Here is a 144,179-nt window from a genome sequence, read left to right on the forward strand (position 1 = left end):
GTCACCCCAGACCTACCGGTCAAGCAACTTAGGTGCGGGTTGTCAAACCCAATATAGATCTATACACAATTATCACGTTCTCCCTACAAGAGATTCTAGCTATAACTACAGGACATTTCTGTAGTACTAAAGAGTACTCCGAAGATGAATGTCTCACAAATTAAATCATTAACATGTTCACGTAGTTTGTAATAAAATACTCGTTTTGTAAATCGATAGTATTATCATTTGAGGTGTCCAAACTATACCTATTATAGTTCTATCAAAATGTTTTATGAATGAAACCTTATTATTCATGACCTTGTATTTCAATAAAATAACATTTAAAATGCTAGGTATAAAATCTTACACACCTTGCTCAGCATGTTACAAGGTGTGAATAACTCATAAACTTGTTTTAATGATTTAACTCTTAACTGTCACTGTTTTAGATTACTTATAGAAAAATCATCGTAAGTCAAAAACTAAATCCGTAAACTTAGAGAGTTTGGAAAAGGAGTCGACTATGTTCAAAAATTTTCTTATAATTTTTGGTGGTCTCAAACCATTGTGAAAATGTTCATTTTCACAACCTGGTCCGAATTCGCTGCTACAGTGATAGGCAGTATTGTAAAAATCACCAAAAATTGTAGAAAAATCGTATGAAGATGTGCAAGTAGTCATTTTAAAGGTATAAACCTGAAATATTTTCATATTGAACATTTTTGAAAAATGTTATGTTTAGGCTGGGTAAAATAGTTCGTGAACAGGTCACAACGTTTTTGTTGTAAGCTGTCAAGTTAAGTTGCAAATACATTTTGGTGTTTTAGCTTGTATTCCCCTCCCCTCCCCCCCATGAAAACTAAAGAAAACTAGAAAATGTAGGGGTATGAAATCACCTTTAGTGATTATTGGAAGAGTGGAAGGTCAAGACGAGGAGTATCAAGTTAAGATCACTTGATGAACACGTGAAAGCTTGAATGATCCTAAGAACGATTCTTTGGTGTTAGAATGTGTGTAGATGAATCAAGGATGTTATGAAAACATGGAATAACACTTGAGTTTTGAGGAAATACTTACCACAAAGTGAAGTAATAGCTCAAGAACACTTCTAAAAGTGGCTAGAAGTTGAGAGAAAATAAGCTCCTTTGTGTGGTAAGAAAGGTGTAAGAGTGTGGGAATGATCAAGTACATCAAGAAGTCCTCCAAGGATTTCTTTATATAGGGGAGTTGCTGGAGCACGTTGGGAGTTTGAAGTGATGTGTGCATTGGTTTGTGTGATGTGGATAAGGTGGCAAGTGAGAGGGTGACACATGGAAGGCAAATGGGCACACTTGACCTATTTGTGGGGTAATTATCCTCTTAATATAAAATAATGATTTTAAATTAAATAATCCTTGGGAAATAAATAAAATAATAGTTCTGGGGGTTAAAAATGATAAAAATATGAATTTGGTGTAAACAATCCCGTCAAAAATGGCAAAAACAGGCTTAGGAGGCGAAAGTAGTCGAAAACCGGACGTTAGGGACCGAACTTGCGAGGTTCGGCTCCTAGGAGCTAAGAACCGAGAGTAGGGAGAAGAAACCGAGAGAACGGAAGAAGAAACCGAGAGGGAACCGAAGGTGCAAGGGGGGAGGAGGGATTTGAGGGTCTCAGATGGGGGGCAAGGTTCGGTCCTCGCTGCAAGTTCGGTCCTCGCTACTGGTCCTCGCTGCTGGCTTCTGACAGGGTTTCAGTTCTAACAAGGTTTCGGCTCCTAAGAGGAGTTTTGGCTCTAAATGGCTATTTTTCAATATAACTCCCTGTTTTGCACGATTTTTGTCCACGTTAAGGGTCAGGATGACCCGGATAACTATAAAAAGTTGAGAGAGATTTGGGAGAGATTGGGAGAGATTTGAGAGAGGTTCATATTTAGCCATTTTTATCGAATAATCTTGCAAAGCAAGGTCCGTGGACCCCATTATACTTCGTTTATGATTATTTTAAGTCCCCAAAAGGGTCCTTAGTCGTGTTTTGATGCGTTTAACTCCTTTGTTAGGGTTTCACATTGATAAACACATAGATTTACCAAGACAACTTGAATTCTTGACATACAAATGTACGTTTTCATAGAATAACTTTTAATCATACAAGTATTATACAAATTGACCGGTTTGACTTGTTGACTTGACTTTGACTTGTTGACTTGTTGACTTGTTGACTTTGACTTTGACTTGAATTTGATGGTTGTCACATTATCCCTCCGTTAGAAGGAATTTCGTCTCGAAATTTGCATTTTTGAAAGGGACCTTAAGGGTTCGGGAATAGATGTGGATACTTTTGCTTCATTTGATCCTCACGTTCCCATGTAAATTCGGGTCCTCGCTTTCCGTTCCAACGGACTTTTACGATGGGGATGCGACTTTGTTTTGTCGATTTGACCTCTTGATCCATGATTTCAACAGGTTCCTCTATGAAGTGGAGGTTCTCATTGATCTAAATCTCTTCCAAAGGAATGATAAGAGTCTCATTAGACAAACATTTCTTTAAGTTTGACATATGAAAGGTAGGGTGCACGTTACTAAGTTCCTATGGTAATCGGAGCTTGTATGCCACCGGGCCAATCCTAGCGAGGATTTCGAATGGCCTTATGTACCTTGGATTTAACTTCCCACATTTTCCAAAACGTATTAATCCCTTCCAAGGTGATACTTTCAGTAGTACTCAATCTCCAATTTGGAACTCCGAAGGCTTCCGTTTTTTATCGGCGTAACTCTTATTTCGGTCTTGTGAAGCCTTTATCCGTTCTCGAATTTGGATGATCTTTTCTGTTGTTTCCCTTATGATCTCTGGGCCAGTGGGTGTACTGTTACGAACTTGCCCTTTTGCTAGTTGCGTATCGCCAACCTCAACCCATCACAGGGGTGATCTGCACTTACGGCCATAGAGGGCTTCCAATGGAGCAACTTTGATGCTAGTGTGGTAACTATTATTGTATGAGAATTCGATAAGGGGTAGGCGGGCATCCCACGCTTTCCCAAAGTCCACCACACAAGCTCTTAGCATGTCCTCTAACGTTTGAATGGTCCTTTCACTATGCCCGTCGGTCTGTGGGTGGTAGGCTGTACTTATGTCCAACCTAGTTCCGATAGCTTTCTACAGTGAGTGCCAAAATCATGACGTGAACCGACTATATCTATCAGAGATAATGGATATTGGTACCATGTGAATTCGCACAACTTGTTTAATGTAGATCCTCGTCAGTTTCTGCATTTTGTTGGTTTCCTTTATTGGCAGGAAGTAAGCGGATTTGGTTAATCTATCGACGATTACCCAAATGGTGTCAAGTCCACCCGTTGTCTTAGGTAGCTTGGTAATGAAGTCCATTGTAATTCGCTCCCACTTCCACTCAGGTATTACTGCTGTTGAAGTAGTCCCGAGGGCTTCAGATACTCTACCTTAACCTTTGCGCAAGTCAGACACTTACCCACGAAGGTAGCTATTTCGGCTTTCATATTCGGCCACCAATACAGTTTCTTGAGGTCTAAATACATCTTGTCTGAGCCGGGATGCACTGAGTAATGAGTTTTGTGAGCTTCATTCATGACAACGTCCCTGAATCCACCAAATTTCGGTGTCCAGATGCGGTTCATGAGACACTGAACTCCGTCATCCCTGACGTCAAGATTTTTGTCCATTCCTCTCAACACTTCTCCTGCCATGTTCTCTGATTTTAAGGCTTCTTCTTGTGCCTCCTTGGTTTGCGTGGACAAGTGTGAATGGATGGTCATGGTTAGTGCCTTTACTCAGCGGCCAGAGTATTCCTTTATGCTTAAAGTGTCTGCCACCACGTTGGCTTTTCCTTGGTGATAACGAATCTCACATTCTCAATCATTTAGCAATTACACCCATCATGTTTTCCTCATGTTGAGTTCTTTTTGGTTGAGGATGTGCTGAAGGCTTTTATGATCGTTGAAGATAGTGCATTTGGTGCCGTAGAGGTAATGCCTCCAGATTTTTAGGGCGAAAACTACCGCTCCTAGTTCGAGATCGTGCGTCGTATAGTTTACCTCGTGTGTCTTCAGCTGTCTTGAGGCGTAGGCAATGACCTTTCCTTGTTGCATCAACACACATCCAAAACCTTGGTTTGATGCATCGCAATAAACCACAAATTCCTCTGTTCCTTTTGGTAGGAACAAGATTAGAGCGCTACATAGGGCTCGTTTCAGCGTTTGGAACGCACCCTCCTGCTTATCCACCCAGGAAAAGGTCACTCCTTTTTGAGTCAAGGTGGTGAGTGGTTTTGCGATTTTGGAGAAGTTTTGGATGAATCTTTGGTAGTAACCGGTGAAACCTAAAAATTGATGGATTTCGGTGGGTATTCTGGGTGCTGCCCAAATTTCAATTGCCTTGATCTTTGAAGGGTCCACATGTATTCCTTCCCTGCTGAATACATGTCCAAGGAAATCCACTTTGTAACAGCCCGGAATTTCAGGTATTTCTTTAAATTATTTTTGGGCACATTTAAGAGGGGACTCGGCGAGTAGGTGCATGACTCGCCGAGTAGGGCCATGGTCTTGGACGCAGTCGCAGATACGCGACTGGACTCGACGAGTCCAAATAGGGACTCGGCGAGTCGACGCTGTTTCAGTTGAACCCTAGCCGTTTCATTTCTGATCGTATATAACGATCTTATGGCCGTCATGTCGCGTCTTTTGGCCGATTGAAGATACCCTGGGAGTGTGTGAGCATCTGAAGCAAGAGAGAGGACTTGAGGAGGCTTGAAGAGATTGTTAGACAAGGAGGAGCAAGGTGGTGATCAAAGGAATCGAGTGCTAGAGGTTTGGAGACACAGGGAACACGTTTCCAGGTAACCTTCGGATCAAAATCTGTAACTTTTACGTTGTATGCGAGTTTAGGGTTTAGGAAACCCATTTAAGGATTTGTTAGATTATATTGTTGTTATAAGTGTTTAAAAACCCCTGTAATAGTATATGTGAAAGTCCAGGAAGCCCCATATCTATATACTTCGAAATCATGCGAAATACAGGAGGCAGCGGATTGACTGCATGGCGAGGACTCGCCGAGTCCAATGATCAGACTCGGCGAGTAGCTTGAAGATTCACTAGAACTCGCTGAGTTGTTCTTCAGACTCGGCGAGTAGCTTGAAGGTTCACTAGGACTCGCCGAGTTGTTCTTCAGACTCGGCGAGTAGCTTGAAGATCTACTGGAACTCGTCGAGTCGTTCTTCAGACTCGGCGAGTGGTGTCAGGGTGTCTATACTCGTCGAGTTACCCTTTGCACTCGACGAGTCCGGTCAAGATTGACCGTTGACCTGTATATAACTTAGTAGGGTCAGTTGTCTTGTTTGATAAGATCTTTAACAAAGGATGTGGTATTATAGGGAACCTGCGGATTAGCGGATCGTGTGCGAGTAGCTCGAAGGGTTTATAGCTTGCATACTATGAGGTGAGTCTTCTCACTATACTTCACCCGGAAGGGTTTGACTGTGAGACCGGAAGGTCGTATGTGTTATATTCATGCTATGTCTAGAGAGGTAGATGCTTTATATGTGATGTATGCTTATATGTGATGTATGCTTATACGGGCCGGAAGGCGAGACTTTATGTGATAGAAAGGACGGTATGATGTATGACTTATGTGTTATGTGTATTATGTTACATGTGTTATGTTTTATACTATCATGGGCCGGAAGGCAAAATACTATGGGCCGGAAGGCAATTTAATACGGGCCGGAAGGCGATATATATTATGGGCCGGAAGGCGATTATGTTACGGGCCGGAAGGCAATGTTATGTGGACCGAAAGGTCCGGGCCAGAAGGCGTATGTGGGTAAGTCGTATACTGGGGAACTCACTAAGCATTTATGCTTACTAGTTGTGTTTATGTTTTTCAGGTACTAGTGATGACCGTGGAAAGGCGCCGGCGTGACACGTACACACTGCCACTATTGAAGATCCTGGAGTTTTATTATTTATATTTTTGGAAATAAACTTGGAATAAACCCTTTGTCGAATAATGATGTTTTGTTTTAAATGAAAAAAAAAATTGTTTGAAAAATTTGAGCTTTTACAATTGGTATCAGAGCCTTGGTTTGAGGGATTCGGGTGTACTTTTGGGTGCAACTGAACTCAGACCGGGGATTTGAGGAAAAACTTTTTCTTAAAAATAATAAGGACATAACATTTTATAAAGGGTAAGGCGGTAAAAACAAGGGTGGAACAGTGTGTACGAGCAGCCAGCGTCCGAACGGTAAAGATCCCCAGAATACCTTACGATGTTATGTTATGCACTGAATTATGAATTGTTATGCATGCTAGAAGACTAGGTATACATGATAGGACTAGAATTGCCTGTTTTGTGATGCCTTAGTCTAGGGAGATTGCTTATATGAGATATTTGGTAGCGTGCAAGTAGATAGTGCATACTAGAGGTAGAGTACTCATTATTCGGGATTTGGGGAGGAAGATTTGGGACGAATACTGATACGGTGTGGTCGGTAGTATTGGGCCCGTACTATCGAAGGCACCGGATCAGTGGAAGACTCAAATAAGAATCCCTGGAAATCGGAGACTGGGTAGGGCGCGTATCGAGTACAATTGCACTTGGTGGAGTCTCTGATGATTTTATGTTGTATTTCAGAGACATCATGGTTATCACACGCAATGGGGCGAGTTCGAGCGGTGCGAGTGACGAAGAGATTCGTCAGATTATTCAGGAAGAGGTAGCTGCGGTGGTCCGGGCTGAGATCCCGGAGATGTTTGGGTCTATTAAGACCACGTTGATGGAGGAGTTTGAGGAGCGGTACGCCGCACTTACTGAAGCTGCAGTTGCTGCCGCTACCGCAGCGGTGGCTGCTGCCAGGCCGCAAGGGGGTGATTCATTACTATTCAGGGAATTCAGCAACACGAAACCCCCTGAATTTGATGGGACGCAGGATCCGATTGCAGCTATGAGGTGGATCGCCGACATCGAGGGGTGTTTCTATACTTGCTCATGCCCGGAGCACTTGAGGGTACGGTTCGCCTTGAACCAGCTCCGTCTGGGAGCGAAGGATTGGTGGAAGTTCGTGACAGCGAACTTCACTCAGGCAGAGATTTCGGCGGTGACATGGGAGAGGTTTACGGAGATGTTCAGGGATGAGTACGTTCCCCCGGTAGAGAGGGAGCGATTGATTCAGGAGTTCTTGACCCTTAAGCAGGGTCCTGATTTCGTGGCAGTGATCACACGGAAGTTTCATGAGAGGGCAATGTTCTGCCCCGAGCTGGTATCTACGGAGCAGTCGCGGATGAGCCGCTATTTGGGGGTTTTGAAGAGGGAGATTCAGGAGTTTGTGTCAAACTCCACCTATCGTACTTTCACTGAGCTTCAGGCGAATGCCAGGAAGCGTGAGATTGAGTTGGAGACTCAAGCGAGGGAGGAGGCTGAGTCTCGGCAGGTGGATCGACGGCCGGCCCAGTCTCAGCCGGCAGCCAAGCGGACTAAGTTCGCTGACTCGAGGATGGGAGGTTCGAAGGGCCGCACTTGCGCGAAGTGCGGCAAGAGTCACGAGGGGGCGTGTCGAGCTGGTGGTTGCTACAAGTGTGGCAAGGAGGGACATATTGCCAGGGATTGCCCTAAGGGGTTTATGGTTTGCTTTCACTGCAACCAGACAGGCCATCGGAAGGCCGAGTGCCCGCAACTTCGTCAGGGAGCTACACCTACTACCCGGACTACTGAGACCCGACCGGCGAAGGTCGAGGCCCCGAGGGCTCGCGGGAGAGCCTTTCAGCTGACTGCGGAGGAGGTCCGCGCTGCGCCCGATGTTGTGGCAGGTATGTTATCATTCACGTATTTAAGTAAAGGTCGAAATGTTATGCTTATGTTAATGTATGTGTAGGTACTTTCCTTGTGAACTCTATGCCTGCTCTAGTATTATTTGATTTGGGTGTGAGTAGATCGTTTGTATCGTTAGCTTTTAGCCAGCACATCGGCATTAGCCGTGAGCCGTTAAGTCGGCCTTTGAGCGTTTCTATTGCGGCTGAGAGGGTGATTTGTGCTACGGAGGTTCTTAGGGGATGTGTGCTAGAGATCTTCGGGGTCGCGTTTCCGATTGATCTCATTCCTATTGCGATGGGTGATGTCTGTGTCATCGTAGGCATGGACTGGTTGAGCCGATTCAGCGCTGTCATCGACTGCGAGCGTCAGCTGGTGACTATACGAGACCCTAGTGGGGAAGTTCTTACGGTATACGGCGAGGGTACCCGTTCGAGATCAGCTTTTTGTTCGGCCGCTAGGGCGAGGCAATGCCTACAGCGGGGATGTAACGGTTTTGTGGCGTATGTGATGGATACGCGGGAGAGTTCCGAGAGACCGAAGACATTGAAGGAGGTTCCAGTGGTGCGCGAGTTTCCAGATGTTTTTCCCGAGGATTTGCCGGGAATACCTCCTGCGAGGCAAGTGGAGTTTGGTATCGATCTAGTTCCAGGGGTTGCGCCTATTGCGAAGGTGCCTTATCGTCTTGCACCTCCAGAGATGCAAGAATTGTCCTCGCAACTTCAAGAGTTGTTGGGGAAGGGATTTATTCGGCCGAGTAGCTCGCCGTGGGGAGCACCGATTCTGTTCGTCAAGAAGAAGGATGGTTCACACCGGATGTGTATCGATTACCGGGAGTTGAACAAGGTGACAGTTAAGAACCGCTATCCGTTACCGAGGATCGATGATCTATTTGATCAGTTGCAAGGGGCATCTTGGTTTTCCAAGATTGCCTTGAGATCAGGGTACCATCAGGTAAGAGTGCGGGATGAGGACGTCCAGAAGACCGCCTTTAGGACGCGGTATAGGCATTTCGAGTTCGTGGTGATGCCTTTTGGGCTCACCAATGCCCCAGCAGTGTTCATGGATCTCATGAACAGGGTATGCAAGCCGATGCTGGATCGGTCTGTGATTGTGTTCATCGACGACATTCTGGTGTATTCGCAGTCTAGGGAGCAGCATGAGGGACATTTGAGGGAGGTCCTTGAGGTATTGAGGTCGGAGAAGCTATATGCAAAATTCTCCAAATGCGACTTCTGGTTACGGGAAGTTCAATTTCTGGGGCACGTTGTAAATCAGGCAGGGATATTGGTCGATCCGGCCAAGGTGGAAGCGGTGATGAGTTGGGAGGCACCGAAGTCACCTTCGGAGATCAGGAGTTTCCTTGGTTTGGCGGGGTACTATCGAAGGTTCATTAGGGACTTCTCCAAGATCGCGGTGCCACTTACCAAATTGACCCGAAAGGGTGTTACATTCTCATGGGGACCCAAGCAGCAGACTTCCTTCGAAACACTTCGTCAGAGACTGTGCGAAGCACCAGTATTAGCTCTTCCGGAAGGGATGGAGGACTTTGTCGTATATTGCGACGCATCGATTTCAGGACTGGGTGCAGTGTTGATGCAGAGGGGCCATGTGATAGCCTATGCATCGAGGCAGTTGAAGCCTCACGAAGCGAGATATCCCACACATGACTTAGAGTTGGGGGCAGTAGTGTTCGCCCTCAAAATTTGGCGTCACTACCTGTACGGGGTTCGTTGTACCATATACACGGACCATAAGAGTTTGAAGTATTTGATGGATCAACCCAACCTAAACATGCGTCAGAGGAGATGGTTAGATGTGGTTAAGGATTATGACTGTGAGATCCTATACCACCCAGGCAAGGCTAATGTGGTAGCTGATGCATTGAGTCGTAAGGCGGAGAGTACTCCATTGCGGGATGTATGTTTGAGGTTGACGGTGATGACTCCGGTATTAGATGCTATTCGTGGGGCACAGGCCGAGGTTGTGAAGTCGGGGATGCAGAAACAGGAGCGGGTCGTCGGGTTGATTTCAGAGTTCGTTACGGATGGGCGGGGACTTCTAACATTTCAGGGTCGGATCTGGGTGCCATTTGTGGGCGGTACGCGTGTTACTTTGATGGAGGAGGCACATAGATCGAAATTCTCGATCCATCCCGGTGCTACGAAAATGTATCTGGATTTGAAAAAGGAGTACTGGTGGCCTTGCATGAAGAGAGACGTTGCCTGGTTCGTTGAGAGGTGTTTGACCTGCCGTAAAGTTAAGGCCGAGCACCAGAGACCGCACGGTAAGTTGCAACCCTTGGAGATCCCTGAGTGGAAGTGGGATCAGATCAGGATGGATTTCATCACCAAATTGCCGAAAACTGCCAGGGGAGTCGATGCGATTTGGGTGATTGTGGATAGGCTAACAAAGAGTGCACACTTCCTTGCCATTAGTGAAAGTTCATCAGCAGAGAAGTTGGCAGAGTTGTACGTGAGAGAGATAGTATCTCGGCATGGAGTGCCGACCTCGATTGTTTCGGATCGCGATGTACGTTTCACTTCCAGGTTCTAGAAGAAATTCCATGAGGAGTTGGGTACTAAGCTGCATTTTAGTACCGCATACCATCCCCAGACCGACGGTCAGAGTGAGCGGACGATTCAGACATTGGAAGACATGCTTAGAGCGTGTGTGTTAGACTTCGGGGGTAGCTGGGATGCGCATCTGCCGTTGGCTGAGTTTTCCTACAACAACAGCCATCATTCGAGCATTGGTATGCCACCTTTTGAGTTGTTGTATGGTAGGAGGTGTCGGACTCCCATTTGCTGGGGAGAAGTGGGACAGAGAGTGATGGGCAGTACAGAAATGGTACTTCAGACGACCGAGCAGATTCAGCGTGTGAGGCAGAGGTTATTGACCGCCCAGAGCCGACAGAAGAGTTATGCGGACAGACGCCGATCCGAGCTCGAATTTCACGTCGGCAACTTCGTTCTCCTAAAGGTTTCTCCTTGGAAAGGGGTAATTCGGTTCAGGAAGAGGGGCAAATTGGGGCCCCGGTTCATAGGTCCATTTCGGGTAATTGCAAGGGTAGGTCGGGTAGCTTATCGGTTGGAGTTGCCAGTAGAGCTGAGTCAGATTCACAATACCTTCCACGTGTCGCAGTTGAGGAAGTGTATAGCCGATGAGGCAGCAGTGGTTCCGTTAGAAGATATTCAGGTGGATGCGAGCCTGAATTACGCCGAGAGACCAGTAGCTATCAGGGATCGGAAGATCAAGGTTCTATGGAACAAGGAGATACCTCTGGTGTTGGTTCAGTGGCAACATCGGAAAGGATCGGAGATGACTTGGGAGCCGGAAAGAGAAATGCGGGAGCAACATCCGGAGTTATTCGCAGAATGAGAGACTTCGAGGGCGAAGTCTAGTTCTAGTGGGGGAGAGTTGTAACAGCCCGGAATTTCAGGTATTTCTTTAAATTATTTTTGGGCACATTTAAGAGGGGACTCGGCGAGTAGGTGCATGACTCGCCGAGTAGGGCCATGGTCTTGGATGCAGTCGCAGATACGCGACTGGACTCGACGAGTCCAAAGAGGGACTCGGCGAGTCGACGCTGTTTCAGCTGAACCCTAGCCGTTTCATTTCTGATCGTATATAACGATCTTATGGCCGTCATGTCGCGTCTTTTGGCCGATTGAAGATACCCTGGGAGTGTGTGAGCATCTGAAGCAAGAGAGAGGACTTGAGGAGGCTTGAAGAGATTGTTAGACAAGGAGGAGCAAGGTGGTGATCAAAGGAATCGAGTGCTAGAGGTTTGGAGACACAGGGAACACGTTTCCAGGTAACCTTCGGATCGAAATCTGTAACTTTTACGTTGTATGCGAGTTTAGGGTTTAGGAAACCCATTTAAGGATTTGTTAGATTATATTGTTGTTATAAGTGTTTAAAAACCCCTGTAATAGTATATGTGAAAGTCCAGGAAGCCCCATATCTATATACTTCGAAATCATGCGAAATACAGGAGGCAGCGGATTGACTGCATGGCGAGGACTCGCCGAGTCCAATGATCAGACTCGGCGAGTAGCTTGAAGATTCACTAGAACTCGCTGAGTTGTTCTTCAGACTCGGCGAGTAGCTTGAAGGTTCACTAGGACTCGCCGAGTTGTTCTTCAGACTCGGCGAGTAGCTTGAAGATCTACTGGAACTCGTCGAGTCGTTCTTCAGACTCGGCGAGTGGTGTCAGGGTGTCTATACTCGTCGAGTTACCCTTTGCACTCGACGAGTCCGGTCAAGATTGACCGTTGACCTGTATATAACTTAGTAGGGTCAGTTGTCTTGTTTGATAAGATCTTTAACAAAGGATGTGGTATTATAGGGAACCTGCGGATTAGCGGATCGTGTGCGAGTAGCTCGAAGGGTTTATAGCTTGCATACTACGAGGTGAGTCTTCTCACTATACTTCACCCAGAAGGGTTTGACTGTGAGACCGGAAGGTCGTATGTGTTATATTCATGCTATGTCTAGAGAGGTAGATGCTTTATATGTGATGTATGCTTATATGTGATGTATGCTTATACGGGCCGGAAGGCGAGACTTTATGTGATAGAAAGGACGGTATGATGTATGACTTATGTGTTATGTGTATTATGTTACATGTGTTATGTTTTATACTATCATGGGCCGGAAGGCAAAATACTATGGGCCGGAAGGCAATTTAATACGGGCCGGAAGGCGATATATATTATGGGCCGGAAGGCGATTATGTTACGGGCCGGAAGGCAATGTTATGTGGACCGAAAGGTCCGGGCCGGAAGGCGTATGTGGGTAAGTCGTATACTGGGGAACTCACTAAGCATTTATGCTTACTAGTTGTGTTTATGTTTTTCAGGTACTAGTGATGACCGTGGAAAGGCGCCGGCGTGACACGTACACACTGCCACTGTTGAAGATCCTGGAGTTTTATTATTTATATTTTTGGAAATAAACTTGGAATAAACCCTTTGTCGAATAATGATGTTTTGTTTTAAATGAAAAAAAAAATTGTTTGAAAAATTTGAGCTGTTACACACTTCTTGAATCTAGAACTCGCACTTGGAGAATTTCGCGTACAATTTCTCCACCCTTAGTGTTTCCATGACTTGACGTAAATGCTGGTTGTGTTCTTCCTCACTTCGGGAGTAGACTAGTATATCGTCGATGATAACAATCACGAATTTGTCTAAGTAAGGTCGACACACCCTATTCATCAGGTCCATAAACACCGCGGGTGCATTTGTTAAACCGAAAGGCATCACTACTGTGACAACCCGAAGTTCGTTCCATCATTTGTAACCCTTTCCGTTAATAAAGTCGTCGTTTTTGAATTCGTTTCCATTTCCGTTATTTAATTTAAGTCATAAATTTGAGATTTCTATTATGACTTAATGGGTGTATAAACATGTTTAGAACTCATATTAACACTCCATATTAGTACATGGAAAAATTTTAGAATCGACCATATCGGGTTAGGACAACTTAATCGGTGCGACCAAAAGCCACGTCTAACGTCGGTATCGGGTAGAATTCCATCGTGTCCCGAACTTAGGACCTATTTAAAGCTCAAAAGACTTCATTTGAAGCTTTTTATCTCTCTCACTACTCTCTCTCTAACCACTCTCCTCAACCCAAACTTAAGGCCCAAAATCATCAAATTTAAGCTCCATTTAATCAAGGTAACCTCCCTAACTTGTTGTACAACCTTTCTAGCTTCCAAATCCATGTTCAAACTATCATTTAGGACCATTATTATGAGTTTACAGCCCTAGAACAGTCCTAGGCCGTGAACTCATATAAAATGGGTTTTGGAGGCCAAAAACCCTTCCATTCGACCTTTGGAGCTTACATATGGCTAAATGGCTTAATGGACCGGACTTGGAACACCTTGAATCCAACTTTTGAGGAGTAAACATGAGTTTACTGCCCAAGAACATGCTTGGTCCGTAAACTCATCTTCATGCGGAGTAAACTCAAATTTGAGTGTTTAAATGCCACTTAAACACACCAATAGCCTTGGATTAGTTTCTAGAACCAACCACAATCGATTTAGGGGCCTTAAACATGATGAAAACCCTCCCTTTAGGAGTTCATGGCCGCAAACCCCCCTAGAATGGGTTCTTGGGCCGTAAACTCATATACACTAGCCAAATGATGCCCAAAATTCATTCTAAGGCTTGTGAAATTGGTTTGAATCACATGTGATTGATCTAAGGCCACCAAATCATTAATATAAGAAGGGTATAGGAGCTTACAGCCATAAACTCCTAGTTTAGGGTCGTAAACTCCCCTTGATGGTCCCTTTGGTGGTTTAACTCATTCCTATGCCTTAGATTAAATCATAGCAACCCTTCCCAAGTGTTATTTGACCATTTGACACCATAATACCCCATATTCATGAGTTCACGGCCATGAACTCATGTGGTCATAGTCTTAGGGCCATAAACTCCCTAAGGAGTTTACTCTTGAAGAGAAAACTCATTTTCCAAAGCCTTATACATCCTATAAATTGGAGACACGTCCTCGGAGAACACTCCACAGAGATACGCAAGTGGAGGATCGCCCCTGTAACCAGAATCTCTTAGATAGGGAGTGTGACTTAAGTGTATAGATCTATACGGGGCTGACTACCCCGCAGCTGGTTGCTAGCTACAGCCAAACCGAAAGGTTCAAGGGTGACGAAAGTCATAAAGTGAGATGGACTAGTTATTGCCATATTTAGTCTATCGTATGGTTATGGAACTCGCAATTTGGATAACAAAGATTTACTTTTTACTAATAATGGGTTTAGTAACTAGTTTACTTTGTAGTTATTAGTTTTATATACGTGTTAAAACTAACATACACTTCACAAGGATAACCAGGTTTTCAGTATACATCTTTCACATTACATTTCAGATCGGTAGTCAATTTTTAGGAAAATATGGGATTTTCCTGGGATAACAATTGAACATAACCATAACCGTGTAACATAACAGATAAACTAAACTTTACATAAAAGAAAATATGGGATTTTCTTGTGTTGTAACTTTTTTAGAAACCGAAAGGAAACTCGTACATTTTCAAAAAAAAACCGTTTATGAACTCACCAGCTTTATGCTGATTTTTAAAATGCTTGTATTCTCATGTCCGCATTAGACAGGTACCCGATGATCCTTTTGGCGAAGACGGAGTACGTAAAAGACACGTCTTGCTTTTGTTCATATATATACATATGTATCACACTTGTACAACTTTACTTTTGAACAAATGTAAAATTTCATATGTAACGTAATGGTTGTTTACTTTGCTTACTATGTGCATTGGATTTGATACTCAACGTGGAGTCCGCCCTAGAAATGTTTCCGCCTTGGTTTTCGGGGTGTGACAGATTGGTATCAGAGCCCTTGTTTATAGTGAATAAAGTATACCAAACCTTACATGGTATAAAACTATAAACAGTAAGGGGTCTATGTGCTCTGAAATAAAAGCATACTTCAAAGTATAAGTATTTTCAAAAGTATACAAGTATACCTAACCGTCGAGATCCGTAACTACAAGTAGAACAAAATATAAGTAATTGGGTGTTGTATGCTACAGTTAAAGCTGGGCAGTTATGTAGTCATGTCTAGGATCAATATAGCATGGCCAACTATATTCATTCGAGACACGACCAACATGTGCTTGGAAGTGACTGTGGTGTTCAGCATGCCTAAAACTTACCTTAATACCCCAAACACCGAACCATCGTCATAGCGAATCATCAAATACTATGGGAGTATTTCTTGAGCCAATCCTTTGTAGAAATCCTCATTCAAGCGTTGTTCCCTGATCATTCCTTTAGTGATAATTTATCTGTTTAGATAACTCTTTCCTGCTTTATCACTTAATCGGAATATATATTTGTCATGTCTCTTGATTCAATTCAGAGGACCTATCATCCTCTCTTTCTTGATCTTGTTAGATCAAGATGCCTCCAAGAAAGAGACCCAGCTCGAAGACCAACAACCCTCCGCCACCACCTTCTCCTCAAATTGATCTTGTAACGCTTCATGCAGCTGTTACTGCTGCAGTGACAGCCACCATATCACAAATGAACCCCGGTAGTTCAGGAGGTGGTCCCCAGCCCCAAAACCAGGAAGGTAGCCAAGGACACCGAAAGGAGGATTCTTATAAAGATTTCATGAGCGCGAAACCCACATCCTTTGATGGCACTAGAGGTGTCATTTCCCTCACCTGATGGTTCGAGAAAATCGAATCAATCTTTGAAATCTGTGCTTGTTCGGAGTCCGACAAAGTGAAGTTCGCAGCCTGTACCTTTATCGATAAAGCCCTGACTTGGTGGAACGGCCGAGTCAAATCCCTAACTCTACCTATAGTCAATGCTATGGGATGGGAAGCCATGAAAGAACTTCTTTTAGCTGAATACTGCCCTCGGGGCGAAATACAGAAGTTAGAGCACGAGCTCTGGAACCTGAAGATGAAGGGTTCTGATATTGTTGCATACACTTCAAGATTTGATGACCTTTGCGCTACTCTGTCCGGGAATGGTTACCCCAGAGAGTAAGAAGATAGAGAGATTTATTTGGGTGCTGACCCAACCAACTAAAGGGAATGTCTTATCTACGAGGTCGGATACATATGACAGTGCTTAAACCTAATCCCCAACCATTAACCGAAACGTTTACCGTCGAGATGGGTAATGGTGAGAAAGAAAGCGCTCACGATATATTCATAAGGTGCACTCTTACCCTGAACGATCATTCATTTCCCATCGATCTTATGCCAGTCTCCATAAAGAGCTTTGATGTTATCAATGGCATGGATTGATTGAGTCCCAATCATGTTGATATCCTTTGCTACGAGAAATCCATCTGTCTTAATCTTCCTACAGGTCAAACTCTCATGATCTATGGCGATAAACTCAGCTCCAACCTTCATATTATTTCCTGCATCAAAGCTCAAAAGTTTCTATGGAAGGAGTGCCAAGCATTCCTAGCCGATGTCATTAACGAGAAACAGGAAGTTATAGACCTCGCGAGCATCCTCGAAGTCTGCAACTTTCCTGATGTCTTTCCGGAAGAGCTCACAGGAATTCCTCCCGAATGTCAGGTCGAATTTCGCATTGACCTAATTCCTGGAGCTACCCCCGTAGCCAAGTCTCCATATCGCCTAGCTCCAGCAGAAATGCAGGAGTTATCCAGCCAACTCAACAAGTTACTCAGCAAAGGTTTCATCAGACCGAGTTCCTCACCCTGGGGAGCTCCAGTATTGTTTGTAAAGAAGAAAGATGGATCCTTCCAGATGTGTATCGACTACCATGAGTTGAACAAGTTGACCGTCAAAAACTGATATCCCCTTTCGTGAATAGATGACCTCTTCGATCAACCATAGGGAGCCAGCTACTTCTAAAATGTAGACCTTCTGTCAAGGTACAATCAACTACGAGTTCAGGAGAGTGATGTTTCCAAAACAACTTTCAGGACTCGGTATGGACACTACGAGTTCGTAGTGATGCCCTTCGGTCTAACCAATGCACCGGCAGTGTTCATGGCCCTGATGAACCGGGTGTGTTTTCCCTTTTTAGAAAAATTCGTGATCGTGTTCATTGATGACATCCTTGTCTACTCCAGAAGCGAAGAAGATCACAAACAACACTTAAGGTCAGTGTTGGAAACCCTTAGATCCGAAAAGTTGTACGCAAAATTTTCCAAGTGTGAATTCTGGTTTCGAAAGGTGACTTTCCTCGGTCACGTGGTAAGCGAGGAGGGTATTCATGTGGATCCTTCCAAGATTAAAGCGATAGAGAATTGGTCGGCACCGAAAACACCCACATAAATCCGTCAATTCTTGGGTCTCGCCGGCTATTATCGAAGATTCATCCAGAACATTTCCAAAATCACCAAACCCCTAACCACTCTAACACAGAAAGGTGTACCCTTTTGTTGGAGTGAAAAGCAAGACACAACGTTCCAGACATTAAAGCAAGCCTTGTGTAGCGCACCTGTTCTGTCCCTACCCGAAGGGACAGAGGACTTCGTGGTCTATTGTGATGCGTCTAATCAGGGCTTAGCCTGTGTGCTTATGCAAAGAGGAAAGGTAATTGCTTATTCCTCAAGATAGCTAAAGGCACATGAGGTCAACTACATCACGCATGATTTGGAGTTAGGAGTTGTAGTCTTTGCACTGAAGATTTGGAGACATTATCTCTACGAAACCAGGTGTACGATCTTCACTGACCATAAGAGCCTGCAACACATCCTTGATCAAAAAGACTTAAACATGAGACAACGGTGATGGGTAGAGTTACTCAGCGATTATAAGTGCGAAATTCGCTGCCATCCCGGCAAGGCCAATGTGGTAGCGGATGCCCTTAGCCGAAAGGAAAGTTCAAGACCTAAAGTGAGGACACTGATGATGACTATCCATTCCCATTTATCCATGCAAATCCATGACGCCCAGATAGAAGCCATCAAACCAGAGAATGTGTTAAGAGAATCCTTGAGGGGAATGGATAAGAAACTTGAGATCAGAAGTGACGGAGTCTACTGTTTCATGGACCGAATTTGGACACCAAAGTTCGGAGGATTTAGGGAAGTTGTCATGGAGGAGGCACACAAGACCTGATACTCAATTCACCCGGGTTCGGATAAGATGTACCTAGATCTCAAGAAACAATATTGGTGGCCGAACATGAAAGCCGAGATCACTACATTTGTGGGCAAGTGTCTGAATTTGCGCCAATGTAAAAGTTGAGTACCAGAAACCCTCGGGTCTGCTCCAGCAGCCCGGGATACCCGAGTGGAAATGGGAGATTATTATCATGGGTAATTGCCGATCGTTTGACAAAATCCGCTCACTTCATTCCGATTAAAGAATCGTTCAAGATGGAAAGACTTGCGCGGATCTACATCCAGGAGGTAGTTCGACTGCACGGTGTACCTGCATCCATTATCTTTGATCGAGATAGCAAGTTTACCTCCAGATTTTCACAGTCTCTCCAGAAGGCTCTTGGAACTAAACTAGACATGAGCACGACCTATCACCCTCAGACCGACGGACAGAGTGAGAGGACTATCCCAACCCTGGAAGACATGCTTAGGGCATGTGTCATCAATTTCGGAAAGTCGTGGGACACAAATTTGCCTTTGATCGAGTTCTTATACAACAGTTACCACACCAGCATCAAGGTTGCTCCGTTTGAAGCCCTCTACGGTCGCAAGTGCAGATCCCTTCTGTGTTGGGCCGAGGTAGGAGACACGCAGCTAGCCAAGATTCGATTCCCTGACAGTGCTCTCACTGGTCCTGAAATTATCCGCAAAACTACCGAATAGATCATCCAAATCCGGGAACGATTGAAAGCTTCACGAGATAGATAGAAGAGTTACACTGATATACGAAGGAAACCTCTGGAGTTCTAGATTGGAGACCGTGTCCTGTTGAAGGTCTCGCCCTGGAAAGGCTTGATACACTTCGGAAAGCGTGGGAAACTAAATCCGAGGTACATTGGACCCTTCGAGATCCTCTCCAGGATTGGTTCGCTAGCCTATAAACTTCGATTACCTCACGAGCTTAGCAACATCCACCCCGTCTTTCACATCTCGAATATTAACAAGTGCTTATTCGATGAAACCCTCGTTATCCCTCTGGACGAGATCGAGATCAACGAAAACTTAAACTTCGTGGAGGAACCAATCGAAATCATGGATCGAGAGATCAAACGCACGAAACAAAGTCGCATCCCGATAGTGAAGGTTCGCTGGAATGCCAAGCGGGGACCGAAATTCACTTGGGAGCATGAACACTCGATGAAACAGAAGTATCCGCATCTCTTCCTAGATCCATGAATTGTATCTTAATTCTAAATTTTGGGACGAAATTCCCTCTAACGGGGGGATAATGTGACAATCCGAAGTTCGTTCCATCATTTGTAACCCTTTCCATTAATAAAGCTCAAAAGACTTCATTTGAAGCTTTTTCTCTCTCTCTCTCTCTCTCACTACTCTCTCTTTAACCTCTCTCCTCAATCCAAACTTAAGGTCTAAAATCATCAAATTTAAGCTCCATTTCATCAAGGTAAGCTCCCTAACTTGTTGTACAACCTTTCTAGCTTCCAAATCCATGTTCAAAATATGATTTAGGACAGTTATCATGAGTTTACGACCCTAGAACAGTCCTAGGCCATGAACTCATATAAAATGGGTTTTGGAGGCCAAAAACCCTTCCAATCGACCTTTGGAGCTTAGATATGGCTAAATGGCTTAATGGACAGGACTTAGAACACCTTGAATCCAACTTTTGGGGAGTAAACATGAGTTTACTGCCCAAGAACACGCTTGGGACATAAACTCATCTTCATGGGGAGTAAAGTCAAATTTGAGTGTTTAAATGCCACTTAAACACACCAATAGCCTTGGATTAGTTTCTAGAACCAACCACAATCGATTTAGGGGCCTTAAACATGATGAAAACCCTCCCTTTAGGAGTTCATGGCTGCAAACCCCCCTAGAATGGGTTCTTGGGCCGTAAACTCATATACACTAGCCAAATGATGCCCAAAATTCATTCTAAGGCTTGTGAAATTGGTTTGAATCACATGTGATTGATCTAAGGCCACCAAATCATTAATATAAGAAGGGTATAGGAGCTTACAGCCATAAACTCCTAGTTTAGGGTCGTAAACTCCCCTTGATGGTCCCTTTGGTGGTTTAACTCATTCCTATGCCTTAGATTAAATCATAGCAACCCTTCCCAAGTGTTATTTGACCATTTGACACCATAATACCCCATATTCATGAGTTCACGGCCATGAACTCATGTGGTCATAGTCTTAGGGCCATAAACTCCCTAAGGAGTTTACTCTTGAAGAGAAAACTCATTTTCCAAAGCCTTATACATCCTATAAATTGGAGACACGTCCTCGGAGAACACTCCACAGAGATACGCAAGTGGAGGATCGCCCCTGTAACCAGAATCTCTTAGATAGGGAGTGTGACTTAAGTGTATAGATCTATACGGGGCTGACTACCCCGCAGCTGGTTGCTAGCTACAGCCAAACCGAAAGGTTCAAGGGTGACGAAAGTCATAAAGTGAGATGGACTAGTTATTGCCATATTTAGTCTATCGTATGGTTATGGAACTCGCAATTTGGATAACAAAGATTTACTTTTTACTAATAATGGGTTTAGTAACTAGTTTACTTTGTAGTTATTAGTTTTATATACGTGTTAAAACTAACATACACTTCACAAGGATAACCAGGTTTTCAGTATACATCTTTCACATTACATTTCAGATCGGTAGTCAATTTTTAGGAAAATATGGGATTTTCCTGGGATAACAATTGAACATAACCATAACCGTGTAACATAACAGATAAACTAAACTTTACATAAAAGAAAATATGGGATTTTCTTGTGTTGTAACTTTTTTAGAAACCGAAAGGAAACTCGTACATTTTCAAAAAAAAACCGTTTATGAACTCACCAGCTTTATGCTGATTTTTAAAATGCTTGTATTCTCATGTCCGCATTAGACAGGTACCCGATGATCCTTTTGGCGAAGATGGAGTACGTAAAAGACACGTCTTGCTTTTGTTCATATATATACATATGTATCACACTTGTACAACTTTACTTTTGAACAAATGTAAAATTTCATATGTAACGTAATGGTTTTTTACTTTGCTTACTATGTGCATTGGATTTGATACTCAACGTGGAGTCCGCCCTAGAAATGTTTCCGCCTTGGTTTTCGGGGTGTGACAGATTGGTATCAGAGCCCTTGTTTATAGTGAATAAAGTATACCAAACCTTACATGGTATAAAACTATAAACAGTAAGGGGTCTATGTGCTCTGAAATAAAAGCATACTTCAAAGTATAAGTATTTTCAAAAGTATACAAGTATACCTAACCGTCGAGATCCGTAACTACAAGTAGAACAAAATATAAGTAATTGGGTGTTGTATGCTACAGTTAAAGCTGGGCAGTTATGTAGTCATGTCTAGGATCAATATAGCATGGCCAACTATATTCATTCGAGACACGACCAACATGTGCTTGGAAGTGACTGTGGTGTTCAGCATGCCTAAAACTTACCTTAATACCCCAAACACCGAACCATCGTCATAGCGAATCATCAAATACTATGGGAGTATTTCTTGAGCCAATCCTTTGTAGAAATCCTCATTCAAGCGTTGTTCCCTGATCATTCCTTTAGTGATAATTTATCTGTTTAGATAACTCTTTCCTGCTTTATCACTTAATCGGAATATATATTTGTCATGTCTCTTGATTCAATTCAGAGGACCTATCATCCTCTCTTTCTTGATCTTGTTAGATCAAGATGCCTCCAAGAAAGAGACCCATCTCGAAGACCAACAACCCTCCGCCACCACCTTCTCCTCAAATTGATCTTGTAACGCTTCATGCAGCTGTTACTGCTGCAGTGACAGCCACCATATCACAAATGAACCCCGGTAGTTCAGGAGGTGGTCCCCAGCCCCAAAACCAGGAAGGTAGCCAAGGACACCGAAAGGAGGATTCTTATAAAGATTTCATGAGCGCGAAACCCACATCCTTTGATGGCACTAGAGGTGTCATTTCCCTCACCTGATGGTTCGAGAAAATCGAATCAATCTTTGAAATCTGTGCTTGTTCGGAGTCCGACAAAGTGAAGTTCGCAGCCTGTACCTTTATCGATAAAGCCCTGACTTGGTGGAACGGCCGAGTCAAATCCCTAACTCTACCTATAGTCAATGCTATGGGATGGGAAGCCATGAAAGAACTTCTTTTAGCTGAATACTGCCCTCGGGGCGAAATACAGAAGTTAGAGCACGAGCTCTGGAACCTGAAGATGAAGGGTTCTGATATTGTTGCATACACTTCAAGATTTGATGACCTTTGCGCTACTCTGTCCGGGAATGGTTACCCCAGAGAGTAAGAAGATAGAGAGATTTATTTGGGTGCTGACCCAACCAACTAAAGGGAATGTCTTATCTACGAGGTCGGATACATATGACAGTGCTAAAACCTAATCCCCAACCATTAACCGAAACGTTTACCGTCGAGATGGGTAATGGTGAGAAAGAAAGCGCTCACGATATATTCATAAGGTGCACTCTTACCCTGAACGATCATTCATTTCCCATCGATCTTATGCCAGTCTCCATAAAGAGCTTTGATGTTATCAATGGCATGGATTGATTGAGTCCCAATCATGTTGATATCCTTTGCTACGAGAAATCCATCTGTCTTAATCTTCCTACAGGTCAAACTCTCATGATCTATGGCGATAAACTCAGCTCCAACCTTCATATTATTTCCTGCATCAAAGCTCAAAAGTTTCTATGGAAGGAGTGCCAAGCATTCCTAGCCGATGTCATTAACGAGAAACAGGAAGTTATAGACCTCGCGAGCATCCTCGAAGTCTGCAACTTTCCTGATGTCTTTCCGGAAGAGCTCACAGGAATTCCTCCCGAATGTCAGGTCGAATTTCGCATTGACCTAATTCCTGGAGCTACCCCCGTAGCCAAGTCTCCATATCGCCTAGCTCCAGCAGAAATGCAGGAGTTATCCAGCCAACTCAACAAGTTACTCAGCAAAGGTTTCATCAGACCGAGTTCCTCACCCTGGGGAGCTCCAGTATTGTTTGTAAAGAAGAAAGATGGATCCTTCCAGATGTGTATCGACTACCATGAGTTGAACAAGTTGACCGTCAAAAACTGATATCCCCTTTCGTGAATAGATGACCTCTTCGATCAACCATAGGGAGCCAGCTACTTCTAAAATGTAGACCTTCTGTCAAGGTACAATCAACTACGAGTTCAGGAGAGTGATGTTTCCAAAACAACTTTCAGGACTCGGTATGGACACTACGAGTTCGTAGTGATGCCCTTCGGTCTAACCAATGCACCGGCAGTGTTCATGGCCCTGATGAACAGGGTGTGTTTTCCCTTTTTAGAAAAATTCGTGATCGTGTTCATTGATGACATCCTTGTCTACTCCAGAAGCGAAGAAGATCACAAACAACACTTAAGGTCAGTGTTGGAAACCCTTAGATCCGAAAAGTTGTACGCAAAATTTTCCAAGTGTGAATTCTGGTTTCGAAAGGTGACTTTCCTCGGTCACGTGGTAAGCGAGGAGGGTATTCATGTGGATCCTTCCAAGATTAAAGCGATAGAGAATTGGTCGGCACCGAAAACACCCACATAAATCCGTCAATTCTTGGGTCTCGCCGGCTATTATCGAAGATTCATCCAGAACATTTCCAAAATCACCAAACCCCTAACCACTCTAACACAGAAAGGTGTACCCTTTTGTTGGAGTGAAAAGCAAGACACAACGTTCCAGACATTAAAGCAAGCCTTGTGTAGCGCACCTGTTCTGTCCCTACCCGAAGGGACAGAGGACTTCGTGGTCTATTGTGATGCGTCTAATCAGGGCTTAGCCTGTGTGCTTATGCAAAGAGGAAAGGTAATTGCTTATTCCTCAAGATAGCTAAAGGCACATGAGGTCAACTACATCACGCATGATTTGGAGTTAGGAGTTGTAGTCTTTGCACTGAAGATTTGGAGACATTATCTCTACGAAACCAGGTGTACGATCTTCACTGACCATAAGAGCCTGCAACACATCCTTGATCAAAAAGACTTAAACATGAGACAACGGTGATGGGTAGAGTTACTCAGCGATTATAAGTGCGAAATTCGCTGCCATCCCGGCAAGGCCAATGTGGTAGCGGATGCCCTTAGCCGAAAGGAAAGTTCAAGACCTAAAGTGAGGACACTGATGATGACTATCCATTCCCATTTATCCATGCAAATCCATGACGCCCAGATAGAAGCCATCAAACCAGAGAATGTGTTAAGAGAATCCTTGAGGGGAATGGATAAGAAACTTGAGATCAGAAGTGACGGAGTCTACTGTTTCATGGACCGAATTTGGACACCAAAGTTCGGAGGATTTAGGGAAGTTGTCATGGAGGAGGCACACAAGACCTGATACTCAATTCACCCGGGTTCGGATAAGATGTACCTAGATCTCAAGAAACAATATTGGTGGCCGAACATGAAAGCCGAGATCACTACATTTGTGGGCAAGTGTCTGAATTTGCGCCAATGTAAAAGTTGAGTACCAGAAACCCTCGGGTCTGCTCCAGCAGCCCGGGATACCCGAGTGGAAATGGGAGATTATTATCATGGGTAATTGCCGATCGTTTGACAAAATCCGCTCACTTCATTCCGATTAAAGAATCGTTCAAGATGGAAAGACTTGCGCGGATCTACATCCAGGAGGTAGTTCGACTGCACGGTGTACCTGCATCCATTATCTTTGATCGAGATAGCAAGTTTACCTCCAGATTTTCACAGTCTCTCCAGAAGGCTCTTGGAACTAAACTAGACATGAGCACGACCTATCACCCTCAGACCGACGGACAGAGTGAGAGGACTATCCCAACCCTGGAAGACATGCTTAGGGCATGTGTCATCAATTTCGGAAAGTCGTGGGACACAAATTTGCCTTTGATCGAGTTCTTATACAACAGTTACCACACCAGCATCAAGGTTGCTCCGTTTGAAGCCCTCTACGGTCGCAAGTGCAGATCCCTTCTGTGTTGGGCCGAGGTAGGAGACACGCAGCTAGCCAAGATTCGATTCCCTGACAGTGCTCTCACTGGTCCTGAAATTATCCGCAAAACTACCGAATAGATCATCCAAATCCGGGAACGATTGAAAGCTTCACGAGATAGATAGAAGAGTTACACTGATATACGAAGGAAACCTCTGGAGTTCTAGATTGGAGACCGTGTCCTGTTGAAGGTCTCGCCCTGGAAAGGCTTGATACACTTCGGAAAGCGTGGGAAACTAAATCCGAGGTACATTGGACCCTTCGAGATCCTCTCCAGGATTGGTTCGCTAGCCTATAAACTTCGATTACCTCACGAGCTTAGCAACATCCACCCCGTCTTTCACATCTCGAATATTAACAAGTGCTTATTCGATGAAACCCTCGTTATCCCTCTGGACGAGATCGAGATCAACGAAAACTTAAACTTCGTGGAGGAACCAATCGAAATCATGGATCGAGAGATCAAACGCACGAAACAAAGTCGCATCCCGATAGTGAAGGTTCGCTGGAATGCCAAGCGGGGACCGAAATTCACTTGGGAGCATGAACACTCGATGAAACAGAAGTATCCGCATCTCTTCCTAGATCCATGAATTGTATCTTAATTCTAAATTTTGGGACGAAATTCCCTCTAACGGGGGGATAATGTGACAATCTGAAGTTCGTTCCATCATTTGTAACCCTTTCCATTAATAAAGCTCAAAAGACTTCATTTGAAGCTTTTTCTCTCTCTCTCTCTCTCTCACTACTCTCTCTTTAACCTCTCTCCTCAATCCAAACTTAAGGTCTAAAATCATCAAATTTAAGCTCCATTTCATCAAGGTAAGCTCCCTAATTTGTTGTACAACCTTTCTAGCTTCCAAATCCATGTTCAAAATATGATTTAGGACAGTTATCATGAGTTTACGACCCTAGAACAGTCCTAGGCCATGAACTCATATAAAATGGGTTTTGGAGGCCAAAAACCCTTCCAATCGACCTTTGGAGCTTAGATATGGCTAAATGGCTTAATGGACAGGACTTAGAACACCTTGAATCCAACTTTTGGGGAGTAAACATGAGTTTACTGCCCAAGAACACGCTTGGGACATAAACTCATCTTCATGGGGAGTAAAGTCAAATTTGAGTGTTTAAATGCCACTTAAACACACCAATAGCCTTGGATTAGTTTCTAGAACCAACCACAATCGATTTAGGGGCCTTAAACATGATGAAAACCCTCCCTTTAGGAGTTCATGGCCGCAAACCCCCCTAGAATGGGTTCTTGGGCCGTAAACTCATATACACTAGCCAAATGATGCCCAAAATTCATTCTAAGGCTTGTGAAATTGGTTTGAATCACATGTGATTGATCTAAGGCCACCAAATCATTAATATAAGAAGGGTATAGGAGCTTACAGCCATAAACTCCTAGTTTAGGGTCGTAAACTCCCCTTGATGGTCCCTTTGGTGGTTTAACTCATTCCTATGCCTTAGATTAAATCATAGCAACCCTTCCCAAGTGTTATTTGACCATTTGACACCATAATACCCCATATTCATGAGTTCACGGCCATGAACTCATGTGGTCATAGTCTTAGGGCCATAAACTCCCTAAGGAGTTTACTCTTGAAGAGAAAACTCATTTTCCAAAGCCTTATACATCCTATAAATTGGAGACACGTCCTCGGAGAACACTCCACAGAGATACGCAAGTGGAGGATCGCCCCTGTAACCAGAATCTCTTAGATAGGGAGTGTGACTTAAGTGTATAGATCTATACGGGGCTGACTACCCCGCAGCTGGTTGCTAGCTACAGCCAAACCGAAAGGTTCAAGGGTGACGAAAGTCATAAAGTGAGATGGACTAGTTATTGCCATATTTAGTCTATCGTATGGTTATGGAACTCGCAATTTGGATAACAAAGATTTACTTTTTACTAATAATGGGTTTAGTAACTAGTTTACTTTGTAGTTATTAGTTTTATATACGTGTTAAAACTAACATACACTTCACAAGGATAACCAGGTTTTCAGTATACATCTTTCACATTACATTTCAGATCGGTAGTCAATTTTTAGGAAAATATGGGATTTTCCTGGGATAACAATTGAACATAACCATAACCGTGTAACATAACAGATAAACTAAACTTTACATAAAAGAAAATATGGGATTTTCTTGTGTTGTAACTTTTTTAGAAACCGAAAGGAAACTCGTACATTTTCAAAAAAAAACCGTTTATGAACTCACCAGCTTTATGCTGATTTTTAAAATGCTTGTATTCTCATGTCCGCATTAGACAGGTACCCGATGATCCTTTTGGCGAAGACGGAGTACGTAAAAGACACGTCTTGCTTTTGTTCATATATATACATATGTATCACACTTGTACAACTTTACTTTTGAACAAATGTAAAATTTCATATGTAACGTAATGGTTGTTTACTTTGCTTACTATGTGCATTGGATTTGATACTCAACGTGGAGTCCGCCCTAGAAATGTTTCCGCCTTGGTTTTCGGGGTGTGACAGATTGGTATCAGAGCCCTTGTTTATAGTGAATAAAGTATACCAAACCTTACATGGTATAAAACTATAAACAGTAAGGGGTCTATGTGCTCTGAAATAAAAGCATACTTCAAAGTATAAGTATTTTCAAAAGTATACAAGTATACCTAACCGTCGAGATCCGTAACTACAAGTAGAACAAAATATAAGTAATTGGGTGTTGTATGCTACAGTTAAAGCTGGGCAGTTATGTAGTCATGTCTAGGATCAATATAGCATGGCCAACTATATTCATTCGAGACACGACCAACATGTGCTTGGAAGTGACTGTGGTGTTCAGCATGCCTAAAACTTACCTTAATACCCCAAACACCGAACCATCGTCATAGCGAATCATCAAATACTATGGGAGTATTTCTTGAGCCAATCCTTTGTAGAAATCCTCATTCAAGCGTTGTTCCCTGATCATTCCTTTAGTGATAATTTATCTGTTTAGATAACTCTTTCCTGCTTTATCACTTAATCGGAATATATATTTGTCATGTCTCTTGATTCAATTCAGAGGACCTATCATCCTCTCTTTCTTGATCTTGTTAGATCAAGATGCCTCCAAGAAAGAGACCCAGCTCGAAGACCAACAACCCTCCGCCACCACCTTCTCCTCAAATTGATCTTGTAACGCTTCATGCAGCTGTTACTGCTGCAGTGACAGCCACCATATCACAAATGAACCCCGGTAGTTCAGGAGGTGGTCCCCAGCCCCAAAACCAGGAAGGTAGCCAAGGACACCGAAAGGAGGATTCTTATAAAGATTTCATGAGCGCGAAACCCACATCCTTTGATGGCACTAGAGGTGTCATTTCCCTCACCTGATGGTTCGAGAAAATCGAATCAATCTTTGAAATCTGTGCTTGTTCGGAGTCCGACAAAGTGAAGTTCGCAGCCTGTACCTTTATCGATAAAGCCCTGACTTGGTGGAACGGCCGAGTCAAATCCCTAACTCTACCTATAGTCAATGCTATGGGATGGGAAGCCATGAAAGAACTTCTTTTAGTTGAATACTGCCCTCGGGGCGAAATACAGAAGTTAGAGCACGAGCTCTGGAACCTGAAGATGAAGGGTTCTGATATTGTTGCATACACTTCAAGATTTGATGACCTTTGCGCTACTCTGTCCGGGAATGGTTACCCCAGAGAGTAAGAAGATAGAGAGATTTATTTGGGTGCTGACCCAACCAACTAAAGGGAATGTCTTATCTACGAGGTCGGATACATATGACAGTGCTAAAACCTAATCCCCAACCATTAACCGAAACGTTTACCGTCGAGATGGGTAATGGTGAGAAAGAAAGCGCTCACGATATATTCATAAGGTGCACTCTTACCCTGAACGATCATTCATTTCCCATCGATCTTATGCCAGTCTCCATAAAGAGCTTTGATGTTATCAATGGCATGGATTGATTGAGTCCCAATCATGTTGATATCCTTTGCTACGAGAAATCCATCTGTCTTAATCTTCCTACAGGTCAAACTCTCATGATCTATGGCGATAAACTCAGCTCCAACCTTCATATTATTTCCTGCATCAAAGCTCAAAAGTTTCTATGGAAGGAGTGCCAAGCATTCCTAGCCGATGTCATTAATGAGAAACAGGAAGTTATAGACCTCGCGAGCATCCTCGAAGTCTGCAACTTTCCTGATGTCTTTCCGGAAGAGCTCACAGGAATTCCTCCCGAATGTCAGGTCGAATTTCGCATTGACCTAATTCCTGGAGCTACCCCCGTAGCCAAGTCTCCATATCGCCTAGCTCCAGCAGAAATGCAGGAGTTATCCAGCCAACTCAACAAGTTACTCAGCAAAGGTTTCATCAGACCGAGTTCCTCACCCTGGGGAGCTCCAGTATTGTTTGTAAAGAAGAAAGATGGATCCTTCCAGATGTGTATCGACTACCATGAGTTGAACAAGTTGACCGTCAAAAACTGATATCCCCTTTCGTGAATAGATGACCTCTTCGATCAACCATAGGGAGCCAGCTACTTCTAAAATGTAGACCTTCTGTCAAGGTACAATCAACTACGAGTTCAGGAGAGTGATGTTTCCAAAACAACTTTCAGGACTCGGTATGGACACTACGAGTTCGTAGTGATGCCCTTCGGTCTAACCAATGCACCGGCAGTGTTCATGGCCCTGATGAACCGGGTGTGTTTTCCCTTTTTAGAAAAATTCGTGATCGTGTTCATTGATGACATCCTTGTCTACTCCAGAAGCGAAGAAGATCACAAACAACACTTAAGGTCAGTGTTGGAAACCCTTAGATCCGAAAAGTTGTACGCAAAATTTTCCAAGTGTGAATTCTGGTTTCGAAAGGTGACTTTCCTCGGTCACGTGGTAAGCGAGGAGGGTATTCATGTGGATCCTTCCAAGATTAAAGCGATAGAGAATTGGTCGGCACCGAAAACACCCACATAAATCCGTCAATTCTTGGGTCTCGCCGGCTATTATCGAAGATTCATCCAGAACATTTCCAAAATCACCAAACCCCTAACCACTCTAACACAGAAAGGTGTACCCTTTTGTTGGAGTGAAAAGCAAGACACAACGTTCCAGACATTAAAGCAAGCCTTGTGTAGCGCACCTGTTCTGGCCCTACCCGAAGGGACAGAGGACTTCGTGGTCTATTGTGATGCGTCTAATCAGGGCTTAGCCTGTGTGCTTATGCAAAGAGGAAAGGTAATTGCTTATTCCTCAAGATAGCTAAAGGCACATGAGGTCAACTACATCACGCATGATTTGGAGTTAGGAGTTGTAGTCTTTGCACTGAAGATTTGGAGACATTATCTCTACGAAACCAGGTGTACGATCTTCACTGACCATAAGAGCCTGCAACACATCCTTGATCAAAAAGACTTAAACATGAGACAACGGTGATGGGTAGAGTTACTCAGCGATTATAAGTGCGAAATTCGCTGCCATCCCGGCAAGGCCAATGTGGTAGCGGATGCCCTTAGCTGAAAGGAAAGTTCAAGACCTAAAGTGAGGACACTGATGATGACTATCCATTCCCATTTATCCATGCAAATCCATGACGCCCAGATAGAAGCCATCAAACCAGAGAATGTGTTAAGAGAATCCTTGAGGGGAATGGATAAGAAACTTGAGATCAGAAGTGACGGAGTCTACTGTTTCATGGACCGAATTTGGACACCAAAGTTCGGAGGATTTAGGGAAGTTGTCATGGAGGAGGCACACAAGACCTGATACTCAATTCACCCGGGTTCGGATAAGATGTACCTAGATCTCAAGAAACAATATTGGTGGCCGAACATGAAAGCCGAGATCACTACATTTGTGGGCAAGTGTCTGAATTTGCGCCTATGTAAAAGTTGAGTACCAGAAACCCTCGGGTCTGCTCCAGCAGCCCGGGATACCCGAGTGGAAATGGGAGATTATTATCATGGGTAATTGCCGATCGTTTGACAAAATCCGCTCACTTCATTCCGATTAAAGAATCGTTCAAGATGGAAAGACTTGCGCGGATCTACATCCAGGAGGTAGTTCGACTGCACGGTGTACCTGCATCCATTATCTTTGATCGAGATAGCATGTTTACCTCCAGATTTTCACAGTCTCTCCAGAAGGCTCTTGGAACTAAACTAGACATGAGCACGACCTATCACCCTCAGACCGACGGACAGAGTGAGAGGACTATCCCAACCCTGGAAGACATGCTTAGGGCATGTGTCATCAATTTCGGAAAGTCGTGGGACACAAATTTGCCTTTGATCGAGTTCTTATACAACAGTTACCACACCAGCATCAAGGTTGCTCCGTTTGAAGCCCTCTACGGTCGCAAGTGCAGATCCCTTCTGTGTTGGGCCGAGGTAGGAGACACGCAGCTAGCCAAGATTCGATTCCCTGACAGTGCTCTCACTGGTCCTGAAATTATCCGCAAAACTACCGAATAGATCATCCAAATCCGGGAACGATTGAAAGCTTCACGAGATAGATAGAAGAGTTACACTGATATACGAAGGAAACCTCTGGAGTTCTAGATTGGAGACCGTGTCCTGTTGAAGGTCTCGCCCTGGAAAGGCTTGATACACTTCGGAAAGCGTGGGAAACTAAATCCGAGGTACATTGGACCCTTCGAGATCCTCTCCAGGATTGGTTCGCTAGCCTATAAACTTCGATTACCTCACGAGCTTAGCAACATCCACCCCGTCTTTCACATCTCGAATATTAACAAGTGCTTATTCGATGAAACCCTCGTTATCCCTCTGGACGAGTTCGAGATCAACGAAAACTTAAACTTCGTGGAGGAACCAATCGAAATCATGGATCGAGAGATCAAACGCACGAAACAAAGTCGCATCCCGATAGTGAAGGTTCGCTGGAATGCCAAGCGGGGACCGAAATTCACTTGGGAGCATGAACACTCGATGAAACAGAAGTATCCGCATCTCTTCCTAGATCCATGAATTGTATCTTAATTCTAAATTTTGGGACGAAATTCCCTCTAACGGGGGGATAATGTGACAATCCGAAGTTCGTTCCATCATTTGTAACCCTTTCCATTAATAAAGCTCAAAAGACTTCATTTGAAGCTTTTTCTCTCTCTCTCTCTCTCTCTCACTACTCTCTCTTTAACCTCTCTCCTCAATCCAAACTTAAGGTCTAAAATCATCAAATTTAAGCTCCATTTCATCAAGGTAAGCTCCCTAACTTGTTGTACAACCTTTCTAGCTTCCAAATCCATGTTCAAAATATGATTTAGGACAGTTATCATGAGTTTACGACCCTAGAACAGTCCTAGGCCATGAACTCATATAAAATGGGTTTTGGAGGCCAAAAACCCTTCCAATCGACCTTTGGAGCTTAGATATGGCTAAATGGCTTAATGGACAGGACTTAGAACACCTTGAATCCAACTTTTGGGGAGTAAACATGAGTTTACTGCCCAAGAACACGCTTGGGACATAAACTCATCTTCATGGGGAGTAAAGTCAAATTTGAGTGTTTAAATGCCACTTAAACACACCAATATCCTTGGATTAAATTCTAGAACCAACCACAATCAATTTAGGGGCCTTAAACAAGATGAAAAGCCTCCATTTAGGAGTTCACAGCCATAAACCCCCCTAGAATGGGTTTCTGGGTTGTAAACTCATATACACTAGCCAAATGATGCCCTAAATTCATTCTAAGGCTTGTAAAATTAGTTTGAATCACATGTGATTGGTCTAAGGCCACCAAATCATCAATATAAGAAGGGTATAGGAGCTTACGGCTGTAAACTCCTAGTTTAAGGTCGTAAACTCCCTTTGATGGTCCCTTTGGTGATTTAACTCATTCCGATGCCTTAGATTAAATCATAGCAACCCTTCCCAAGTGTTATTTGAACATTTGACACCATAATACCACATATTCATGAGTTCACAGCCGTGAAATCATGTGGTCATAGTCTAAGGGCCATAAACTCCCTAAGGAGTTTACTCTTGAAGAGCAAACTCATTTTCCAAAGACCTATATGTCCGTAGTTGTCGCTCGGGTCACTCCAAACACTTGATTGAAGTGTTTTCTCGAATTGGAGTGTATAGTCATATCTAATTAGTGATTTAAAGTCTAATTAGATACATTTGTATACCATTTCATATTACATAGGAACCTCGCGCGTTATCAAGCCCCGAACCGATACATAGCATCCAAACCGACACGTTTTCTCGGCTGGTGAGTTCATACCCCTACCCATTTTCAATGTTTTCACTGTTTTTCAGGGGGAATACAAGCAAAGTACAAGGAATACATGTACTCAAAAATTGTTTTATATGTGTTATATTTCATATTACATATGGCTTTAACACTGACAGTCGTAACAAACAACCATGTGAACATGCAGAACACATTATCATATTATTTGTGAAGAACATTATAAATTATTATATTTTATATTTTCACAAACGTTTTCCCACATTATAACAGTTAAAAGAATAACATTTGAACTTTGAACATGAAACTTAGAATTTTGTTTTGTCCTCGGTAACACTCCACAGAGATACGCGAGTGGAGGATAGTCATTTGATCTTTCTGTATTATTACTACTAAATTTGTTATTCCTATAAATTGGAGACACGTCCTCGGAGAACACTCCACAAATATACGCGAGTGGAGGACCGCCCCTGTAACCAGAATCTCTTAGATAGGGAGTGTGACTTAAATGTAGAGATCTATACGGGGCTAACTACCTCGCACCTGGCTGCTAGCTACAGCCAAACAGAAAGGTTCAAAGGTGACGAAAGTCATAAAGTGAGATGGACTACTTATTGCCATATTTAGTCTATCGTATGGTTATGGAACTCGCAATTTGGATAACAGAGATTTACTTTTTACTAATAATGGGTTTAGTAACTAGTTTACTTTGTAGTTATTTGTTTTATATACGTGTTAAAACTAACATACACTTCACAAGGATAACCAGGTTTTCAGTATACATCTTTCACATTACATTTCAGATCGGTAGTCAATTTTTAGGAAAATATGGGATTTTCCTGGGATAACAATTGAACGTAACCAGAACCGATTAACATAACAGATAAACTAAACTTTACATAAAAGAAAATATGGGATTTTCTTGGGTCGTAACTTTTCCAGAAACCGAAAGGAAACTCGTACATTTTCAGAAAACAAAATCGCTTATGAACTCACCAGCTTTATGCTGATTTCTAAAATGCTTGTATTCTCAGGTCCGCATTAGACAGGTACCCAATGATCCTTTTGGTGAAGACGGAATACGTAGAAGACACGTCTTGCTTTTGTTCATATATATACGTATGTATCACACTTGTACAACTTTACTTTTGAACAAATGTAAAATTTCATATGTAATGTAATGGCTGTTTACTTTGCTTACTATGTGCATTGGATTTGATAGTCAACGTGGAGTCCGGCCCGGAAATGTTTCCTCCTTGGTTTTCAGGGTGTGACAACTACAAACTCATAGTGACCATAGCGCGTTCTGAAGGCTATCTAGGGAATATCCTCTTCTTGAACTCGTAGTTGATGGTATCCTGATCTAAGGTCAGTCTTTTAGAAGAAACTTGCTCCTTGTAGCCGGTCGAAGAGGTCATCGATTCGAGGCACAGGGTACCGGCTTTTGATGGTGAGTTTGTTTAATTCGCGGTAGTCAATGCACATACGGAACGATCCATCCTTCTTTTTAACGAACACAATCGGTGTTCCCCAAGGCGAGAAGCTTGGTCTAATGAATCCTTTGCTCAGTAGTTTGTTCAACTGACTGGATAGTTCCTGCATCTCAGCTGGGGCTAGACGGTATGGCGATTTGGCTATAGGAGTAGATCCAGGAATTAGGTCAACTCGGAATTGGACTTGTCTAGCAGGGGGTACTCCTGGAAGGTCTTTCGGGAATACATCAGGGAAATTAGTGACCTCCGAAATGTCCTTTATGTTTTTAGCTTGTAACACCCCGAAATCCAGGTATTCTTGTTTTGGCCTTGCATCTTGGTTAAGTTGTTAATTTAGGGTTTTCATGGTAGGCGAGTACGCTGGGCGTACAAGGTGTACGTTGCGCGTACTCGTGCGCCTCATTTTGGATGCATTCACCCTCAGGTACGCGGGGCGTACCCAAGGTTACGCCTGGCGTAGCTTGTTAAGATCTAAACCCAAATTTCCTTTGGAGGGCTATAAAAGGAATGTGTGGCTGGACTTCTCAGCCACCATCCCTTAGAGTGAAACCCTAGAAAGTGTGTACTTTCGTCTTTAGCCATTGTGTGTGTATTCTAAGCTTGGTGGTTCTATTCCAAGGTTGCAAAGGAGAAGAAGAGATTGTTGGAGAGGCTAGAAGTGGTGCTCAAGTGTAGATCTGAGCTTTGCAAGGGTTAAAGGTTCATTATCAGGTAAAAAGTTCGGATCTTGTCACTTGGTTCATGTTATATGCTTAAGGTATCATTTTCTAGGGTTTAACTCCCAAAGTTGGAGACTATTTGTGCAAATGGCCTCCATAAGCTTAGATACTTCATATTTCTGATCTATTGGAGTTGTAGACTCATAAAAATGGCATCTTGGACGTGGATATTGCACCATGCATGAGATCTAGGTCCTTGAGTTGGAATAGAATGTTGTTATGTGATGTTGGAGCCTTTACATTCATGCCAAGGCTTAAAGGTCTCGACTTTATGGGTTTAGACACATTAAAAGAGTTGGATCTAGAAGTTGGAGTAATGGCTTAACCGATTAAGACCAGAAATGAAGAGTGTTGGATTCTGATGGTTACGCTGGGCGTAATTTCTAGTATGCGTAGCGTACTGGGTGGAGACCCCAATCCAGGTGATTGGCGATGTACGCCCCGTGTACATCTAGCAGTACGCCCCGCGTACTCTCTGAGTTGACTTTTGTTGACTTTTAGGGTTTTGGTCAACATGAGGAATTTAGGTCAAGGAAGGGTAAAATGGTCATTTACCCTCTGAGGAATGATGATAAGGGGTAAAGTTTTAGTGGTGGAAGTCTTTGTGTATTAATTGATATTTTATGCTTAGGCGAGGTAGAGTCATCATTGGGGTTCGGTGATAGCAAGGACGCGAGGTCTTAGACTTACCACGAGGTGAGTCTTCTCACTATACTGTACCCGAAAGGGTTTGACTGTGTGACCGGAAGGTCGGATATGTTATGAGATATATGTATTATGTGTGATAAGTATTTGTTATATGTGCCATGTATGATATGCTTGATACGGGCTGGAAGGCATTATGTTATGGGCCGGAAGGCGAATATGTCATGGGCCGGAAGGCGTTGTGATGTGGACCGTAAGGTTGACGTGGGCCGGAAGGCGTTGTGATGTTTACCTAGTCGGGACGGAAATCCCCTGAGACACGTGGACCGGAAGGTCAGGGCCTGGAAAGGCATATGTGCGTAAGTTGTATTTTGGGGAACTCACTAAGCATTTATGCTTACAGTTGTTGTGTTATGTGTTTCAGGTACTAGCGACGACCATGGGAAGGCGTCGGCATGATCGTACACCTTGTCGGGAAAAACTATTTTATGATCATTGGGTTGTATTTTGTTGTGACAATATTGTTCACGTTTGAATTTGAAATATTAATCGATGTTTTTGATGTTTACAAAAATGAAAAATTGATTTTAAAATTTACGTTGTTATATAGCTTCTTGATTCTTATCCACGATGTTGGCTAGGAAAACATGGTAGTCCTTGTGGAGGTACTTTTGGGTCTTGATATACGAAATGATCTGAAAGTTTGAGCTAGGCTTGTCGCCATAGACAATGAGAGCTTCACCATTTGGCCGATTAAGGCGAATGGCCTTTTCGTGACATAGGATTTTGGCATGGTGAGGGCGTAACCAATCCATGCCAATAATGATATCAAAACTTTTTATAGTGACCGGCATAAGGTCGATTTGGAAAGAGTGATTGCTTAGTGTGAGGGTACACCCAATGTAAATGTCGTTAGTGTTCTCTGTTTTTCCGTTAGCCATCTCTACAGTGAATGTATCTTTTAATGTTTGTGGTTTTTGTTTAAGCAAGTGTTTAAATTGATGGCTCACGAAGCTTTTCTCCATGCCACTATCAAAAAGAATGCATGCATATGTATTGTTGAGGAGAAATGTACCAGTAACTATAGTTGGGTCTGCAACTGCTTCCTCATGACCTATCACCAGAACTCTGCCCACTCCAGCAATGTTGGGGTTTCTTGCATTTGGGCAATTCCGCTTGAAGTGTTCTGCCTTTCCACAAACATAGCAGGTTTGACTTGCTCCTGCATTGGCAGCTTGTGCGTTTTGTTGGGCTGGAGCTTTACAAAATCGAGCAGCGTTCCCCTTTTTGTTACAGTTGTGTCACACCCCGAAACCGATGGCAGAAACATTTCGGGGCGGAGGACGTCATGTAAAGTATCACAACCAATGTACATAGTAAGCATAGTAAACACAAAACATTACATTACATAGGAATAATTACATTTGTTTGAAAGTAAAGAAATACATGTTTTATCTATACATTATTATAACAAAAGTGAAGACGAGACTGCTAAAATAATCCATCTTCTCCAAAATATCACGGGATACCTGTCTAATGTGGACCTGAGAATACAAGCAGTTTGGAAAATATCAGCATAAAACTGGTGAGTTCATAAGCGGTTTGTTTCTGAAAATGAACAAGTTTCCTTTAGTTTTTGGAAAAAGTTGTTATCCAAGAAAATCCCATATTTTCTTATAAGAAAATTTGAGGTATCCGTTTGTTATACAATTTGGTTATGAATAGTTTAGTTATCCCAGGAAAAACCCTTATTTTCCTTAAAAGTTTGTAGTTGGTTATCGATGCGGAAATGCAGTGTACACGTATCTACCATACTTAAAGTGTTTGTGTGAAGTTTCCTGAAATCCTAATTATCCTTGAAAAGTATGTTAGTTTTAACACGTATATAAAACTATTATGTGGGAAGTAAACTAATTCTTATGGTTATTAGGTTACTAGGTTCATTATTACCAACAAGTAAATCTCTGTTATCTAAATTTGCGAGTTCCATAACCATACAATAGACTAGATATGGCAATAAGAAGTCCAGTATCATCTTATGACTTTTTCCACCCGTAGACCTGTCGGTCCCACTATAGCTAGCAGCAAGGTGCGGGGTAGTCAGCCCCGTATAGATCTATACACTCAAGTCACGCTCGTCGTCCAGGACATTCTGGTTACAGGGGCGGTCCCCCACTCGCGTATCTCTGTGGAGTGTTTCAGAGGACGTGTCTCCAATTTTTAAGATTAACAAATTTACAAGTAATAATGTGGAAAATCCTGTTTTAACTTCTAGTTACAAGGGGGTCCTCCACTCGTGTATATCTGTGGAGTGTTACAGAGGACGTCTAAAGTTCTAAGATTAATGATTTTATCAGTGCTGAAGTGGAAAATCATTTATGAAATGTACAATATAACATTATATAATAAGATTTGCAATCAGTTTGAAAACTAACTCTACAAGTCAAACAGTTGGTTAATACGGTTTTGATTGTTAAAAGCATACGGTATATGAATCATTTCAAATGAAATAATAAGTCTGAGTACAAGATATTATTGTACTTTTTCTTGTATCCCCCTGAAAACATTGAAAACACAGAAAAAGGTGTAGGGTATGAACTCACCAGACGAGAAATTTGTCAGTTGGATGCTAAGAGTCAGTTCAGGGCTTGAGTACACGAGAGGTTCCTATGTAATATGAATAGATACATAATCGTATCTAATTAGACTTTGAACTACTAATTAGATAAGAATATACACTCCGAGGTACGAAAACACTTCATTTCAAGTGTTAGGAGTGATCCGGGTAGCATCCAAAGGGGTGTATGGCCTAAATATGGAGTTTGCTATTCAAGAGTAAACTCCTAATGGAGATTACGGCCATAAGACCATATCCCCATGAGTTTACAACCATAAAATCATGGGTGGTGTGTTCTTGGTTGCTTAATGGTCTTACAACACTTGTGGAATGATGCTAGGTTTAGTTCAAAGGCAAGGGAAGTGAATTGACTAACACATGGACCATTTTATGGAGTTTACAACTGTAAAATAGGAGTTTACGGTCGTAAACTCTCAATTACCCTTTCCTTATGTGTTTTGGTGATCCTATGTTAAGCCCAAGTGGTTCTAGTCCAAAGTACAAGTCATGGAAGGAAGTTAGGGCACCATTTGGAAGGGTTTTGGGGCTCCAAAACCCTATTTAAGGGTGTTTACAGTTTGGGATAGTTCCTGGGCCTTAAACACTTGTTATTGGTCCTTTTTGAATGATTTTGACACGAATTGGAATGATAAACAAGCTACACTATCAGCTAGGATGGATTACTTACCAATTTGGAGCTTGAAATGGGTGATTTTGGATCAAAAGTTGGATTTGTAGAGAGAGAGAGAGAGAGAGAGTGAAAAAGCTTCAAATGAGTCCTCTCAACTTTATATATGGTTTGATTTTGAGACCCATTGGACATCTACCCGATACTGACGTGAAACGAGGCTTATGGTCGTACCCGATTTAGTTGTCGTAACACGACGTGGTCGAAACTAAAAATTTTCCAAATAAAAATTTGAATCATTTTCACTTGTTTCAAATGGGTTTGGACACTCATGAGGTCAAAATAAAATTCTTAAATTAACTAACCTAATCCAAAATGTTAATGGAAAAATTGAAAGACAAACCGGTTTTACTGACGGGAACGGGTTATCGTGACGGAAAAATGTTCAGATTGTCACATTATCCCCACGTTAGAGGGAATTTCGTCTCAAAATTTAGAATTAAGACACAATCATGGGTTTGGAAAGATACGTGGATATTTCTGTTTTATCGAGTCTTCGCGCTCCTACGTGAACTCAGGTCCCCGCTTGGCATTGCAGCGAACCTTTACTATCGGGATACGACTTTGTTTCGTACGTTTAATCTTTCGATTCATGATTTTGATTGGTTCTTCCATGAAGTTCAGACTTTCGTTGATCTCGGTCTCATCAAAAGGGATTACTAGGGTTTCATCAACTAAGCACTTCTTAGGATTTGAGATGTGGAATACAGGATGGATGTTGCTAAGTTTTGAAGGTAGTCGGAGTTTGTAGGCTACGGGATTGATCTTAGCAAGGATCTCAAAAGGTCTTATGTACCTCGAGTTAAGTTTTCCGCACTTTCGAAAGTGTATAATGCCTTTCCACGGTGAGACCTTCAACAGGACACGGTCTCCAACCTAGAATTCCAAGGGTTTCCGTCGTTTATCGGCGTACACTTCTATATGTCTCGTGAAGCGTTCATTCATTCTCGGATTTAGATGATCTTCTCGGTGGTTTCGCGGATCATTTCAGTACCAGAGAGGGCAATGTCAGGGAATCGACTCTTGGCTAGCTTCATGTCCCCTACCTCAGCCCAACACAGAGGGGATCTACACTTGCGGCCGTAGAGGGCTTCGAACGGGGCAACCTTGATGCTTGTGTGGTAGCTGTTGTTATACGAGAACTCGAACAAGGGTAAATGGGTGTCCCACGACTTTCCGAAATCAATGACACATGCTCTCAGCATGTCCTCCAGGGTTTGGATAGTTCTCTCACTCTATCCGTCTGTCTGAGGATGGTAAGCTGTACTCATATCCATCCTGGTTCCAAAAGCTTTCTGAAGGGACTGCCAAAACCTTGAGGTAAACCTTCTATCTCGATCGGAGATAATGGACATAGGTACACCGTGCAGTCGCACTATCTCTTGGATATAGATTCGCATAAGTCTTTCCATCTTGAATGATTCTTTAATTGGCAGGAAGTGAGCGGATTTTGTCAAACGATCAACAATTGCCCAAATGGTATCGTACCTACTTGGAGATTTGGGTAACTTAGTAATGAAATCCTTGGTAATCATCTCCCATTTCCATTTAGATATCTCGGGCTGCTGGAGCAGACCCGAGGGCTTCTGATACTTGACTTTTACCTTGGCGCAAGTCAGACACTTGCCCACGAAGGTAGCAATTTCGGTTTTCATATCTAGCCACCAGTATTGTTTCTTGAGATCCATGTATATCTTGTCTGAACCTGGGTGAACAGAGTATCTAGTCTTGTGAGCTTCGTTCATAACAAATTCCCTGGAACCTCCAAACTTTGGGGTCCAAATTCGATCCATGAAACAGTAGACTGCATCATTTCTGATCTCAAGTTCCTTATACATTCCTCTCAAGGCTTCGTTCGACACGTTCTATGGGTTTAGGGCTTCCAACTGGGCTTCTCGGATCTCAGTGGGTAAGTGGAAATGGATGGTCATCGTTAATGTCTTTGCCTTGCGTCTTGAACTCTCCTTTCGGATAAGGGCATCTGCTACCACATTGGCCTTGCCGGGATGGTAGCGGATTTCGCACTCATAGTCACTATGCAACTCTACCCATCGCCATTGTCTTATGTTTAAGTATTTCTGATTGAAGATGGTTGCAGACTTTTATGGTCGGTGAAGAGCGTGCACTTGGTTCGGTAGAGATAATGTCTCCAAATATTCAGTGCGAAGACCACTGCTCCTAGCTCCAGATCATGAGTCGTGTAGTTAACTTCGTGTGCCTTTATCTGTCTCGAGGTATAAGCAATAATTTTTCCGCTTTGCATAAGCACATAAACCTAAGCCCTGATTAGACGCATCGCAGAAGACAACGAAATCCTCTGTTCCTTCGGGCAGGGATAGGATAGGTGCGCTGCACAAGGCTCGCTTCAACGTTTGAAATGCGGTGTCTTGTTTTTCAGTCAAATAAAAGGGTACACCTTTCTGTGTCAAAGTAGTTAGGGGTTTGGCGATTCTAGAAAAATTCTAGATGAACCTGCAATAGTAGCCAGCGAGACCCAAGAATTGACGGATTTCTGTGGGTGTCTTTAGTGCCGACCAATTCTCTATCACCTTGATTTTAGATGGGTCCACGTGTATACCCTCCTCGCTTACCACGTGACCAAGGAAAGCTACCTTCCGAATCCAGAATTCGCATTTGGACAACTTTGCGTACAACTTCTCCGATCTTAGTGTTTCTAACACTAATCTCAAGTGTTGTTTGTGATCTACTTCGCTTCGGGAATAAACAAGTATGTCGTCAATGAACACAATGACAAACTTGTCGAGAAAAGGGCGACACACCCGGTTCATCAGGTCCATGAACACAGCTGGTGCATTGGTTAGACCGAAGGGCATTACTACGAACTCGTAGTGACCATATCGAGTCCTGAATGCTGTCTTGGAAATATCATTCTTGTGAACTCGATGCTGATGGTACCTTGATCTAAGGTCTATCTTCGAGAAGTAACTGGCTCCCTGAATTTGATTGAAAAGGTCGTCTATTCAAGGAAGAGGATAATGGTTTTTTGTCGGTCAATGTGTTCAACTCGCGGTAGTCTATACACATCTGAAACGATCCATCTTTCTTCTTCACAAATAATACCGGGGCTCCCGAGGGTGAGGAACTCGGTCTGATGAACCTTTTGTCGAGCAGCTCAATGAGCTGACGGGATAACTCTTGCATTTCTGCGGGAGCAAAGCAATATGGAGACTTGGCTACAGGATTAGCTCCAGGAATTAGGTCTATCCGAAACTCGACTTGACGTTCGGGAGGAATTCCCAGGAGCTCTTCAGGAAAGTTGCAGACTTCGGGGATGCTCTCGAGGTCTTTAACTTCCTGTTTCTCATGGATTACATGAGCTAGGAATGTGTGGCACTCCTTTCGCAGAAGCTTTTGAGCTTTGATGCAGGAAATGATGTGAAGAATAGAGCTAAATTTCTCTCCATACGTCACACCCCGAAACCCAGGGCGGAAACGTTCCGGGGCGGAGGTGACTTCATGTTGAATGTCATAACCAATGTACATAGTAAGCAAAGTAAACAATCATTACATTACATATGAAATTTACAATTGTTTAAAAGTAAAGTGTTACAAGCATTATACATATGTGTATACGAACCAAAGTAAAGATGTGATTTCTAAGCTCCGTCTTCTCCAAAAGATCACGGGTACCTGACTAATGTGGACCTAAGAATACAAGCATTTTAAAAATCAACATAAAGCTGGTGAGTTCATAAGCGGTTTTGTTTTCTGAAAATGTACAAGTTTCCTTTCTGTTTCTGAAAAAGTTACGAACCCAAGATAGACTAGATATGGCAATAACTAGTTACTGAATCCATTATTACTAAAAAGTAAATCTATGTTATCCAAATTGCGAGTTCCATAACCATACGATAGACTACATATGGCAATAAGTAGTCCAAATCACTTTATAATTTTCGTCACCCTTGAACCTTTCGGTTCGGCTGTAGCTAGCAGCAAGGTGCGGGGTAGTCAGCCCCGTATAGATCTATACACTCAAGTCACGCTCCCTATCTAAGAGATTCTGGTTATAGAGGCGGTCCTCCACTCGCGTATCTCTGTGGAGTGTTCTACGAGGATGTGTCTCTAATTCATAGGAATAGAAATTTACTAGTAATAATACAGAAAGATCCTATTACAAATGATGATCCTCCACTCGCGTATCTCTGTGGAGTGTTACCGAGGACAAAACAATGTACTAAGTTTTATGTTCAAAGTTCAAAAGTTATGCTTTTAACTATTTTAATGTGGAAAACTATTTGTGAAAAATATAAAATAGAACATTTTATAATGTTTTTTACAAATAATATGATCATGTGTTCTGCAAGTTCAAACGGTTATTTGTTATGATTATCAGTGTTAAAAGCATATGTAATATGAAACACAACACATACAAAACAAGTTTTGAGTACAACTATTCCTTGCACTTTGCTTCTATTCCCCCTTGAAAACAGTGAAAACAATTGAAAAAGGGTAGGGGTATGAACTCACAAGATGAGAAAACGTGAAGGATTGGATGCTAAGTGTCGGTTCGAGGCTTGATAACGCGTGAGGTTCCTATGTAATATGAAATGATATACAAATGTATCTAATTAGACTTTCAATCACTAATTAGATATGATTATGCACCCCAAGATGCGAAAACACTTCAAATCAAGTGTTTCTAGTGACCCGGGTGACATCTTCGGACATATAGGGCTTTGGATAATGTGTTTACTCTTCAAGAGTAAACTCACTATGGAGTTTTCGACCCTAAGACCAACTCCACATGAGTTCATGGTCGTGAACTCATGGATGAGGGGTTTTATGTTGCTAAATGGTCAAATATCACTTGGGGAAGGTTGATATGATTAAATCTAAGGCATAAGAATGGATTTAACCATCAAGGTCATTACAAAATGGAGTTTACGGCTGTAAGCACCTATGTGACCATCCCTTTCAAGATTTGATGGCCCTAGATCATTCACATCTGATTCAAACCAATTTTACAAGACTTAGAATGAATTTAGGGCATCGTTTGACTTGTGTATGTGAGTTTACGGCCCAGGAACCCATTCTTGGGGGGTTTACGGCCATGAACTCCTAAAGGGATGGTTTTCATCATGTTTCAGGCCCCTAAATCGATTGTGGTTGGTTCTAGACTTTAATCAAAGGCTATTGGTGTGTTTAAGTGGCATTTAAACACTTGAAATTGAGTTTACTACCCATGATAATGAGTTTATAGCCCGAGCATGTTCTTGGGCAGTAAAGTCATGTTTACTCCCCAAAAGTTAAGTTCAAGGTGTTCTTAGGCCGTCCCATTAAGCCATTTAGTCTTAAGGCTCAAAAACCCCATCTATGTGTGTTCACGGCCCAAGAGTGTTCCAAGGCCGTAAACACATGAATATGGTCCCTTTTCATAGATTAAACAGGAATTTGAAGGCTAAGGATGCTAATCTATAAGTTAGGGTAGTTACCTTGATGATTTGGAGCCTTAATTTGATGATTATGCACCTAAAGCTTGGATTTAAGGAGAGAGGTTAGAGAGAGAGAGTAGTGAGAGAGTGAAAAAGCTTCAAAATGAAGTCTTTTAGGATTTAAATATGTTCTAAGTTCGGGACTTGGTGGAATTCTACCCGATACCGACGTTGGACGTGGCTTTTGGTCGCACCCGATCAAGTTGACGTAACCCGATATGGTCGATGCTAGAATTTTTCCGATTACTAAAATGGGGTGTTATTATGAGTTCTAAATGTGTTTAGATACCCAGTAAGTCATAATAGAAATCTAAAACTTATGACTTAATTTAATAACGTAAACAGAAACGAATTCAAAAACGACGAATTTATTAACGGAAAGGGTTACAAATGTTGAAACGAACTTCGGGTTGTCACATTGTCCCCCCGTTAGAGGGAATTTCGTCCTGAAATTCAGAATTAAGATACAAATCATGGATCTGTAAATAGATGTGTATACTTCTGTTTCATCGAGTCTTCACGCTCCCAAGTGAATTCCGGTCCCCGCTTGGCATTCCTGCGAACCTTCACTATCGGGATGTGGCTTTGCTTTGTACGTTTGATCTCTCGATCCATGATTTCGATCGGTTCCTCTACAAAGTTTAGGTTTTCGTTGGTCTCAATCTTGTCCAGAGGAATCACGAGGGTTTCATCGGATAAACACTTTTTAAGGTTCGAGACGTGAAAGACGGGGTGGATGTTATTAAGCTCTTGGGGTAGTTGAAGTTTGTAGGCTACATGACCGATCCTAGAGAGGATCTCGAAGGGTCCAATATACCTCGGATTAAGTTTCCTACATTTTCCAAAGCGTACCATGCCTTTCCAGGGCGAGACCTTCAATAGGACACGGTCTCCAACTTGGAACTCCAGAGGGATCTATCGGTTATCAGTGTAACTCTTTTTGGCGATCTCATGAAGCTTCCAATCGTTCCCGAATTTGGATGATCTTTTCGGTGGTTTCGCGAATGATTTCAGGACCAGTGAGAGCACTGTCGGGAAATCGACTCTTGGCTAGCTGCGTGTCCCCAACCTCGGCCCAACACAGAGGGGATCTGCACTTGCGACCATAGAGGCCTTCAAACCGGGCAACCTTGATACTTGTGTGGTAACTGTTGTTGTATGAGAACTCGATCAAAGGCAAATGTGTGTCACACAACTTTCCAAAATCGATGACACATGCTCTAAGCATGTCTTCCAGGGTTTGGATAGTTCTCTCACTCTATCCGTCGGTCTGAGGATGATAAGTCGTGCTCATATCTAATTTGGTTCCAAGAGCCTTCTGTAGAGACTGCCAAAATCAGGAGATAAACCTGCTATCTCGATCAGAGATAATGGACGCAGGTACACCATGCAGTCGAACTACCTCCTGTATGTAGATCCGCGCAAGTCTTTCCATCTTGAAAGATTCTTTAATCGGGATGATGCGAGCGGATTTTGTCAAACGATCGACAATTACCCAAATGCTATCGTACCCACTCGGAGATTCGGGTAACTTGGTGATGAAATCCATGGTAATCATCTCCCATTTCCATTCAGGTATTTCAAGTTGCTGGAGCCGACATTAGGGATTCTGGTACTCAACTTTCACCTTGGCGCAATTCAGGAACTTGCCCATGAATGTAGCGATCTCGGCTTTCATGTTTGGCCACCAGTATCGTTTCTTGAGATGCATGTACATCTTATCCAAACCCGGATGAACAGAGTATTTGGTCTTGTGTGCTTCCTCCATGACAACTTCCCTAAATCCTCCAAACTTTGGGGTCCAAATTTGGTCCATGAAATAGTAGACTCCATCACCTCTAATCTCAAGTTTCTTATCCATTCCCCTCAAGGCTTCGCTTGACACGTTCTCTTGTTTGAGGGCCTCTAACTGGGTGTCTCAGATTTCCATGGATAAATGGGAATGGATAGTCATCATCGGTGTCCTCACTTTACGACTTGAACTTTCCTTTCGGCTAAGGGCATCTGTTACCACATTGGCCTTGCCGGGATGGTAGCGAATCTCACACTCATAATCGCTGAGCAGCTCTACCCATCGTCATTGCCTCATGTTTAAGTCCTTCTAGTTGAGGATGTGTTGCAGGCTCTTATGGTCAGTGAAGATCGTACAATTGGTTCCGTAGAGAGAATGTCTTCAAATCTTCAGTGCAAAGACTACGGCACCTAACTCCAGGTCATGGGTGGTATAGCTGACCTCGTGTGACTTCAGCTGTCTCAAGGCATAAGCAATTACTTTTCCTATTTGCATAAGCACACAACCTAAGCCCTGATTAGATGGATCACAATAGACAACGAAGTCCTCTGTCCCTTCGGGTAGGGATAGAACAGGCGCACTGCACAAGGCTTGCTTTAATGTATGGAACGATGTTTCTTGCTTTTCACTCGAACAAAAGGGTACACCTTTCTGTGTTAGAGTGGTTATTGGTTTGGCGATTCTGGAAAAGTTCAGGATGAATCTCCGATAATAACCGACGAAACCCAAGAATTGATGGATTTATGTGGGTGTTTTTGGTGCCGACCAATTCTCTATCGCTTTAATCTTGGAAGGATCCACATGAATACCCTCCTCGCTTACCACGTGACCGAGGAAAGTCACCTTCCGGATCCAGAATTCACACTTGGAAAATTTTGCGTACAACTTTTCGGATATAAGGGTTTCCAACACTGACCTCAATTGTTGTTTGTGATCTTCTTCACTTCTGGAGTAGATGTCACACCCCCAAACCAGAACGGCGGAAATGTTCGGGGGCGGAGGACGTCATATTCAGTATCATAACAGTTCATAGAAAGGAACGTACACACCACCATATACATTAAAGTTTCCAAAATGTTTACATAATTGTATTCGTTACATGTTCAAAAGTTAACTACATAAACATCTTTCAAAAGAAGTAATTAACATCAGTACATTAATCCCCAAAAGTTGATTTCCAAATCTGCTTAGCGGTTCATTGAGAATACAAGTTATTTCAAAGAAAAAGTGTCCACAATTAAGTTGGTGAGTTCATGAGTAGTGTTTTGAGAAAATGTACGCCATTCGAAAGTTCGTGTATGTTTTCCAGAAAACGCAGTATTTCAAATGTAAAGAGTTGTGATTTGTTGTGTTGAAAGTGAATGTATTAGATCCAGAAAATCCCATATTTTCCCTAATGGTTGAGATACAAATTGTTGTGTTTTCCAAGAAAAACCCTTATTTTCTTATAAAAGTATGAAATGCATATGAATGTTCGTGTTATAAGTTGTAAATAATTGCACAAGGAAAATCCCTTATTTTCCTATTAGTTGTTTGGTTTGTATATAGGAAAAACCCTTATTTTCCTAACATAACTGGTAGTCTCTAAGACCGAAAATCGCAAAAAACCGACGTTCTTAAAAGTTGTGTCATAGTTTTATATAATAAAGCTATACGAAGATCGCATTTGTTAGATGAAGATTAGTTTTAATAGCTACTCGTTCATGAAAGCATAATACCATAATAATTGTATATCCGATGACTTTTATAACCATACTAAACATAATATGCCTGTAACGACGTTCTTCAGGCGTCGCAGCGTTATGACAACTGTCACCCCAAAGGACGGACTGTAGCTAAAAGTCAGGGCGCGGGATCATGACTTCCCGTATAGATCTATACACATTTGACACGTTCTCCGAATGGGAGACTCTGGTTATAGACAGGACTTGCAGCATTACTTTCTAATAAAGAAAAGTAATGTTTGAAGATATACACGTCTCATGGATTCTCAACTAAGCTTGTATTAAAGTGATAGTTTTTGTATGCAACGTTTATCCTTTTTCACAATGTTTGACAAAGCATAAATCATAAGTTTTTAGAATGTACAAAACGACTTAACAATGAAAGGTACTTTGAAATCATTATATACTTTATATAAGTCTAATTCACGCAAAGCATGACAAGAGTTTTTCATAGTAGTAATGAATTCCACGTGATTTATTCGATAAAACAAGTGAAGTGAAACTTTATAAAATACATGATAATAACCGTATGTTTACTTGTATTCCCACCCCTAAAAGAGTATAAAAGCATTTAAAATGTATTTAAAGTGTGTTTGAAAGGGGTATGAACTCACTTGAAAGTTTGGAGATAGCAAGATGGAAAACCGGGCAGAGTTTCATCTCGGGAGACGGATTTTCCTCGGGATTCTCGGGAATCTTGGGAACACAAAACCTTCCTTCCGGACTTGAAGGTGAAAACCGGGGCTTTGGGAGGGTCTCGGGGACTTAAACGCAGAGCTTCGGTGCGAGAAAGAAGGGAATTGAGCAACTTTGGCCGGCACCCTCGCATCCTTTATATAGGGGCTGGAGGGCACACGTACGCGGGGCGTACTCCCGTACGCGGCGCGTACGAGACGTCATCGCTGACCGCATCCCCGGTTGGAGTATTGGGCGACGTGGCCGAACCGGAGCCTAGCATCCGGGTACGCGGGGCATACGAGGGATCGGACCGGTGACTCCTTCTTCGGATAATACCGGGCTTTAATTTAATTTATATTTAAATTAATTAACAAACTTTAAAGTTCCATAACTTCTTCATCCGACGTCCGTTTTCGTCAGACTTTTTGCCGTTGCGCTAGAATTGTTGATCCCTTTGATTCTCATTTAGGTTGTTTTGGCCAAAAGTCTCTCGATCTCTATTTCGAGTTTTTAGCTGTCTACTGCTACATCTGTATTTTAGAAAAATCAAAACTTCCTCATACGATGTCAGATTTGGACGTTCTTTTTATGTACAGTTACGGTTTGACGATATCTATGACTTTCATTTAGACACCTAAGGTCAACAAGTGTTTTATTGAAACTTTGCGTTTTTACGTAGCTTCGTATTGCCGGTTTTTGTCGGGAAACTTAGAATGGTCATAACTTCTTCGTTATAACTCGGATTTTAGTGTTCTTTATATGTATGAAAACCTTGTTACGATATCTACCACTTAGTATACTTAATTACGGTTTTATAAAAGTTTAAATTTTGACCTGAATTTTGCTGTTGTTACATTATCCCCCCGTTAGAGAGAATTTCGTTCCGAAATTCGCATTTTGACTGGGACTCCAATACTTGCGGGCATGCATGAGTGCTTATGGTCCATTTGTTCCTCTTGTTCCTTTATGAATCTAGATCCTAATGTGTGTGTTTCAGCGGACCTTCATTACTCCACCTATCACTTTGACCGATCGGGATCGTGCGGTTTTGGGTTTATTTACTTATGTTCTTCTAAATGTTAGCATATTCACTCGATGAATTAGGGCAACTATGTTTTGAAATTCATGGTTGGATTCACTGCTAGTTCTGAGCTTGGATTTGACTTGTTGTAAGCGTGGTATTTCTAAATGATCTGTTGGGGGATACTACGAGAAGGTTGTAAAGATTCCTCACATGAGTACTTCGGGGTTTTGGAAGTAGAAACCAATTGGTGTTTGTGTCGAGTTTGTCATTGTAAGACGTTCGTTAGTGAAATAGTGCATTCTACGTGTGTGTTTTCAGTGCTTTTTAGTCTATCTCCATTATTACTACTATGAAAGTTTTGTTTAATGGTCGGGGTGTTCGTTCGAGTAGATTTTTTTAAACTTGTGACTCACGGAACTCCTATGCGTCCCTACTATCAAATGGAATGTACGTAAATAAGTTATCAAGGAGAAATCTACCCAGAATAACCGTGGGGTCGGCAATAGCCTTCTCTTGGCCCATTGCGAAGACTCGGCCTCCTCCACCAGCATTCATGATGTTTGACTCCAGGCAGTCCCTTCGAAAGTGTCCTGCTACTCCGCACTCATAACAAGCACGGTCTACTCCTACATTTGTGGATGGAGTAGTTGGTTGGGTAGTTCTCTGCAGTAGCGGATGGTGTGTCCCTTTTTATTGCACCTAACGCAATGCATTTCACGGTAGGGTCTGTGATGATGAAAGTTGCATCGGTTACACTTAGGCTGGTTGCCGTTGTACGACCTTTTCGGTGTAGGAGTATGGTTACTCATGAATTAAGGGAAAAGGATAGGTACTTTTGTTTTATCTATCTTCCTTGTCCCAATCGCTTTTAAGTTTATTTGCATGGCAGCACGATCACTCGTAGTCTTGGGAAGTCTCTGTCCTGGAGTTCATAGTAGAAACCATACCAGGTTCATCAATCATAGTCTCAGGTATATGAGCCGTATATAAATAGGCTTGAAACTGTGGGTCTTTGGATTGAACTTGACGTACTACACGTGTGGTACTTCGGGGCAGTTTGTTGAATTTTTCTTCGGAAAGGGTGAGAAACAATAAGTGCTCTATGCACAAGTACTTTGGTATTCTGGAATGACGGCTTTGTTAGCAAGAAAATTTTGGAGGAAGAGATGTACGTATGAAGCTGTTTTTGGTGGGGATCAAATTGAATCAAGTCATATGATAATGTCGGAATCAAAAGGAAACTTAAAGACATTGGATTTGAACGTAAGGTGTTTACAGACAAAATAGAACCGTGCAACCATCAACACAGTTACATCACTTTAGACTACTATAAGACTATTACTGCGAATAAGGTATACTACAAAAGGTAAGTATACGCAGTACGAGCATCCCTATACCGACGGGATCCCGCAAAAGATAAGACTCTAGTTGCACTAGTTTTAAACATGTTTTAAAAATACATACATAATAATGATGATTGGAAGCGAACGTATACTATAGTAGGTTCTTTCGTTGCTTCTTTCCATTCTGAGGTCAAACTCCTCCGGATTCGCCGTCGTCCTTCTCTGTTGGACAGTCCCTCTTGAAGTGTCCCATTACGCCACATAGATGGCATATTCGAGGGATTTCGACATTGGTGTTTGAAGTAATGTGTTGGGTCCGAGTCTGGCAGCAATTTGTAGTATGTCCGTTCTTGTTGCATTTAAAGCAGTGTAACGGACGACAACTACCCCGATGATGGAAGCCGCACTTATTGCATTTCGGTAGGTTTCCGGCATACTGCCTAGTTGGTGTAGAGACAATTGGGATACCAGAAGGGATGGTAGTAGGATGTACATTTGTCGTGGCTGCGAAGGTTGCCACATGTTGTTGTCTTTTGCTCGTCCCTTGGGGTGATTTTCCTTTAGCTTTAGCCCAGAACTTTCGTTTGTTATTCTTGGGCTTGGGATTTGGGGTTTCGTGGTAGTTTGTTGCCCGTTGAGGTATTTGATTGTTACTTGGATTGGAGTTATTGTTAACAATCCCGCTAACATTCGTGTTGTTAGCGTTAAGGTGGGTCAGAACAGCTGACACGGCAGCCGAGACTGCAGCTTGAAAGGTAGCTGCATCAATCTGAAGTGTTGGTATTTGGTTGATGGGTTGATCGTTTTTCCTTGGCGACATGATTCTGTTACATGGAAGGAAAATGAATTTGTGAGTGAGAATGGTTGAACCTGGATGTACCTTCATCGCTTAAGTAAGGAGTAGAAGTATGTTCTTGAAGTTTTGACCTACATCTCTATGATGCAGTCCTAGTACAGAGTTATTGTATGCTATAATGGCTACCACTGTGGCTATAACTGTAGCTTGCAAAGTGGCGGTGTCCAATTGTAGGAATGGGATTGCGTTGGTAAGTTGGTTATTTCTAGTCCTTGTTGCGCCGCTAACGTTGGCTTGACACAGTGCAGCTGTTACTGCCGTAGCGATAGCAGATTGCACTATGTTGGGGTCATATTGAGAGGTTGCGTTTCTACATGCTGATCTACGGGGAGACATTGTTCTGATAAGGAAGTAACAAGAATAACTATAAGTTTTAATGATTCGAAAGTCGCACATTAGTGATTTGTTATATCAAAAGTTTGGTTTACCCTTGAATATGGTTTTGAGTTCGACTCATAAGGAGAGTAGATAAACTCATGAATTGGAGGGGTATGCAAGGGGTTTAATAAAGGAAATACATCATATATTATAAGACATGGTGCATTACATTTTGTAGTTAGGAAAATTTGACCTATCTAAAGGTCTCCGATTACAGGGTTAAGAAAAGTAAGGACTTTATCTGAGGTCTTATGCTATGACAAAATTTTGAAAGTCAGACAAGTATTATTTGTTACGTGAGCTGGCTACATGGGCCTTAGATTCTGCCCACTGACGCTCCATCTTGAGCATACATAGTTCATGTCTTGCCTGGCGTGCCCGAAGTTCTATCACTTCGGTTTGAGTTGCCGCTAGCTCTCTCTGCAACACTTCATTTCGATTTACGATTCTCCCGTGAGCTAATCCTAACTGTCGGATGCAAACTGTGTTGACTCCAGTGTTCGCATCATTTTCCTCAGTTCGATGGATGGTCGTCCGTCCTTGTTTACCAATGCGAGAAATCCGACGAACCAATATAGGTTGGGCTCTGTCTGCTGAGCCTCCCTCGCTTAGGTTGTAGAAGCTTTGGTCTCCGTTGAATGGAAGGGGTTGATCCTGTTCGCGGCTCCACCTATTAAGGTTAGTTGCCCAAAGGGGCGTCGAGCCATGAAATTCCAGTCGAGGATTAGGATTTTGAATTGGAGCCGTTAAGGGTGGGTTATTGTTCTCTGGATCTGAGTCTGATTCTTCTTGCATTCCTTCCTTAGGATCATTCTCTATCCCTTCTCCATTACATTGGTTGGGGTAGTAGGGGTCACCGGGGTGATGGAATCCAACCATTTGAGCCTATACGAGAATAGGGTTAAGAATTGACTATAAGCTAAAGCACATGGAATATACTCTTAAGTTTAAGAGTTGAAGGCACTCGAATACTCCCTTAGTATTATTTAACGATATGCTTTTGGTAAGTTTTAAATTTGTTGTCTATTGCAGACACTCCTTGGCATACGTTAGTCGGCCCTTGGATAAATATAGTTGATCAGGCTACATTCATCCTAGTTCCGATTACATGTCCCAAGGCATACCTGCACTACACAACTTATTTATAATACTTCTATATTGTTTTAATTATGATACTGACCATGTTATTAATATGAAATGAATGCATGCCTACTTTACAAATACTAAATAAATTTAATTTTTAAAAGTATGACTCTTAATCAGAGTGTTTTTGCCGAGTTGCGTTTATAGTTGTATACCAAAAATCGTTTTGATATACTCAATTCACTATAAACAATGCTCTGATACCAATCTGTCACACCCCCCAAACCAGAACAGCGGAAACGTTCGGGGGCGGAGGACGTCATATTCAGTATCATAACAGTTCATAGAAAAGAAAGTACACACCACCATATACATTAAAGTTTCCAAAATGTTTACATAATTGTATTCGTTACATGTTCAAAAGTTAACTACATAAACATCTTTCAAAAGAAGTAATTGACGTCAGTACAAGTTATTTCAAAGAAAAAGTGTCAACAATTAAGTTGGTGAGTTCATGAGTAGTGTTTTGAGAAAATGTATGCCATTCGAAAGTTCGTGTATGTTTTCCAGAAAACGCAATATTTCAAATGTAAAGAGTTGTGATTTGTTGTGTTGAAAGTGAATGTATTAGATCCATAAAATCTCATATTTTCCCTAAAGGTTGAGATACGAATTGTTGTGTTTTCCAAGAAAAACCCTTATTTTCTTATAAAAGTATGAAATGCATATGAATGTTCGTGTTATAAGTTGTAAATAATTGCACAAGGAAAATCCCTTATTTTCCTATTAGCTGTTTGGTTTGTATATAGGAAAAAACCTTATTTTCCTAACATAACTGGCAGTCTCTAAGACTGAAAATCGCAAGAAACTGACATTCTTAAAAGTGGTGTCATAGTTTTATATAATAAAGCTATACGAAGATCGAATTTGTTAGATGAAGAATAGTTTTAATAGGTACTCGTTCATAAAAGCATAATACCATAATAATTGTATATCTGATGAGTTTTATAACCATACTAAACATAATATGCCTGTAACGACGTTCTTCAGGCGTCGCAGCGTTATGACAACTGTCACCCCAAAGGACGGACTGTAGCTAACAGTCACGGCGCGGGATCATGACTTCCCGTATAGATCTATACACATTTGACACGTTCTCCGAACGGGAGACTCTGGTTATAGACAGGACTTGCAGCATTACTTTCTAATAAAGAAAAGTAATGTTTGAAGATATACACGTCTCATGGATTCTCAACTAAGCTTGTATTAAAGTGAGTTTTTGTATGCAAAGTTTATCCTTTTTCACAATGTTTGACAAAGCATAAATCATAAGTTTTTAGAATGTATAAAATGACTTAACAATGAAAGGTACTTTGAAATCATTATATACTTTGTACAAGTCTAATGCACGCAAAGCATGACAACAGTTTTCCATAGTAGTAATGAATTCCAAGTGATTTATTCGATAAAACAAGTGAAGTGAAACTTTATAAAATACACGATAATAACCGTATGCTTACTTGTATTCCCCCCCCCCCCCCTAAAAGACTATAAAAGCATTTAAAATGTATTTAAAGTGTGTTTGAAAGGGGTATGAACTCACTTGAAAGTTTGGAGATAGCAAGATGGAAAATCGGGCACAGTTTCGTCTCGGGAAACGGATTTTCCTCGGGATTCTCGGGAATCTCGGGAACACAAAACCTTCCTTCCGGACTTGAAGGTGAAAACCGGGGCTTTGGGAGGGTCTCGGGGGCTTAAATGTAGAGTTTCGGTGCAAGAAAGAAGGGAATTGAGCAACTTTGGCCGGCACCCTTGCATCCTTTATATAAGGGCTGGAGGGCACGCGGGGCGTACTCCGGTACGCGGCGCGTACGGGACATCATCGCTGAGCGCATCCTCGGTTGGAGCATTGGGCGACGTGGCCGAACCGGAGCCTAGCATCCGGGTACGCGGGGCGTACGTCGGTACGCTGGGCGTACGAGGGATCGGACCGGTGACTCCTTCTTCAGATTATACCGGGCTTTAATAAATTTATATTTAAATTAATTAACAAACTTCAAAAATTCATATATTTCTCATACAAACTCCGTTTTCGACGTTCTTTATATCCACGCGAAGGTGAGACTACGATCTACAACTTTCGTTTAGACTCCGTTGGCTCGTTTTGAATTTATTTTTTATATTATATTTTTAATAGGTCGGGACAGGAAAAGTCCGTTAAAGTTCCATAACTTCTTCATCGAACGTCCGTTTTCATCAGAATTTTTACCGTTGCGCTAGAATTGTTGATCCCTTTGATTCTCATTTAGGTTGTTTTGGCGAAAAGTCTCTTGATCTCTATTTCGAATTCTTAGCTGTCTACTGCTACATCTGTAACTTAGAAAAATTACAACTTCCTCACACGAAGTCAGATTTGGACATTCTTTTTATGTACGGTTACGGTTTGACGATATCTATGACTTTCATTTAGACACCTAAGGTCAACAAGTGTTTTATTGAAACTTTGCGTTTTTACGTAGCTTTGTATTGCCGGTTTTTGTCGGGAAACATAGAATGGTCATAACTTCTTTGTTATAACTCGGATTTTAGTGTTCTTTATATGTATGAAAACCTTGTTACGATATCTACCACTTAGTATACTTAATTATGGTTTTATAAAAGTTTAAATTTTGACCTGAATTTTGCTGTTGTTATAATAGACAAGTATGTCATCGATGAACACAGTGATGAACTTGTCCAGAAAAGGGCGACACACCCAGTTCATCAGGTCCATGAATACTGCCAGTGCATTGGTTAGACCGAAGGGCATCAGTACGAACTCGTAGTGTCCATACCGAGTCCTGAAAGCTGTTTTGGAAACATCACTCTCATGAACTCGTAGCTGATGGTACCTTGACCGAAGGTCTATCTTTGAGAAGTAGTTGGTTCCCTGGAGTTGATCGAAGAGGTCATCTATTTGCGGAAGAGGAGATCGGTTTTTGACGGTCAACATATTCAGCTCACGGTAGTTGATACACATCCGGAAGGATCCATCTTTCTTCTTCACAAACAAAACCGGAGCTCCCCAGGGTAGGAACTCGGTCTGATGAACCCCTTTCTGAGTAAATCGTTGAGTTGGCTAGATAACTCCTGCATTTCTGCTGTAGCTAAACTATATGGAGACTTGGCTACGGGGGTAGCTCAAGGAATTAGGTCAATGTGAAATTCGACCTGACGTTCAGGAGGAATTCCCAGGAGCTCTTCGGGAAAGACGTCAGGAAAGTTGCAGACTTCAGGGATGCTCATGAGGTCTTTAACTTCCTGTTTCTTGTTAATGCCATGGGCTAGGAATGCTTGGCACTCCTTCTGCAGAAGTTTTTGAGCTTTGATGCAGAAAATGATACGGAGATTGGAGCTAAGCTTATCGCCATAGATCATGAGAGTCTGACCAGAGGGGAGGTTGTGGAGAATGGCTTTTTTCGTAGCAAAGGATATCAGCATTATTGGGACTCAACCAATCCATGCCAATGATAACGTCAAAACTCTTTATGGAGACCGGCATAAGATCGATGGGAAATGAATGATTATTTAGGTTAAGGGTGCAACATATGAACACATTGCTAGCGCTTTCTTTCTCACCGTTAGCTATCTCAACGGTAAGTGTTTCGATTAATGGTTGGGGATTAGGTTTAAGATTATGTTTGAACGAGTGACCAACAAAGCTTCTTTCAGCACCTGAATCAAAAAGAATACTAGCATAAGAGTTGTCGAGAAGGAACGTACCCGAAACAATGGTGGGATCGATGACTGCCTCCTCCCGTCCCATGGCTAGGACTCTCCCGGTATTATCAACTGTCGCCTTCTTGGGGCAGTTTCTCTTGAAATGCCCAACTTCTCCACAATTATAGCAGGCTTGACCAACACCTGCTCAAGAAGATTGATTTGTAGATTGGGCTGGTGCTTTGCAGAATCAGACCGTATGCCCCTTTTTACCACAGTTGGTGCATGATAGCTCACGGAAAAGGCCGGGGTTATGGTGGTATTTACACTTTTCAAACTGGGGAAGGTTACCAACATACCTACTAGTAGGTGTTTGAGCTATGGATCCCACAACAGAAGCAGCAGCAATAGGGGTAGTAGCATCATGGAATGCTACAGTCTGCTGTTTCTTTTAGGATCCTTGAGAAGGCTGACTCTTCTTTTTCTTCCAAAACTTTCTATTCTCACTACTCCTATTGGTCGATTCAGGAGTGGTGGTTGTTTCCTCAACATCATCACTGTGGTCAATCAGGGTCTGGGCTAAACTTTTGGCACTATCGTATGTATCTGGTCATGCAGCTAAGACATTTCCTTTGGTCAGTTGTGTCAGCCCCCAAATAAATCGCTCCATCTTCTTACTCTCCGAAGTAACCAATCCCGGACAGAGTAGCGCCAGGTCATCAAATCTCGAGGTGTATGCGGCAATATCGGAACCCTTCATCTTCAGGTTCCAGAGCTCGTGCTCTAACTTCTGTATTTCGCCCCGAGGGTAGTACTCAGCTAGAAGAAGTTCTTTCATTGCTTCCCATCCCATAGAATTGGCTACAGGTAGGGTCAACGATTTGACTTGGCCGTTCCACCAAGTCAACGCCTTATCGATAAAGGTGCAGGCGGCAAACTTTACTTTGTCAGATTCCGAACAGGCACATATTTCAAAGATAGATTCGATTTTATCGAAACCATCGAGTGATGGAAATGAAACCTCCAATGCCATCAAAGGAAGTGGATTTTGCGTTCATGAAATCTTTACAGGAACCTTCCTTTCGGTGTTCCTGATTGCCTTCTTGATTTTGGGTTTGGGTACCACCTCCCAAACCACCGGAACAACTGGTGTTCATTTGAGACATATCAGCTGCTACCACGGCAGTAACAGCTGCCCGGAACATCACATGATCAAATTCAGGAGGAGGTGGTGGTGGAGGGTTGTTGGTCTTTGAGCTGGGTCTCTTCTTTGGAGGCATCTTGATCTAATAAGATAAGGAAAGTGAGGATGGTAAGTCCTCTGAATTGAATCAAGAGATATGACAGATATATATTCCGAATTAGCGATAAAGCAGGAAAGAGTTATCAAAGCAGACATATTATCGCTAAAGGAATGTTCAAGGAGCAACGCTTGAATGAGGATTTCTACAAAGGATTGGCTCGGGAAGTACTCCCATAGTATTTCATGATTCGCTACGACCATGGTTCGATGTTTGGGGTATTAGGGTAAGTTTTAGGCATGCTGAACACTACAGTGACTCCCAAGCACATGTTGGTCGTGTCTCAAATGAATATAGTTGGCCAGACTATATTGATCCTAGACACGACTACATAACTGCCCAGGTTTAACTGCAACGTACAACTCACTTTAATACAGATTTCAACGGTTAGCTATACTTGTATACTCTTGAAAATACTTATATTTTAAGGTATACTTTTAGTTCATAGCACTTAGGCCCCTTTAATGTTTATAGTCTTCTACCATGTAAGGTTTGGTATACTTAGTTCACTATAAACAAGGGCTCTGATACCAATCTGTCACACCCCGAAACCCAGGGCGTAAACGTTCCGGGGCGGAGGTGACTTCATGTTGAATATCATAACCAATGTACATAGTAAGCAAAGTAAACAACCATTACATTACATATGAAATTTACAATTGTTTAAAAGTAAAGTGTAACAAGCGTTATATATATATATATATATATATATATATATATATATATATATATATATATATATATGTACGAACAAAATTAAAGACGTGACTTCTAAGCTTCGTCTTCTCCAAAAGATCACGGGTACCTGTCTAATGTGGACCTGAGAATACAAGCATTTTAAAAATCAGCATAAAGCTGGTGAGTTCATAAGCGGTTTTGTTTTCCAAACATGTACAAGTTTGCTTTCTGTTTCTAAAAAAGTTACAAACCCAAGAAAATCCCATATTTTCTTATATTTCAAGTTTAGTTAACTGTTTTGTTACACGATTCTGGTTATGTACAATTGTTATCGCAGGAAAATCCCATATTTTCCTAAAAATTGGTCACCGATCTGAAATGTAATGTAAAAGATGTATACTGAAAACCTGGTTATCCTTGTGGAATGTATTAGTTTTAACATGTATATAAAACTAATAAGTACAAAGTAAATTAGTTACTGAATCCATTATTACTAAAAAGTAAATCTCTGTTATCCAAATTGCGAGTTCTATAACCATACAACGGACTAGATATGGCAATAAGTAGTCCAAATCACTTTATGACTTTTGTCACCCTTGAACCTTTCGGTTCGGCTGTAGCTAGCAGCCAGGTGCGGAGTAGTTAGCCCCGTATAGATCTATACACTCAAGTAAAACTCCCTATCTAAGAGATTCTGGTTATAGAGGCGGTCCTCCACTCGCGTATCTCTATGGAGTGTTATCCGAGGACGTGTCTCCAATTCATTGGAATAACAAATTTACTAGTAATAATACATAAAGATCCTATTAAAAATGATGATCCTCCACTCGCGTATCTCTGTGGAGTGTTACCGAGGACAAAACAATCTACTAAGTTTCATGTTCAAAGTTCAAATGTTATGCTTTTAACTATTATAATGTGGAAAACCATTTGTGAAAAATATAAAATATAACATTTTATAACGTTTTTCACAAATAACATGATAATGTGTTCTACAAGTTCAAACGGTTATCTGTTATGATTGTTAGTGTTAAAAGAATATGTAATATGAAATACAACACATACAAAACAAGTTTTGAGTACAAGTATTACTTGCACTTTGCTTTTATTCCCCCCCCCCTGAAAACAGTGAAAAACATTGAAAAAGGGTAGGGGTATGAACTCACCAGACGAGAAAACGTGAAGGATTGGATGCTAAGTGTCGGTTCGGGGCTTGATGACGCGTGAGGTTCCTATGTAATATGAAATGATATACAAATGTATCTAATTAGACTTTAAATCACTAATTAGATATGATTATGCACTCCAAGATGCGAAAACACTTCAAATCAAGTGTTTGGAGTGACCCAGGTGACATCTACGGACGTATAGGGCTTTGGATAATGTGTTTACTCTTCAAGATTAAACTCCCTATGGAGTTTTCGGACCTAAGACCAACTCCACATGATTTCACGGCCATGAACTCAAGGATGAGGAGTTTTATGTTGCTAAATGGTCAAATATCACTTGGGGAAGGTTGATATGATTAAATCTAAGGCATAAGAATGGATTTAATCATCAAGGTCATTACCAAATGGAGTTTACGGCTATAAAATAGGAGTTTACGGTCGTAAGCTCCAATGTGACCATTCCTTTCAAAATTTGATGGCCCTAGATCAATCACATGTGATTCAAACTACTCTTTTTAAAAGCCTTAAAATAAATTTAGGGCATCATTTGACTTGTGTGTGTGAGTTTACGCCCTAGGAACCCATTCTTGGGGGGTTTACGGCCATAAACTCCTAAATGGAAGGTGTTCATCATGTTTAAGACCCTGGAATCGATTGTGGTTGGTTCTAGACTTTAATCCAAGGCTATTCGTGTGTTTAAGTGGCATTTAAACACTTGAAATTGAGTTTACTACCCATCATAATGAGTTTATAGCCCAAGCATGTTCTTGGGTAGTAAACTCTTGTTTACTCCCCAAAAGTTAAGTTCAAGGTGTTCTAAGGCCGTTCCATTAAGCCATTTAGTCATATTTAAGCTCCAAAGGTGGTTTGGAAGGGTTTTAAGGCTCAAAAACCCCATCTATGTGTGTTCACGACCGAAGAGTGTTCCAGGGCTATAAACACATGAATATGGTCCTTTTTCAAAGACTAAACACGAATTTGAAGGCTAAGGATGCTAATCTATAAGTTAGGGTAGTTACCTTGATGATTTGGAGCCTTAATTTGATGATTTTGCACCTAAAGCTTGGATTTGAGGAGAGTGGTTAGAGAGAGAGTAGTGAGAGAGTGCAAAAGCTTCAAAATGAAGTCTTTTGGGCTTTAAATATGTTCTAAGTTTGGGATACAGTGGAATTTTACCCGATACCGACGTTAGACGTGACTTTTGGTCGCACCCGATCAAGTTGTCGTAACCCGATATGGTCGATGCTAGAATTTTTCTGATTACTAAAATGGGGTGTTATTATGAGTTCTAAATGTGTTTGGATACCCAGTAAGTCATAATAGAAATCTCAAATTTATGACTTAATTTAATAACGTAAACAGAAACGAATTCAAAAACGACGAATTTATTAACGGAAAGGGTTACAAATGTTGAAACAAAATTTCGGGTTGTCACACCATAGATCACGAAAGTTTGGCCAGAGGGGAGATTGAGACGGCGGGCTTCCTCATAACAAAGGATATCTACATGATTGGGACTCAACCAATCCATGCCAATGATAACATCAAAGCTCTTAATGGAAACTAGTATTAGGTCAATGGGAAAAGAATGATCATTTAAGGTAAGGGTACGGCCTATGAATATATCATTAGCATTCTCTTTTGTCGCCATTAACCATCTCGATGGTAAATGTTTCGGTTACTAGATGAGTGTTGGGTTTTGAGCATTCTAACACTCCTAAGTGTACATGCAACCCTAAATACCTTGGATCTATGTTTTCTCTATTATAAATGCAAATAAGAACTTTCCAAGGCTTTAATCCTAACTAGCATATTATGAAGTTGTTATACTACAAAGTACTAGTTAGATGACATACCTTTTGATGTAGCTTGATGTCTTCAAGCTTTAAGAGCTTAGCCCCAATAGTGTGGAAGCCTCAAGTGGAATCACAAATCACCAAAACACCTTGGAAGACTTTAGAGAATATGGATACTTGGTTCAATGAGCGCAAGTTGTGACAACCTGGAATTTTCCATTCTAATCAAACCATTTCAATCGAATAGAAGTAGAGCAGTTACAATGAAAATTCAGGCTTAGAATATAAGTTTGGCAGTTTTAGGGTTTTACACCAAAAAGGGGTATTAGGAGAGTGGTTGCACTAGGATTTTGTGCAACACTGTAAATTTCATTACCCTAGATTATTAGAATCCATTCCGAGAATAGAAATATTTTCTGCCAAAATATTTCAGGACTATAAATAGAATTCTGAACCAAATTGGTTCATTAGTTGAATTCCATTTTGAGAAAAGCCCATTTCTCTCTCACGGATCTTCGGGTTTTCATCCCAGATTGTGAGTCTACTTCCCTAGATGTGTTTTAATACTTCTTATATGCTTAATAACATTATTTACATGTCCAAAACACAAGATCCGGTAGTTTACCGCCCAAGAACGTTCTTGGGGAGTAAACTCCATAATCAAGCCTAAAGGCCACCTAGTCCCATTTCCGTGTTAGGCATCTAACTAAGGACCTTATGTATGAGCATTAGAGGCTAGAAACAAATCAAAACCAAGTAGTTTGAGGAGTTTACGGACAAGGAACACCTCTTGGGCCGTAAACTCCAAGAAAAGGGCACAAATGAGTGCCTTGTGATCCCTAGCCTTAGAACAAAAACCTAGAAGCTTTAAACCCATGATTTATGCAATCAAAACCCTTAGAAATCATTTTTATAAGGGAGTTTATAGCCAAGAAGCTCCTTGGGCCATAAACACCAAGTTTTGTGTTCCTAAGTGCCTTCAAACTTGTCCTAAGGCTTAGACTTTATTTTGGCATGTACCCCTAAAAGATAAGAACCTAGAAAACTCATGGAAACTCAAGTGTGGAAGAGTTTACGGCCAAGAGTATTTCTTGGGACGTAAACTCCGTTTAAGGGGTCAAAGGACACTCTAGACACTTCCTTAGGCCAAGAGACTTTTAGGGCAAGTACTTAGAGGAGTTTTGGACTAGTTAAAATTCTTAGAACCTCATGTGTAAGGGAGTTTACGGCCCAAAGAGTTCTATGGCCGTAAACTCCATCAAATGGTCCCATTTAGTGCCATAAACCTTCTTTAAGCCAATGGTTGAAGCCTAGACTTGTTCCTAGAAATGTTGGAGACTTGAAAGGACAATAAGAACCCTCCCAAGGGAGTTTACGGCAGTAAACTCCAGGGGAAAAGGGGTCTTTGGGCCGTAAACTCCCCAAAGGAGTCAATATGGTGCCCAAACACTTGTAAAGCCTTGAAACAATTCCCCTCTAAGGTTGTAGTACTTCTAAACTCCATTTCATGACTTGTTTGAGAGTTTACGGCCAGGAGCTTACTCCCCTGGGCCGTAAACTCTAATGAATATGGTCTTTTGACCTTAAACTTCCATTAGGGGCATTGCACTCCTTTGTTGCAACCCATTAGCCTCCTAGCACTTGACCAAAAGTGTAGTCCTCGCGCTTTAATGGTTATACTTTTATGATTAGTGATTAAATCTCTAATTATTTATATACATATGTCTTCATATGTAATTAGGATCATTGTGTGTGTCTAAGTCTCCACTTGACACCAAGCACTTGTCCGATCCTTCCGTACGATAACAGCCCGTGCAATTCCAGTCACTTACTGTAGGTGAGTTCATACCCCTTAACTAATGTTTTAAACTATTTTAAATGTTTTATGGGGGGGGGGATACAAGTAGAATCATGCTACTTATTATGTCAATCACATGTGATTAGTAAGTAGGATTATATTACTTATTACATCAATCACATGTGATTAATATACAACAATCAAATGATTTGGCTACTCATTAGCCGTTTTACCAAACAGTTTCCTTCAAATGACTTTTTATAAACATTTTATGTGTTTTAAACCCCTTTTTACACTGTACAGCTTACTCCGTACATTTCCTTTCAAACTTATTTACAATTGTGTTTCAAACAAATGTTTCCTTATACTTAAACTGTTTTATTAAACTTATGCCTTCAAATTGTTTTATAGATTGACACCAAGTCGATCTTTTCTTAAAATAATACTTATATTTCAAATGTCTTACAAATTTTATTTATGCTTTTATATTATAAATTGCATGCCTCTATATGTATACTTATATAAGAAATGTTTAAAAGTCTTAGGAAGGCTATCCACCCTATTTCCTTTTCACGCCTTGAGATGTGGTCTGGTGGGATTTTGGGTATTCGTCCGAAGGTCGCTTAAATATTAGTTATATATCATGTACACATATATAGTCATAAAAGGTCCTTCCAGTTCATCCTATGCCCTTTGGTAGCAAGGGTATACATCCATGTCCATACGTACCATTTAGATTACTAGAAAGCTACCATATGGGTAGTTCAGGAAGATGCTAGAACAATTACTAGAACGAGATATCATGTAGATGAGTCAGTTCATTCATGAGTCAATACCTTCTAGAACATTACAGTACATTACTATACTTGCTAGATAGAGAGAACACACATTACAGCTAGCACTTTTACATAAGTACATATACATGATTACTTTTACATGATTACAATTACATGAGCACATTTACATAAGTACATATACATGTTTACTTTTACATGATCATGCTTATAAGAGCACTGTTACATAGATATATCAGGAGGAGTCCTATTACATTTTATATGTATCGACTCTGTTATCAAAACCCTCATTCTAATCTTTACCTTGTGATTTCAATCACATAATTGACGAGATAGATTGGGTTTATTATCCTAGTACCCAAGGATACAGTTGTGGGATTGACCATTCCTAAAATCTCTGTTAGCCACAGAGGTGAAAGTACATCCACGGATGTCAACGGTTGGTACCATTACAGGTATACGATTAATGGATTAACTATTCCTATACCCAGCTGTTAGCAACAAAGGTAAGAGTACGTCTACGGATGTCTTAAAGTTAACAATGATAGTTACCCTAGTACCAAAGGGTAATATTCGGATTAGTTGTATTATTGCCTTTATTTTGTGACTCATTCACATAACCAATGAGGTGAATTATATGTAAGTATCTTAGTACCAAAGGATACAAATTCTTATAATGATAATAATAGTAACACAATTAGGTCTTGGTAGAAGACTACATTCAGAACAGTTAGGTCTTGGTAGAAGACTACATTCATAACAGTTAGGTCTTGGTAGAAGACTACATTCAAAATAGTTAGGTATTGGTGGAAGACTCCTTTTGTTACTAATAGGAATCATAGGGATTCTAGGGTTTTTCAAACACTTACAGTTCATATACACTTTCAATACTTTCAATACATATACTTACATTTTCTCACATACAAATTAAGTCACTAAATACTTATGATCTCACCAGCTTTTAAGCTGATACTCGCTATCAAAATTACTTGTATCCTCAGGTCATCATAGACAGGTACAGATGCAAGGAGAAAGGAAGATGGAGCTTGTTCAAGACTTATCTTTCATTTTGATTTATGCTTTAGTGTTTATCAAAATTTGACAGAACACATTTGTATAATAATTATATTATTAATGCAATGGATGGTGTTGTTGCTTGTTTACTACTTTACATTGTTGTTGATATTATACATGACGTCCTCCGCCCCAGAACGTTTCCGCCGTTCTTGGTTTTGGGGTGTGACAGATTGGTATCAGAGCATTGATTATAGTGAATTAAGTATATCAACCCATAAAAGATATACTAACTATAAATACATAAGGGATTAAAAATACTCTGACCAAGAGTTTATACTTTAAATAGTAAAATCATGCTAAAATCATTGTCACTAGGACAGTACAAAAGAATTACGATTGTTGTGCAACACAAGTAGGCTTAGAGACATATGGTCAAAACTGGGAAGATATAGCCTGATCACCTATATTATCCGAGGGTTGACTAGCATGTGCCTAAGTTTAAGTGTGTGGTTGCAACAATGCTAAAATCTTACCAACCCTACCACAATGAGAACAATAGAACATAACATTAAAATTTAAATACTATAGGTGTATTTGGTGTTACTATAAGTACTTTGTACTTGAGAATTAAAACAGGATCTTCATTACTAAGTTGATAGTTGCTAAGTGGATACACTAAGGCTACATGTAATTAGGATGTTATAGACTTAGAATCAGTGATAATTTTGCCTTACCCCTATTCTGTGTGAATTTGGAATTAAGGTCACTTATTCAAAGGTCTATCCTGTTTAGATTACACAAAGCTGGTATGCACTTCACAAATAGCGATGTAACTAATGAAGGTTTTCTAAATAATTATCTAGATAGTTTGTCTAATAATTATTCTCTTACCCTAAATTCTCGCATAGAAATCATAACTGGACTCCATCCCCTTGACAACCAGTATCTTCCGAATGAAGTCATAGCTGGTTGGTTATGATGAAGACCTTTCGTCTGATGCTAACTCCGAGCCAGAGTTTGAGAACCTACCCCAAGCAGCTCCTTTCCAATTCCTAACCCTCGTCCGACTTTTCATGGCCCGACCCCCCTGAGTGAGGGGAATGCTTGGAAACAAGGAGCCAAGGATAAGATCAGTCTATGCTATTTGATGGCGACCGAAGCTTTTACGACTGGAGCAATGAGGGCTTAGCAGATATAGTCTTGCCAATCTTGGTCCGCAGAGTGGCCCAAAATGAGATTCAAGGCAGGACAGCCCTACATCAGATTACAGAAGTAGTCGCCTATGATAAAATGCATACCCTCCACACCATTCGTCTAGAAGATGCACACGAGAGATCAGAGAGAAACTAGGAAACCCTGCTGCAAGCACTGGCCGAATCACGAGCCGAAGTCATAGAGCTCCAGGTACACCAGATGGTGTGCGAAAGACACCTACTTGACATGGAATGTCAATTGGTTGAACTACGAGTTCACCAGAGGGATGACCGTCGCCAGTAGTAGACGCCTTACTTTATTTCCCTTATAAAAAGGAATCGTATTTTTCTGTCTATGCCGGATGTGGCATTTTCTATGAAATTATCTTGTACCGTAAGTACTTTAGTTAGGTCTTTATGCTGTCAGGAACTATCTTCTCCGGATATGATGTGAGACCTTTACAAGGTCATTTTCCAGAATTTTTACATCGTGAATATCAAAGATATTGACAGCCGGCTAACTTCTGTGTCATTCTTCATTCAAGTACTCTTATCATACTTTCATTGGAGTCTATATGAAACATACTTTAGTCAAGTCATTGGACTATAGCGATTTATCTCTGGAGACATTTCCAAGTCTCTTTCAGTGGTTGGATCTTGTTATTCACCAACCCACAACACCTCAGCTCGAACGACAAACGTCTTGAGACCATTCTACGAACATACTTCCATTCAGTACTAGGACTGCATCATAGGGATGTAGGTCAAACCTTAGCGAACATACTTTCATTCTTTACCAGGACTGCATCATAGGGATGTAGGTCAAACTTTCGAGATAATACTCGTACTGTTTCATTAACAATCTAAGTACATCAGGGTCGACCAAAGTCGCTCACAAATCCTTATCTTTCGTATTACAGAATCATGTCGTCATCCGGAAACAACCAGCCAAGCAATGAGACCTCTACTTTTTCGATGGACGCCGCTACCTTTCAAACGACATTAACAGCTGCTGTAGTGGCTGCCGTAACCGCGGTCATTGCGCACCGTAGCGCTAGCAGCACAGTCGATACTGCTGACGTGAATGAAGTTCCCAATCGTGATATCCATCCAGGAAGTCACCAAACAGTAACAAACACAGGCTCGCAAAGCCAGAAAGCAGAGAACAAGAAACGAAAGCATCAAGCCCGGAAGGAACGCAAGAGAGCCCAAAAGCTGGCTATACAACAGCAGCAAGTGGAAACCCCTGCCGTTCCCGTACCGAGCAGGCCATATGAGGGAAAACTCCCTAAGTGTGATAAATGTAGTTTCCATCATCATGGGACTTGCCATGAGATGCAATGTTGCAATTGCCTAAACATAGGGCATCATGCTCGTGACTGTAGAGCACCGAAACGACCCATCACTCAAGTCCCTTTCATCGGGACTAACCCTACACACAAGATGAGTTATGACGCTGAACGATTTAAGAAACAATTTCCAAGGTGGAGTAACGAGGAAGGCACTCGTGTCCACATAACTTTGGCTAAACACCGCAATCCCGTCGCCAAAGCTAGTACTACCCAGGCATGCCACCAATGCGGGGAAATAGGGAACTTCAAGAAAGATTGCCCGATAGCAAAGAACTCTGGCGAAGATGGGAGAATTCTCAGGATCACAGCTGCAGGAGAGCCTGCTCCGGAACCACGTTATATATAAATTAGGCGTTTGCGTTGTAACAGACTTATAAACTATCTAGAACTAGTGCAACTAGAGTCTTACCTTTTGCGAGATCCTATCTGTATAAGGACTCTTGTGCTGCGTATACTTGTCTTTTGTAGTATACCTTATTCGCAGCAATAGTCTTGTGGTAAACCTAAAATACTGTAACTCTATTCATGGTTGCACGGTTGTGTTTTGTCTGTAAACGTCTTATGTTCAAATCTAATGTCTTTAAGTTTCGGTATGATTTCGACATTATCATACGACTCGATTCAATTTGATCCTCACGAAAACAGCTTCATACGTACACCCCTTTCTTCTAGATCACTTTTCCAGCGAAACCATCACATCAGAACGCCGAAGTACTCATGCCAGGAATACCCATTAGTTATTTTCTTTTCGAAGAAATCCCCGAAGTACCACTCGTGCAATACGTCAACTTTAATCCAGGGATTCAGGCGGTTGATCTATCACCGAAGAATGTATGCATAAGAGTGATATATAATCAAGGTTCTACAGGTTTAGAATTGATGATTCCACTTTAAATTCTTATTCCCCGATGGGATGTGAACTTAAAGAAGAACCAGTTATTCGACTATCTCTTCAACCTTAATTATATATGACTCGTATACACAAAAGGGTGACTGTGAAACTAGGTATGAATTCTAATATGAACTTCAGGACGGAGAACTGCCTAAGTACGAGTAATCACATCGTCATGAGAACAAGCATAGAACCCAGTACGACTCCCGAAAACAGGTCGCCCTATAGTTTAAACACCCACGGAGATACAAGAACAGTTTGGACAACCTAGCGAACTACACATAAATAGAATTAGAAGACTAGGTTTCTCACCCTAGAGAACCTCGGTCATATTCTTCTAGAGATCGACGGATCGCATTGCATGTACCTCGGTTATTGAGGACTCCGTCGAGATTTTTCTTTAGAAATCGTTATCTCTGGCGCGCGTAGACAAAATGGTTGAGCAAACGCAAAGAAAGAAACTACTTCCAGGAATGGATCCGGGATCCGAATATCACCAGTTCGAGTGTTAGGGAAAGATGTCCGGAAGACTATCTCCCGAACTCGATACGGACACTTCGAGTCTGTAGTGATACTCTTCGGATAGGACCAATGCGCCCATAGCTTTTATGAGCTAAACGAGTAGGGTACATCTTTCTTACCTGGATCAGTTCGTCATTTCTCCTTGTAATGACTTACTTATCTACCCTTGTAGTAAGAAGGAACCCATGGGAAAACATTCCTTTCAGAGGAACTTTTAGCGATGTTCTCAAAGCACGAGTTTTGAAATTGAAGAGTCAAATTTCTAAGACCCACTATTAGTAGTGTGGGGAATTTTGAGTACTCTTTCAATTTGTCAAAACCGTTGAGCATTTATCGACATCAGTGACGCCGACAGTCTTTCGCCAAATTCTAGGTCTTACCGACCTACCGCCTTAGTTTATTTCGAACTCCTCGCAAGCTACAGAAACTCGTACGACTTTGACCCAGCAAGGGGTGGCCTTTGACTGGGAGGTTACGCAAGAAAAGGAACCTTTGAGATTCCAAGTGAGTGACCAAGTTCTTTAGGATAACTCACTCTAGGAATGGCTTAATACGCTTCGTAAAGCGTGGAAAGCTAAATACAAGGTAGACAAGACCCCCGAGATTCTTATCAGAATCGGTCCTGTGTCTCGCACAAACTAGACCTACTCCGCGAACTCGGTAACATACTTTCTACTCTTCGCATCTCGATCGCGAAACCATACCTTTCCGTTAGGACTCCTGCAAGTCCACTCGTCGAGATCCTCGCCTTCCTATTAGAACCGTAGTGACCCTCGACCGAGAGGTCAAGCGGACGAAGCAACGCCATCGCCAATTAGTGAAGGTTCGTTGGAATGCCAACCAAGAGCCCGATTTCACTTAAGTACACTAGAACCAATCGATTAGGAAGTTTTCTCCTCACGACTCGATCATTCGTGCATACTTCCTTGCCTAAATTCTAATTTCGGGACGAAATTCCCTTTAACAGGGGGATGATGTGACAACCTGAAATTTTCCATTCTAATCAAACCATTTCAATCCAATAGAAGTAGAGCAGTTACAATGAAAATTCAGGCTTAGAATATAAGTTTGGCAGTTTTAGGGTTTTACACCAAAAAGGGGTATTAGGAGAGTGGTTGCACTAGGATTTTGTGCAACACTGCAAATTCCATTACCCTAGATTATTAGAATCCATTCCAAGAATAGAAATATTTTTTGCCAAAATATTTCAGGACTATAAATAGAATTCTGAACCAAATTGGTTCATTAGTTGAATTCCATTTAGAGAAAAGCCCATTTCTCTCTCACGGATCTTCGGGTTTTCATCCCAGATTGTGAGTCTACTTCCCTAGATGTGTTTTAATACTTGTTATATGCTTAATAACATTATTTACATGTCCAAAACACAAGATCCAGGAGTTTACCGCCCAGGAACGTTCTTGGGGAGTAAACTCCAAAATCAAGCCTAAAGGCCACGTAGTCCCATTTCCATGTTAGGCATCTAACTAAGGACCTTATGTATGAGCATTAGAGGCTAGAAACAAATCAAAACCAAGTAGTTTCAGGAGTTTACGGCCAAGGAACACCTCTTGGGCCGTAAACTCCAAGAAAAGGGCACAAATGAGTGCCTTGTGATCCCTAGCCTTAGAACAAAAACCTAGAAGCTTTAAACTCATGATTTATGCCATCAAAACCCTTAGAAATCATTTTTATAAGGTAGTTTACGGCCAAGAAGCTCCTTGGGCCGTAAACTCCAAGTTTTGTGTTCCTAAGTGCCTTCAAACTTGTCCTAAGGCTTAGACTTTATTTTGGCATGTACCCCTAAAAGATAAGAACCTAGAAAACTCATGGAAACTCAAGTGTGGAAGAGTTTACGGCCAAGAGTATTTCTTGGGCCGTAAACTCCTATTAAGGGGTCAAAGGACACTCTAGACACTTCCTTAGGCCAAGAGACTTTTAGGGCAAGTACCTAGAGGAGTTTTGGACTAGTTAAAATTCTTAGAACCTCATGTGTGAGGGAGTTTACGGCCCAAAGAGTTCTATGGCCGTAAACTCCATCAAATGGTCCCATTTAGTGCCATAAACCTTCTTTAATCCAATACTCAGAACTTATGAGCACTCATGAGTGTTGTAGTCCTTTGTCCAACATCTTAGACCTCTACAAGCCAACCCATGACAGTCTTGATTCATATCTACTTCCAACATATGACCGACTGTGGATGCTTTGAATAACTTAGTCATTCCGGAAGAATAACCTAGTTTATTCTGGAAGTCAAAACATGCAACATGAAACACAATAATAATTGAATGCAATATGGTATCAAAAACTATGAACATAAATAAAACACCTTTTATTTATCACCATATGATTACACATTATTCATTGTATATTGTTTCAGCTATCAACTTTATTCTTGAATTTAAAACAATAGTTGTCCCTTGCTCCAAGCATGTTCACTATGTTTTCTAAACACTAGTCATGCCATACACCAAGTATACATACTATGTTTGTCTATGATCTTTACTTTCTGAACTAGATCAATTGAACATAACTCCAATGATCCTCTTTTCACAGTCCTAAATCCTTACTGCAAATGCAAGAATTCCAAATTCATGTGATTTACAGAAATCTGTTAGATTCTAAACTTATATGCATTGACCCTCTTGTAATGATTTTGCACAAATTCACAAAGACTTGGCACCAATCATTACAGAGTATTCCAAAGGAGATCAGCTGCTTAGAAGCATCCTTCTTGCATTAAGTTTCCTAGTCTCACATAGATTGAATAATTTCTAACTTTGAAACATTTCCAGATTCATTTTGACTATCACTTCTGAACAAGAGTTGCCTCCTTACAGATTATGTCAATATGGTCCTTCCAGAATTATCACTATACTTCCAATTGTCCTTGAGCACCCAATATTTGGTAAACCTTCGATCGTCCTCGACAATTGTTTAATCCTCATAGTCATATCCAATTATAGACCTTTTCCCTTCTTAATGCCCCAGACATTTGAAATTTTTTAGAAACGGATGAATATAGCACATGTAATCGATCCTATATTCGAAGCATATGGGACACGATTCATGATGTCTCACATAAAGACTAAACCAGTGTTTTTCTATAACATTTCCATTTCAGTTTGCCAAGTTCTCATAATTCAGATTATGAAAAGGGATGTTGTAATCATAATCGAATTTTAGAACGCAAAAAATGGAACCATATACAGAATTTCCTTATGTTGAGCCATTCCAACATGAAATTCATATATATATATATATATATATATATATATATATATATATATATATATATATATATATATATATTCTTGACTAAATACGATTAAAACCTCAATCTAAGCTTTTAGATTTGAAATGAAGTATAATTTCCTCTCCCTTAATTATAGCAAAACAACTTTTCCCAATTGAGACCTTTTGTTTTTCTATAATTAACATTGCTAACTTGCAACCTTTTACCATAATTATCATGCTCCCACTAACATGATGATTATTAGCATAACACTTATGCTCCCACTAGCATTGATATGTACCCAGAAATCAACTGGACTTCTAGAAATCAATACTTTATTGACTTTCTTACCAAAATTCAGATTTCTGATACTAGATTGCTTTGATAAAACTTTATCAAAATCATGCACCTTCCTTTAGATAGCACACTTGTGTGTCTAATTAGTTATGAAGAGGGATGCCGTAATCATAATGGTTAGACCCTTTTTCCACTTCTCACAAGTCCAGGTTAGTGTGCCGGTAAACCACACACACTCCACTAACGACTTTGAGAATGCAAATATCACAATTGCTATCTAGCTAAAATCTACTTAGTGAAAGTGTTTCCTCATCATCATTTTCATGAATTGGAGAGAAACCTTATGACACTTAGATTTAATGGTGTATGTGTTCTTATCCATGTGAATTGTCAAAACCATAGTCACAAGACAGAGATAATGACAAATCCAAACTCATATGGACTGAACTCAATCTTAATTTATTGCCACTTGGCAGCTCAAGGGCCTGCCATTGCTTCCAAGTTGTTGCACAACCAATTGAGAACTCTAAGAACTCATATGCAAAGCCAACTTTAACTAGAATGGGCACAGAATATCTCAACATGATAGGTTATAAACCTCTAGTCGTGTGCTAGTGAAGAACTTCAGGTTTTATTCTTGATTAGTTGTTGATACTTTCAAGACCTTTAAGACTCCCACTGTCCTCTTGACCTATAAGACTCCCTTGTCAAACATCCAAGAGATTGTGTGGACTCTAATCAAGACAAACACTTCACACAATTGACCTTAGTTAGTCTTTGTTTTATCCAAAACATCACAACATACCAATTTCAAATGTATAAGAGTATGATACTTTTACTCTTACATTTGACAAGTGTTTTAAACCTTCTTTAAGACATGTCACTCAAATTACAACCTTGGAGTATGACTCTAAGACTTATATTGGAATGAAGTATGACTCATCTTCTTGACTTAACCATTTTAACAATTCAAGATTCCTCTTCTTAGTCATAAGAATGCACTAAGATTCCCTTAGAGAATAATTGTTTTATGGTTTCTTAATCACTAAGATGATCACAAAACTGATACTAAAGTACTCTCCCATCTTTTCAGATTTGAGAAACCTTTATCTTTCTGCCTAAGTTGATTCTTCTTATTCGCTTTGCCTTACATTGGAACCTTTTCCAATGTCTCAGAATTACACTTAAGCTTGTAAGTATAACCATATTTACTGAGCTTTAGTAAATTATGATGAATAATCTTATCGATCTTTTGTGGTGGACTTGACCAGTGCACAAGAATGTGTACTCGATCCCTTAGTCCGTTACTTGACTCACACATCCATGCGAACAAGTAGTTAGTCTTAATTTTCCACTACTTGAAAGTTCTCATTCATCATGCTATACAACCTGCATGATTCCAAGTTTCTATCCACCTGAAACTTGGGTGATGAGAATCTTTCCTTATTTGGTAAATTTAGATGCTACCACAAATGAAAGAATCAAATTCATATTTCTAATATTGCTATCAATGGAATCATATAAGCAACATCTTTTCCTTTTTCTACAAATGCCATTGTAAGGATATATAAAAATAAACAAAAATAAAAATTTTCTTTTATTTTAAAACTTTGCGGAAAAACTTATCCTTCCAATCGATATGAAAACTTGTTGTTATCTATTCCTAAGCAATATCTCATAACTCCTAAGAAGTAGCTCAAGAATCCAATCTTCAAACTATGCGATAGAAATCCATCTACGCGATCAGATTCATCACATTCTTTCTTTAAGTTTCTTCCCTTTTTCTTTGATTCTTAAAACATCACCATGTGACCCAGTCACATCATGTGTCAAGAATCTCATAATAGAAACTTAGCATAGTTAGATAGTGGATTTTACGTGAAGTAGAGTCAAACTTATTGACTTTAACATCCTTAGGTAAATTTGGCAGCTTTGCAACAAATGACCCTTTCTTTAGCAATATGAACATATGGACCCTTTGATAATGGTACACAGGACTATCTCAGACTTAGCCTTTCTCTTTACCATTTGGTCAACCGAGTTGACTATGGCCGATCCCTTTCCACTAGGAAGAGAGAGCTTTACTAGATATCCAATGTCATCATTGTCAATGTCCATAAAGTTTTAGGAAGTTGATCTTAGCAAATAGATAAGATCATTAAGGGTCTTTTCATAGTCTGTTTCATAGGTGTTCCAAAACAACTCACTATGTGACTTAGAAGGTAGTTGAACGACCAACTTTCTAAAGACTTTGACACCCAACTCTCCCGACTTGTCAATATGTGACTACATCTCCAAGATATGATCACACCTAGACCTTGCCTTGCAAATAGGGCTTGAGTGACCTTGAACTTGTGGGTTAGGGAGAATAATTGGAGGAGGTGAAAAAAGTATGATTTACAAAGGACATCATCTTCATTTAAGAAATCTTGTTTCAAGAGATTTGGGAAGATCATAAATGTCTAAACAAGACATCTTTTTGGGAGATATTCAAGGTAGTTGATCTTAAGTCCTTAATATGACACCCAATTTGTAATATTAAGACTAGGACCCAACAAACTATTTTATAACTTAGAAGAGGGATGCTGTAATCTAAGCTATAAAATATTTGAAGGTAGCTGAATGACGATTCACCAATTTCCACCAAGATAAACGAAATGTATTATTAGGTTTTAATTGGATTTGAAACTCCTAGATCTTTGAGATTCATTAAACTGTTCAATGGAATGTTTCAATCTCGAGTGTGCCCTTCAGGTTTTGTGACTGGGATGCCGAGGATCACAAAACAAGGTGTGAAGTAACCATGCAAATTACTTGGTACCCTTAAGTGTTTACCCCTCAATCGATGTGTCGGTTAACCACACACGCTCCATCGATACTATGATAAACATTAAGTTACCCTTTACCTACCTTGTTAAATACGAGTTAGTGTGTCGGTTAACCACACACGCTCCACTAACCGACTTAAACAAAGTGAAAAGTGTAATTTCATGGATTAGCACCTTATTCACATTTTCCTAAGTAACTAAGATTGGGTATTATTAAGAGTTTAGTTACTTAGTATTTATCATTAATACTTTTAATGAAGGGAGAATTATAGTCTTGTCAAACCCGTTCGGCTAACAACCCTCCACCGGTCAAGGAAGCGGTGGGTGAGAATGGACACCCATTAAACTGCCATTTTATAGGTAGTAACCTTATACCCCGCTTATAGACCGACTTCGTGAATGAGGCCTACTAACGGTAAGACTGACTTTACTCTTATACATATATATATAAATATTATTAACTTATAATATTATAAAGTATAACAGTTGAATTTTAACTTTTAAAATTCTAAGGGCTAACTTGGAATTAAAGTATTCATAAGAGAACACTTTTAAAATCCAAAACTTGAGGGCAAGTTTTGAAATTATTCAAAATTAAATAATTCCATAACTTTTGTGTTTAAAATAGTTTTAATCCAAAAACTCTTCAAGTTCCATAACTTGAGGACAAGTTATGGAGGACTTTAAACTAATAAAAGAATTAACTTATCATTATTTTATAACTTATATAATTAATTAAGGTTACACATTTTATTACTTAATGAAGTGACTCTTGAACTTCCATAACTTGAGGACAAGTTATGGAGTCATAAAACCATTCAATCAGACAAGACTCTTCATTTTTGTAACCTTTGCCAACTTTTATGAGTTTTATGAAACTTAAATGTGACTTTTCATATAACTTGAGGAGAAGTTACAGAAACACATTTTAGAATCAACTCTTAGATTAATTTGGATTGAAAACAACTATTTCACTCAACTTTTCTATTAATCTAAGCAACTCATAAGAACAAGATAATTCAAATCAAACTTTTTCATGTAATTAGTCTACACCTTAAACTAATACAAAACATGAATCTATTGACAATTATCTGTGAAATTGGATTAGCATGAACATTACCACATCAAAAACAAGTTTATAAGTCCAAAAACATCTTAGGGTAATGTTCCTAGTTCAATTCCAGCCAAAAAAAGGTCGAATTTATGCTGTCTGGGGGTCAAACTCGTCGAGTTGGATCGATTTGATCACTTTTTATGCATGGACTCGCCCTCCTGATGGACTCGCCCAGTCTGACGATGAAAAAGCAAACAACTTCGATTTTTTAAGCAGTTTTGCAAATAAACAAGAAAACAAGCCTAGGCTCTGATACCACTATTGGGTTTTGAGCATTCTAACACTCCTAAGTGTACATGAAACCCTAAATACCTTGGATCTATGTTTTCTCTATTATACATGCAAATAAGAACTTTCCAAGGCTTTAATCCTAACTATCATATTATGAGGTTCTTATACTACAAAGTACTAGTTAGATGACATACCCTTTGATGTAGCTTGATGTCTTCAAGCTTTAAGAGCTTAGCCCCAATAGTGTGGAAGCCTCAAGTGGAATCACAAATCACCAAAACACCTCGGAAGACTATAGAGAATATGGATACTTGGTTCTCTCTAGTGAAATCGGCTAGCCCTTCTTAGTGTACCACACTAGTGCCAATTTCACCAACCAATGACATCTTTATATAGTGTAACAACCCGAAATTGTTCGTCGCCAAAACCCGTTCTACCCGAAAGGTCGTCGTTATCAAATTCATTCCGTTTTCTTTTTTTGGAGTTAATTATTCAAACTTATATGATTATTTTATTTAATGAGTGTCTAAATCACTCAGGAACTCACGTAATTTGCCCGAATATAATCATTTCATAAGTTTTAGAAATGTCCCCGCCGGGTGACGGAAACTTAATCGGGTGCGACCAAAAGTCGCGTTTAATGTCGGTATCGGGTAGTATTCCACCGCGTACAAGTTTTAAGACCTATATAAACGTTTTCTAACATCCATTTGAAGCTTTTTCCTTCTCTCTCTACTCTATCTTTAACCTCTCTCCTAAATCCAAGTTTAAGGGTCCAAAACTCAAATTTAAGGCCTCAAATCCCTAAGGTACCTTCCTAGCCTTAATCTATAGCATAATTGGCTTCCAAATTCGACATTTAATCATGAAATGGGACAACATATATGAGTTTACGGCCCAGGAGGCTGCCTAGGCCGTAAACACCAATTTGAAGGGTTTTAAGCCCTTAAACTCCTTCCTAAACTCATTTGGACTTTAGATATGGCTAAGGGACTTCAAGATATGGACTTAGAACATTTGGACTTTAGATATATCTAGGGTTTTCATGCCCTTAAACCCTTCCAAATCACTTAAATGTCTTAGTTATGAATTATAGAACATTGATAATTGCATTTAGACACTTGAAACATCATTTTTGGGGGACAAATAAGAGTTTACGGCCAAGGTATGTGCTTGGGCCGTAAACTCCTCTAAAAAGGGGATTAAGTGCCCTAAAACATGTCCAAATGCCCTGAAACTCAACCAATGACCTTGTGGTAAATCCTAGAATCATCTAAAAATGGTTTGGAGGCCTTAAACACATCAAACACACCAAATATTGGAGTTTACGGCCTAAGCACATAGCCTTTGGCCGTAAACTCATAAACACATGTCAAAATGGCCTTAAACCACCCCTAAAGCCTTGGAATGAATTTTAGAAGTCCATACAAACAAGTTTTTAGCATTAAAACACATGGAATTGCTCTTTAAGAGAGTTTACGGCCATGAGAGGGGTCTCATTGGCCGTAAACTCCAAAAATACTTTCAAATCCTCAAACAAATGCATATAAGGCTTTGGTACAATTTTAGCAATCACATGTGATTAGTTTGGGATCCAAAAACACAACTTTTCATGGATTTATAGGAGTTTTCGGCCATGAGACCATGCTAGGCCATAAACTCCCTAAAATGTGTCATTTTGATGTTAAAAATCCATTCCAAGACTTTGAACCAAACCTAGAAAAATTCCTCTAAGTGTTTGAAGTCACTTTTGCCCACATTTGACCCCACCATGAGTTTACGGCCGTAAACTCATGGGGAATGGGTCTTGTGGCCGTAAACTCCCTAAAAGGGGTGTTCCTTTGAAGTCGCAAGTCATTTCCTAAGTCCCTCGCATCATTCATGTCCCTAGACACCACCCGGGTCCCCCCAAACACTTGTATCAGAGTGTTATCGCGACTTGAAGCAATTGTCCCTGTCCAACAATCAATCTAAGTCCTAATTAGATACAAATGTGTATCTTTACATCATAATTAGGAACCTCGTGTGTTTACAAGTTCCGGATCAACTCTTAGCATCCAAACCATCTCATATCTCGTCCGGTGAGTTCATACCCCTACGACTTTTTCACTGTTTTCAATGTTTTCAGGGGGGGAATACAAGCAAACTATAATTGTTTTCGAATCATAACATTGATATGTTTCAAACAATATCTGACAAACTTATAAACTCTTTTACTCCTTATGTATTTTTCTGAGCATAAGGAATGATTTATCAATTACAACTAAATGGATTTTAGTTAAGGAAATATCAAAACTAATCAAATTATTATGGGAATAATTTCGGGTCTTTACTGTTATTTCTATCATGTACTGACATCTATGTAAAGTTATTAGATAAACTATGTCTGATTCAGTTTATCTCTGTATCATTTGAATGTATTGTCAGATAATTTCATTGTATGTATCTATATTTACTATACTATGTTTCATAATCTTCTATATGTCGATATCTTATGAGAACCCTGTGAATGGTTTAGTACTGGTTTGTGAGATAATCACTACCCTTTATGGATGATCAGTAAATCCTCCCCGGAAGTGTAACCAGAGTCTCCTGGAGGGAGAGCGCGGAATTTGTGAATAGATCTATTCGGGACTGACAATCCCACACCTGAACTGCTACCTACAGTTAGGCGGGCACGCCTGGGGTGACAAATTTATGGATATCGTTTCGACGTCTGACAAACGTCAAGGAGGTCACATTGTCGTATTAGTATGGTTACCCGACTCACAACATGTATTAATATTAGCTTATTCACAGTTTGGGTTTTATATCTAAATCTTTCGGGATAGTGATCCCATGGTTTTGTATCTATATCTTATACGAGATAGTGATCCCATGGTTTCATATCTATGTCTTATACGGGATAGTGATCCCATGGTTTTGTTTCTATATCTCTTTCGGGATAGTGATCCCATGGTATTATCAAACTATTTTATATCTAGTCCGGGATGGTGATCCCATGGTTTTGTAACTATATCTATTACGGGATAATAATCCCATGAAATCAGTCTATAACTTGTACGAGATGTCTTTCCCCATGGTTTTTAACTATACCTTATACGGGATAGTGATCCCATGGTTTTCAATCTATATTTCCATATATATCAAATTATCTCGTGTCTAGTCCGGGATGGTAATCCCATGATCGTAAATCTATACTTTCATATGTGTCAAACTATCTTATACCTCTTTCGGGATAGTGATCCCAAGATTTTCATCATATAGTTTTGTGTATTAAACTATACTTTGTGATATATAACCGATCTGACAATTAGGAAGATATGGGATTTTCCTGGGGTAAAACACAACACGTAATTGAATTGGTAACAAATGATAACTAAACCAACTTCACATAAGAAAATATGGGATTTTCTTGGATAACAAACCCTTTCGGAAACTAAAGAAAATCGATACATTTTCATAAAACAAAACCGCTTATGAACTCACCAGCTTTATGCTGATTTTCAAACCGCTTGTATTCTCAAGTCCAAGTTAGACAGGTACCCGGTGATCTCTTTTGATGAAGACGGAGTGCGTGGAAGACTCGTCTCTACTTTTGTTAATATGATGCATATGTATATTTTGTATAACTTTACTTTTGAAACAAATGTAAACTTTCATATATATGTAATGTAATGGTTGTTTACTGTGATTACTATGTACATTGGATTTGATACACAACGTGGTAGTCCACCCCTGAAATGTTTCCGCCTTTGATTTTGGGGGTGTGACAGATTGGTATCAGAGCCCTTGTTTATAGTGAACAGAGTATACCAAACCTTACATGGTATAAAACTATAAACACTAAAGGGCCTCAGCGCTCTGAATTAAAAATATCTTCAAAACTATAAGTATTTTCAAAAGTATACAAGTATACCGAACCGTCGAAATCCGTAACTTCAAGTAGAACAAAACATAAGTAAATGGGTGTTGTACACTGTGGTTAAACCTGGGCAGTTATGTAGTCGTGTCTAGGGTCAATATAGCCTGGCCAACTATATTCATTCGAGACACGGCCAACATGTGCTTGGGAGTGACTGTGGTACGCAGCATGCCTAAAACTTACCTAATATCCCAAACAACAAATCATCGTTGCAGCGAACCATGAAATACTATGGGAGTATTTCTCGAGCCAATCCTTCATAGAAAATCCTCGTACACGCGATGTTACTTGATCATTCCGCTAGCGATAAAATGTTCTGTCTTGATAACTCTTTCCTGCTTTATCGCTTAGTATGATGCTATATCTGTCTTGATGAGATATCCCATGTTCCATATCTCTTGATCCAATTCAGAGGACTTATAATCCTCTCTTTCCTGATCTTTTTAGATCAAGATGCCTCCGAGAAAGAGACCCAGCTCGAAGAACAACGACAATCCTCCTCTGCCACCACCTCCTCCTCAATTCGATCTCGCATCACTTCAGACAGTTCTGACTGCTGCAATGGTGGCAGCTATGTCTCAAATGAATCCCGGTGGCTCCGGAGGTGGTCCCCAGCCCCAAAATCCAGAAGACAGCCAGGAACACCGAAGAGGGGGTTCCTACAAAGACTTCATGAACGCGAAACCCACAACCTTTGATGGCACTGGAGGTGTCATTTCCCTGACTCGATGGTTCGAGAAAATCGATTCAATCTTCGAAATATGTGCCTGTTCGGAGTCTGACAAAGTCAAGTTTGCCGCCTACACTTTTCTTGATAAAGCCCTGACTTGGTGGAATGGCCGAGTCAAATCCTTAACTCTACCTGTAGCAAATGCTATGGGTTGGGAAGCTATGAAGGAGCTTCTTCTTGCAGAGTATTGCCCTCGGGGCGAAATTCAGAAACTAGAACACGAACTCTGGAACCTTACGATGAAGGGTTCCAACATAGCTGCTTATACCTCAAGGTTCGATGACCTAGCATTACTCTGTCCGGGAATGGTTACCCTGGAGAGTAAAAAGATCGAGAGATTCATCTGGGGATTGACCCAGCCAACAAAAGGGAATGTCTTGGCTGCGAAGCCAGACACGTACGACAGCGCTAAATGCCTTGCGAAAATCTTGATCGATCACGAAGACAACTCTGATGAGGATGATACCACTCCTGAATCGGACACAAGTGGAAGTGAAAGTAAAAAGAAATCTCGGAATAAGCGAAAGGCCCCAAGTACGAAAGGGTCTTCTACGAAACAACAAACAGTAGTAGTCCATGCTGCCACTGTCCCTGTTGCTGTCTCAGCTGTTGGATCCACATCCCAAACTCCCACCAGTAGATACACTGGTACCCTTCCTTGGTGTGGTAAGTGCAACTACCATCACCGCATTCCTGGTCCATGTCGCGAAAGGATCTGCGACAGCTGTGGCAAAAAGGGCCATCTTGCTCGAACCTGTAGAAAACCAGCCAAGTCAACGAACCAATCATCGGGAGCAGGAATCAGTCCAGCTTGCTACAATTGTGGTGAAACAGGGCACTTCAAAAGGAACTGTCCCAAAGCAGCTACCACCACTGATCCCTCTGTCGCCGCAGGTATACTTCTCTTTGATAACTCTTATACCTGCAACTCTTTTCGATTCCCGTGTTTGGAGGGAAACCTGTTATCTATCTATTCGAATGTTCTCTAAACTCAATCCTTCGTATGTGATCGAAATGTGCATCATCGAGACGACTAACCAATGAAATTGAGAACACTAACTTCGTACCTATATATTGAATCCTCGGTCCAGAGGACTATTCTGTTCCATTTGGTTAAATGAGAAACCTTTCATGAAAACACTTTGATGCTACGTTTAACATGGAATGACTGAGTCTCATTCATGTTGTTATCCTGATTTCGAGAGGGTCGCCTGTCTATATCTTTTTCCTCGACCTAACTCTCATGATCTTCGGAATCAAACTTTCGTATTGTGTCATGCTTTAAAACTCAAGAGTTTTCCTGATACGAATTACCACATCCCTCATTTCCGTGATCATTGAGAAACGAGAAGTTAGTAGCTCCTTCTACTAAATGTCTGTCCCGAAGAGTTTCCGGGAATTTCATTCGAACGTCTAAAGTTTAGTTCCACGCCACACTTTTCGAGATCTTGTAGAGATTGATTCTACAATCTTCAGGGTTTAGATTCTCGTAGAGCTTGTTAACATCTATCCAGTACATCATGTCTCGAATCCTTAGAAGCTTCTACCCAACGAAACCCTAGTGATTCACTAGAACGCACAGTAGAGACCCGATTCCACTTGAGAAAGTGAAGATCCGAAGTAGCAAATCCATTCGAGTCTCATTTCAAACTCATGATCTATATCTTATTCTTTGAATTTCGGGATGAAATTCCCTCTAACAGGGGGATAATGTAACAACCCGAAATTGTTCGTCGCCAAAACCCGTTCTACCCAAAAGGTCGCCGTTATCAAATTCGTTCCGTTTTCTTTTTTTGGAGTTAATTATTCAAACTTATATGATTATTTTATTTAATGAGTGTCTAAATCACTCAGGAACTCACGTAATTAGCCCGAATATAATCATTTCATAAGTTTTAGAAATGTCCCCGCCGGGTGACGGAAACTTAATCGGGTGCGACCAAAAGCCGCGTTTAATGTCGGTATCGGGTAGAATTCCACTGCGTACAAGTTTTAAGACCTATATACACGTGTTCTAGCATCCATTTGAAGCTTTTTCCTTCTCTCTCTACTCTCTCTCTAACCTCTCTCTTAAATCCAAGTTTAAGGGTCCAAAACTCAAATTTAAGGCCTCAAATCCCTAAGGTACCTTCCTAGCCTTAATCTATAGCATAATTGGCTTCCAAATTCGACATTTAATCATGAAATGGGACAACATATATGAGTTTACAGCCCAGGAGGCTGCCTAGGCCGTAAACACCAATTTGAAGGGTTTTAAGCCCTTAAACTCCTTCCTAAACTCATTTGGACTTTAGATATGGCTAAGGGACTTCAAGATATGGACTTAGAACATTTAAAACATGAACGTTGTGATGTTTGAAGGAGTTTACGGCCAAGGATCATTCTTGGGCCGTAAACTCATATATCTAGGGTTTTCATGCCCTTAAACCCTTCCAAATCACTTAAATGTCTTAGTTATGAATTATAGAACATTGATAATTGCATTTAGACACTTGAAACATCATTTTTGGGGGACAAATAAGAGTTTACGGCCAAGGTATGTGCTTGGGCCGTAAACTCCTCTAAAAAGGGGATTAAGTGCCCTAAAACATGTCCAAATGCCCTGAAACTCAACCAATGACCTTGTGGTAAATCCTAGAATCATCTAAAAATGGTTTGGAGGCCTTAAACACATCAAACACACCAAATATTGGAGTTTACGGCCTAAGCACATAGCCTTTGGTCGTAAACTCATAAACACATGTCAAAATGGCCTTAAACCACCCCTAAAGCCTTGGAATGAATTTTAGAAGTCCATACAAACAAGTTTTTAGCATTAAAACACATGGAATTGCTCTTTAAGAGAGTTTACGGCCATGAGAGGGGTCTCATTGGCCGTAAACTCCAAATATACTTTCAAATCCTCAAACAAATGCATATAAGGCTTTGGTACAATTTTAGCAATCACATGTGATTAGTTTGGGATCCAAAAACACAACTTTTCATGGATTTATAGGAGTTTACGGCCATGAGACCATGCTAGGCCATAAACTTCCTAAAATGTGTCATTTTGATGTTAAAAATCCATTCCAAGACTTTGAACCAAACCTAGAAAAATTCCCCTAAGTGTTTGAAGTCACTTTTGCCCACATTTGACCCCACCATGAGTTTATGGCCGTAAACTCATGGGGTATGGGTCTTGTGGCCGTAAACTCCCTAAAAGGGGTGTTCCTTTGATGTCCCAAGTCATTTCCTAAGTCCGTCGCATCATTCATGTCCCTGAACGCCACCCGGGTCCCCCCAAACACTTGTATCAGAGTGTTATCGCGACTTGAAGCAATTGTCCCTATCCAACAATCAATCTAAGTCCTAATTACATACAAATGTGTATCTTTACATCATAATTAGGAACCTTGTGTGTTTACAAGTTCCGGATCAACTCTTAGCATCCAAACCGTCTCATATCTCGTCCGGTGAGTTCATACCCCTACGACTTTTTCACTGTTTTCAATGTTTTCAGGGGGGGAATACAAGCAAACTATAATTGTTTTCGAATCATAACATTGATATGTTTCAAACAATATCTGACAAACTTATAAACTCTTTTACTCCTTATGTATTTTTCTGAGCATAAGGAATGATTTATCAATTACAACTAAATGGATTTTAGTTAAGGAAATATCAAAACTAATCAAATTATTATGGGAATAATTTGGGGTCTTTACTATTCTTTCTATCATGTACTAACATCTATGTAAAGTTATTAGATAAACTATGGCTGATTCAGTTTATCTCTGTATCATTTGAATGTATTGTCAGATAATTTCATTGTATGTATCTATATTTACTATACTATGTTTCATAATCTTCTATATGTCGATATCTTATGAGAACCCTGTGAATGGTTTAGTACTGGTTTGTGAGATAGTCACTACCCTTTATGGATGATCAGTAAATCCTCCCTGGAAGTGTAACCAGAGTCTCCTGGAGGGAGAGCGCAGAATTTGTGAATAGATCTATTCGGGACTGACAATCCCACACCTTAACTGCTAGCTACAGTTAGGCGGGCACGCCTGGGGTGACAAATTTCTGGATATCGTTTCGACATCTGACAAACGTCAAGGAGGTCACATTGTCGTATTAGTATGGTTACCCGACTCACAACATGTATTAATATTAGCTTATTCACAGTTTGGGTTTTATATCTAAATCTTTCGGGATAGTGATCCCATGGTTTTGTATCTATATCTTATACGAGATAGTGATCCCATGGTTTCATATCTATGTCTTATACGGGATAGTGATCCCATGGTTTTGTTTCTATATCTCTTTCGGGATAGTGATCCCATGGTATTATCAAACTATTTTATATCTAGTCCGGGATGGTGATCCCATGGTTTTGTAACTATATCTATTACGGGATAATAATCCCATGAAATCAGTCTATAACTTGTACGGGATGTCTTTCCCCATGGTTTTTAACTATATCTTATACGGGATAGTGATCCCATGGTTTTCAATCTATATTTCCATATATATCAAATTATCTCGTGTCTAGTCCGGGATGGTAATCCCATGATCGTAAATCTATACTTTCATATGTGTCAAACTATCTTATACCTCTTTCGGGATAGTGATCCCAAGATTTTCATCATATAGTTTTGTGTATTAAACTATACTTTGTGATATATAACCGATCTTACAATTAGGAAGATATGGGATTTTCCTAGGGTAAAACACAACACGTAATTGAATTGGTAACAAATGATAACTAAACCAACTTCACATAAGAAAATATGGGATTTTCTTGGATAACAAACCTTTTCGGAAACTAAAGAAAATCGATACATTTTCATAAAACAAAACCGCTTATGAACTCACCAGCTTTATGCTAATTTTCAAACCGCTTGTATTCTCAGGTCCAAGTTAGATAGGTACCCGGTGATCTCTTTTGATGAAGACGGAGTGCGTGGAAGACTCGTCTCAACTTTTGTTAATATGATGCATATGTATATTTTGTATAACTTTACTTTTGAAAAAAATGTAAACTTTCATATATATGTAATGTAATGGTTGTTTACTGTGATTACTATGTACATTGGATTTGATACACAACGTGGTAGTCCACCCCGGAAATGTTTCCGCCTTTGATTTTCGGGGTGTGACACATAGTATGGAGACTAGGGTTAAATCCATGACCTTTCATTTCATATGATCCATGGGTTAAACACTCCATGGACTATCCATGAAAACTTAGCCCAACCTAAATGAACTTGGCCCATTCCATATATATAAGAGTCCATATTTAATTAGTTCATTTTGATCCCTTAATTAATTCTAAATTAATTCTTGATCAATACTAATTAAATAATATGATTCCATATTAATATATTAGAACTTATAATATATTAGTATTAATCATAAATATACTATTCTCAAAAGACCATCCATATAAATTGTGTTGGTGAAGTGCAACCCAAATGGACCATGTCGGGTCGGGTCAAGTACATACGAAATATAGGTATGGACTTAGACATTAATCCAACAATGAGGATTATGTTTAAGAATATGTTTGAATGAATGGATAATAAAACTTCATTAGCACTAGATTCGAAAAGGATGTGAGCGTAAGAATTGTCGAGAAGAAACGTACCCATGACGACGGTAAGATCAGCGACTGCCTCCTCCTGCTTGATAGCTAGAACTATCCCGGCATTGTTGGTGGTTGTTGCTCCTGGGCGGTTTCGCTTCAAATGCCTGATTTCACCGCACTCATAGCAGGCCTGATCGACGCTCGCTCCAGAAGCTTGATTGGTTGGTTGGACTGGTGTTCTGCAATTTCGTGCAAGATGACGCTTCTTACCACAGCTCATGCAGATAATCTCACGTCATGGGCCAGGGACATGATGATGGTAATTGCACCTGTTGCACTAAGGTAGATTACCAGCATACCTATTGGTAGGTGCTTGAGCTGTAGACGCAGCGACAAGAGTAGTAGCAACTTGAACTGCCACTTTCGCTTTTTTTTTCCAGAAAATTTTCTTACTCACATCACACTCATTCTGGTGCCCATGATCATCTTCATGGTTTTGGGATATGTGTTACTTCCTGGTCCACTAGACCTGCTGGGGTTCAAGTGCACCATTGCAGCCGTCACTGCATCAATAACAGTTGTCTGAAATAAGACAGGGTCAAATTGAGAAGGATACGGTGGCGGAGAGTTGTTGTTCCTTGAGCTGGGTCCTTTCTTTGGAGGCACATTGATCTAAAATGATCAGGAAAAAGAGGATCATAAGTCCTCTGAATTGAATCGAGAGATACGGAACAAGAGATATCTCATTATGACATATAAAGTGTTCTACTAAGTGATAATATATAGGAAAACTACCAAAACATGGGAATTTATCACTAAGGAAAGAATGAGTAGCAACACTTGGAATGAATTTCTACAACGTAATCGGCTTAGGTTAAAATACTCCTATAGTATTTTATGGTTTGTTACGACGACGACTCATTGTTTGGATATTTGGTAAGTTTTACGCATGTTGCACACCACAGTCACTCCCAAGCACATGTTGGTCGTGTCTCGAATGAATATAGTTGATCAGGCTATATTGACCCTAGACACGACTACATAACTGCCCAGGTTTAACCGCAGCGCATAACACCCAGTTACTTATGTTTTGTTCTACTCGAGGTTACAGTATCTAACGTTTATGTATTCTTGTATACTTTTGAAAAATACTTATATTTTAAAGTATACTTTTAGTTCAAAGCACTTTGGCCCCTTAGTGTTTATAGTCTTATACCATGTAAGGTTTGGTATACTTAGTTCACTATAAACAAGGGCTCTGATACCAATCTGTCACACCCCGAAACCAATGGCGGAAACGTTTCGGGGCAGAGGACGTCATGTAAAGTATCACAACCAATGTACATAGTAAGTATAGCAAACACAAAACATTACATTACATAGGAATAATTACATTTGTTTGAAAGTAAAGAAATACATGTTTTATCTATACATTATTATAACAAAAGAGAAGACGAGACTGCTAAAATACTCCGTCTTCTCTAAAAGATCGCGGGATACCTGTCTAATGTGGACCTGAGAATACAAGCAGTTTTGAAAATATCAGCATAAAGTTGGTGAGTTCATAAGCGTTTTGTTTCTGAAAATGAACAAGTTTCCTTTAGTTTTATGAAAAAGTTGTTATTTAAGAAAATCCAATATTTTCTTATAAGAGAAGTTGAGTTATCCGTTTGTAATACAATCTGGTTATGAACAGTTCAGTTATCCCAGGAAAAACCCTTATTTTCCTTAAAAGTTTGTAGTTGGTTATCGATGCAGAAATGCAATGTACAAGTATCTAGAATACTTAAAGTGTTTGCGTGAAGTTTCCTGAAAGCCTGATTATCCTTGAAAAGTATGTTATTTTTAACACGTATATAAAACTATTACGTGGGAAGTAAACTAATTCTTAGGTTTATTAGCTTACTAGGTTCATTATTACCAACAAATAAATCTCTGTTATCTAAATTGCAAGTTCCATAACCATACGATAGACTAGATATGGCAATAAGAAGTCCAGTATCATCTTATGACTTTTTTCACCCGTAGACCTGTCGGTCCCACTATAGCTAGCAGCAAGGTGCGGGTTAGTCAGCCCCGTATAGATCTATACACTTAAGTCACGCTCGTCGTCTAGGACATTCTCGTTACAGGGGCGGTCCTCCACTCGCGTATCTCTGTGGAGTGTTTCAGAGGACGTGTCTCCAATTTTTAAGATTAACAAATTTACAAGTAATAATGTGGAAAATCCTGTTTTAACTTCTAGTTACAAGGGGGTCCTCCACTCGTGTATCTCTGTGGAGTGTTACAGAGGACGTCTAAAGTTCTAAGATTAATGATTTTATCAGTGCTGAAGTGGAAAATCATTTGTGAAATGTACAATATAACATTATATAATAAGATTTGCAATCAGTTTGAAAACTAACTCTGCAAGTCAAACGGTTAGTTAATACGGTTTTGATTGTTAAAAGCATACGGTATATGAAACATTTCAAATCACAGAATAAGTTTCAGTACAAGATATTCTTGTACTTTTGCTTGTATCCCCCCTGAAAACACAGAAAAAGGTTTAGGGGTATGAACTCACCAGACGAGAAATGTGTCGGTTAGATGCTAAGTGTCAGTTCAGGGCTTGAGTACACACGAGGTTCCTATGTAATATGAAGAGATACATAATTGTATCTAATTGGACTTTGAACTACTCCTTAGATAAGAATATACACTCCGAGGCACGAAAACACTTCATTTCAAGTGTTAGGAGTGATCCGGCTAGCATCTAAGGGGGTGTATGGCCTAAATATGGAGTTTGCTATTCAAGAGTAAACTCCTAATGGAGATTACAACAATAAGACCATATCCCCATGAGTTTACGGCCATAAACTCATGGGTGGGGTGTTCTTGGTTGCTTAATGGTCTTACAACACTCGTGGGATGATGCTAGGTTTAGTTCTAAGGCAAGGGAAGTGAATTGACTAACACATGGACCATTTTAAGGAGTTTACGACTTTAAACTAGGAGTTTACAGATGTAAACTCTCATGTACCCTTTCCTTATGTGTTTTGGTGATCCTATGTTAAGCCTAAGTGGTTCTAGTCCAAAGTATAAGCCATGGAAGGAAGTTAGGGCACCATTTGACCACTTTGTAGGAGTTTACGGCCCAGGAACCATTCCTTGGGGGGTTTACGGCCGTAATCTCCTAAGGAGGTGGTTTCTATCATGTTTAAGGTCCCTAACACAATGGTGGTTGGTTCAGGACATTATTCCAAGGCATAGGAGGCGTTTAAGGGAATCTTAACACCTTAAAAGGTGTTTACGGCCTTAGAAGGGGTGTTTACGGTCCGAGCATGTTCTTGGGTCATAAACTCATGTTTACTCCCCAAAAGTTAAGATTTTGGTGTTCTAAGTCCATTCATGTAAGCCCCTAAGTCATATCTAAGCTCCAGAAGTGGTTTGGAAAGGTTTTGGGGCTCCAAAACCCCATTTAAAGGTGTTTACGGTTTAGGATAGTTCCTGGGCCGTAAACACCAATTCTTGGTCCTTTTTGAATGATTTTGACATGAATTTGAATGATAAACAAGCTACACTTTCAGCTAGGATGGATTACTTACCAATTTGGAGCTTGAAATTGGTGATTTTGGATCAAAACTTGGATTTGTAGAGAGAGAGAGAGAGTGAAAAATCTTCAAATGAGGTAGACCCAGTGGAAATCTACCCGATACTCACGTTAAATGAGGCTTATGGTCGTACCCGATTTAGTTGTCGTAACTCGACGTAGTCGAAACTAAAAATTTTCCAAATAATTTGGGGTGTTTTCACTTGTTTCAAATGGGTTTGGACACTCATGAGGTCAAAATAAAAGTCTTAAATTAAATGACCTAATCCAAAATGTTAACGGAAAAATTGAAAGACAAATAGGTTTTACTGACGGGAACGGGTTACCGTGACGGAAATTTTTTTGGATTGTCACAAGTTGCTGCAATACATTTCACGGCAAGCGCCATTATGGTGAAAGTTGCATTTGTTGCACTTTGGCAGGTTCCCGGCGTATTGTTTTATCGAAGTTGGGTTAGCAGTAGTTGTGACGGTGTTTACAGCAACTACTTGTTGTTTCTTGGCAGGGTCTTGAGCAGGTTGACCCTTCTTCTTGTTCCAGAACTTCCTTTTGTTGTTTCATCCATTATCTTGCTCGAAGGTGGTTGTCATAGTGCCGTGACTGGCTTTATGATCGATGGGTTGGTGTGCCAGTTCTTTGGCACTATCAAAGGTAGTTGGCCTTGAGGCCAATACGCTTCCTTGAAGTTGGGAAGATAGTCCCTAAATGTACCTTTCGACCTTCTTGCTTTCCGAAGGGACCATTCCTGGACATAGTATGGCTAGATCATTAAATCTTGAGGTATAAGACAGGATGTCGGAGCCTGTCATTTTGAGACCCCAAAGTTCCTCTTCCATCTTTTGTATCTCGCCCCTTAAGCAGTACTCCTTCATCAGCATGGTTTCAGTTCTTCCCATGTTATCGAGTTAGCTACCGGAAGTGTCAATGTCTTGATGTGGCCATTCCACCAGGTGAGTGCCCTTTCAGAGAATGTGCAAGCTGCAAACTTGACCTTGTTTGCTTCAGGGTATGCACATATTTCAAAGATGGATTAGGTTTTCTCGAACCATTGCAGCAATGCTATGAAACCTTCGCTCCCATTGAACGCTTTGGGTTTGGCATTAGTAAAGTCTTTGTAGGTACACTCTCTCGAGCATCGCAAACTGTCCCTATTGTTAGAAATTGTGGGACCATTACTCGCACCACCCGCATTATTTGTGCTGATTTGGGATATTGCAGCTGCTAATGCAGCTGTTACGACAACCTGAAACATTACTGGGTCGAACTGATGGGGTGGTGGACGAGGTGGTGGTGGCGGTGGTGCAGCTCCTGTGGCGCCGCCACATCTGGGATTTCTACGAGGTGGCATTTTTTTCCATATCAAGAATGAAAAGCCAATAAGTCTTTGACAATACTTACAGGTCGAGAGTTAAACTAAACATTATTAGTTCTTTAAATGCATCATGATTTCGACTTGAATTGTATGAATCCATCCATATTGGAGGTTTATAGATAATAGAATATAGACTTTATGAATGCTGATAGATTTGATTTACATGAAATGTCTGTGATAGAATCCATACTGGCCCATCTATAAATCGTTTGATGTATAATATTTACATATAATTAACATTAAATAAACTTTCAAATCTAATGGGTCTGCCCTGGGTCCACAACCAAACAAGGAACAGGATCCAAGGCGGAACCACCATTTCTAGGTCGACATGGTCTTAATTATACAATTTCACTTATAATTCAAACAATCATAAATCGTACAACAGTAAATTTAGTCTGAAAACAATCCTTATCATGAATTTGATGTGATAAAGCAAATAGCATGTCAATTTCATTGATATAACTTAGTATACAATATTGGAAAGATTTGACCCTATAAGGGTCTAGGTTACATCAATGTACGGATAAATTTTGACCGCCTAACAAACCTCAGAAGTGTAAACACTTAACTCACGGGGTCAGACATAACATACTAGAAAGTAATAGTAATAATTATCCGCAAAACTATATTAAACTGGTGCGAGCAGTGCAAGTACTACTTGCGATGGTTGAAGCTTTGAGGACCAAGAAGTGAAGACATGAGGTTCCTAGTTTCCCTCACTTCAGCTCTAGATTCTACCGCTTGGCGCTCTGCTTCTGTCAAACGTTCTTCTAAGGTGGTTCAGTGTTTCCGGAGTTCTTGTACTTTGGTTCGGGTCGCAGCCATTTCACTTCGAAGAACTTCGGTGCGGTCTCGAGTTCGATCGTGTTCTTCATTAATCTGTCGGATGTGAACGGAGTTGACTTGGCTGATGGCACCTATTTCCATGAGGTGGCGTATGATTATCCTAGTTTGTTCATCATGGCGTGCGACACGTTGAACCATGATCGGGAGGGCTCTGCGGGCTGATCCTCCTCTGCTGAGGTCGTAGAAACCTTGTTGCATGCCATAAGGAGGTCGTTGACCTTGCTCTCGACTCCATCTATGTATAGTCTCCACCCATTGGGGCGTCGGGCCTTGGAAGTGTTGCTGAGTGATAGGGGAAGGGTGTGGATTGTAAACTTCAGGTTCGGAGTCGGTTCCATATGATTTTTCTTCCTCTTCACTGTCTACCAACTCTTCCTCTTCTATAGGCTCTTCGTCCTCTATGGGTTCTTCATCCTCCATGGGTTCTTCATCCTCCATGGGTTCTTCTTCCTCCATGGGTTCTTCATTCTCCATGGGTTCTTCTTCGATCCAACCGACATTCCCTTGGTTGGGGAAGTAGGGGTCACCCGGCAAGTGAAAATCTTGCCATTACGCCTGTACAAGAATAGGGATAAGAACGATCTCGCGTCAAAAGAAGTTAGTTAACGCAAATTAATAAAGTGTTTAATGTGGTTTTTGTGTTAAAATACTCCTATAGTATTTTTACATTTGATTCTCGAGGTTTTTGGTAAGTTGAACACTTGTTTCTCATCATGATCCTTCCTCGGCATACGTTGATCATACCTTGGCTAAACATAGTTGATCAGGCTTTATTCGTCCAAGAGTTGACTAAATACCCCGAAACTAGATCATGGTGTCCAACTTGTCTCCAAAACTTTTTATGTTTTTGATGATATTGAACTAGTGAGTGCAATTGTACGAATACTTTTTATAAAAATACAAATTTTTATTTTTAAAAGTATTTTTGAAAGGCTACGTCAGAGAATTTTGTCCCATTGTATTTCTAGTTTGTATATCTTATGTGGTTCGATAAACTTAGTTCACTATAAACAAAGCTCTAATACCAATCTGTCACACCCCCAAACCGGAATGACGGAAACGTTCGGGGGCGGATGACGTCATGTTCAGTATCATAATCATAGTGAAGAAAGTAAACACAGCCATCATAAATATAATTTAAAAGGTTACATCGTTGCAAAATACATGTTTCCAAATAAATTACATATGATGTCAAAAAGTAGTTCAAAATAAATCTATGCCTTAGTGTCCTGCCTTCAAAAGTCTTGTGGTTACCTGTATTACTGATTGCCTGAGAATACAAGTTGTTTTTGAAAGAGTAACAACATTAAAGCTGGTGAGTTCATAAACAATTTATGAATGAAAAATGTGTGTGGTTCCTTAAGGTTTGTTATAAGTTTGTTTCTAGAAAATACGATATTTTCTAAAAGGTTTAGTGTAGTGTTAACTGAACCAAGACTGAGTATCTGTAAGTAAATCATCATACTTATATGTGGTTTTATATTTAAATAAAACCCCTTTTTGTGAAATCATTAAATTTCCGTGAATGGTGTGCTTGTTAATTTTCCCATGTGAGTTGTTATCACCATACTATGACTCGAGGACCTCGTACTCGATGTTCTTCATGCGTCGGAATGTTATGACATTTGTCACCCCAGACCTGCCGGTCTAGGTGTTGCAAGAAACTTAGGTGCGGGCTGTCAAACCTAATATAGATCTATACACAATTATCACGTTCTCCCTACAAGATTCTAGCTATAAATATAAGACTTTTCTGTAGTACTAAAGAGTACTCCAAAGATGAATGTCTCACAAATTAAATCATTAACATGTTCACGTAGTTTGTAATAAAATACTCGTTTTGTAAATCGATAGTATTATCATTTGAGGTGTCCAAACTATACCTATTATAGTTTTATCAAAAATGTTTTATGAATGAAACCTTATTATGCATGACCTTGTATTTCAATAAAATAACATTTAAAAAGCTAGGTATAAAATCTTACACACCTTGCTCAGCATGTTACAAGGTGTGAATAACTCACAAACTTGTTTTAATGATTTAACTCTTAACTGTCACTGTTTTAGATTATTTATAGAAAAATCATCGTAAGTCAAAACCTAAATCCGTAAACTCAGAGAGTTTGGAAAAGAAGTCTACTATGTTCACATATTTTCTTATAATTTTTGGTGGTCTCAAACCGTTTTGAAAATATTCATTTTCACAAACTGGTCCGATTTCGCTGCAGCAGTGATAGGCAGTTTTGTAAAAATCACCAAAAATTGTAGAAAAATCGTAGGAAGATGTGAAAGCAGTAATTTTATAGTTATAAACCTGAACTATTTTAAGATCGAACATTTTTGAAAAATATTAAGTTTAGGTTGGGTAAAACAGTTTATGAACAGGTCACAACTTTTCTGTTGTAAGCTGTCAAGTTAAGTTTCAAATACATTTTGGTGTTTTAACTTGTATTCCCCCCCCCCCTCTAAGAACTAAAGAAAACTAGAAAATCTAGGGGTATGAACTAACATTTAGTGATTCTTGGAAGAGTGGAAGGTCAAGACGAGGAGTATCAAGTCAAGATCACTTGATGAACACGTAAAAGCTTGGATGATCCTAAGAACGATTCTTTGGCGTCAGAATGTGTGTAGATGAATCAAGGATGTCATGAAAACATGGAATAACACTTGACTTTTGAGGAAATAATTACCAAAAAGTGAAGTAATAGCTCAAGAACACTTCTAAAAGTGGCTGGAATTTGAGAGAAAATAAGATCCTTTGTGTGGTAAGAAAGGTGTAAGAGTGTGGGAATGATCAAGTGCATCAAGAAGTCCTCCGGGGATTTCTTTATATAGGGGAGCTACTGGAGCAAGTTGGGAGTTTGAAGTGATGTGTGAATTGGTTTGTGTGATGTGGATAAGGTGGCAAGTGAGAGGGTGACACATGGAAGGCAAGTGGGCACAATTGACCCATTTTTGGGGTAATTATCCTCTTAATATAAAATAATGATTTTAAATTAAATAATCCTTGGGAAATAAATAAAATAATAGTTCTGGGGGTTAAAAATGCTAAAAATATGAATTTGGTGAAAAAAATCGCGTAAAAAACGGGCTTAGGAGGCGAAAGTAGTCGAAAACCGAATGTTAGGGACCGAACCGGCGAGGATCGGCTCCTTGGAGCTAAGAACCGAGAGTAGGGAAAAGAAACCGAGAGTAGGGAAGAAGAAACCGAGAGGGAACCGAAGGTGCGAGGCGGGAGGAGGGATGCGAGGGACTTGGATGGGGGGCGAGGTTCGGTCCTCGCTGCAGGTTTCGGTCCATGTTGCTGGCTTCTGACAGGGTTTCGGTTCTAACAAGGTTTCGGCTCCTAAGAGGAGTTTCGCCTCTAAATGGCTATTTTTCAATATATCTACCCGTTTTGCGTGACTTTTGGCCATGTTAAGGGTCGGGATGACCCGGATGACTATAAAAAGTTGAGAGAGATTTCGGAGAGATTTCGGAGTGATTGGAAGAGATTGGGAGAGATTTGAGAGAGGTTCATCTTTATCCATTTTTATCGAATAACCTTGCAAAGCAACGTCCATGGACCCCGTTATACTTCGTTTATGATTATTTTAAGTCCTCGAAATGGTCCTTAGTCGTGTTTTGATGCGCTTAACTCCCTTGTTAGGGTTTCACATTGATAAACACATAAATTTACAGAGACAACTTGAATTCTTCACATACAAATGTACGTTTTCATAGAATAACTTTTAATCATACAAGTATTATACAAATTGACCGGTTTGACTTGTTGACTTGACTTTGACTTGTTAAATTTTGACTTTGACATGTTGACTTTGACTTTGACTTGAATTTGACGGTTGTCACAATAAACATGTAAGTATTATCCTTTGGTACTAGGATAAACACGACAGAGTAACCTGCCGAATAGTTTAACCGTAGACATCCGTCGATGTGGACTTTCCCTCTGTAGCTAACAACTGGGTGTAGAATGGTTAGTCCTGTACTTATATAATAGTATCTAATCATATAATATGTAATAGTAACTCATCATATAGTATGTAATTGTATCTCTTCCTATAGTATGTAATAGTTTCTCTTCATATAGTATGTAATGCAATTGTATAGACTCATGAATAAGCTGACTCGTGTATGTTCCATTTGTACTGAGAATAGTAGGTAGTATTTACCAAACTATACCTATTATAGTTTGCTAGTAATGTAGTTTTAAGTGTCCATGTAATTTTATACACTTTTGCTATACAAGGTTGTTGGAGTTGAAATCACAACCATCCTATTCAAATACACACACATACACTCACACACACACACACACACACATATATATATATATATATATATATATATATATATATATATATATATATATATATATATATATATATATATATATATATATATAGTAATGCCTGTTTTTCTGGGCTTGCCATTTTTAAGAATGTAATAGTCTAGGTTAACTGTTGTAACCCCAATTTTAAATAATAAGAACATATTATTTGAGTATTATGTGTTTTGTGCTTAATTTCTTAATTGTGTGATATGATTAATTAAGAATAAAATAAGTGTCAAATTTAAAGTGTGGGATAATCCCAATATCTTTGCATAAAGATGTAGTGGTCGAAGCAAGGATTCCGAAGATATAAAGAGTGACGAAATCCGAGTTATAACGAAGAAGTTATGACCTATCGAAGTTTCGCGACAGAACCAACAATGATGAATGACGTAAAAAGTGAAATTTACATTAGAGAAATACTTAGCCTTAGTGATCTGAATGGGAATCGAAGATCTCGTTGTTAGTATCGAAGCGATAAAAAGTTAGGCGAGAACGGACGTCAAACGAAGAAGTTATGAATTTACAACGAAATTTTCTGTCCCGGTCTATTAGAAACAATTAATAAAAATAAATTCAAAATTAGCTGACGAAGTCTAAACGAAAGTTGTAGAGCGTAGTCTCACCTTCGCGTGGATATAAAGGACGTCGAAAACGGAGTTCGTATGAAGAAGATATGAATTTTCAAAATTTATTAAATAATTAATAATTAAATTTAATTATTAAATCCGGAATTATCCGAAGAGGAGTCACCGGACTCATCCGAAGTACACCCCACGTACCCAAGGTATGTCGACACTCGCACTCGAGTTCTTCGGATGACGCATGCACTTACGAATCGAGGCGTACGCCCCTTGTAAATCCGAGGCCCAGCCCCTATAAATAGGATGCGAGGGTAGCCGGTTCTTTTGCTATTTTTCTCCCTTCTCTCTCCTATTTTGCATCGATTTGCGTGCCAGAAGTACCCCGAAGCCCCGGTAATATTCCCGAGTCCCGATGCAAGTCCCAAGATCCCAAAGATCCTGAGAAGTACGGTTCCCGAGCTGAAGATCTGCCCGCGAGAAGTTCGATTTTTTGTAAAGATCTTCCAAATCTGCTGAAGAATACTACTTTTGCAATTCGTAGTGCTGTCCGATCATCTTCTGATCAAGTGAATGTATACTACCTTTCATAAACACGATAATAATACAAGTATGGGTTGAGTGTATTAAGTATATTATTGTTTATATGTGTGAGTGTGTAGTTACTTTCTTCTAACGCATAATTATGAAGTATTTTATATGAAATACGTGTTATGTGTATATTTTGTTGTTATGTGTGTGAATATATATTCACTTTCTTCTATCTTATACATCTGATTATTTCTCTATGAAATACGTGTTATGTGGGTGTGCCTCATCTGTTATGTGGAAAATGTATTGATTGAGCATGTTGTACAGGTTTTGAAACTATGTATAAAAATGTATGTTTTATCTACTAGTATGTTGGGTAGAACATGGGTAGATAGTTGGTGTGTAATAAACAGATGAGAGGCCTCGATGTTGTTTTGATCCAGTCATCTAGCAGAATTTAGATGACGACCACGGGCTTTTCTAGACAGTCCCGTGGAACACTAGCAGGCTCATAACATGTAGGTGTTAATGAACTTGGGTGTTCATTCGCTGTATTCCATCCCCCTCATGGTTGCCTTATTTGACTTATATTGCTGAGGAACCCCCGAAGCATGTGTTGTCACCTCGATGAAATATTCTTAGACTAGGTCCCTTGTGTTAGTTATTTTAGGGACATAAAGTGAGAATAACGGGAATGGGTAATTGGGTTATTGTTGGTTGATGAAAATTAATTTAATTATTTATTGTGGGTTGAAAACCCTATATGCTCACCAGGCTCCCAAGCCTGACCCACTCAGTTTTATTTGTATTACAGGAAGTGGTGCGAGGGAGTAAGATGGATGAACCATCAAGTTGTTTTGTTTACAAGTCTGTATATGTATATATATTTGTTGAATGACTTGTAATGTTATCGTTTATGCTTATTGGTCTGTATCGGAACATGACACCCCGAGTTTTGATTATATAATGAAAATACATTTCTTTTATGAAATGCTTTGGTAAACATTGTTTTATCATGTTTTGTTTTTGGGAACAAATTCCACAACTCTTTCAAATGAAAAGGATTTACTCTGAAATTATTTTAAAAGCATAAATGAAAATCGGTCTATTTTGGCCGAGATTTTGCGGATGTCACAGTTGGTATCAGAGCATTAGTTTAAGTGAACTAGGAATTTGTAGGATTTCTAGACTTAAACTTAGAATGCTAAGTGAAATTGTGAGATGTGTGTCTGTTATATTTTAGACACGAGCACTAATTTATTTTAGGAAAATTGCCTAAAATATTTTTATGTGCTAAATGTTATATGTTGCCATATATGATATTATTTGTTCAGATCTATGGTCTGTCGCCGAGCGGATCTAGAAACCTTATGTGTGTAGGATTCTAAGCGTACGTCTACGATATTAGAACTAGCATGTAAACGTTTCAGTGTGATAAGGATGATCTGAATATCTATCGTGAATGAGGATCTAATTTCACCTTATTCGGTGTGTAGATCAAAAATGGTGAGAACAAGAAGTGAAGTTGGAAATGCTGATGAAAACATGAATCAACCACCAGTGATTGAACAAATACCTGTTGTAGCAGCAGCACCTGAGCCAATAACCATGGCTGGTGTGCAAATGATGATTCAGACGATGTTGGATCGTCAGATGGATGAAACTAGATGGTTGCTTCAACAGAATCGTGAAGAACTGTCAATTCGTGTGGAAGAGCCTGAATTAAATGAAGGGTACTCGGAAGGTGGAAACTTCAGTGGGTCTGTTGGTCAAGCCAACCCACCGATAATTAGTCAAGATAACCATGATGGAATGAATGATGGAATGGGATGTAAGTACAAGGACTTTCTAACTTTCAAACCATCGACCTTCAATGGAAAGGAGGATCCGATTGGGGTTATGGATTGGATCTCCGAAATGGAGTTAGCCTTCATGACTTGTGGCTGCAGAGGTAAGTTGCAGACTATCTATGCAGTGCGTCAATTCCGAGGTGGAGCCGTTCATTGGTGGAACACTCTAGGGAAGACTTTGAGCCCTAATGAGCCACTGCAATTGACATGGGCAGAATTCTTGGTGCAGTTCAAGCGCAAGTTCTGCTCGGCTCAAAATCTGTTGGAATTGGAGAACAAGTTTCTGACATTAACGAAAGGCAGCATGTTAGTTGATGAATACACTAATAACTTTACCGATAAGATGGAGTTTGCTCTGTGCATCATTCCAGATGAGTTGACAAAGGTTGACCGGTATGCAAAGGGACTCTCATGGGAGTACGCAGTGCTAGTTCGTCAGGCACCTACTCTAGAGGCAGCTATTTGGGCTGCCAAGTCTGTTGAGAACATGATTAAGGGAAGAACCACCGACAAGGTTGAGGTTGGTGAGAATAGAAAGTTTGAGGGAACATCTGGTTCCAGTAAGAGAAGAAAGTTTTCGAAATCTGATTCGAAAAAGTTTGGAGGAAAAGGAGGCGAAGCGAAATGGTGTGATAAGTGTAAGAAAAAGCACTTTGGAAAATGTAGCGAGGATGTAACCTGCTACAAGTGTGGAAAGGTTGGACATTTTGCCAATGAATCTCCGAACAACAAAAGGATGTGTTTTGGTTGTAATGAAGAGGGGCACATTTTGAAGAACTGTCCAAAGAAGAAGGAGGCACCTAAGCGCAACATTCCACCAAAACCGAAGGTGAGAGCATTCCATATGACACTGGAAGCTGCTAAAGATGAAGCTGATGTCGCTTCAGGTACCTTTCTCGTAAACACATTGCCTGCCCAAATTTTATTTGATTTTGGAGCCAATTACTCCTTTATATCGCATGAATTTGGTAGAAAACTAGCTTTGCCTGTTGATAGACTAGATAATGCTTTATTAGTCGAAGTTGCTAGTGGAAAGTTTGTACCTGTTAGCCATCATATGAAAAACATCTTAATCGACCTTAATGGGAATAAGTTTCACGAAGAATGATTACCTATCGAACTTAATGGTTTCGACATCGTGTTGGGAATGGATTGGCTTAGTGCCAATGATGCTGAGATATTGTGCAAGAAGAAGATAGTTAAAGTAAATCCTCCTGGGAAAGATTCGTTTATGGTGTATGGGGACAAATGCTGATTGAATTCTGGAATCATTTCCCCAATGAAAGCCAGAAAGTGTTTGACCAAGGGATGTACATCATATTTAGCATTCGTGATTGATGCTAAGAAGGAAAAGAAGGTGATGCAGAGTATTCTAGTGGTGTGTGATTATCCGGAAGTATTTCTGGAAGAACTTCCTAGATTACCGCCTGATTGACAAGTGGAATTTCGTATTGACTTGTTGCCCAGAACAACGCCAATTGCAAGTGCACCTTATCGATTAGCACCGATGGAGATGAAGGAGTTGATGATGCAACTTCAGGAGTTATTGGACAAAGGTTTCATTAGACCTAGTTCATCACCTTGGGGAGCTTCGGTGTTATTCGTGAAGAAGAAAGATGGAAGCATGAGGATGTACATCGATTACCGAGAGCTGAATAAGGCAACAATAAAGATAGATATTCGTTGTCGAGGATTGATGACCTATTTGATCAATTACAAGGTTCAAGCTATTTCTCGAAGATCGATCTTAGGTCAGGATATCATCAGCTGAAAGTAAGAGAGCGGGATATAGAGAAGACTGCATTCAGAACCCGTTATGGACACTACGATTTTTTGGTTATGTCGTCTGGACTAACCAATGCTCCAGCAACATTCATGGATTTAATGAACAGAGTTTGTAATCCATTCCTTGATAAATATGTGATAGTGTTCATAGATGACATTCTGATTTACTCGAGAAGCCAGGAGGAGCATGGAAGACACTTGCGAGAAGTGTTAGAAGTCTTAAAGAAGGAGAAGTTGTATGCTAAGTTCTCCAAATGTGATTTTTGGATTCATGAAGTCCAATTCTTGGGTCACGTGGTCAACCAAGAAGGGATAATGGTTGATCCAGCAAAGATTGAAGCTGTAATGAAGTGGGAACAACCGAAAGTCCCACAGAGATCTGAAGCTATTTAGGATTAGCCGGATATTACCGAAGGTTTATCCAAGGTTTTTCTTCGATTGCTACTCCGTTGACAGCTGTGACCCATAAAGGAGCTACTTATGCTTGGAGTGAGAAGCATAAAGAAGCATTCGAGAAGCTAAAGAAGAAGCTATGGGAGGCACCGATACTTTTCTACCAGATGGAGCTGAAGACTTCGCTGTTTATAGCGATGCGTCTGGTGTTGGATTGGGTTGTGTTTTAACCCAAAGAGAAAAGGTGATAGCATATGCGTCTCAACAGCTAAAGGAGCGTGAAAAGAATTACCCGACTCATGATTTGGAGTTGGCAGCGGTAGTTTTCGCTCTGAAAATATGGAGGCATTACCTCTATGGCACGAAGTGCAAACTTTTCATTGATCATAAGAGTCTCGAATATCTCTTTAATCAAAAGGAATTGAATATAAGGCAACGATGCTGGCTGGAATTACTCAAGGACTACGACTGTGAGATACTTTACCATCCCAGTAAAGCTAATATTTTTGTTGATGCTCTCTGTCGGAAAGTCAATCTTGAAAGGAAAATGCCAACAACGTTGAGAATTGAAGTTTTCTCGGCCATTGTGGAAAGTATCAAGAAAGCTCAAGAGGAAGATTTTGAAAAGAATGACCGAAAGGAGGAACGTTTGGGCAAAACGTTGGTGTTCGGTGTAAACAATCATGCACTGAGGGTGTTCCAAGATCAGATTTGGATACCTAAGACAGGAGGAATCAGATATCTTCTGATGGAAGAAGCTCACAAAACCATGTACTCGATTCATCCCGATAGCACTAAAATGTATAGGTACCTGAAACCCTACTACTGGTGGCTGACGATGAAACTTGATGTTGCAAAGTATGTGGCTGAGTGTGTGACTTGTGCGAGAGTAAAGACACAACATCAGAAACTGTACGGGAGTTTAGAACCATTTCCTGTGCCTATGGGTATGTGGAAATACATTGCTATGGATTTTGTCACTAAACTACCCAGAACAAAGAATGGTCACGACATGATTTGGGTGGTCGTTGATCGATTCACTAAGAGTGCGCAGTTCATAACAGCCAATGAGAAGTGGTCTATGGAAAAGCTTGCGAATTCTTACGTGAAGGAAATTGTGAGGCTTCACGGTGTTCCACTAACAATTTTCTCGGATTGTGAGGCTTCACGGTGTACCAAGTTGTGTTTAAGTACAGCTTACCATCCATAGACTGATGGTCAGAGCGAACAAACAATACAAACACTTGAAGATATGCTAAGAGCATGTACCTTAGAATTCCAAGGTAACTGGGATGAACATTTACCTTTGGTAGAATTTTCCTACAATAATAGTTTCCACTCGAGCATTAAGATGGCACCTTATCAAGCTTTGTACAGGCAGAAGTGTCGTACGCCATCTTGTTGGCTTGAGGTTGGGGAAAAGCAGTTTATGGGACCGGAGATAGTTCATCAAACTGATGAAAAGTTGAAAATAATTAGGGAAAGAATGTTAGCAGCTCAGGATCGTCAAAAGAGCTATGCTAACAACAAGCGAAGACCGATGACTTTTGAAGTTGGAGATTCAGTTTTGCTTAAAGTCTCGTCGTGGAAGGGACTTATAAGATTTGGTAAAAGGGGAAAATTAAGTCCAAGGTTTATTGGACCGTTTAAAGTTCTTCATAGGATTGGGAACCAAGCTTACAAGCCGGAACGACCAGAAGAACTGAATGGAATTCATAACACTTTTCATGTGTGTTATTTATGGAAGTTCACGGGGGAAGTTCCCGACATGATTCCACTTTTGGAGTTGAGAATCAATGAGAACAAAAGGTTGATTCAAGAACCAGAGGCAATTGTTGACCGAAAGACTAAGAAGTTGCGACACAAGATGGTCGAGTTAGTGCTTGTCCGATGGAAACACACGAATGGGCCGAATCTCACCTGGGAGACGGAGAGTGACATGATGGGTCGCTATCCGCATTTGTTTGTTGATGTGTGATTGTGGGGACGGAATCATTCTAAGGTGGAGAGAATTGTAACGCCTGTGTTTCTGGGCTTGCCATTTTTAGCAATGTAATAATCTAGGTTAACCGTTGTAACCCCAATTTGAAATAATAAGAATGTATTATTTACCTATTATGTGTTTTGTGCTTAATTGCTTAATTGTGTGATATGATTAATTAAGAATAAAATAAGCGTCAAATTTGAAGTGTGGGATAATCCCAATATCTTTTCATAAAGATGTAGTGGTCAAAACAAGGATTCCGAAGATATAAAGAATGCCGAAATCCGAGTTATAACGAAGAAGTTATGACCTGTCGAAGTTTCGCGATAGAACCGACAACGCTGAATGACGTAAAAAGTGAAATTTACGTTAGAGCAATATTTAGCCTTATGATCTAAACGAGAATTGAAGATCTCGTTGTTAGTATCGAAGCGATAAAAAGTTAGGCGAGAACGGATGTCAAACGAAGAAGTTATGAATTTATAACGAAATTTTCTTTCCTCGTTTACTAAAAAAAATAATAAAAATAAATTCAAAATTAGCCGACGGAGTCTAAACGAAAGTTGTAGAGCGTAGTGTCACCTTCGTGTGGACATAAAGATCGAAAACGGAGTTCGTATGAAGAAGATATCAATTTTCAAAGTTTATTAAATAATTAATAAGTAAATTTAATCATTAAATCCAGCATTATCCAAGGTATGTCAACACTCGCACTCGAGTTCTTCGGATGACGCATGCGCTTACGAACCGAGGCGTACGCCCCGGGTACCCTCGTACGCCCCGCGTAACCTCGTACGCCCCGCGTAATCCCGAGGCCCAGCCCCTATAAATAGGATGCGAGGGTAGCCGATTCTTTTGCTATTTTTCTCCCTTCTCTCTCCCGTTTTGCATCGATTTGCATGCCAGAAGTACCCCGAAGCCCCGGTAATATTACCAAGTCCCGAAGTAAGTCCCGAAATCCCTAAGATCCCGAGAAGTGCGGTTCCCGAGCCGAAGCTCTGCCCGCGAGAAGTTCGATTTTTTGTAGAGATCTTCCAGATCTGCTGAAGAATACTACTTTTTCAAGTCGTAGTGTTGTTCGATCATCTTCTGATCAAGTGAGTGTATACTACCTTTCATAAACACGATAATAATACAAGTATGGGTTGAGTGTATTAAGTATATTGTTGTTTATATGTGTGAGTGTGTAGTTACTTTCTTCTAACGCATAATTATTAAGTATTTTATACGAAATACATGTTATGTGTATATTTTGTTTTTATGTGTGTGAATGTATATTCACTTTCTTCTATCTTATAGATCTGATTATTTCTCTATGAAATACGTGTTATGTGGGTGTGCCTCATCTGTTATGTGGAAAATGTATTGATTGAGCATGCTATACAGGTTTTGAAACTATGTATAAAAATGTATGTTTTATCTACTAATATGTTGGGTAGAACATGGGTAGATAGTTGATGTGTAATAAACAGATGAGAGGTCTCGATGTTGTTTTGATCCAGTCATCTAGCGGAATTTAGATGACGACCACGGGCTTTTCTAGACAGTCTCGTGGAACGCTAGCAGGCTCATAACCTGTAGGTGTTAATGAACTTGGGTGTTCATTCGCTGTATTCCATCCCCCTCATGGTTGCCATATATGACTTATATTGCTGAGGAAACCCCGAAGCATGTGTTCTCACCCCAATGAAATATTTTTAGGGACATAAAGTGAGAATAACGGGAATGGGTAATTGGGTTATTGTCGGTTGATGAAAATTAATTTAATTATTTATTGTGGGTTGAAAACCCTATATGCTCACTAGTTGTTTTGTTTTGTTTACAAGTCTGTATATGTATATATTCGTTGAATGACTTGTAATGTTATCGTTTATGCTTATTGGTCTGTATCAGAACATGACACCCCGAGTTTTGATTATATAATGAAAATACATTTCTTTTATGAAATGCTTTGGTAAAAATTGTTTTATCATGTTTTGTTTTTGGGAACAAATTTCGCAACTCTTTCAAATCAAAAGGATTTACTCTGAAATTATTTTAAAAGCATAAATGAAAATCAGTCTTTTCTGGCCGAGATTTTGGTGATGTCATATATATATATATATATATATATATATATATATATATATATATATATATATATATATATATATATATATATATATATATATATATATATATATATATATACTTACTACATAAGTGTATAGATATAGCTTCTATAAATACATAAGTGAAAAAGAGGTTTTGTAATCCATTTTAAGGGTTTTAAACAAGAAAATAATCATGACTTGATGTCGTTTTGTAAAGCGATTCAAAAGTAGTTTATTTGATAAAACGGTTTGAAGGTATAGTAAATCCATTTGTTTGGTTGTTATTAATCACATGTGATTGATATAAAAACTATGATATTCAACTTGTATCCCCCCCCCTCCGCACAAATAAAAGTATATAAAGGTATGTAAGAGCATTTAAAAGGTTGTTTAAGGGGTATGACCTCACCTGTAGTGAGTAGTTTGTTCGGAAGTGTCGGAAGTGTTGGATAAGGTGCTAGTTATCAAGTAAAAACTTAAACACACACTCAATGATCATAGTTATCATATAATAAACATATATGTATCTAATTAGTCATTTAACAACTAATTAATCAACTTAAGACAACCTAGGACGTGGAAACACTTTGATTCAAGTGTTATAGGTACCAAAGGGTTGCATCTAAGGGTTGTATGGCATGACATTGGAGTTTATGGCCCAAGGACTACTCCTTATGGATTTTACAGCCCATGACCATTTCCCCATGAGTTTATGGCTGTAAACTCATGGTACTAAGTACCTTTTTGTGTTTTGAGGTCTTATAAGTCATGATTGCACATCCAATGATCAAGTCCAAGCCTTAGGAAAGCATTAGGGCACATTAAGACCATCTTGTGGAGTTTACGAACAAAGGACCATATTCTTATGTGTTCATGGCTGTAAAATCTCATGGGGACTAGTTTTGATTGTTGTTTAAGGTCTTAAACACTTATAGGAAGGATCTAGGTTGGCATCCAAGGCTTAGGAAGGGTTTAAGGTCCATTTAACCACCTTAAGAGGGGTTTACGACCCAAGAACATCCTTGGCTGTAAATGCCTTTGGTCTTATGATATTTGATGATTTTCAAGTGTTATCAAGTTCATATTAAGCACACAAGAAGCTAGGGCAAGTGTACTTACAATATAGAAGCTTGATTTGGTGTTTAAGGTCCAAGAACACTAGTATGTGTTCTTGGTGTTTTGAAGAACACTTGAAGATCTAGCTAAAAAGAAATAATGAATGGATGAAATGATGTATAACTACTAAATGTTAGGTTATAAAAACAAATCAAGTCGAGAAACACTTACGTTTTCGGAAGATCGTGTAAAGAACGGGATGATAGTTGAGGGAGAATAGGGAGTAAACTTGAGGGTGAAAGTGAGAAATAAACCAAATGAGGAGTAAACTCATGTCTAAGACATGAGCTCACGGCCTAAGTGAGAAATAGTCCAAGCTAGAGTTCATGGCCCAAACCTCCTTTGTTTGGCCGTGAACACCTAACTAGGGTGTTGGTTGTTCCATTGCTATCCCGATATTCAAGAAATCACTTCCTTTTATCTGTTCGATTCATGAATAATTAATAAAACTACTCAAACGGACTTTAAACCAGCTAAAAATTAGCAGAAATGTAATTGACTTTTAAATGAAGTGATTGACTTTGGAGTTTGTCTGAATGAAAATTTCGGGTTGTCACATCATCCCTCCGTTAGAGGGAATTTCGTCCCGAAATTAGAGTTTAAGCAAATAAAGTAGTTACAAATAACTATGTAAATAGGTGAGTATATTTTAATTTCATTTGATCCTCGCACTCCCATGTGAATACCGGTTCACGATTGGCATTCCAGCGAACCTTCACAATCGGGATACGACTTTGTTTCATTTGCTTGACCTCTCGGTCCATGATCTCTACAGCTTCTTCCACGAAGTTAAGGCTCTCATTGATCTCGATCTCGTTGAGTGGAATTACGAGAGTCTCTTCGGACAGACACTTTTTCAAGTTTGAGATGTAGAAAGTAGAATGTACGTTACTGAGTTCACGCGGTAGATTGAGTTTGTAAGCTACAGGGCCGATTCTAGAGAGAATCTCAAAAGGCCCTATGTATCTTGGATTTAGCTTTCCACACTTACCGAAGCGTATAAAGCCCTTCTAGGGTGAGAGTTTCAAAAGGACTTGGTCTCCCACCTGGAATTCCAAAGGTTTCCTTCGTTTGCCGGCGTAGCTTTTCTGACGGTCTCTAGAGGCTTTCAACCGTTCACGAATCTGAACGATCTTCTCCGTCGTTTCCCGTGTGATTTTCGAACCTATGAGACTGTTGTCAGGAACTTATCCTCCAACTAACTGGGTGTCACCCACTTTAGCCCAGCACAAAGGGGATCTGCACTTTCAGCCATAAAGGGCTTCAAATGGAGCAGAATTTATGCTTGTGTGATAACTGTTGTTGTAGGAAAATTCGACAACGGGTAAATGAGTATCCTATGCCTTCCCAAAGTCGATCACACAGGCTCTTAACATATTTTCCAATTTTTGGATAGTCCTCTCACTTTTCCCGTTGGTCTGTGGATGGTAGGCTGTACTCATGTCCAGCCTCATTCCTAGGGAACTTTGTAGTGAATGCCATAATCTCGAAGTGAATCTACTATCTCTATCAGAGATAATGGATGTAGGAACACCATACAATCGTACGATTTCCCTAATGTATGTTCTCGTAAGCTTCTCCATCTTGTCAGTCTTTTTGAATGGTAGGAAATGCACATATTTGGTCAATCTGTCGACAATGACCCAAATGGTGTCAAGTCCACCCGTTGTCTTGGGCAAATTGGTTATAAAGTCCATAGTAATCCGCTCCCATTTCCATTCAGGTATCTCCGTTTGTTGAAGTAAACCTGACAGTTTTTGGTATTCGACCTTAACCTTTGCGCAAGTAAGGCATTTGCTCACGAAGGTAGCAATTTCTGCTTTCATGTTAGGCCACCAGTATAACTTTTTAAGATCCAGATACATCTTATCTAAACTCGGGTGAACATAATACCGAGTGTTGTGCGCCTCGGTCATGACCACGTCTTTGAAGCCATCGTGTTTCGGTGTCCAAATTCGGTTCATGAAATATAACGCTGTGCCACCCTTTCTTTCTAGGTTCTTATCCATTCCTCTCAGGGATTCTCTTTCCACATTTTCAGTTTTTAAAGCATTGAGCTGAGCCTCTTTAATTTGTATGGACAAGTGTGAATGGATAGTCATAGTCAAGGATTTGACTCTATGACCAGAGTATTCCTTCCGACTAATGGCATCAGCTACTACATTGGCTTTGCCAGGGTGATAACGAATTTTGAATTCGTAGTCATTAAGTAGCTCGACCCATCGTCGTTGTCTCATGTTAAGCTCCTTCTGGTCGAAGATGTGTTGGAGGCTTTTGTGGTCAGTGAAGATAGTACTTTTCATACCGTACAGATAGTTTCTCTAGATCTTTAGAGCAAACACAACTGCTCCTAACTCAAGATCGTGTGTGGTGTAATTCACCTCGTTGCATTAGAACACATCCGAGACCTTGGTTGGATGCATCAGAATAGACCACAAAGTCTTCTATCCCTTCTCGGGGGGATAGTATTGGTGCGGTGCATAAGGCTCGTTTAGGTGTTCAGAACGCCTTCTCTTGTTTCTCTTCCCAGTGAAAAGCCACGCCTTTTTGGGTCAGTGCGGTAAGTGGTTTCGTGATACTAAGAAGTTATGTATGAACCTGTGGTAGTAGCCAGCGAGGCCTAGAAATTGACGAATTTCTGTAGGTGTCTTCGGTGCTGACCAGTTCTCAATAGCTTTAATTTTGGAAGGGTCCACGTGTATTCCCTTTTCGCTAATGATGTGGCCCAAGAATTCGACTCTTCGAATCCAAAACTCACACTTGGAGAACCTTGCGTAGAGCTTTTCTAGTCGTAATGTTTCTAAAACTTTTCGTAGGTTTTGACTATGCTCCTCCCTACTTCGGGAGTAGATAAGTATGTCATCGATGAAGACAATAACGGACTTATCCAAGTAAGGACGACACACCCTATTCATCAGGTCCATGAATACAACTGGTGCGTTGGTTAATCCAAATGGCATCACTACAAACTCGTAGTGTCCATAGCAAGTTCAGAATGCTATCTTGGGGACATCCTCTTCTAGCACTCGCAATTGGTGATACCCGGATAGTAGATCTATCTTCGAGAAGTAATTCTCTCCTTGAAGTTGATCAACTAAGTCGTCAATTCGGGGTAGAGGATAACAATTTTTAACGGTAAGTTTGTTGAGTTCCATGTAGTCGATGCACATACAAAATGATCCGTCTTTCTTCTTGATGAACAAGACCGGTGCTCCCCATGGTGAGAAGCTTGGCCTAATGAATCCCTTCTTGAGAAGTTCGTTAAGTTGACAGGAAAGTTCCTGCATCTCCGTTGGTGCCAAACGACAAGGAGATTTGGCTACTGGCCTAGTCCCTGGCACCAAGTCGATTCTGAACTCGACTTAGCGTTGCGGTGGTAATCCCGATAATTCTTCTAGAAAGATGTCGGGAAAGTCACGTACTTCTAGAATGTTCTAAATTTCCTTTACTTCTTGACTTGTATCTACTATGTGTGCAAAGAATGCATGATTTTCCTTTCGTAAGCACTTTTGAGCTTGGATACTCGAAATGATGCGGAGGTTCGTACTAGATTTTTCACCGTAGATAACTAAGGTTTCGTTGTTAGAGATGTTAAGTCGAAGTGCTTTCTTAAAGCACATGATGTCGGTGCGAAGACAACTTAACCAATCCATACCGATTATGACGTCGAAACTTTTAATTGAGACCAGCATGAGGTCTATTTGGAAAGAATGACCATCTAATGTTAGAGTACAACCTACGTAGATGCAGTTAGTACTTTCCATTTTCCCTTTGCCACTTCTACAGTGAATTATTCTTCTAATGTACGTGGTTTTTGTTTAAGCAAGTGAATGAATTTCTGGCTTACAAAGCTTCTCTCTGCTCCGCTATCGAATAGTATTCATGCATATGAATTATTGAGGACAAACGTACCGGTAACTATCATAGGATCAACTACGGCTTCCTCATGACCCATAGCCAGAACTCGTCCCACTCCGCTGGTATTTGTTGGCTTCGAGCAGTTCCTTTTGAAGTGACCTATCTCGCCACAACCGTAGCAAGTTTGGCCTACATCATCATTTGTAACTTGAGTGCTTGGCTTTGCGGGAGCTTTGCAGAAATGGGAAGTATGCCCCTTTCTTTTGCAGTTGGAGCAATGCATTTCTAGGCAAGGTCTAGTGTGGTGGAAGTTGCATTTGTTGCACTTTGGAAGCTTACCCACATAAGGCTTTGTTGGGTAGGGGTTAGTAGGAACAGCAGTTGGTACAACAGCAACATTTACTGTAACTAGTTGTTGTTTCATTAAGGATTCTTGTGAAGACCCTCCTTTCCTTTTGTTCCACCCTTTCCTCCTATTTTTGTTGCATCCCTTTTGTTGATCAAGTGGTGCAGTTGTTGTGTTCGGGTAGTTTCGGTGATCGATAATAGATTGTGCCAGTTCTTTAGCACTATCAAAAGTAGCAGGCTTTGAAGCTAGCACACTTGCTTGTATCTGAGGTGACAAACCCCATAAAAATCACTCGATTTTCTTGCTCTCAGGAGCAACCATATCTGGGCAAAGAATTTCCAGATCACAAAATCTATTAGCATAGGCTGATACATCAGAATCAACCATTTTAAGACCCAGAGTTCCTGCTCGAGCTTTTGAACTTCCCCTCGAGGACAGTACTCTCTCATCGGCATGGCTTTTAGGTTCTCCCAGCTTATTGAGTTTGCCACCACCAGGGTCAGTGACTTAACATGGCCATTCCACTAAGTTAAGTCCCTTTCAGAAAAGGTGCAAGTAGCAAACTTAACTTTATTGTTCTCTGGGCAGTCGTAGATTTCAGAGACTGCTCCGTTCTTTTCTATCCACTGCCTCAAAACCATCACCCCTCCTGTTCCATTGAAATTTCAGGGTTTGGCATTTGTGACATCTTTGTAGTTTCACTCTCTGTGGTGCCCATGACTCTCGCCATGGTTAGAAAGAGGTGTTCCAATTCCTAATCCAGTAGGGACAGGAGTATTGATTTGTGACATGGTAGCCGCTACTACCGTTGTGACAGCCGCTTGGAATATAGCAGCGTCAAACTAAGGAGGTGGAGGCGGTGGTGGTGGTGTTGGTGCTTCCTCACCATTGTTCCGCCTGGGATTTCTATGAGGCAACATGTTTCAACTATAAGTTGAAAAGATAAAAACAATGTTAAGAATTCAATAGTATAGAAAATGAATGTGTCTCATGAACTAAATCGCCATAGTTCAACAAAAGATGAAAGTATAAGTTTCTGAATAGACTAGATAACATGCCAAAATTACTGGTATTAATGATGTAACTAAGTTCGGGAAAAGGACATAACTGAAGGTCTTACATCATACCATAGGGGAAAATATTGGCAGTTTAGAAGTCTAAGAAAGTACTTGAAAGACAGGAATATTTTACCGAAAAATGCTTCATAGAGCACGAATAAGAAAGGCTATTCCTTAATCAAAAGAAAAAATGTGCTAGGCATCTTCTAACGACGATGGGAATTCCTCGGGCGAACCCTAAGGTCTTCCATCTGACGAACCACTTCTTGAAGGTTTCGTTCATGAGCCATCTGGCGAACTCAAAGTCTAATGGGGACCGTGTTGACACCAGAGTTGGCATCCATCTCCCCTACTCGGCTTATGGCTGCTCGACCTTGTTCAACATTCTGAACAATCCTGCGGACCATGATAGGTAGGGATCGGTCATACGAGCCACCCTCGCTTATGTTGTAAAAGCTTCGGTCCCTGCTGTAGGGTAAGGTTTGACCTTGTTCATCGCTCCAGTGATTCAAGTTTGTTGCCCACAATGGTGTGGGACCTTGAAACACGAGTCGGGGGTTGTTATTCAGGGCTTGACCTACTTAGGGTAGGCTGTTGACTTCGGCTTGGAGTCAGATCCATCCGAGAAGCCTTCTGCGAGGTGGTCATCCAAAGGGATTGGATGTTCATCTTTGGGCTCTTCTTCATGCCATCCAACATTGTCGTGGGGTGGAAAGTATGGGTCGTCGTGATGATGGAATCCAGCCATGTTATCTACGCGAGAAGTAGGGGTAAAAGAATCAGTTTAAGAGACATACGAACTAAGATATTTATAGTAACACAAAATACTCCTATAGTATTTTAAGTTATGATTTGTTCTAAAGTTCTCATTGTAGTAGTGTTGGTAAGTTTTTAGACTTGTTGCCACATCTTAACCAATCTTGGGTATATGCTAATCACTCCTCGCACCAGCATAGTTGATCAGGTTATGCCACTCCCAGGACTGACCATACATCCTCGAGCTTACTTGTGATATTCAACAATCGTAATAATTTTGTATTTGTCATTGTAACACTGATTTTAGTATGAATACAGGTATGTATACTTAGTTAAATATTTTATCATTTAAAAGTACAAACTCTTGGTCAGAGTGTTTTAATCCCATTGTTTTTATAGTTAGTATATCTTTTATGGGTTGATATACTCAATTCACTATAAACAATGCTCTGATACCAATCTGTCACACCACAAAACCGAGAATGGTGGAAACGTTCAAGGGCGGAGGACATATATAGTATCACAACACAGTAATAGTAAATAAGCAAACAAACATCATCCATTGCATTAAATATATAATTATAATACAAGTGTATTATGTGTAATGTAATAAATATAAAAAATTAATGATAAAAGAAGAGTCTTGTCTGTGCTCTGTCTTCTCAACAACTTGTCACCGGTACCTATCTACTGATGACCTGAGAATACAAGTTATTTTGAAAGTATAGATCAGCATTTAAGCTGGTGAATTCATAAGTACTTTAATGTCTTTGATTTGTAAAACCGTAAGGAAAAGACTTGCAAATGTTTGATGAAATAGTTCGTATAAGTGTGAAAACCCTAGGATATCCTATATTTCCTACTAGTATAAAATGTAGTCTTCTACCAAGACCCGACTGTTTTGTATGTTTGTTTCTTGTAAAACTATGTAATTTTCCAATGTGTAACTATCATTATCAAAATATAATCTACTTCATCATTTATGTGAATGTGTCACAATGTACAAGTAAAAGGGAAACACTATATAAACTTGTAAGTATTATCCTTTGGTACTGGGATAAACACAGCATAGTAACCTACCGAATAGTATTAACCGTCGACATTCGTCGATGTGCATTTTCCCTGTGTAGCTAACAACTAGGTGTAGAATGGTTAGTCCCGTACTTATATAACAGTATATACTCATATAATATGTAATAGTAACTCATCATATAGTATGTAATCGTCTCTCTTCCTATAATATATAATAGTTTCTCTTCATATAGTATGTAATACAATTGTATAGACTCGTGAATGAACTGGCTATTGTATGTTCCATTTGTACTGAGAATAGTAGGTAGTATTTCCCAAACTATACCTATTATAGTTTGCTAGTAATGTAGTTTGAAGTGTCCATGTAAGTTTATACACCTTTGCTATACAAGGTGTTGGAGCTGAAATCACAGCCATCCTATTCAAATACATACATACATACATATATATATATATATATATATATATATATATATATATATATATATATATATATATATATATATATATATATATATACTTACTACATAAGTGTATAGATATGGTTACTATGAATACATAAGTGAAAAAGAGGTTTTGTAATCCATTTAAAGGGTTTGAAACAAGAAAATAATCATGACTTGATGTCAGTTTGTAAAGCGATTCAAAAGTTGTTTATTTGATAAAACGGTTTGAAAGTATAGTAAATCCATCTGTTTGGTAGTTACTAATCACATGTGGTTGATATAATAACTATGATATTCAACTAGTATTCCCCCCCCCCCCCCTACATAAAAGTATTTAAAAGCATGTAGCAGTATGTAAAAGGTTGATTAAGGGGTGTGAACTTACCTGTAGTGAGTAGTTTATTCGGAAGTGTCAAAAGTGTTGGACAACGTGCTAGTTGTCAAGTAAAGACTTGAACACACACAATGATCCTAGTTATCATATAATAAACATATATGTATCCAATTAGTCATTTAACAACTAATGAATCAACTTAAGACACCATAGAACATGGAAACACTTTGATTCAAGTGTTATAGGTACCAAAGGGTTGCATCTAAGGGTTGTATGGCATGGCATTGGAGTTTATCGGCCAAGGACTACTCCTTATGGAGTTTACGGCCCATGACCGTTTCCCCATGAGTTTATGTCCGTAAACTGATGGTACTAAGTGCCATTTTGTGTTTTGAGGTCTTATAAGTCATGATTGCACATGCAATGATCAAGTCCAAGCCTTAGGAACGCATTAGGGCACATTAAGACCATCTTGTGGAGTTTACGGCCAAAGGACCATATCCTTATGTGTTCACGGCCGTAAAATCTCATGGGGACTATTTTTTATTGTTGTTTAAGGTCTTAAACACTTCTAGGAAGGATCAAGGTTGGCATCCAAGGCTTAGGAAGGGTTTAAGGTCCATTTAACCACCTTAAGAGGGGTTTACGGCCCAAGAAAATCCTTAGCCATAAAATCCTTTGTTGTTATGATATTTGATGATTTTCAAGTGTTATCATGTTCATATTAAGCACACATGAAGCTAGGGAAAGTGTACTTACAAGATATAAGCTTGATTTGGTGTTTAAGGTCCAAGAACACTAGTGTGTGTCCTTGGTGTTCTTGGTGTTTTGAAGAACACTTGAAGATCTAGCTAAAAAGCAATAATGAATTGATGAAATGATGTATAACTACTAGATGTTAGGTTATAACAACAAATCAAGAAACACTTACATTTTTGGAAGATCGGGTGAAGAACGGGATGATAGTTGAGGGAGAATAGGGAGTAAACTTGAGGGTGAAAGTGAGAAATAAACCAAATGGGGAGTAAACTCATGTCTAAGACATGAGTTCATGGCCAATCGAAAGTTCGCGGCCCAAACTCCCTTTGTTTGGCCGTGAACGCCTAACTAGTGTGTTGGTTGTTCCATTGCTATCCTGATATTCTAGACATCACTTCCTTTTATCCGTTCGATTCATGAATAATTAATAAAACTACTCAAACGGAATTTAAATCGGCTAAAAATTAGCATAAATGTAATTGACTTTTAATTGAAGTGATGGAATTTGGAGTCTGTCTAAATGAAAATTTCGGGTTGTCACAAAAGTGAAACTATTGAGGTGTATTACGATCGTCTGAATGAATTGATCTATCGATGCAACCGAGATGGAATCACTAGATCAGTCATGGAGTTCAATCTTATCTTTGTTATGGGTCTGAGAAAGGAGTGGCAAAATGTTAGCATGATGGTGAAAAATCAACAGAGCTTTCATACGTCTACTTTGAATGATGTGTAGAGTCAGTTAAAATCACACGAAAATGAAGTGAACGAAATTGTTGAGGTAATTAAGGCGAGTTTGGGAGGTCCATTGGCTTTGGTTTCAAAAATGACTAAGAAAGAAGTTCATGAGAAAAGTAATTTTGATGGAGAAGAGGGATTCATCATGAATTTTGATGATGAAGCGGTAGCATTTTATTCAAATAATTGTGTCAAAAAGCCATTCAATTTGAAGATCAAGTCTACTGAGATTAAAGGTAGTTTTGTGAATAAAACTGCAAGTGATGAGAAGAAGAAGGAAGAGAAGAAGGATGCGAAGATTGTTGAGGGAAAGATTGAGAAGAAGTTGAAGGGAGATGTTGGAGTAGATTGTCACTACTGTAATGGGGCTAATCATCTAGCCAATGATTGCATGTTGAGGAAGAAAGATGAGAAGAAGAATAAGGTAAAAGATGAAGCTTGTTATGCTAAAAGATTGGAAGAGGTTCGTGCGAAGGCAAAAAACTTGTTATTGGTTGCCATGGGAGAACAAGAAGATGATGGAACTTATCAAGTCTGGTCATCTGGATCAGATGATGAGGAGATGTGAAATCCAACACATGGAGTAATGTTTGCGAAGATGGAGGAGGAATCTGATAAAGAAGCTTGCACAGTAAAAGGAAGATGCTTCGTATCAAAGGCTGCAAACAAATATCCAATGACAACAAAGGACCGTACCATTCTTGAATCTTTTAATATTCCAGTACATGCTTATAATTTTGAATTGGTATCTTTTTATGAAACTGTTACTTATTTTGATTCAATTGCAGTGTCTGCTAGCAATGAGGCTAAAAAGCTTTCTATGCAGTTGTTAGAGACAGAGATGAAGTTAGATTTGAAAAACACGAAAGTAGATTGTTTAGAACTTCATATTACAAACATTATGGTTAATAGGGATAATTTGTCAAGTGAAATAAAATTGTTGTTAGCACAAAGAAACATTTTACTGTAATTCAGCTAAGAGATTGTATGGGAAATTAACAGAGTTACATCATTCTTGTGAGATAAGTAAAGAACAACATAGAAATTTATTGCCTTTTTTAGCTTACGAAAGAGCTAAGGTAGATAAAATTTTGTATGATTGTGAGAAAGAAGTAGTTGAATTTGACAAAGCTCCTGATGATCGATATAGACATGGAATAGTCAAAGTAGATAATGTCTTCATGCTACAAAATTAGTTGAAATTGTAAATGATACTTTGACTAAGTCTGAACAAATTCACATGTTGAAAAAGACTAAAACTTCAACATCTGATGCTCAATCTAATTTTCTGATATTGAAGATAATTCTGACAATATCAGTGAAATTAGTGATCTTGAGGATGTTGATTATTCTCAGTTATCTATTATTAAGGTTGCATCTTCATCTAAAGGGAAACAAAAAGTTAATGATTTGTTGGTTAAGAATGATACCAATCAAACCTCAACTTCGAAAGTTTGTGATTTAGACTTCGTGGAAATCAGAGACAGTCAAACAGATGATAGTGATGATGAAAAAGATGAGAAACATTCAAAGGAAAATGTATTTTCAAAGGACCTCGAATTGTAGTTGACCAAGTGTATGGTGATACACAAAAGTATGAAAAAGTGTTGAAAGAACAAGGTGCTCATTACCTTGAAATGAATAATGTGGTGTATCCAATTTTCAAGTGTATAAATGATTTTGTGTTTCCAAACCAAGTGTTCGTAACAACTGGAAATGTTGAAAATGTCAAACCAGAATTCAAGAAATTGGTGGAACGAGACAATTTGAAAACATCAAATGAAGGGTTCTTCGCAAATCAAAGCAAAGTTGAAAACAACCTAACAAAGAATTCATATGTTTTCCAAAGACAAAAATCCCAAAGAAAATGGGTTGAAAAATCAAAACTTGAGAAAGAAGTTACCAAACCAAATTTTTGAGGAAACGAAAAGTGTGGTCAAATTAAATTCAAAAGAATTTAAAGAACAAATTGGAAATTTTACAAAAGAAAATAATGTTTCAAAAAGACAAGCAAGAAAGAAAATATTTTGGCAAACAATCGAGTCTGGAAAAACGTCAACTGAATTGTTGAAACGAGTTAAGTCTGTGAATTCAGACAATTATTCAGACAAAAAGAAAAATCCTGCTCATTCAAGCAAAAATGTGTCTGAATCAAAATCACCAAACTATATTTTCAAAGTGAAAATTTCATCTTTTCAAAATTAAAACAAGTTTATGGTCCAAAAACTGATACTAAGTTTGAAGTGAAAATGACACCAAAGTGTGTCAAAACCTAACATTTCAAGCAAGATTTCAGATAATTCATTGAATTCTAATTCACCAAAGTTTTTTTCACAACGTCAACATTTTAAATCAATAGTTGATACTTCCTATGCTTAATCATTTGTTTCAAAACCAAAAAATGATTTTGTTCCTCAAAATCCAAATTTTTCCTAATTATACGAAGAAACAAACCTTGAAAGCTTTGCATGAAAAAGGGATAACTTCATGAAAGAATATGGATCACTGGCTCGAAGGAAGAGGAAGAATTTATCAATCAAATAAATATTCGAAAGATCAAATCAACGAAGATTATAAGAAGTATGTAAATACTTCTTCAAATGGAAGTTTGTCATCAAAGGATTCGAATATCTTTGTAAAAGCATGGAAACCAGTCACAAAAGCGAAGACCAAACAATCACAAACTCAGAATGCGAAGGGTGATGTTAGTATACATACGAAACAAACAAAGCCTTATGTTTCAATCCCTAAAAATGAAGATGTAGATGTTATTAATAGTCTCAAAACTAAAGTTTGTGATTTAGTCAACAGTTATTCTTTCACATCTTTGTTGAAATCTAATTTCCAAGAACCCAAAAAGCCTTGGGCACCTAAATTCTTTCAATGATCGCAGGTACTTTGTGATGAGCAATAAGATAATAAATGCTACATCGATAGTGGTTGCTCTTGTCACATGACTGGGAAGAAGGAGAATCCTAGAGACTTTCGAAGCTTGAAAAATGATGGAGTTGTTAAGTTTGGAAATAATCAAAAGTGTCAAGTCAAAGGTTATGGGAAAATAACGAATGGTCAATTCACAGTGAATCGAGTTGCTTATGTCGAAGATTTACAACACAACTTGTGGTCGGTATTGGAAATCAAGTACTTTTTAACGAAGAAGGAAGCATTATTTCAAATGTTTACACAAAAGAAGTTTTGCTTAAATCCAAAAGGAGGGTGACATGTTTACTTTGGACATCAATCCAATTGTGGGTAAACCTGTTGTATGTCATCTTTCAAAAGCTACATCAGATCTAAGCTGGCTATGGCATCGAAGACTTTCACATCTCAACTTCAGAAATATCAACAAACTTGTGGTGCAAGATTTGGTAAGAGGATTACCTGTACTTCAATTTGATAATGATTCTTTATGTGCAGCTTGTAAAGTTGGCAAGCAACATAAACAAGGTCATCCGATCACAACTGATTCAAAGATTATCGAACCACTAGAGCTTTTACATATTGATTTATGTGGTCCTTCGACAGTTTCAACACTCAACCACAAACGATATATCTTATTTATCGTTGATGATTTTTCTAGATTCACATGGGTTTATTTTCTCATATTAAAATATGAAGCAGCACAAATCATGATTGACTTTATCAAGAAAATGGAAATTACCTTGAAAAAGCTTGTTCGCAAAATCAAGAGTGATCGCGGAACTGAGTTTAAGAACAATGTTCTTGATTCATTTTTAGTGGAAAAAGGCATTTTTCATAATTTTTCTTCTCCATACACTCCATAGGAGAATGGTGATGTAGAACGAAGAAATCGATCTTTATGCGAAACTGCAAGGACTATGTTGGCATATGCAAACTTACCACAATATCTTTGGGCTGAGGCTGTATCCACTGCGTGTTTTACTCAGAACAGATCTTTCATTCGTTAATGCTTTAATATTACACCTTACAAAATTCTAAATAATCAGAAACCTAATGTAAAATTCTTTCATGTCTTCGGATGCAGGTGTTTTATTATGAATCTCAAGAATAACCTTTTGAAATTTCAAGCTAAAGTTGATGAAGGGATTTTCCTGGGGTATTCACATAATTCAGTGGCATATCATGTATTGAACAAGCGTACACAAAAAATGGAAGAAACTTTTAATCTTACATTTGATGATTATTATATCAAAAATTCTACACAACAATTTCAAATTCTTCCAATTTTGAAAGAAAATCAAGATGAATATGAACCAATGTAAATGTTGGCCATTGACTATGATTTGATATTTGGACTTTTAGATTATGTTGGAAATGATGAAAAAAACGCTCTTGATAATCATATTCCTGAACTATCAAAGCTTACTGATGACTCAACATCATCTCCTCAAGAGATAGACAAAAGTAAGCAAAGTGATCCAATGGAGGGGGAGCATTTGGATTCGAACACTCTGATGGAGGGGGAGCATTCTTTCGAGGGGGAGAATGAGAGAGATAATGCTGATGTTGAGGGGGAGAGATTAAATGTGAAACAACCCAAAAACACGACCCAAAAATTTCGTTTTTCGATATAATCAAAACCATAATCAGGGTGTCATATAATAAAACCATACGTGATGTATTCCAACATAAATGAAAACACTGTGCGGAAACTGTATCATACTACGGCAAATCAAAACAAACTAAATCAATCCCAGGCTAAAAGCTAAAGCTGTGGTGTGTGCGATGCTATCACCCTGAGCTCTTCCCTTTGCTTGCGGAAGTACCTGAAACCAAAACTGAAACTGTAAGCACGAAGCTTAGTGAGCTCCCCTAAACTACCACATACCATACAATAACATATAAACACATATTGGGCCTTGCCCACTGCATCGGGCCGAAGCCCGGAAACTGCATCGGACCGAAGTCCGGAACTAACTGGGACCTTGTCCCCTGCATCGGACCGAAGTCCGGAACTAACTGCGTCGGACCGAAGTCCGGAACTGACTGGGACCTTGTCCCCTGCATCGGACCGAAGTCCGGAACTAACTGCATCGGACCGAAGTCCGGAACTAACTGCATCGGACCAATGTCTGGAACTAACTACATCGGACCGAAGTCCGGAACTGAGTGACTGAACATGGCATAGCATAACACATCAACTAGCATAAACACATATACGGCATACTACATCGGGCCGTAGCCCGGAACACATAATACTTAACGCATAAAACATAGCACACAAATCCTGTTCGAGCCACGAAGGCATCGAACATACTAGCTACTGCATCGGACCTAAATCCGGAAACTACTGCTAGCTGAACGGGCCGGCATTGTGGCCTTAGAACCGTTCCTACTGGAAGGAAACTCACCTCGTAAGCTGGCTGTTAAGTGTGTGGCTCGGGAAGCTAACGGTTGCTGCTCCTGAATCTCCTCGGCTACAAGTCCATAAACACACTCAATCAAATACTAAACACTGCGCCGTGGGTAGAATGACTCTTTTACCCTCAGTCAAAGTCAACTCTCTTTTGGGCTGACTCGCCGAGTTGGGCCACCCAACTCGCCGAGTCCTACTCTCACTTTTCACCCTTACTCGCTGCTACTCGTCGAGTCTCGCATCGACTCGACGAGTACCCTCTTGATCCAAGAACTCAGACAATCTTCATCCGACTCGCCGAGCCGGATGAACAAACTCGACGAGTTGTTCCTGATCTTAAGGAGATTGCCTTCGACTTTCCGAGTTGATGAACAACTCGCCGAGTCCCTCCATCACTGAGTTTACCCTCAACTCGCTGAGTCCACTCTCTAGCTCACTGGGTTCACTCGACACTGGTAAAAATGAAGGAATCGGGAACTCGCGACCCAACTCGCCGAGTCGTTCTTCCCGACTCGCCGAGTTGCCACCGTGCAACTGATTTTTACTCGATTTTGTTTGAATCCAACACATACAATTGATAGATCTGTGTCCAATAAGCTGATTTACCACGTAAAGTTTCCAACTTTACGTGTACAACCTCATGAATAAGGGAAATAAGGCTAAAAGATGCATAAAATGGGTAGATCTATGGTTAATATGCAAGGTAACTCCAAAAAGACAGTAGATATGGGCTCTACAACACCCCATCATTCAGATCCAAAGATATTTCGACTTATTAAGACCTTCATGCAAGCATAAGGCTTGGAACAAGCATCAACTAGCTCTTAGGAGAGCTCTAATGGAAGTTTAAAGCATATAACAAGAAGGAAACTCTGAAAATACCTCAATTAACTCAGATTTGCCCTTGGATCTTTGCACTACAGCTCTTCTCCTTGCTCCTTTCTTCTTCTCCTTCTTCAAACCTTCACAAAATGGCACAAAACACTTAGCTCACACAAAGGAGGATTAGGGTTCTTTCTCACAGTGTTCTCAGGGTGAGGGAGGCGAGAATGGGGGCTATAAGGTGGTTTAAATAGTGGGCAACCCCGGGAATTTAGGGTTTCACCCAGACGGACGAACTCGCCGAGTCAGGGATATGGACTCGCCGAGTCCCCGGCTCACGCGTGCTCGAAGTCGCGACCCTACTCGCCGAGTCAGGCTAGAACTTGCCGAGTCCCTCTTGAAAACTTACAACTATTACCAATGAATTAACGTACCGGGAATGGGTCGTTACAATTCTCCCCCACTTGTCTCAGACTTCGTCCTCGAAGTCTGCTATGGCTGGATCTGCAAAAATTTCCGGGTAGTGCGCTCTCATCTCCTCCTCAGCCTCCCACGTCCATTCAGACCCCTTCCGGTGCTGCCACTGCACCTTTACTAGCTGAATTACCTTGTTCCTCAAGGTCTTGATCTTCCGTTCTAGAATCGCGACCGGTCTCTCGATATAATTCAGGCCGCTATCAACCTGGATATCCTCTAAGGGAACGACTGCCGTCTCATCCACCAAACACTTCCTTAACTGCGACACGTGGAAGGTGTTGTGTATCTGACTAAGCTCCTCAGGGAGATCTAACCGATAAGCAACCCGACCCACCCGGGCCAAAACCCTGAAAGGACCAATAAATCTGGGGCCCAATTTGCCCCTCTTCCGGAACCTGATGACACCTTTCCAAGGTGAGACTTTCAGAAGAACCATATCGCCCACCTGGAACTCCAAGTCCGAACGCCTCCTGTCGGCGTAGCTCTTCTGCCGACTCTGCGCAGTCTGCAGCCTACTACGGACCTGCTGGATCAACTCAGTCATCTTGAGCGCCACTTCGGTGCTCCCGATGACTCGCTGACCAACCTCGCCCCAACAAATCGGGGTCCTACACTTCCTCCCATACAGCATCTCAAAAGGAGGTCGATCAATACTCGCATGATAACTGTTGTTATACGAGAATTCCGCTAACGGAAGATACGTATCCCAACTGCCCCCAAAATCTAGAACACATGCCCTAAGCATGTCCTCAAGATTCTGAATTGTCCTCTCGCTCTACCCGTCAGTCTGAGGGTGGAAAGCGGTGCTGAAATGGAGACGAGTACCCATCTCGTCGTGGAACCGCTTCCAGAATCTGGACGTGAATCGAACATCTCGGTCCGACACCACCGATACCGGCACCCCATGACGTGCCACAATCTCCCGCACATAGATATCGGCTAACTTTTCCGCCGATATACTCTCCTGAATCGGAATAAAATGGGCACTCTTCGTCAACCGATCCACTACTACCCATATCGAGTCCACTCCACGTGCGGTCCTGGGGAGTTTGGTGACAAAATCCATAGTGATATCCTCCCATTTCCACACGGGAATGTCTAACGGCTGCATCTTGCCGTGAGGTCTTTGGTGCTCCGCCTTGACCTTCCGGCAGGTCAAACATCTCTCAACATACCAAGCGACGTCCCGCTTCATGCAGGGCTACCAATAATCAGGTCGAAGATCTCGATACATCTTCGTCACTCCTGGGTGGATAGAAAATCGAGACTTATGAGCCTCGTCCATCAATACTTGCCGTACGCCACCCCAGTACGGTACCCATATCCTACCATGAAGCGTCAACAAACCCCGACTGTTGTAGTCAAATGATGCTACTCGGCCCACTATCCTCTCACACTTCTGCCTCTCCTCCTTGAGGCCCTCCATCTGAGCCTCCTTGATCCGCTCCAACAACGGAGTGATCACTGTCATCCTCATACACAGATCTCTGATAGGGGCTGTCGACACCTTACGGCTCAGGGCGTCGGCCACCACATTGGCCTTCCCTGGATGATAAAGGATCTCACAGTCATAGTCCTTCAGCACGTCTAACCATCTCCTCTGTCTCTTGTTCAAACTCGGCTGATCCATAAGATATCGCAAAATCTTGTGATCCGTGTATATAGTACAGCAGACCCCATAAAGGTAATGTCTCCAAATCTTGAGGGCAAACACAACTGCCCCCAGCTCCAAATCGTGGGTAGGATAATTAGCCTCGTGAGGCTTCAACTGTCTCGAGGCATAACCTACCACATGGCCTCGCTGCATCAATACTGCTCCCATACCTGTGATCGAAGCATCACAACAGACTACGAAATCCTCTACTCCCTCTGGCAAGGTAAGGATCGGAGCCTCGCACAATCTCTGCCTGAGAGTCTCGAACGCCGCCTGCTGCTCAGGCCCCCAACGAAAAACCACCAACTTCTTGATTAGTCGGGTGAGCGGCACTGCTATCTTGGAGAAGTCCTGAATAAACCTCTGATAATACCCTGCCAACCCCAGGAAGCTCCGAATCTCAGATGGAGACCTCGGGACCTCCCACTGCATCACGGCCTCAATCTTGGCCGGATCTACCAAAATACCCTTCTGGTTGACGAGATGACCAAGAAACTGCACCTCGTGCAACCAGAACTCACACTTGGAGAACTTTGCGAAAAGTCTCTCCCTCCTCAAAGTCTCCAACACCTCCCGCAGGTGCTCCTCGTGCTGCCCCTGTGTCTTGGAATACACCAAGATGTCATCTATAAACACTATCACCGACCGATCCAGCATCGGTCTGCACACGCGGTTCATGAGATCCATGAACACGGCTGGGGCATTGGTGAGCCCAAATGGCATCACCACGAACTCATAATGACCATACCGGGTCCTGAAAGCAGTCTTTTGTACATCCTCATCTCTAACCCTCATTTGATGATAACCGGAGCGTAGATCGATCTTGGAGAACCAAGACGCTCCCTGAAGCTGATCAAACAAGTCATCTATCCTCGGAAGTGGGTAACGGTTTTTCACTGTTACTTTGTTCAACTCCCGATAATCAATGCACATACGATGCGACCCATCCTTCTTCCTCACAAATAAGATCGGCGCTCCCCAAGGCGAACTGCTCGGCCGAATGAAACCCTTATCTAACAGTTCCTGAAGCTGTGTAGACAACTCCTGCATCTCAGGGAGAGCGAGTCGATACGGTGCTTTGGCTATCGGAGCCGCACCAGGAACTAGGTCGATCCTGAACTCAACCTGCCTCTCTGGAGGTATCCCCGGAAAATCCTCGGGAAACACATCCGGGTAGTCACGAACAATAGGAACATCATCAATCGTCGTCTTGCCCTTCTCCCGGGCATCCAAGACGTAAGCTACAAAATCGGCGCAACCCTGCTGAACATAGCGCCTCGCCCTTGCGGCGGAAGAAAAGGTCGGTCCTCGCTGGGGCCTCTCGCCCTGAATCACTATCTCTCCCCCATTGGGAGTGCGAACCCTCACTAGCTGAAGCTCACAATCAATCACCGCCCCATTGGGGCTGAGCCAATCCATGCCCACAATAACTTTATTCCCATGCAGGGGAATAGGAACCAGGTCCACTGAAAACTGCTCATCAAATATCTGAAGGGAACACCCTCTATGTACCCTGCCGACCCTTACGGTCCTATCATCTGCTATCTCAACCTCTAATGGACAATCCAGCTCCCCTGGAGCTCTGCTAAATCTCTTGCTAAGTGCAAGCGATACGAATGATCGGGTAGCCCCCGAATCGAACAATACCAAAGCAGGGATGCCGTTCACCGAGAACGACCCTAAATAAAACATATCATCAAGTAATATTCAAACGATATTATAACAATTAAGAGATGGAGAAAAGATACATACCCGTCACCACATCAGGAGTCGCTCGCGCCTCCTCTGCTGCCATCTGAAATGCCCTGCTCTTCGCCACTGGCGCATCAGATCGGCCCTGCCGGCCATCCGTAATCCTCAAGGTGGCAGGGACAGGTGCAACCACCTTCCCTGCCGCAGCTAAACTGGGACATTGGGACCTTTTATGTCCCCTCTGATTGCACTGAAAGCAAATCAGATCTGATACTGTAACCGTAGTAGCAGGGGCCGTACAATCCCTACTCAAATGCCCAGTCCGATCGCACTTGTAGCAGCCGGAACTCCCTGCCTTGCACGCCCCCTCGTGCAATCTCCCACACTTGCCACACCGACCGTGGCTCTGCTGACCCCTAGACCTGTGATCTGAAACCTTGGGCTTTTTGCCCATACTGCCTGAACCCGAAACCGCCTCCGGTTTCCTCTTCTTCTCCATCTCGAGATCAATCTCCCTCTCTCTAGCTCTGGCAATCATGTCGTCCAGCGTTTTACAACTGGACCGGCTCACAAACATGCGGATGTCACTCCGCAACATCTCATGATAGCGGGCCTTCTTCATCTCCTCATCGGCTGCATACTGTGGAACAAGAAGAGCCCTCTCCCTGAACTTGGCGGAGATCTCCGCCACTGTCTCTGTAGTTTGGGTAAGGTCCTGAAACTCCCTAGCTAACTGTTGCACCTCAATGACCGGTGCAAACTCCGCCCTGAACCTGGTAGAGAAATCAGCCCAGGTCATGGCATCCAATGCCGCATCATCCCCGATGGCATGTCCGACCTCCTCCCACCAATCCCGTGCCCTATCCTTCAGGAGACAGGACCCCAATCTGACCTTGTCCCCCTCGGGACACCTGCTAGTGTGGAAAGCGTTGGCCACATCCGCCAACCATCTGGTACTCACTATGGGGTCCCGCGCCCCATGATAGTCTGGAGCTCCGCATGCCCTGAACTCCCTGAACGTAAGTGTGCGCGACCCCATCACGGCCGCCATCTCAGCACGGAAAGTACTCAATCTCTCATCCATCAGCTCTAAAATACCCTCCTTGATCGAACCGAAGATCACAGGAGTCTGCTCCAGTATGATGCGAGTAACCTCAGAAGAAAGGAACTCTCTAGTCTGCTCATCCATCTGCCCGACCTCCGGGCCTGATCCCGATCCTGATCCCCCTCCGGCATCTGAGCTGCCGACTACTGGTCTCGGGCGCAAAACTACCATTCTGAAACATATCATAACAACATCAAAACACTGAAATATCACAAGGGATCGTGATACTACTACTAGCTTCCTGGTCTTGTCTTGGCCTCCTTTGATTCGAGTACGGATCCTCTGCTTTCAGTAGTACGGGCCCATACTACCTTCCACATCTATCCGTACTTTCCTCAAGAACTGCCTTGACTCCACCAAGTCGCTTCTACTACCGCTATTCTCTGCTACTCTCATCCTAGGCTTGCCCTAGGGAAACCTCAAGCTCAACACGACTGGTCCTCAGCTGCTGTAGGTCTCCTCATAATGCCAGCTAGCCACCACCTAAACACCATCACATGTGATGAGGATTAGATAATCCTTCAAGTAAAAGATCCGTCCCTACAACGGTTGGACTCAAACAAGAGCTGCGCAATAGGGCCAGTTCCAGCACTCTGGGATTATTCAAACCTGATTACATGTGGTGTGACGTGTTCACCTAATGGCTAACTCCCAGTACTCAGAACCCCACCAAGCACGAAGCAAGCAGCATTCGGATAAGGAAAACAGACTCAGGCAAAAGCTATTCTCATAACAAGAAACTGCACTAGCATAGGATGCTAAGCTCATACTATCAGGCATAACCTAAACAGGCTATCCTACTGCTGTCTACTCAATTCTAGCATGCAATACTCATAAAGCTGTAACACATAAGCAGGCACATAAAGCATTCTCCTAGATCCTTAGCCCTATACTAGCATGTTGTTCTACTGAAACTGAAACTGAACAATTAACTTGTATGGGTAATTTGGGAGTACTTACTTGAGCTCGGCTGACCGCATGCACACACATCTATCTTGTTAAAAACAATTCTTTCTTTCTAAGTGCTTTCAAAATTCTTTTTGTAAAACATTTTTATTTTACTAAAATCTTTTATTTCCCTTAGTTTGAGTTCAGATACACCCGGAAGTGCATCCGAATCCCTCAAACCAGGGCTCTGATACCAACTTGAAACAACCCAAAAACACGACCCAAAAATTTCGTTTTTCGATATAATCAAAACCATAATCAGGGTGTCATATAATAAAACCATACGTGATGTATTCCAACATAAATGAAAACACTGTGCGGAAACTGTATCATACTACGGCAAATCAAAACAAACTAAATCAATCCCAGGCTAAAAGCTAAAGCTGTGGTGTGTGCGATGCTATCACCCTGAGCTCTTCCCTTTGCTTGCGGAAGTACCTGAAACCAAAACTGTAACTGTAAGCACGAAGCTTAGTGAGCTCGCCCAAACTACCACATACCATACAATAACATATAAACACATATTGGGCCTTGCCCACTGCATCGGGCCGAAGCCCGGAAACTGCATCGGACCGAAGTTCGAAACTGACTGGGACCTTGTCCCCTGCATCGGACTGAAGTCCGGAACTAACTGCATCGGACCGAAGTCCGGAACTGACTGGGACCTTGTCCCCTGCATCGGACCGAAGTCCAGAACTAACTGCATCGGACCGAAGTCCGGAACTAACTGCATCAGACCAATGTCCGGAACTAACTGCATCGGACCGAAGTCTGGAACTGACTGACTGAACATGGCATAGCATAACACATCAACTAGCATAAACACATATACGGCATACTACATCGGGCCGTAGCCCGGAACACATAATACTTAACGCATAAAACATAGCACACAAATCCTGTTCGAGCCACGAAGGCATCGAACATACTAGCTACTGCATCGGACCTAAATCCGGAAACTACTGCTAGCTGAACGGGCCGGCATTGTGGCCTTAGACCCGTTCCTACTGGAAGGAAACTCACCTCGTAAGCTGGCTGTTGAGTGTGTGGCTCGGGAAGCTAACGGCTGCTGCTCCTGAATCTCCTCAGCTACAAGTCCATAAACACACTCAATCAAATACTAAACACTGCGCTTGGGGTAGAATGACTCTTTTACCCTCGGTCAAAGTCAACTCTCTTTTGGGCTGACTCGCCGAGTTGGGCCACCTAACTCGCCGAGTCCAACTCTCACTTTTCACCCTTACTAGCTGCTACTCGTCGAGTCTGGCATCGACTCGACGAGTACCCTCTTGATCCAAGAACTCAGACAATCTTCATCCGACTCGCCGAGCCGGATGAACAAACTCGACGAGTTGTTCTTGATCTTAAGGAGATTGCCTTGGACTCGCCGAGTTGATGAACAACTCGCCGAGTCCCTCCATCACTGAGTTTACCCTCAACTCGCTGAGTCCACTCTCTAGCTCACTGGGTTCACTCGACACTGGTAAAAATGAAGGAATCGGGAACTCGCGACCCAACTCGCCGAGTCGTTCTTCCCGACTCGCCGAGTTGCCACCTTGCAACTGATTTTTACTCGATTTTGTTTGAATCCAACACATACAATTGATAGATCTGGGTCCAATAAGCTGATTTACCACGTAAAGTTTCCAACTTTACGTGTACAACCTCATGAATAAGGGAAATAAGGCTAAAAGATGCATAAAATGGGTAGATCTATGGTTAATATGCAAGGTAACTCCAAAAAGATAGTAGATCTGGGCTCTACAACACCCCATCATTCAGATCCAAAGATATTTCGACTTATTAAGACCTTCATGCAAGCATAAGGCTTGGAACAAGCATCAACTAGCTCTTAGGAGAGCTCTAATGAAAGTTTAAAGCATATAACAAGAAGGAAACTCCGAAAATACCTCAATTAACTCAGATTTGCCCTTGGATCTTTGCACTACAGCGCTTCTCCTTGCTCCTTTCTTCTTCTCCTTCTTCAAACCTTCACAAAATGGCACAAAACACTTAGCTCACACAACGGAGGATTAGGGTTCTTTCTCACAGTGTTCTCAGGGTGAGGGAGGCGAGAATGGGGGCTATAAGGTGGTTTAAATAGTGGGCAACCCCGGGAATTTAGGGTTTCACCCAGACGGATGGACTCGCCGAGTCAGGGATATGGACTCGCCGAGTCCCCGGCTCATGCGTGCTCGAAGTTGCGACCCTACTCGGCGAGTCAGGCTAGAACTCGCCGAGTCCCTCTTGAAAACTTACAACTATTACCAATGAATTAACGTACCGAGAACGGGTCGTTACAAAATGCTAATGTTGAGGAGGAGATTTTACAAAATAATGAAAATTATCATGATGTTAATGATGTTTGTTCAATTGCAGGTTCAGATAATGATGAATTGTACGAAGATGCACCTTTGGACTTCGATCCAACTTATCCATCAATGGACAAATGGACAAAAGATCATCCGAAGGAGCAAATAAATCGTAATCCACAAGAGGGAGTTTCAACAACGGCTCAAATTTGTACAAAGAATGAGGTATTAAATACTCATCAAGAGTTTTGCATGTTCCATGTTTTTATCTCTAAAATTGAACCAAAGACAGTAAAGATTGCAATGGAACACTCAGATTGGGTTGTTGCAATGCAATCTGAATTGTCTGAATTTGAAAGAAATAAGGTTTGGAGATTAATTCCTAAGCCAAATGATGTTTCGATTGTCGGATTAAAATGGATTGTCAAAAAGAAAACTGACAAAGATGGAAATATCATTCAAAACAAAGCCAGACTTGTTGTTAAGGAGTACTCTCAACAAGAAGGACTTGATTACAAAGAAACTTAAGCCCCTTTCACAAGACTCAAGGGGGTTCGTGTATTTTTGGCTTATGCAGCTCACAATGACTTTGATGTTTATTAAATGGATGTGAAGTGTGCATTTCTAAATGGAGAACTCGAAGAAATTGTCTATGTGGAACAACCTTCAGGTTTTGTTAATGAAGAACACGCTGATTATGTTTATATCTTAGATAAGGTAATTTATGGTTTGAAACAAGCACCACGAGCCTGGTATGCAAGCCTTACTTCATTTCTAAAGCAATCTAAATTGAAACAAGGATCAGTTGACCCCACATAATTTCGTAAGAAAGTTGAGAATCATTTTATGCTTGTTCAAATTTATGTTGATGATATTATATTTGGCTCAATTGATCCTACTTTGTCTAAAGAGTTCGAAGATTTGATGAAAAGTAAGTTTGAAATGAGCATGATGGGAAAAATTAATAAATTTCTTGGTTTAAACATTCGTCAAAGAAGAGAAGGAATCTTCATTAATCAAGAAAAATATACGAAGAATCTGGTAGAGAAGTTTAGGTTAATGAATAGCACAAAGTTACGCGTTCCAATGGCAACTGGGATCAAACTAACTCCTTCGTCGGATGAACCTGCAATTGATCTTACTTTATACAGAAGCATGATTGGATCTTTACTATATTTGACTGCTAGTAGACCTGATATCATGTTTTCTGTATGTAACTGTGCTAGGTATCAAGCAAATCCATGAGAACCACATCTCACTGTTGTAAAGAATATATTTCGTTATCTTGAAGGAACTCCTTCGTTAGGATTATGGTATCCTTCGAATACAGGGTTCTTTGTTCAGGCATATTCGGATGCAGATTTGGGAGGTTGTAATCTTGACAGGAAAAGCACAAGTGGAGGATGTCAATTACTCGATGGAAAGTTGGTGAGCTGGCAATCAAAAAAGCAGACATATGTTTCAATCTCAACGGCTGAAGTTGAATATGTTGCTGGTGCTGCATGTACTTCATAGATAATATGGATTCAAAGTCAATAACGTGACTATGGAATTAACATGAAAAAGATTCCTTTATATTGTGATTCACAAAGTGCAATAAGAATTTGTCATAAACCTGTGCAACATTGAAAGACTTAACATATAGCTCTTAGTTATCACTTCATCAAAGATCATGTGGAGGAAGGAAATATTGAAGTACATTATGTGAAAACAATGGATCAGTTGGCTGATATTTTCATAAAAGCTTTGGATGAAAGATTGTTTGTACGAACTTTGGAAGGACTGAGAATGATTGATGGAAATTCAATTCCATGCGAAAAAGTCAAACAGTGATTACAAGAAAATGACAAAGAAAAATCATTAAGTGTTCAAAGGTTACTGTTCACAGTCAACTCTTTGAATGCTTCGAATTCGTATGATTGGTATTTTTATTAGCTGGATAAAACTTCGAATATTTGCAATGAGTACTTTTAATTGTTTTGTTCTTAATTTTTGAAAAAAATCAAAAACATCAAAAAGATTTTCTTATTATTTTGTTCTTAATTTTTGAAAAATCAAAAACAACAAAAATATTTTGTTTCTTCTTTCTTTTTAAATACTATGTTGTAGATTTTCATGAAGATACAAAGAGGATAAGGACTACAGTTCTAGGGTGAGGTACATTTATCATTCTATTCTTTGAATTTCAATTTTTTTACTAGTTAAGATGTCCCTAGCAACATGTTGTTGCATGTTGTCCGAAGCCTCGAAATGACTCAATGTTTGAAAGCCTTAATGAAATTTTCATACGAAGATTTCTTCCCAATTAGGCTTACATTCGCATTAGTACAATGAGCTACCTTACTCTTCTCACATGAGTTAAGAAATTATTGTTTGGTCCAATATAACAGAGGTACATGTTCCTTCGTATACCAATCTTTTTCATCTCCAAGTTCTTACACCATCACACACGAAGGCATATGTCCAAGAGGGTTCTGATCAAACCAATCGAAACTTAGATATATCAAAAATATGTGTTTATGATCAGACATCATGAGACCGTGATGGAAGTGAAACCCAATTTAATCAACCTTTAAGGAATTGACGGGGAACTTAGTTCCAGATTTTAACGAAACATTTGTTTCTGTACCTTCGTTCGAAACTCCAAATCATTTTCATTTCTTATGCGAGGTCTTGATCAAACATTCGAAATCCACCATGTTTGTTACCCAACAGGATCCATATTACAATTTTTTCCTTGAATATGATTTTAGTGTGAGTTTTATCTAAAATTCCATGTTACTTAAAAGTTTTTGAAAGCAAACTTGTCGCCGACTACATTGGTCAAACAAGTAATTTGTGTTACAATTACTCACCTTATGTTTAGGTTGATATATAACGAAATTCATTAAACCACCTCAAAAGAATTTTAAAAGAAGCCCTTCGATACTTATTTACAAGTATTCGATTGTAATTCACGGGAAAATACACAAGCTATTTATTATCTCTCTTGATAATTAACGAAGCAATCTTTGCCCGGGGTTTTAACTGCCTTCGTGTCAAAATAAAATTTTGACATCACTGACTATCCAAAATTTTTTATTAATTGCTTCTTATCTTTAATCTTTCACACTTGACACACACGAAATCCTTGAGGTTCTGAGTAATACCAATTCAAGCTGATGATTTCAAAAATTTTGAAAATGACTTTACTTTGAAACCATAAATTAAAAGAGCCTTGACTCCATCTGAAGGGTTCCGACTGTTACTATTCCGTTAGGGCAAACAATACAGGCTGTTTGAAGGGACTGTTTGAATTCTGTGCGGGTCGTGAGGAGACGTGACAGTTAATTTATCACGCATGGTTACTTTTTCATCATCATGATGCAGGTTTCTCGGTGACACATCACAGATCATTAAATTCTTATCCTGCTTTGATTTCAAAATTCAGCGTTACATATAAAAGGGGATTCAAGGTTCATTATCAGTTTACGCTTTCATATTCCCAAATTTTCTCTGATAATCATCCAACTCTCAAACCCTAACAATGGCGAATGCTAATCCTGATGCATCTTTGTCTCACGCCACCGATGATGTAACCTAATTTCCGATAATGAAGATTCAAGGAACAAATTATCAAGTTGAAGCAAACGTCTCTTACTATCCTAAAGAACTAAAAATACTTATTGTTGCTCTGAAAAGTTCCGTATTATCAAAAGCTATGTTCAACTCATTCTCTGTTCCTCTATCATGGTTCTCTCAAGTTGGATCAACAGAAACTTACTCTAAAGCCTTGGATACAATATTGTTTAATCTTGTGACTGATAAGAAGGTTAGACTCACAAAGAAGCTTTTCTGCCAAATTCTAGATATACCTAATTCTACGCCTTACGCCACTTTTACATTCCCACAAATAGTCCACATGTTCAATGAAATGGGTCATCAACCCCAATTGGCAAAAATTAGTGATTTCAAGAAGTCAGGACTTCCATGTGTTTGGAATTTTTTGTTTGGCATTTTTCTCAGATGCTTGACCGGAAGAACTGTTGGGTTGGATAAGCGGCGGATGGAATTTTATGCGATGGTTGCAGGTCTATACTACGATCTTCAGGTTGATTACTCTACTCAATTATGGAAGGAGTTATTGAAGAGTTTAGAGAACACGAATGTTATTCATGGCATTTCGTGTGCTCGATAATGGAGTTTGATCTTACAATATTTTTTTTGAGAAGGAAGGAATTTTGGTTCCGGAAGATGAAGAAAAGGTTGTGTTTCATGTTTATAGTTGTCCGAAGGATGCAACTGACAGTACTGAAGAACTTCCATTTGTTGCTCGCATTTCGAATGCTATGCTGAAAAGAGTTGATCCCACAACCACCGTTCTTATTACTTACTTACAAACAATTGATACTTCTGTTGAAACCGGGGTTCTTTTGGCTAGAGAAGAAGAAAAGAAGACTAAACGTTCGAAGAAGGTTGTTGCTGAATCTTCTAAGAATTCTGTGAAAGAATCTACATCAACAAATAGTCCAAAGAAACTACCAATCTCAGAGGCCGAGCCAATCCAACCAGAAATTGTTGTTGCTGATACCCCTTCGACTCAAAAGGAAATCATTCCTGCGAAGACTGGGGTTTTTCGCAGAATCAAAATGAAGTCTAAGCATAAGAGTAGATCACCTTTAACCAATGTTGTTCGCAAACCATAGGCTTCGCATCAAGGAGTCATTTTTCATGAGATTCCAGCCCTTGTTTCACCATCTTCTAAGAAGAGAAGTGCAACAGATATGCTAAACACATATCGAAGAAGAACAAGAAGAAGAAAAAGAAGAAGGTTAAGGTGATTATTTCGTTAGAGTCTACTACTGATGAAAATGAAACAATTCTAGAGTCACGAGAAGCTGATCTCCAGAAATATTCGTCTCATATTGCGTCAACTAATGTAATACCACCCGAAGTTTTGATTGCCAAGACATTTTCTATGGAGGCACAAACTTTTGACATTTTTGTAAACATATCTAATATGGATGCAAGTGTCACAATGGGTGAACATGCTTCGCACGTTGCAGACAAAGGTAAATCTTTGGATGTTACCCCAGATACATTTGTTTCTTTACCTTCACAGCTTACACCTATCATTCCTACTACATCCACAACCGATTCTCCTACATTTGAAAACATCATCAAATAACCATTCATATCTCTTTTTTCTTCACAATCAACTGATCCACCGACCACTACTTCACCAATAAAAGATTCTTCTTTCATGGAAACTAAACATGAGTATGAAGGTTTTGGCGAAACCTTTGAAAATTTAGAGTTTGGTGAAGAAGAGACAGACTTCCCAGATCATATGCTTATGACAATGAAACAGTTCAAGATATTGAATACAAAACTCAATTCAATTCTTCAGTATTAGGCTGATCTTGGGGGAGGTAATTAAGTGACCAGTCTTGAAGTAGATGGTATGCTAAAGATGGTTGAAGGGAGGCTTTCTTTGAAAGTGTCTGGAATGATAAAGGATTCTGAGTCTTGTCTTCTCGACAAAATTGATTTTTGTGATCAGAATAATGAGCTGTGGGTCAATGCTCAGAAATCTACATTTGAAGGTGATCTGAAGGAGTTAAAATCAATTGCAAAGGAGAGACATACTTTGTTTATTCAGGATGTGAAGAAGGTGAGAGAAGACGTGAATTATAAACTCCAAGAACTGAGACAAGATATGGAAAAAGAGATTGCAAATGTTTGTACCGAATTTGCATCTTTGAATTAGAAGGTGGATATAATTTGTGATGCGGTTACTAAATTTGCAAAGTTATACGAAAGTCTGAGTCCTCAAATTACTCAACTTTCTACAACTAAGAACAAAAATTTCATGGAGGTTTTCTTGTTGCTAAAGGAGCTTAAAACTTTATCTTATCCACCTACTCCATCTTCTCTGCTCTCCTTTGAAGATCTTATCAACAAATTTTCTCAATTCAAAGCCTTACTTCTTCAGCAATTGGCTCCTCTTTCCAGAATATCTAGCCTTCTTCCTACAATGGATGCCTTACCTGCTAACACAGGGGTGGAAGGAGGAGAAAAGAAAAATTGTAGGAAAGGTGTTTCCTTCCAAAATCCCAACATCAAAACCAGTGATAGCGACTACTGGTCCTATCACTTCAACAATAGTTACAACTGTGCCAATTACAAGACCAAATTCTAAAGGAATTGTGATTGGTAAATCTATTGACACTGGTAGAAGAGAAGTGATAGATGAATCTGGTTCGAAGGCATGGGGAAAGTCAATACTAATCAAAAAATCTGAAGAAGAGAAGAAGGCAGAGGCTGAAGCAGAAGTAGAGAAGATGAGGATGATTCAAAGCATCATGACTCAAAGGGCCAGTGATCCTCCTAACATGAACAAGAGTGATTCATCAAAGAACTACAACTATGAAAAAATTGAAGCCAAGGTTGCATTCAATCATATGTATTCATTTGAGAAGAAGCCTAAACAGAGTTATATTGGCACGAATACGGATGCAAGCTAATTGGACTTTCCAATTAATGAAATGATGTTCATCATGCCTCAATTTAAAGCAGAAAGAAAATTCAAGGAGAAGGATGAAGGCACACAAATGAAGATAAGATTTCATGTGGTTCTTGCCAAGCCTGCAGAAGAAGTATGGTCCTTAGTCAAGATTAAAAAGGTCATAAGTATAAAGAAGGATGTGGTTTTCGAAAACACAGTCCAAAACATGAAACATATTGTGACCAGGGCAAATGGAAATGTGTGTGAGTTTACAATAGCAGACTTTCCTTTGATGAACTTGTATGATCTTATACAAGTTGCATTAATGCTGAAGGAAAGATCATTTTCATATTTCAAAACACAGAGCCTGATGAGTACAAGTTAGGAGTAACTCACATCAAGATTTTTATCAAAAAATATTATGAATGTTTGGCAATGACTGATGTGGATTTGGATACAACTAAAGGTCCGGAAATTACAGCACCAATGGCTCCTTTGAAGACTCAAGAAGACTTGAAGAAATATGCAGATGGTGAAGAATGCTTGAAGACTTTTGGCTTAGTCTTCTTTGGGAAGGACAAGTCAGGAAAGTCAAAGAGATTTTTGTTCTAGGAAAGTGAGGTTGAAAGATATTCTACTTCGCAATATACGAACTTGATTGTTCCTATGAAACATTGCAAGAAGAATAATGAAGGTGACAATGAGGAACTAAAGTAGATTATCTCTTGGTATACTGAGATACAAAGAGTAATGTTGTACTCCATTCAACTACTTACAAACTGAAGTCTTCAACTCTGTTTACAAAGGGGGAGAAGGTAAGGGTAGTTTGGTTGTAAAGAGTCGAAGTCTTGTATGTATTCTTCATATGTTTTGTTATCTATTTTACTAAGTCATATTATTCGAAGCTTTGATGTCTAGTCCTTAGTATATTTTGTGTACACTTTTACTCTCCTATAAATAGGAGTCTTTACTAGAGTTAGATAAGGTTTTTACAGACTTGTCTACTTTTGCACTCTGTAAACCTAAAGCATAATATTGATCTGAATCAAGATCTTATTTACATCGGTGTTCAATCTTTCATACAATGTTTGATTACATACTCTGATTAATATTCAAACTCGATTCTTAGATTTTACAACCGCCTCAACCAACCCCCAACCAAACAAACATGTGCACATAAGTATCATACTCTAGCTCATATCATGTAACAGTCAAACCTATCTAACGGATCACTAATCATAGAAACAATCCTAACCAGGATACCGACCTAACCGGTCACTAACATATCATCATCCTATATACCAGGATACCGACCTAAACCCGGTCACTAACATAATACTGTCATAATTTACTAAAACGCTGATATAACCGATCAATACGCATTTCAACAAATAAAAGTATAATATCCAAGAAAAGGGCTGGCCTTGGTGCCTTAGACCCTGTGGATATAATGAGGATAACTCACCTTGCAATGCCAGAATTAACCATGAAATCATGCTCCCGAAACAATGCCCCAAACTCTAACACGTATAACCATCAAATATCCAATTCATAAACAGCCGCTTACCAATTATCCTCAATAATCAAAACAATCAACCCTTGGTCAAAGTCAAAGTCAATTATCAAGGTCAACAGTCCATGTTGACCTCAGCTCGTTGAGTACCCTTAGTTACTCGCCGAGTTTCTTGCATTACTTGCCAACACGCCGAGTCACCATGCCACTCGCCGAGCCCCAGGCAATCTTCATCGGACTCGCTGAGTTGTTCATCCGACTCGTTGAGTTCATGACCATCTTCATGTGACTCGCCGAGTCTACCATGCGACTCGTTGAGTCCCTTCAGTCTTTCATCCATACAGATGCTTTTTAAGCCATGCTTAGGCTCCAAACTACAGATCCAACTTCCTAAGGAATGCTTATCATGTAAAGTTGCAAACTTTACGTGCATGCAAGGCTCTATTTACTAAAAATGCCAAAACCAAGCTTGAAATGGGGGTTTACACTTAAGGAGGGGTTCATGCTTGCCAATGCTGATAGCTTTATGGACTTACAAATAAAATAGAGTTCATACCTGAAGTTACAACTTCATATCTGAGCTCATACCTAATAATATCTTCACAACCAAGCCAAGAATCCCTAACTTCATCTAAAGAGATTTAGAAAGGAATGAGGCCAAAATCATGAATGAATACCTCAAATGAAGCTAGCTGAGATAGACTTCAGCCCCACAAATGTTCTTGCCTCCAACTTGTTGATCTTCAAGTTCCTTGCATCAAGGTCTTCTTTCCAATCTTGCAATTTACACTAATATGGAGCACACACACAAATTAGGGCTTCTGGACTCTCAAAAGCCTGCAAATGAACTAAGGGAGGCTAATGATTCCTTAAACAGGGTGCCAAACCCCGTGAAATTAGGGTTTCACCCTCTAACTCCAACTCGTGGAGTCACTCTTCCGACTCAGCAAGTTGGTCACTTAAAGACGTGGCCCAAACCCGCTCCTACTCGACGAGTCAGGCAACCAACTCATCGAGTACATCTTGAATTCATGAGAATTTATAACCATAAATTGGTATTCGAGAATCGGGGCGTTATAATTCTCCCCCACTTAAACTAGCCTTCGTCTTCAAAGTCTGCTGCAGCGAAAATCCTCATGTAGTGCTCCCGCAACTATGCCTCCGGCTCCGACACCTTCTCGGACCCTATTTGGTGCTCTCACTAAACCCTTACCAAACATACCTTCTTGACTTGCAGAACCTTCAACCTTCTCTCCAGAACGGCCACAAGCCTCTCCATAAAATCCATGCGCTTACCAACCTGAATGCCATCCAACGATACTACCACATCCTGATCCATGATGTAATTTTGCTAGTGTGAATCGTGAAAGGTGATGTGAATCACAAACGAACCTTTTCATAAAGTACTATTCTTCATGCCACCTTGCCACCTTGACAAAATCCTGATGGTCCAAAGTATCAGAAACCCAACTTTCCCTTTTTCCTGGAGTGAACCCTCTTCGTTGACATGATAATGCATCCCTTGGTTCTCAGAATATCATACATAATCAATCCACTAATGAATACGAACACTTATGCCTAGCCCAAAGAGCCTCGGGCTGGAATACCAGGCGAGCCTGCGACGGCTCCAATCATCCCTATGAGGGAATACCCTCGTATCCCTCACATGTTTGGCCCAATCGACCCCCGGGTTGGAATACCAAACATATCAAATCAAGTCCATCATAGGGTCTGATATTCCTCAGGATGAAATACCCTAGATTGGAAAACCTCCAAGAACATAACTCAGGTTTACTCATAACCTGAGATCCAAGGATCTATCATTGCGTCTCATCCACCATCCTCATATTCATCACAACCGAGTGTAACTCTCCTGAATCTTAAACAATACATCCAACCCGAATGCGCTCCTATAATAGACATAACCAAAACTATCTCTATGTCCACAACCTATAATTGGAATACCCTTACGTGGTCCTCATCATAGTTCTGGATTGCCTCTGAGCCCACAACATGAGTTTGGATTGCCTCTGAGCCTACAACATGAGTCTGGTCTACCCTCCCCGACCCTCAGCTCATGACTGGAATGCTCCCGATGACCGATCGACACTACTGTCGTCACTTCTATTTCCCAACACTCCGACCTTGCAAATATCCACTTTCCTCCGCCACTCTAAGGGCCTAATCGATGCTCCTCTCATCAACGAACAACATAACGATACAAAAACTACTACCACACATGAATCCCGAGTCATAAACTCACTTCAACTCTTTCTGCTACCATATGACATTTCCCAAGTGAAGTCGAAGCCTCCTTGATCCCAACTTGTCTCCCCACAACCCGAACTTCATACACCTCACTGATTACTGAACCAAAACACACACACAAACAACAGTCCCACGTATGTTCTCGAAAAGAGACCGATTGGATGGACCTACTTCTATGAACTGCCAACAACTCTTGCCAACATAATGAACGTTACATGACCTCGGTCAGCCTCACATCCTACTTGGTCTTTAATGACCCATTTTATCGTTACTTCAGGAACGCTATGGCTCTATCACGGATGAAACCAACCCAAGATACATCACAATAACTCAAACAATCATCAACATACCTACCACTACTCGTTAACCGGTACGACACTCATATCTAACCCATATCACCTCCTCTGGTTGGAATACCAATAATGTCTAATCAATTCAACTATCAATCTAAATTTCTCAGTGTTTGTTGGCCTATCGCCTCAACCCTACCACCCTCTTTAAGCCTCCGTGCCTACGACCTATAGTCGACCTGCAACGGGTATCTTGGCCTACTGCAAAGAGTAAGATCGACTCAACCCTATCCAAGTGCCATAAACGATCATGAGAAAGAACTAACCCAGTTCCCAGAACCTAAATGACAGGATATTCTAATCCCAAACCTTCCCAAAACTATCGAATTCCTATATGGATCCACTCTTAGTCCCCACTAGAGTATTACCCGATCCCAGAAGATGAAGCCTCGGAGACACTCCAAACTAATGAGATCACCAAGACCCTTTTGAGCTCCGTCCAACCACTAATAACAACTTCTGATCAACCAAAAAAATTTACACTGGAGTCTTCAGCCTACTCCAACAACATGTTCAATACTTGGGGACAGACCTTCTGATTGATATAGCATAGCAGCCTACTCAATATCCGAACATAGATCTACGAACATATACAAAGTCTTCAGCATTAATGGACCACCATACCAGGCCTTCAGTCTGTTTGGACCATTCTTTGAGCCTTTAGTCTGACTGGTACGCTCCACTAGCCTTTAGTCTATCTGGACCGCTCTAAACCGTTGAGCATCTTCTTGGACCCCCTCCTGATGCTCTCTCTCATGCATCATGTTTTCACCCACTTGGGGATTCAAACTCCGGATCTACTCTGTGGACTATATCTCCAGCCTAACCCTAGTCCTCATGTCGATCATCCACCCCCTCAAAAATCTGTGGTCTATTCCCTGACCCGCGTGTCTACCAAAAACGATAAATAACCTGCACTGCCGTGCCGAATACATTGCTGAGCCCTGGCAGCTAACAAAACCCTCAATCTATCAATCCAAAAAACACTCAGAGTCGAGCACTCCCTTAACCGAATACTCGAACTGAACTAAATTATTGACTAGAACTTCCACCTGGTTCCCCAACTTCTACTATCAAGCACTCAAAAGACATGTTTCTTATGTTGGGGAGTTTTAACGAACCCCCAATCAACACAAACCTCAAACCAAGCACCAACTA

The sequence above is a fragment of the Lactuca saligna genome, chromosome 6 (genome assembly GCF_052625555.1).
Source record: "Lactuca saligna cultivar CGN05327 chromosome 6, ASM5262555v1, whole genome shotgun sequence".
In the NCBI taxonomy this organism is placed as follows: Eukaryota; Viridiplantae; Streptophyta; class Magnoliopsida; order Asterales; family Asteraceae; genus Lactuca; species Lactuca saligna.